The sequence below is a fragment of the Athene noctua genome, chromosome 1, assembly GCF_965140245.1.
Source record: "Athene noctua chromosome 1, bAthNoc1.hap1.1, whole genome shotgun sequence".
In the NCBI taxonomy this organism is placed as follows: domain Eukaryota; kingdom Metazoa; phylum Chordata; class Aves; order Strigiformes; family Strigidae; genus Athene; species Athene noctua.
The window spans coordinates 196,078,083-196,222,261 of record NC_134037.1 but is presented as its reverse complement, the minus strand read 5'-3'; the positions used below and the strand labels follow the sequence as shown (position 1 = coordinate 196,222,261).

The 144,179-nt window shown below is 42.2% G+C and overlaps 1 protein-coding gene across 3 annotated transcripts; it reads left to right on the top strand.

The window, feature by feature from the left end:
- The first annotated feature begins 76,145 nt into the window (after window positions 1-76,145).
- Window positions 76,146-142,760, top strand: FHL2 (four and a half LIM domains 2). 3 transcript variants are annotated; one of them, XM_074909273.1, is made up of 6 exons: window positions 76,146-76,281; window positions 124,865-125,044; window positions 134,952-135,126; window positions 138,296-138,465; window positions 140,177-140,363; window positions 141,876-142,760. In XM_074909273.1, exons 2-6 carry the CDS (start codon window positions 124,889-124,891, stop codon window positions 142,025-142,027), a joined length of 840 nt encoding a protein of 279 aa, XP_074765374.1. In that variant the 5' UTR covers window positions 76,146-76,281; window positions 124,865-124,888; the 3' UTR covers window positions 142,028-142,760. The 3 variants fall into 3 exon arrangements, with proteins under 3 accessions (XP_074765374.1, XP_074765364.1, XP_074765384.1); XM_074909263.1 differs by lacking the exon at window positions 76,146-76,281 and adding an exon at window positions 96,060-96,211; XM_074909283.1 differs by lacking the exon at window positions 76,146-76,281 and adding an exon at window positions 113,494-113,640.
- The last annotated feature ends 1,419 nt before the right edge of the window (window positions 142,761-144,179 follow it).

Below are 144,179 nucleotides of genomic sequence, written 5' to 3'. Positions count from 1 at the left end.
ACATTGTCTCTGCTGAACAACTGCAGGAGTGTGGTGAGCCGTCCTCAGCTACCTAAAAATGATTCCTGCAAACTATTTCATGGTCACTCAAAAGTAAAGTATACATTCATGATTTATGAGTGATTGGAGGATCAGCCTTCCAGTTTTCCCTGATTTTCTTGAATATTTGGTTTACTGTTTGATCAGGTGTCTAAATTCTTCAGATTAAATTGATAGATGTGTTTAGACAAGAAAAAGTCTAGTACAAGTGGCTTATTTTACAAATTTTTATGTATTGGGAACAAATCCTTTACCTACTTTAGGTGGCAGTGGATTTGATAAAGAAACAAAAGCCTCTGAGCGTCAGCCTTAAGCAATAGCATTTTGTTATTAAAAATAGCAAATAACAAACAGCTGCAAAGAGGGAGGTAGAGTCTATACTAGGAAATTATGGGAAGATTGCAGCGAGGAAAGTGGGAGGCTGGTGTAGGTTTAACAAACAAATTCCCCTAACTCCTCTCCCGCAAATAAATTGGTGGAACGTGGATGACCCTAATTCTGGTAGGGTGAGGCAGCACGCTGTAACCCTACGCCCTTCGCCTGTCTCCCTTCTCTCTCGGTAACACTCCCCACCCCAGAGCAGAAGCCCCGGCTTGTCTGCGGCCAGCCCAGGCACTGCCAGATGCAGGAGCATCGCTTCCACCTTCAGCTCCCAGACTGAAATGCTTCTCCTACATTTATGTGTTTGCTATTATTCCAGCCTTTATTTTTCAAGGAAATGGATATATTCCTATCCAAATGATGTTTTAATAACAATTCCATTCATTTACTGCTTGCTGAATGAACAGCATAATCATTATGTCCAATACAGGAAAGAATTCAAGCAGGATGTTTACTCTAGGACAGCATTAAAGAAATAGTATGTATTCAAGAAGAAATTTACTATGGCACGTTTTGAGGTGTTTTGCCTCCTATTACAAATGATGCAGCAATGCCATTTAGACTAATCAAGTATGATTACTGATTTCTTCATTTTCATTAAGTCTGAGGCATATACCTTCTATAAAACAGAACCATGAACTACAGATACATCTCCTATTGCCCACGCAGGTAAAAAGAGAAGGCATCTCTACATTGAGTATATATACTGTAAGCCTGCTTCTCTTACTCATTTACAGGGAAATCTTGCTTCAGGCTTAAGTGCTCACTAGTTCAGATATCAGGATGACGAACCAGGTCCAGAATGTTAAACCTATTGATTAGAGTTAACACGTATGTGTTGAGAACTTAGGTCAGAATATCCCCTGGACTAGAGTGGCGCTGTACTACTGCAGCACTCTAGAGGTGAGGATACGAGCATGGGTCATGTATGGTCATATATGGATCTGCATAACTTTACATTACAGCTCCACTCAAAGCAAGAGCCTTTTGTTCTTGATATCCTGTAAAATGTCATCTATATCCATAGCAGCATGGGAGCAATAATAATACAATTACTAGTGCAGCACGAATTAATTTCTGAACAACTGTCTCCTCATACGAAAGTCCTCTCAGAAGGGAAAAATTAGATCAACAGGCAAAATCCACTGCATTTGCATAACACCAGGATGCTTGGGCTGCCTGTGCAGCTGAAGAGCTGTAATCCAAACCCACACATGACAGGAGCTGCTTTGCCGGGCTCTTAAGTGTAATCTTTCTCAGAAAACGAGCAAGCAATAGCCTGCCGGACTCGTTGCAGCCGGACTGCAAACAGGTTTCTTCAGGCGCCGAGCCCTCCTGCCTGGCTTGCTCCCGGCTGTCTGTGGGCGACCAGGCATCCTCTCAATGGGGCCGCAGCAGACAGGGTGTCGGGGTGCATGTCCTGGAGGTGGCGGCTAGACTGCTGGCGAAGCTGCGAGGACTCAGAGGGTCTTGACTATCCCTCTAAAAAAAACATTTTATCAAATTGACTGGATGCTGGTGAAACGTAGTTGTCCCCTTCTTCAGCAGAACAGCAGCACAGCCAGGCATCGCTGCTGAAACGGCGTGGGGTCCTCGGGGAATGGCAGTGCACCCCAGCTGAGCTGAAGGGGCAGACAGGGGCTTGTGCAGGTCCTCTGCACTGTGGGTGAGGCCAGGGTGACTGCAAGGATAGCCCCGGTTGACCTTGCCAACAGTCTGTCCTCTGTCTCAGTCTGAACAGCACAATTAATGCAAATCACAGTGTGGTCAACCCTGCCTTGCCTACAGCTAAATTGCACAGCGCTTGCGAGGGACACGGTGGTAAGTCCCTGTGAAATCTGCCTCTCTCCAACACACTGAGCCCTCTGCGCAGGGGTCCCTGGCCTTGCGCTCATCTCCAAATTTCCCTCTACAACAGAGCAGAGCAGTTGGGGAAAGCACATCTCTGTGTGTGTGCAGAGGAATGGGCAATGAGGGCTCACTGCGCGTTGTCCCTGCAGCACCACTCCCACACACAGCCCCATGCTCACGGTACAGATGGAGTCTGAAAGCACATAGGTAAAAAGACCAAAATAAACCATCCTCTCTAGTACCGATATAACTCTTCAGTTTAGTCTAAACCACTCAGCCAAACCACAATATTTTGAGAAAGAGAGAAAATGTAAGTACTCATGTCCTTACAGCCAGTAAAACAAAATAAAATAAATGCAGCAGACAGACAGTTATAATGGACAAACAATCCTTTGGGGAAGACTTTCCCAAATCAACCATTAAGTTCAATACATTTTCCCCTGCTCTCTCTGGGCTTCTGAAAAAGTGTTGAGTTTGGAGGATAACAGGGGAACTGAGGAAATGAGATAAAAAAGCTACCAAAATTGAATTTCCTCACAGACTAATTCTTCCAGAAGCTGCCTAAATAAATACTCTGGGGCACACAAGTTTTTACATTTCCAGTGTGACTCTGATGGTAACCTTTGCCTATGTTGTGATTGCCCAAGAATCTCAGAAAATAGCTGGTGCATTTACATCTTACGTACCATCTTGAGGTAGGCAACAGTTGGGAACCAGAAAACCCTTCCAAATGTTTGAAAATACCAGAGTCTTTAAAAAAAAAATTTAAAAAAAAAATCAAACCAACCAAACAAACAAACAAAAAACCCCACAAAGTAAAAAAACCCAAACCCCAACCTCCCCCCTCCACCAGCTCTGGCTACAAATTATTTTAAATATATAAAGATCTTTGGACTTTTTGGTTGCTTGACCATAAACACTTCTGCCTCTTTCCTAGCCACTGCTTAATAGATTCTGCCTGGACAGGCCATATATAAGCAGAAAAGAAAAAAATTAGAAAAGTGTTTCAGACACTTAGGCTGTAAAATATCAACCTGAATACCAGCTATAGTTGCACTATGTAGTATTTTCAATATATACAGTTCTGTTCATTACTGGAGTATCCCATGAGGCAGGTATACTTTATATACAGCTACATTTAGAACAAAGAAATTACAGTGTGCAGCAGTTAGGAGACTTGCCTTTGATCAAAAAGCAATTCATTATCAGGGATGAAATTCAACACAAAGCTCCTGCTTCCACTGCTCCCACCCACTGTCTCAACAAGAAAATAAATATTTTTACATTCATACATACAATTCTTTTATTTCAAGTGCTTTTGACGTCTCAAAAGTATAAAAAAAAATAAACCCAGCCCTCAATTTCTTACCTTACCTGTAATCCAAATGAATGAAAAAATCCATCCCATAACCACAAACCCTACATATATGTTATATAGCCGCATAGGGACTAATAGCATCAGCTCTTGACAGGTGGAGATGGGTAAAGTCTTACCTTCTTGCTCTACCAGAGCCAGCCTTTGGAGAGTTTGTTTTTAATCTCACTTTTCTCTCTGTTAAATGAACAGCTCAGATCAGATGGATTGCCTCGAAAGGGATGATTTTTTTTTTTTTTTCATGAAACTCTCATAAAGGTCTACTTTCCATCCTTGAAAGAAAAATACCATCTAAACAGAAGCAAAACCCAAACAGTAGAGCACAAGCTGTGATTTATTCAGTCCAGCATCAGAGAGTCAGTTCTTCACTCGGAACTGAAGATAGGGAATTTAGAACCAAATTTGCTTCTTTCATTCAAAGCCAAGACCATGAATCAGTACTTGTTTACGCACAGTCTGTCTTACTATACTTTGTGTAGAGGAAGCGCTTTCACCCACACATTGCTCTGCCTGACCTGTTCTTGTTCAGATGTTGTGTAGAAATGTCCTTGACATCAACTATAATAGGAACTAAATATAGTTTTGTAGTATTTAAATTGTTTCATCAAGAGTGTCAAATAAAAAAAGATACCTTAAAGTTAACCTGCTGGGAAGAAAAAGGATAAAATCCATCACCCATATAGTTGTTTTTTTTTCCTGCCCTTCAGAGCAGCCTTCAGTCCTGCATCCCTGGAGTTAATTACCTTTAGTAGAACTTTGCTATCCCCTCACTTTTGTTGTTAAAAATAAAGTCTTCCACCTTAAATTAAGACCACCATACACTGAATCACAGACCTCAGCTTATGGTTATTGCTACCACTGATAATGAAAAATTTCTCTGCCGTGCTTTTGAGTTGCCTGTATGAGTAATCTGTGATGTCCCCTATTTTAAATCTTTGCTAATGTCTCAAAGTTTTGAGATCCTTGAGAATTTGACAGGGCAGTTTCAATTCATCGCAACCTAAAGATCTTTGCAAGACCAGGAGTAAGAAAACTCCTTGTCTAAACAGCAGGGAAGAGGTGGCTCCAGGCTGGCTACCTGCTGCGTTTGCAAACCCTGCAGCAGCTGATGGTGCATACAAGGGCTAGAGCCCCTTCCACGCTGCTTTTCTCTCTCCTTCCCTCATGCATCATCTCTGGTGAGTGACTAAAGTCAATATTCTCAATAAAACTGTTGTCACTGAAGATACAGGAAATACAGTGGAACAAAAGTTCAAAGTACATTTTTGGTTCACTGCCCTGAAAATTCAAACTAAATCAAACCAATTCATTCATAGTATGAAAAGATTTATATTGCTGATGCTGGCTGCATGCATACTTCTGCAGTCTTCCTGACCAAGAAAATGCCATCACCTTCAAAACTTGGAATAGCCTAAGTGAATTTTACAATTAGAACAGATATATGCAACAACATCGATCAGATATAAAAACAGTTGTAGTTGGGGGAAAAATTATTTTTGATACTATTTTAAAATAAGTCATTTCCTTTGTTGCAAACATTGAAGAGTGTACCAGAAAAGGTGCTTGTACCATCTACCTAAATTCCTTCAATCTCATAATAAGGGAAGAAACCAATGGGAAAATAGCTTTGGGGAAATCAATGAATAAAGGTAATATTTAAATAATTCAGTTATCTGGAGTGGTCTCTGAAGTCTTTTTCTCATCTTAGTGAAAAAGCTAATATCCACTCGTGGCAGCCTATAGATGAGGACTGTATTAAGAGACATTTAAATCAAGATGTGATTCCAACAATTTCCAACTGCCCCTGCTTTGGAGAGCATTCTTTTGGCATGGACTGGGGTTACTTGAGTTGTAATAAATATACAGTTTTAAACAACGTTAAATATTTTTTAGGCTATTTACTATCTATTAGCAAAACATTATCTTTGAAAGACAGAACTTAAACCAAGGATTGAAACACAGCTCTGCAAGATTTTCATTTCTGCAGGATCTGGGGAAAACAAAGAATTTTGCATTGACTGCTCTAAGATGCAGATGTAATGGAAAAGACTGGAGCAGAAGCTTGTTTTTAAATAGATATCCCCAGAGAGACATGGTTCTTTGGGCCACAATATTCTGGCGTCAGTGCTTGGGGACAGGGGTCAGCAAACCTCCAAAGCTTTGCTTATGGATGGCACCCATAAAACAGATAAAGCGTAATGCACCCACATTTGGGGCAGGGGGCTGAGAAAGAGATGTCCGTACGGTAAAAGCTCCTTTCGCATGTCAAGTGACCAATGCCACATGCAAGATCTGCAGTACCTTCAGGACAGAGGGAGCTGCAGCTCCATCCCTTCGCCCATAGCTCCATTCCTGGATGTAAATGTCAAAAAAGAAAGACTGCTGCTTCAAATGCAGTCTAACACAAGAACCACATTTTGAAAAAAATATGTTTCCAAGTGAACCCTATTAGAATTTTGTTTCCCCAAAGTACCAGGGCAGCAATGTTAAAAAATAAAGATGAATTGGAATAAAACATTTGGGTGGAAACACTGTGTTGTTGCCATGACTAAAGGGAACTAATTTATTTACTTATACATTCTTTGTAACCTCATTTTCTCCCATGTGACATCCAATGACTCATCGTTTGTTTACTGATGAAGAAAACATACTTTCTGAAATCTGTACATGGAGAGATCTTCCCTGGGCAGTCTGCATTCCTCCCAGCCCAAAAGCAGGCTTGAGCCTTCTCCGCAGCCTCCGTCCTATATGGCCCCACAGCCCCACAGACACCAACCCTCAGCATCTCAGGGCCAGCAGGGCAGGGAGAGGTGGAGGAGAGGCACCTGCATGGTTGCTGTGATAAGGACCACTTAGGGCAGATAAGGTGGCTTGGACTTGCTTTGCTTTCCCTGCAGGGTCTCCCAGTCTTGGTGGTTTGGGGACTTTCAGAACAGAGAAACTTAAAGCTGGCAATGGTACAAGAGCAGCAAGGCTGATAGTTTGGAGCCAGCTCTGGTGTGCTCTATCATATTTCTGTACTTGATAAATAACAGCTCAGGCAGCACTACCAGGAAATACACAGAGGAAGATGTTTGCTTTATCTTTTCCTTCCTCTCCCCTTGCTTGCATCCCTGTCCTGATAAAAATGAGGAGAAATCGAAATGGGAAGATATTTCTGGGATGCTTCTTCAAGTCAACAGACAAAAAAAAAAAAAATATCTTCACTGAAGAAGAGAAATTAATAATTTTGAACAAAGCAAGCCAGCTGCAAGAATTGCAGTGGTAATCTGACAGCATTTTAGGAATGAGGACTGCTCACCTGTAGGTGCGTCATGTAAAAGGCTGCTACTTTATTGTTCTTGGTTTGCTTTTTCCTCTTCCATTGCCCATCCTTTGAAGAGACTTGCTGAACCTCTCAGGGTGGTTGTTAGCTGGCAGTGTACATCATCCACCACGCAGCCCCAAATGGTGGGGCTTTCCCTCAACCCCACTGCCTTTCCCCAAACCACAGGCCTCTCTACCATTTGAGGTGACAGACAGCTGCCATCGTTTGATGTGGTGGGTTTGCGTCATTCTAGGCCTCTAGTTATTAAAAAGTAACAAAACTGCTAACAGATAAACATATGAGATCATCAACCCTCCCATTAATTAAAAGGGAGTGTTTCAATACGAGCAATAATTATCTTAAATGGATATGGGATACAAGCCTCATAGTAGGACTGAGTACAGCAGGGTAGCCTTTAATGTCAGGAGGTAACGTTAGACACCTGGGAAATCCTGAGAGCGGTCTCAGACAGCGAGACTAAGCTACCTGTCTGCAGCTGGAAAACAAACGATGGTCTTCAGTCTAAGCCATGCCTGCTCCCAAGTCCACAAATTCTGCTCATAGCTTAGCCCTAGGCTTGCCTTTGACAGTCCACTTCACGGGCCTGTAGCTCAGTCTCTGTACTTACAACATCAAACATAAAAAGAAATCCCCGGATTCAGAAAAAAATAAAAAGATTCAGAGGGGTGGCTTCAGGAGGGAAAAGCAGCGGTTCATCACCCTTCTTGCTGGACATGTGTCCTCAGCAAGGAGGAGGTGAAGCCATCGAGGGGGTCCAAAGCACAGCCGTGCTGGGATGTGGATCATTGTGGATGTGGAATGTTGCTGCCTGCTCCCAGGCGGCTGATGCAGTTTCAGTTTGAGATACAGAGTCAAGGCTTCGGACTGCCTCTCCTCAGGGAGCGCCACATCACTGGGCTCTGGGCATCACATGGGGACCTGTGGGGTGAACTGAAGTGATGCTGTGGAGGGACAGCAAAGCCCCCTGACGTGTCCAAGCCTGGCGGTGGACCTTCCCCACTGCGGCAGGGCTGGGTGTCCCACTGTCCCACCGATTTAGCTCTTTGAGTGCTTGTGTTACTGTTAACAGTTGCTATACTGCAACAATGAAATAGATTATTAGAAATATTTTTAGGTAACCCAGACTCCAGTAGTAACCTTATCGCTACTTTTGTGTCACAGAACCAAACTCCAAAAGCACAGAGCTCTGCCTGGCACAGCCCTGTGGGAGACACCCAGTGTGCCTGCAAACCTGACGATATTTGTAAGATTTTATGCATTTGAATGTTTGCAATTTGAATATTTGATTTTTTGCTTACATGAAATTTTGGGTGGACATATAATTTATCTATCTCTAACCTAAAATACTCCAGGGTGATTGTTCAGCTTCTAAAATATTTATATGCACACACCCACACATGGTCCAATTTCTTAAACTAGGTTTGTATAGCTGTATGCCTAATTGTGCAGCTTCTGTGATTGAATGTTCAGCTAGCAAATGGACATGCAAATACTTAGATCTATAGATAATAAACTCACTGTTTCCTCATTTTTAAGTGTAAACAAGATGTGTTAAATACAATGTCCTGTTAGGCCACAGGCAGACAGCAGTCCATGTTGCTTTTTATAAGGAAAATGGGCCCAGGAAGAAAAAAATTCCAGTTACCCCACCACTAAATGCATTAAGCCTAAAATAAGTTGTTCTATAAATATATGTACTGAAGCTGTAAGTGGGAACTATTCATAGTGGATAGTCACATTCTTAACCCTAGTCTGTGTCACTTGTCAGATAACTACTGGAATTCCGAAGTTGCTTTTACAAGTACTGCATTGTATTCCAAAACCACTTGAAAATAAAGTTATGCTTCCTGTAAAGAGGTATTCCTGTATTTTATTTACTTGCTAATGCAAAAAATAAAATAAAAAAAAATTAGGAGATTTCTCAAGCACTGGTTAATTTAAACTTCATAATTGTTTTACTAGGTACTGTACATAACTCCTAGGGACTAGCTCAGAGAAGTTTTAAACATACATTATAGGGACAGATGAAAATATTGACATAAACAAGGTGCATATATAGCCTATATAAAATCATATGGTATTTATGCATCAGTCAGTGCTGTGACTCATGTTAAACTATAGTGTGAACACTCTATCACTGTAATACAGCTATTACCTATGAGAGATCCCGTGCCTTACTATGCACTGTTGTCCCCCTCCATGCTTAAGAAGCAGTTTTCCAGATTCCTCTCTGTAATTTTGTAGACGTCATCCGTATGGAATTTCTGCTCTAATGTTCACCTTAATCTCCATAAATTGAATCTCTTTCAGTTGCATGAGGTATGTCTTTTGGAGGAATCCCCTCCCTCTCCTTGGCATTTTATTTGCCCTCCGCAGTGGTGGGAGTGGTAGGAGAGTAAGATGCTGTATTTCATCAGGGAGCAGAACTGTCAGCAGGGAGTATTCTCCACTCCCCCTCTGAAAAATCACCCCGCATTTTCCCAGCTCACCAGCCAATCTGACTATGTTGGTGTGGGCACACTTCACTCAACCCTCACCCAGAAGGAACTGGGATTTGTTTCACCCCAAGAAGACAGCAAATGGAGGAAGCTACAGGCCAGGACTGCTGTGCTGTGGTATTAAGTAATGGTGCGTTTCCAAACCAATGCAATGTTTGTTTTTAAATAAAGCTACCTCTGCCTAACAAGCCCTGTGCTGGCCATGGAGGATGAAGGCAAGTGATGGACTCATTCCTCGAGCCTGGTCCCCGTCGCTGTGACTCAGGGTGGCAAGTCTCATCCTGGGTGTCCCATCCTCTCTGGGGACCCACACTTCACCCTGTGGGGCATGGGTACCTCTCCCCATGGGACACTCAGTCTCAGGGTGAGCTGGACTCAGGACAGGCACCGAGGCCTCTGCTCACCACCCAGTGCGGTTGACAATACGCTGGGCAGGAAACTGGAGCGTGTTACAGTTCTTTCATTTTGCCATATATGATTAGCCCTCCTAGCATTTCTTTGGGAGAAATCACTTCCAAACCCTGGAGGGAAAAAAAAAATAAAAATCTGCTTTTCTTTTCCATGCACCAGCAGGAAGCTGACTTTGTCACTCTAAATGCTGAGAAAAATCACTCTCCACAGGAGAAACAAGCACTTGAGAAAGGGAATCCCTCCTGTTTTAGAGATGTGCTTTGGAGCTAGAGGGATTGCACCTCTGTGCCTGTCTCTCCTCATCACCTGTGGAGAGGGTAGCTTATACTATCATAAACCTTTCTAAAGGAGACGTCTGAAGTTAGACCAGGATACTGAAGGTAACTGGGAGGAGGCCTCCCTGCGTTTCACACAGCCCCACCACTGGGCTGAAGTTGTCTGTTGCCCCTTTTCCTCTAAGTGCCATAGGTGCCTATACCTTAGATCAGCCAACATAATCTTTAGGCATGATGTTTAGACTATATTGAACTGTTTGTCCACTGGGGGAATACAGTTGGAGCTCTAACATCTAGCTTATGCACAGAGATGGACATTTCAAGACTTGGAACTACGTCCCGCTCCCAGCTCCTGATTCAGCTGGTTAACCACAGGTGCCCAGTGCATTTTGAGATGCCCAAGGCCTGTCCTGTCCTGCCTGGCCTCCAGCCCTATGCTTCAGAAGGACATTGGGTTTCCTGTGGTTTCTGTGATATATCTGTCAGTTCCCAGTGCATGTCTGCTGATCCCCAGGGCAGTCAGGCCATGCCTATGTGTGAACAACTGAACAAAGCCCTAAATTGCCACTGATTATAATGGGACATTTGATACCTCTGTCATGTGTACATGCCTCCCTGTTCTTGAGTGTCTTAAATCAGCAAGCTGAGTCTTCCCCTGTATTCTTTTCCCTGTCTTAATGTGTTTTTCCTTTTCTCCGAGACATAAGAAATTATATGCAATTCAATAATAATCCCTTCAATATTATGGATTAATTTAGTCAGGGCAGCTAATTTGCCAAATACTTTCTCACATGCTTTTTTATCAACAGCTAAAGTGTTGTCAATACTTCCTAATTGCCAGCACTCCGTCTTCATTTTTCTTTCTATAAAACAATGTTTGAATATAGTTCTGTGTCATTCCCATTTTGTAACAATTTATTTCACTTCTCTCCTTGAAAGGGGGTGTGCTTCCTCTTTAGTGCAACACTACTCTTATTTGATGCTGCTTTGACTACCCATCACTTGTTCAGTTTTCTTGCTGGTTTTATGTTTTCCCAGGGACTTGAGCGGAGACTGAGAAACAGTTTTTCTAGAGGCACATTGCCTGCTTCTTCCTCCATTTCATTTTCTCTTTGGAGGCAGGGGGGAACTGTAGACAGACCTGATGCAACCATGATTTTTTTTAGAGTTCACTAGCACCTGTAGAAACTCATGTTGGTTGGTTTGTTCATTGATGTATACCATTGCATCGCAGTTAGTGGTTTTCTTAACACCTTCAAAATTTTCTTCCACACCTCTTACCTCCTGTACTAAACATCTAATCCAAAACTTCTGGTTATCAGAGGCAGTCTCCGGTACAACACCTTTTTGGGGTTTGCTGACTTGAACTTGAATCATTGTGAGTATCAGCATCAAACTTTCCTACTACTCTCACATACCTAATTCCCCCCTTGCTGAACAGAAATAACCCCAGGCTAACATCTTCCTTGACAGAATTCCAGCTGCGCCAACTCCAAAAACATCAGAAATTGCAGATCAGCCTTCCTGTCTACAACTGTGTGATACTGTTAAAAAGAAAAAAATAGTAACATGGGACTTCAAGAAAACATGGAAGGAGGTTGGGTTTTGTTAGTGTTTCAGTCCTTTCAGCTTGTGGGGCATCCTTTTACTGTTTTCACTACACTGAGAAAGAAAGGGAGAGAGGGTAGGAGGATTGGGGAAGGAAGGAAGGAAGGAAGGAAGGAAGGAAGGAAGGAAGGAAGGAAGGAAGGAAGGAAGGAAGGAAGGAAGGAAGGAAGGAAGGAAGGAAGGAAGGAAGGAAGGAAGGAAGGAAGGAAGGAAGGGATTTTTCTATGCTAGGAGAGCTGCAAAAGTGAGCTTTTAAGACAGCTATTAGGAAGTTCCCATGAAAGTTAAAGTGGCTGGTGACACTGAAGCACTCTGATCTGAATCACAATGCAACTGTGTCCCCAACTTAGAAATGCCTTCATATTTGCAGTAGCTATAATTGTCATCCTGTGGATGTCGGAGTGGGGTGGGGTGGTCCCTGGTCCCTGTATTCCCAAGCTGTGGGGCTGTCGGTCTTGGGATTGCTCAGATTCCCTCTCTGCCAAGCACCCCCCACAACCATTCTTTGTTTTACCTAATAAAAATAATCTAACTCCCCATAACCTGCTGCCCCCTTCCTTATCTGATTGTACCCAACTGCATTAGTGTCCTCTGTCCCACCTTTGTCTCCAGTGGCTGAGCCGGGGCCTCCGCAGCTGGCAGTCACCCCACACACAGCAGCTGTAGGGGCTCTCTTCTGTGCTGGCACCCTCTGACACTGTCTGGGGGCTGCCAGGAGAGGTTGGGGTACTGCAGTGGTGAGGGTGCCCTCCAGCAGGGCCCCCACTGCCAGGAGTTGCACAAAGCACACACCTCCAGCACAGCTGGGGACTGTGCTTCAGGCAGTTTGGTATGAATGCCTCTCATGCTGGAAAATAAGAAAATTAGGAGATGGGGAGCTATCAAAACTAATAGTGGGTTTGTTCTGGAAGCGCTGGACAGAAGTGCTATAAAGACGAAAATATAGGAAAACAAGATCTTCCCACAGTAGATCAATATTGTTAATATAACTAAGATCTTCACAAAGGGCAAGGGCACACATTTCCTACATTAGCCGTTGTTGTAGCAAGTGGTCCCTACTGTTCACATTCAAAAATTGACCTTTTCATCTTCCATTACTGCCACAGAGATCAATAATATCATGCATGAGGAGAGATACTGGTATCTGTAGAATGTCCGGAGGATAAAAAAATAAGGTTGTAGTACCCACTGTCTGCCTAAACACCTATTTGCAAGTGTCCCAAAACAGCCTGTTTAAATTTCTTCTAACAGTGCAGAGATGGAAGATAAGGCGAGAACTCATCATCATTCATTCTACATAATTAATCAACTATGATAAGAGCTTGATGAAGCAACATTTGCAGTAATGTAGACTTCAAAAATAGTTTGTATAATTCCCTCCATGTTTTCAGTTTCAGTCTACATTCATGCAGGATGTTATGCAAATACATAATCATAGCCTTTCCTCCCACACACATGCGCTCATAGGAAGGCTGGCTGATACATACAGAAATAAAACATATGTACCCATGCAAAAACATGCTTGTGCTGGGGTGTATGCATTAATTTTAAATATGCTAACAAATATTTATATTATTTCAGCGTTCCTTTCAACTGCATGTTTCTATGTGTGCTTATACCATGCTATCATAACGTGTCATGTAAGCACAGCGTTATCCGTACATTATGCTGCAGAGACATGTGATGAGCATTGCTGGTGAGAGACACGGAGTACATGTTCGGGTGCATCTTTGTTACATACAAATGTTCAAAAGATTTGTGTCCTCCCTAAGTATATCTCACAAAACAATTGCTGCCGAGGCATTTTTAGTCCCCGTTTATTTTCTAAGGCATTTGAACGGGAAGGGGAAAAATAACAGGAAAACAAGGAAAAAACACAAAAATAAGAGCAGAGAGAAAATAAAGAGGGGGGAAAAAAGTAGTAAAATGTATTTTCAGTCTCTCTTTCTGTAATAAAGATTATAATATGTACAATCATTTTTACCAAAGAAGTTCATGATAATTATAGGTACACTGTCCTACATCTGAAACCTCTGTCTCATATACATGCACACATATATATGTGTATACACACACGCATATATGTATATATCTGTATTTTTTTATGTGCTTGTATTTATCCACATATATATGTGGATATATATGCGGTATATAAATACCACCCAAACCCCAAAACTTTTGCAAGGGCAGGAGACCAGTGAAGCAGATTCCTGACCATCTGACAGCTGGGGAACCAGCTTATGTAATTTCTCTCTCCAGTTTTCTCAGAATACAAAGGACAATTTTCTGCTTTACGTGCAGCTTCTGCAAGCAGTACCTTACAGGCAGATTTACAGCATCAACAACTTCAACAATGGCAGAGTGGGGATAAAGTCACTGCAATTGCTGACACAACTCCTCAGCTAGAAAAAACCTCACAGTGTTCCTCCCAAAAAAAACTAAACCACCCCAGCCAATTTCTTTCCTCATCGTGTCCTAATGTACACTTCTGTCATGTCTTGAAAGAATTTCAGGGCTTTCTACTGCAGGAAATAGCAAAAAGGAGGATAAATTGCTTTATCTCTGGCAGAAGTGGAGCAATCCTTCTGTCATATCCCCAAAGCTGCTCCAGGGAGAGGATTTCCTCACGTGGATTCAGGCAATTATTTTACATTGAATGAGGAGCAGGAACGTTTCTGCTTCTGTGACTGAGCCTCCTTAGGGGTCCTCTGCTGCCGATAGCCAGGATCTGCAGCTCCTGGGAGACAGGTACGAGAGCTGATGTGGTTTTAGCAACCAGTGTCTTGCCAGGGTGCCGCATCCCCCAGGTTCACTCGGGGAACATCTCCCTTCCTACGGGTGGAAAGGCAGCAAGTCACCCTTCATTCATGTCCCAGCCCCAGGATAGCAGAAACTGGGGCACCATCAGCTGTATTTCAGACCCTAAGCCCAGCCTGGCCACCTTATCCCTCCTCTGGGGTCCAGTGACTGAGCTCCTGGGCTAGCCACCTCCAAAACCTGGGCAGGGGATGCAATCGTATCCTGCAGAGCTCCTGCCTGTGGATTGCTGTGCCACCGAGCTTTCCATCTATATTAAAAATAATTTTTTTTTTTTTTTTTTTACATAAATCCTACCTTCAGGAAAGCTGAGAAGCCTAAAAACATAGGTTTTCCAAAAAGCGTAGTCCTCAGCAGAGGTGCAGCAAAACTTTCCATGCTGGGCAGAGGCCGCCTGGCCCCAGAGGGTGGGAAAGAGCCCCCCAGCATCCCCCCAGGTGCAGGGTATGGGAGGGAGCCATGCTCTCTCCCTTGGGATGCATCCACCTGGCAGCTGCTGCTGCCTTCCAGGTAATGCCAGGGGAGCCCCATGGCTGGAGGACAGGCAACGCTGTGCTGGGCAAGAGGAAAAATCACATTAAAAGACACAACCCTGGCTGAAAGGTGATTTGTGCAATTCTGTTACAATCAATTAAAGGGATGATTACAGTCAAGTGTTTTGCATTTCTGCTTAGTTTTTTGGCGTCGGTTTGTATAAACACAATGGGACAACCAGCAGTGATTCCCTCCACAGAGTAGCCATTGTATTTCTCAGCTCCACTCAGACTCCTTATAAACTAGATGTTGTAATTAGTGGCCAAGTACATTCCTTGGTATCAGTGATGACATCATTAAGTGCGAGTCAACTGAACTTTCATCAGCAATCTAGTTTTAATTTAGGACGTAGAAAATTTGTTTTCCAAACCATTCACTTATATTTATGGGCATCAGATTTTCAAATTTACTGGAGCTCACACACACTGTGAATACTATTTTCTGCAACTTTTTTTATTATGGATAATTAATCTGTGCAGAATGTAAGAAAAATGGACATGTAAACTGTATGGCCTGAATCCACCCATTCTGAAATTGAAATAAATACTTGGACATTTTAGTTCTACTTGAATGAAATTCAAACTGATTGTGAGGGTGGCAAATAGGATTTATCAATCTTTAACATCTCTAAATAGGAATGATCTTCATCTAAGTTTCCACATTGATTTGTAACTTTGAAAAAGTGGGAACATTCTGAATTTTGCTATGTTCACATGCAGTGGTTGAATCTCAGCAGGTATTTTTACCTGAAGTACAGTGTCAGAATGCCTTCCACCTTAATTTTAAGAGTGATAAATAGTCCCACGGTGTATTGAGAGCACTTGGGACATAGCTCAGCGATCAGGGGAGAGTTACTCTACTTTCATGCAGTAGAAGCAAACAAATTTGGCAAGGTGTGAGAAGTGGCAAGGTTGGCAATATTACGACTAGTAACTTGTGTGGGAAAGAGTTCTACTCAGCACTTCTTCTGAGCACATTTTGCACAAGCTAATCCTACGAAGAAACCAGGTTTTTGGTACATAGTAGCGAAGAGATAGAGAAACTTTTAGGGAGTTTTATATGTAAAAGGATGTTTGCCTTTTTCCCAAGGCACAAGGCTCTGTCGAGGAGGGGTTGTGAGCAGCACTTCTAGCAGCATCCGTTAGAAAAGGCTAGGAGAAGCCATTTCTAAAGTTGAAGGAGATGGAAGGAGCTTCCCAAGGAGCAGGGTGCTTCAGTGGCAGGGATGTGTCTGTGGCAGTCACATCAAGCTTGTCCAACACAGAGGTGTCCTGGGACATCTGTAACACCTGGGGGTTCTGGAAAAAACAGTATGCAGTGAATGCTTAAAACTTGTATCAGGAGTGGGAATGGCAGAGACATTGGCTGGATGAGATGCCCCTGTGTGATACAGCTGTAGGTAAGCAGGCATTGCCCTTGCACTGTGTGCGTGCGCATTTTTGGGCATTCGCTACTGAGAAGAGTCATTTCGACTCAGTGAGCTGTTGGTGCCCGACTCTATCTCAGTGCCTATCCCCCAACCACACGCACTGCTGCTTGTTCAAGGCCCGGCACCCAGGGAGCAGCAGGAGCTACCAGGGTTTGAGCTGAACAGAAGAAGTCATGAAATGAATGACAATAGAAAATCAACAGAAACAGAAAAAAATGAGGCTTCAGAAACAATTAAGCCATTTAAAAGCTGTGTGAGATTCTCGGGGGAGAAAAGAAAAAAAAAGGTCTTACAGTCCTCAGCAGGGGAGCAGAGAGGTTTGTACTGCTCCCTCTCATGGTGCTGCTCCACTGACACGTTGCAGACCTGAGTTCATCTTCGCTTAAGGTCAACTTTCTGGTGCTTGAAGTTGCTAATCCTGCTGAATCGTCAGGCCCCGAATGAGCTGCATCCCAAAGGGAGCTGTCAAGCAATACTTGCCCACTTAACTGATTAAGACCAGTTCCTAGGTTTTCGTTGGCAATTGATGGATCTAGTAGTTGTCTTCCCCCTACAAGACAGATCAATTGACAAGAAAACTATTTAATGACAAAGCTTCTAAATGCTTGTCTAAGTTCCTTCTGCATTTTAATAGTGGAGACAAGTTATTCAATCAAGCATGGCACTTAGTGCTGCAGTGTCTAGTTGAAATGTATCAGCCTCTCAGAAGAAAACGCTTCAGGTCATATTGTGGACAGAACATCCAGAGACACATTTAATGTGACAAGCTTTAGTATCCAATATCTATGAGTTTGGGTTGGAATCAGTCTTGCAGAGGTACTCTAAAATGCTACTGAGCTCGCAAGCACGTAGTCATATTTGTTGCTTTAACACCCAAGGGCTCTGCTGTGATTCCAGAAGTGGTGTGAAGGTGCAGGTGGGCAGCTGGTGCCTGGTAATAGCCCCATATTTGTCCTCCCATTTCTGGCTCCAGGGTCTCAGCTTTGTTTCACATTTACACCAGCATTTCTCTGGTCATAGTTTTGTTAGGCAGAGCTTTCTCACAAGGTTTCTGTGTTTTCCCTACCCTTACTAATTGGAAGCACAGTAGATTGCACTCTTGCTGAATAGACTAATTTATTTCTAAGTCACTGCTCTTACACATTTATGAATTTGGCAAGGAGGAGATATTACATTAGTCTGTAAAGTTTTCAACCATAGTCTGCTAAATTAATAACCCTGTTCATAATGAAATTTGACTGATTTTTATACTTTTCATACCTTTTGGGAGTGTACCAAACTTTCGAGCACTTAAAGAGACACTGTAAACTGCATGTTTTGCTGAGACTGAGTAGTGCTTTGGTTCAAGAAGAGTCTATCTGGCCCCTTGCAATGACAGCTCACTGAGGGAGGAGGTGGCATAACCCAGTCTACTTTTAGGTGCTCAGAAACAGAGTGAAAAGGTAAGAAACTGTTTTCTCTGGATTAGATCCTGCTTCTCTCATTCAAACCATGTTCTCATTTCAAAACTAAACTTTTCAAGCCAAGAAGGTTCCACCTGCAGAGTCTTCTGTGCACTGAGTTGTGTCCCAGCAGAGTTCACTAAGAATTGTGCTTTAGTACGGCTGCCCTTGTTTTGGTGAAATGACAGAGTAAAACCAACACAGGAGCCAAGTCATGCCTCGCCCTCGGTATTTTCACTGCTTGTCATTGTACCCACTATCTAAGGCAGGTCATGCTTTTTTGTCTTTCATAGTTATGGGTAGGAACCAAAGATCTCAAAATACAGCCTGCTCCAAAGCAGCAAGCTGTTAGAAAGCACAGACTATTGCACTGACCTGATACACGACACTCTCTTGCCTTTATCCATCTTTCTCTCTCTTTCTTCTCAGGCACTGGTGTTTCTTAATAGAGGCTGTCCTGCCTTTTAAGCATTAACGTGAAGTTTCTTCTCCTGAAAGACAGGATACATCTAGTTAGCATATGATACTGCACTACTCATACCTATCTAATTGAAAATGACCATAATTTCCCTGCAAGTTTATCTGAGGAAACCAAATAGTCCCTTTCCTCCAACTATGTTACTCATGTGATACACAACAATAACCAGTCCAGAAAGGGCTGCTCTATCACCACTGATGGGAGGATCATGCTCCAGCTGAGCCTGCTGCTGCGTTTCAGCCACTGTCAAGATTAGAAGTACTGTGAGTATCACTTAATCAGCCTTCTTACACCAAAGTTTTGTCAGCCGCAGATTGCCCACAGTGCACCAGCTGTCTCAGTATTTACTCTCGGTTTTACAACAAAAAAAGTTAAGGCTGCCAAAAAATCACCAGACAACTTCTCATTTTTGCACATGTAACAAACACCTGCAGTTACATTCCCTTCAAGGCATGAAAATTAATCCAAAAATTAATTTTGTTTTGGGGGAGGCTTTAGGAGAAAAAAGTATGAAACAAATTATTTTGCTATTTTTTAGGTAAAAGAGGGTGAAATAGAAAATAAGCTGAGTAAACCACTTCCCTAGCATTGTCCGTGTGGCTTCCTCAGCCTTCTTCAGTGGGGAAAGGAGAAAGGCAATGGTTTGAACACATCTAAGAATATGTAGCCCATCTGGGTGCAGGCAGGTGTGCTTCTCTTCCACCTGCATTTAAGAATATGCAAAGCAAATGCACTCATCCGCACCTGTTTGTGTAGACACATCCTGACTTTTGAAGCTTGAAATTTAGTATAAAAATAATCCCCTCTGTGTGGAGCAGGTGTTTGCAAAGTTGCATACAGCTCATTTGTAAAAGAGCAATTCTGAAAGTTCAGCAGTGTGCACCAACCCTGTAGAACAGACTGTGGAGTTAGGGCTGTCGATTGACTCTGAGTGCACACAGAAACTGCATGTGAGTGGCTCACTGGCCTCATTACTCATCCTATGTCCATGATCTAGGAAGTCAACTTCTTATGTTTCAGGGGAAGTCAAAATGATAGTAATGCTGACAGCAATGCATCAATTAACCACTGTCTACTGGGGCTCCCTGCGAACTTCTGAAGTGTGAGATTTCGTTAGAATTGCTGTTTGTGTGCAGAGCTGCAGATGCTTGGCCAAGGCACCAAGGGGTGCAAACAACCTTGTTCAAGTCATGGTCATGTTCCCTTCCTCCCCTTGTTGACTGTCATTTTGTACAAGGACTCCTTTTGATGGCTTGAGGCCCCAGTGATCTCAGCTTTCTATCAAGAGTGTTATGGACAAACTGGGACCCAAGTCATTGTGTTTACTAAACTGAGAGACCTTTATAATGACACACATATACTACAGCGAGGCAAAAGAACATCTCTGCTCTTAAGAAATTACATTCTTCTTTCAGCCTGAGTTTGTTCAACCTCACCGCCCCAGTTCTTTTATTGGCCATACTGAATGCCTTCCCCATGAGGTCCCTTTTCCATCCCTAAGTACTTATACAGGCTGGCCAAGATGTCACTGAACTCCCTCAACAATTAGCTGTCAGAGGATGAAATCCAAAAGTCATTGGAGCCAAACACTGTGGTGTCTCTCCTGGTCTTAATTTCCACTGGTTTTCAATCTTGGATCAATTGGTGTCCTTTCTTTGACATGCTTCAGCGTCTCCACTGCAAATATCAGTAACGAACCTGCACATAACATTCCTCACAGAGGTTTGCTAATATGGAATTCAGAAATAAACCCCTTTTTCTACCTCCCTCCTCAACATGATTTTAAGTTGTTAATTCATCTAAATATATTTTTTCTGTTCTTGTATATTACCTAGCCCTATTCAGAATGCCTTTCCCCACCACCACTTGGGAACATCTTGCTTTTCTAGTTGAGCTGATCCTCCCCAACCCTTAGCATTTAGAACAGATGTGTAGCATGAATCCTAAAGGCTTTCTCTGCAGTCACTTGCAAGTTGCTGAAATGTTTGGTGCCTTTAATTATCCCACAAGTGAGTGTTGCAACATGACCGCACCACCTGCATGGCTTGGGATCCAGAGCTGTGTTGTCTGACTGTATGGTTCTTACAAGGCTTTGCTCCATAACAGTATCCATTATACATGCATGCATATGCATTTCTGCAAGACAGGGATTGCTCTGTCAAATGCATGCCGTGCCATGCCAGAGCTCTCTGGGCTACAAGGTGGGATGTCTCAGTAGTGCAATGCAGCTTTGATCCCAGAATCACTGTAATTATGTTACCCTATTTCTCCGTCCGAACTGCTTAGCTAAGCCTAGAAACCATCTGCAAGGTGATTTGGGTTGGATGCTTCCATATCACCGCCGTGCATCAGGTGGTAAGGCAGGCTTGCTCCCAGCCAGCTCTAGACCTGTCAAGCTTCACTCAGCTGGCCCCAGTTTCAAGCTCCCCAGCTGTGGCTGCTGCACCTTCTTCATTTGCACCACAACACAGTCACCGCTCTGCTTGTCAACCAGAACTGGACACCTTTGCTCTGCTACTGGCTGCTCATCTGTGCCTGGGCACAGAGCAGAGTGAGACCACAGGGATGAGCAGAGCTGGGAATATTCCTTCCATGATGGATGGTGCATTTCCACCACCACCCAAAGTACCAGCTGCTTTTCTCAGTCACCTGTCCCAGTGATGGACGTTTAAATTGGATTTTAGAAATCACGAAGGCTGCAAAAGGCATGCCTCTCTATGGTGGGGATTTGCATGCTACATAACGGGAGACTACCCAGTTCCTACTCACATCTGCAATGATAATATTTGTTTACTAGCTCAGGCAAAGAAACTGAGCCAAGTAAATCGTCACTGTCTCATCCCTGCTTTGAAAAGCTCACTGTGATGATTATCATCAGGACAGTGCCTGAAAATAAACCTGTCGAACACAAGCAGACTACATGAGGGTGAGCCCAGATAAAGAGATGATTATTTGGCTTCAAAATCCCAGAATGGAAAACAATAGAAGGAATCTGGGGATCTGCAGGTGTTTAGTTGAAATGTTTTCTGCCTTAAAAAGAGAGGAAGAGAGAGAGAGAAGATACATGGAGTGGGAGGATTGCCTTGTGGTTGAGGGTCTCGGGAGCTCTGGCCTCATTTCCCAGCTCTGCTCAGGCTTCTCATATAACCTTGGCCAAAGTCACTTCAGCTCTCTGTGCCACAGCTCCTCCAATATTACATGGATTTCCCCCCTCCAGCACTAGTCCCTCTCCCTCTTTTTCTCTCCTATGTTTGCCTCACCTGCCAAGACTGTAAACTCTGTGAGGTACAGACCACCTCTGATTTTTGATTTCTTTCTGTTTGGATTTGATTGTCTCTGATTTGATTTGTTTCTGTTTGTACTGCAGCCAGCAACCTCAAGCAGAGCCTATGGGTGATAACATAACACAAACAAAATACACAACTGAGTTTTTGAAAGCTTCTGTGTTAAAAAATACAGTAATCAGTTCTGAAATGTTTTGCTTCTGATGAGCCAGTAGTAAATTTTAAGAAAGGTTGGTTTATTGTAACAGTATAATGGGTTTGCTGCAATGCAAAAGCTAACTCGCAGATTCCTATGGTATTACTATATGGATTTTTACATAATGTTTTTAAAGTTGTAAGCTCTGTCTGCTCCATTTAAATATTTGAACACAGTCCTGTGCGAAGGGACTGTAAACTTGATTTTGCTAACAGTCAGCAGAGCCGTTTGCAGGTGAAATTCTGGTGTAAGCACTAATCCTTGACATGTGGCTGTTATCTCCAGGAACTGAATGCCAGTTACCTCATTGGTGATAGCCTTCTTCCTGGCAAGATGCAAATTTCCATAAAGTCACAACAATATCAGTCAGAAGGTGCATAGATTCTCTTCATTAATGATGTAATTTTGGATAGCTGGCATTCACCTCAGGAACGAATAAAAGTTAATTCAGAACCTAACATGCATTGGTAGACAAGGAAGACAAAAATTAGAAAAACATATTCTCTTCATTTTCATCCAGAGTGTTTGTTTTACATTATCAACAAGCTCACTTGATGATGTCTCATTAGGGAAAGAGAAGGTGTAAATCAGAGCGTATGGGTACATATGGTTGTCGATGAGATTTTATACACTATTGTTCTGACATATCAGCAACATTTTCCAGGCAGTATCAGCCTTATTTAAGGTGATTTCTATAATCATCTTTGCAACTCAGTAGAGCTGTCACATTGCCCAGAGATGTATGACGGACTTTAGCTGTAGCCCGTGTCCCCCTAGTCACTTGCCCCCTGCCCTGCGATGGGATCCCACCAGATGAATGGGGCAGACCCGGCCACACATTTCAAGCCATTTCTCAGCTGACAGGCAGTGGTACTTTCAGGATTCTTCCCATCAGGATTAGAAACAGCATCTCAAGATTTTGATCTCTAAGGATTTACCCAGAGTCTTATTTCCTTTATTCTTTATTTAGCGCTGTTTAGTGTTTAGGTCTCTTTCTATATTCCTTAAATCCACGTGCAGGTGAAGAGCTGAGTATAAAGCCTTGTGTTTACATTTACTCTCCGTTTTTAGCTGGGGAAATAGTTTCTCAGTGAAAGACCCGTGGTGCAGCCAGAGAGGGCGGGCTTGAAACTCCAGGCAGAAATCCCAGGAGCACGACCCAAGGGAAAGCCCAGAGACTCTGCTATTCAGCTTTTCTCTGACTGATAAGAGGAGAGGCCTGTCCCTACCATTTCCAGTGGTTTATTATTTCTGTCAGGTGGGAAAGGGACCTAGGGGCTGCTGTGGCTTTCCAGTTTTGGAGAGATAACAATACTATTCACAGGTCTTCTGAGCCAATGGCAAGGGCATCTTCACTGAAGTCACTTCACAGTACTTGTTAGAACACAAACCCTGCACGAACAACTTAAAATGAGGTGAGATAAACCAGTCCCTTTTATGTGCTTTATTTATTTATCTGTAGATCCAAGATAAGCACTTGGCCAAAACAAGATCTTGCGTGGCTCAAATTCAGCGTCTCAAAACAATCACCATCGCAGGAGTCTCCTTGCCAGGTTCATAATTAAATATAGATACACAGTAGATGAAAGCATGCTACAGTGCTGAGGCAGTTTGCTACCACGGCACTGAGACATGAGAAGCAGCTAGTGCAAAGCCAACTGTAAGGAGTCAGCGAAGCTCATTTGCAAGGGAAATGCAAATACAGAGCTGATTGCATTCCCTTAAATGGGAAAGTGTGTTAAATCTGATAAGCGTGCTCTGAGTGTCTCCTAAGCGTGGGCTTGTCTCAGCGCTTAGTTTCTATTCTTCAGCGGGTGAGGGAATGAACACTGTTCTAAAACCCCGCACAGGTGAGAGACAGCAATTATTTCCCTCTACTTCTTCCACTATCTGCATAAATTAACATCTAGATAGCCTTTATATCTCCAAAGCACTCCACATATATTAACTAATTAATGCTCACCGTATCCCTCTATATTAAAGAAAGAATTATCCTCATTTTGCTAATGTTGAAATTCAAGTAGGAAGATTAAGTGCCTAGGAGTGAATCCAGCCAAGCAGTTTAGTCACTGAAGTCAAAGAGACTAAAGATTAATCATATGTTTAAGAGCTTCAGTGGACTGGGACCTGGGTCTTGCACAATGCAGAGCACCTTGTAGTATCAGGCGCACCCAAAGCCACAGAGGCACCAAGTATGAGAGCCTCACATGAAATTGCTCTTCAGGAGCTCAGATCTCAGTCCAGTGCATGAAGCCATTTTACGCTTTCTAAACGAAACTAAAAATTATCTGTCTTTGGAAATATATGGTCATATAAGGTAGATATCAGACAACATGCTTGGAACGAAAAGATGTTGCCCACATGTAAATAGTGCCTGTTTTCTTTGCCACCACATTTCCAATGGTATAATACACGAGTTTGGAACTTTCCAAAACCGCGTTTCTCTCCATCATTACCTGCAGTACCTATGGCAGAAGACATGAACTGCTACCTGCCTGTTATATACAGCTCTTGGCAAAAATCATCACATCTCCCCACACTTATAAAACCAGAGTCTGTTCTCCTGGGATTTTGAAATCTGTTGTCCTGGCTTCACAGCTGCAACATTACCAACCAATAGATCTGACATTCCTCTCAGGAAGAAATTCATTGTAAGAAGGACTTAGAGGAGCCATGCAGACAGTGGGGTTTGTTTACCTTCATTTGCATATATGCAGAAGAACTTTTATAGAGGCAAAGAGGGGAGAGCCCTACCTGAAACTTTAGCAAGTGCTAGTTCTATAAAGTTCAAGTTCAGGACTAAGCTCAGATCAGATACTCAACAACATTTACGTACAACGTTCCCAGAGCTGCTTGAATATGCCTTTCCCTTACAGATATGCTGCGCTTTACTGATATTGCACAAGATTGCAAGATACTCTTGTAAGCAGCCCTCAAATTCTCATATTAAACATTATTTTGATAAGAAGGGCCCTTATTTGGGGATAATTATTCATCAGCACCTGAATATGTTGAGAGGGGCATTAGGGCATTTTCCTTTTCTAAAGAAGCGGCTCCTTTGTTGGCATGGAAAATAAACAGTGAGCTCCTGAACAGGCTGGTCTATTGTAGAGTTCCCAAAATTAGGCTAAACGGCTGGTGACTCATTGTCGGGATATTAATCAGAGCAAGATAAATGTGTGTACAAAGCACAGGACATGGCTTATTTGATTGGGTTATTGATTGATTTTGGATTAATTTATGAAAGAGACAGGTGTTGGTGGGGGTGAGACTGCAGTCACAGAAAAGAGTAAGGGCTTAGCTCAGCTGGGCCTTCCTGGTGTTGATAAGCTAAAAGGAAAAAAAAAAAAGTCCGCAAAGGCAGAGGAGGGATAAAGGAGAGCAGCAGGGCAGGGCAGCTTGTGCAAGCCTGGCGCTCGCAGGAGGCAGCCTTTGTGTGAGCAGACAATAAAACAGCATGTGTGTGAGGGGTGCAAGGGTCGGCAATAGGGAAACCTGGGACTGGGCAAGCCTGGTACAAGGAGACCTTTTTTTTTTTTTTCCCTGTGCCTGCTGTGCTACTGTGACTGCTGTCAAAAGAAGCAGGTATTACTGTTAAACCACCAAATCCCAGAGAATCAGATATGGTGGATGAGACTTCACCTGCCACTCCGTTTCATGTGCTGCAAAACTGTCAAGCTCAACAGTTACAAGCAAAATGGAGCGAAGGCAGGGCAAGCAGCGAAGTGTGAAGAGAGGAAGGCACCGCCAGTCACGGGGAAAGGAAACAACGGAGGGAAGAGCTGGTCCCTGTGGAGGCACAGCAGCACTGCTCTCCTCAGGCTTAGTGAGGCCACCCGCGACCATGATGCGCGTGGTAGAAAACACCAAGGTGGAGAGAATGCACTGAGAGAACAACAACAACTCTTAACAGCTCCTGATTAAGTTTGGAAGAAAATTAACAGAAAGCGTAAATATTCTTCTTTCAGAAAAGACTGCTCAACTTGAGTATTTTGAGGGATTTAGGGGATTTGTAGAATTTCTCTGTACAATACAGATGCCCCAGATAGGCATGGCATGAAGGCGATCTCTGTTATTTAGCACACGTCTCCACAGTACAGCTATTGATGTGTTCCCCCCCCTCTGAACTATGTAGCACTTATTTTTCACATGAGTAAACTAGCTTTAATATTGGCTTAGAATGTAGATAAATACACTGAGCATATAGATTTCTCTCTGTCCCTGTAATACTGCATGCATCTCTGGCCTGGATCTCTGGCTTTTCACTCTGGTAACCCATCTCTAATATCGATTTGGAATGTGGATAGATAGTACACACTTTATGGATTTATTTCAGTCTTTGTTGAATCTCTGTTGGTTTGGAAAGTAGATAATCTGCAAGAATGAATTTCTGCCATAACATTGCTTTCTCTGCATACAGAGTGAGAAAATAATATAACAAATATATTCTAGTCGGCTAAGTAACTTCCCTTTAGCTGACTCTAACTCCTCCTCCTCAGCATCTGAGGTCTGTGGCTGTCTGGGTGAAATGGCTGTGCACTGTCATAGCAGGGCACTTTCACAGTGAGACATCCCATCTGTCTTCCTTTCCCACAGCATTGTGAGTGTCCGTTTGCTTTAATACCAGTTGCTGAGCCTGCCTTTCGTCTACTGCTGCATGCTCTTAAGTGGAGATGTTGTAAAAACGTCAGGCTGCCAAGGTTTGGGTTTGCTTTTTTTTCGGATGGCTTTGGTTTTTACACAGTGGTGGGACATAGTTTGTGACAGAGGGTGTCTGTTAAGCTTGTGAGAGCATGGTACCACCCAGCAAACCAGTGTGTCCACACTGTACCACACAGCCCTGGGTGGTGGCACAAGTTCAGGTCCTCAGTACAGGATCGCCAGTGCTGCATGGCACTGCACCTTGGTGAGGATGCTCTCCCTCCCAGCAACGTCAAATATGATGGTCATGGTACCACACCAAACCACAGCTGGGTGCTCACAGCCTGAGCTTGTTGGATCAATGCAGGTTCAGTGAACATTTCAGCAGGTCTGCTTACCCAGCATAGGCAGTTCTTGAGAACAAGGAGCCCAGAATACACAGGCAATAACCTCAATGTTTTGTGAGATCCCCCTTATAAGCATAAAGGTTGAATCCTCCAGCTGCATTTTTACAGTCCTGTTGAGTCTGGTGTTTGCCAGTGTAAGAGGGCACCAAGTTGTGCAGCACTAAGATAGCTCTGGCTGGGACCTCTCTGCACACCTCAGCAGGCCACCCAGTACAGCTGCTGGAGGGGAACAGGCATTCATAGGACCTCTTTCTTCCCACCCTGAGGGGAATATCTAAAACAACAGAGGAGACTTGTGTCCTTGACGTGTGGGTTTATAACATAGGGTGACCAGATCACATACAGATGTCTGCAGTAAGGGCATTTGATGAATCCTACATTTGGTGACTAATGGTCATGCTCCTGCCGTTGCAAAGCAAATAAGGCGTATACAAGGACTAGTTGCTTTGTCTGCCATGTCATTTCTCCAGTATGATCATGTGCAGTACCAGCCACCACAACTACGGAACTGAACTGTTAATAAGCCTTAACTCTCATCCCATGTTAAGACTTGTTCTGTGTTCCCTTGGTTTTGGCCTACAGAATATTTTCCACATGCCCATTTCATTATTAGCCATGCTATTTGTAATCCATGTGCTTACTTTAATAGGATTTAGTTGTCAAATAGAATTCCCTTTAATTTGTAATGGTATTAGCTTCCTTAACATCTTCCTGTTCTTTGTTAGCTTCATCAAAATTGTTTCAGGGTTAGTGTGGGTTCGAACTCTGAGTGAGAACCATCGCATTCTGGGGTGTTCATGTAGGTGGCTGGCTACATGCAAGTACCATCTCAGTCAGCAGCAGTCTAGGCCTCTCTAGAAGTCTATTCCTATATACAAGTGTCTAATGCTGTTGGAAGCATGTGGATGGATAGAAAATGTGAGACTGGGAGATATCACACAGGGCTGCTGAAGACCTCTTCTCTTTTGGAGCAGCAGCTGGAGGTGCTGGGAGACCCCAAGGCTTCTCAAGATGGCAATAGACCCTGACATGTATGTGAGGACATTGATTCCCTAGTAGCCAGGTGGTCATGCCCTGGAGGTGGTCTCAGCCACCTGGGCAGCACAGAATACCACCTTCACCAGCAACAGTTTTCTAGGTAGCACCATGTCTTTGAGGCCTTCATCTTCTGTTTTTTTGCTACTTTCTTAGTGCATTTAGCAGATGTTATCCAAAGCCTTTACTTGTCAGTGAGATCAAAAGCATAATCACATCCCTTTCTGTTAAAAAAACCCAACTTATGCAAATAATTGTCACTGAGGGTTTTTTTTTGCTTCATATGTATGTGTGTTTATTTTATGAATACATATAAGGCTCACTTTGCATCCCAGGTCACCACACCTCACAAGGCTGGTCATAACTTTAGCCTAATGTCATCAGACCTTTATTTCCTGCCTATAGCTGCTCTTATACTGAAGTTTAATAGGGGCTTTTATGAAATTTTTGAGCACAATGGAGATAAAAATAGGCAAAGCACAGGATGTTCATCAGGACTTCTTTGTAGAAGAGCCTGAAGCTGCTACCTCTCTCTGGATCCCCATTGTTTCCTAACTTCGCCCCTTCAGGGGTAGATGTATCCGTAGCCAATTGAAGAGAGCGAAAGCATGCTGCTAGAGGAAGTATCTTACTGTGATTTCTCTGCATGAGAAATATGTTTCGTTCCCTGTGATCCTTAACTTTCATGGAGTGGAGTAAGGGTAGGATTATAAAATCCACTTCTCTTCAACTGTCTTTTGCTAGAGGGATTACATACAGGAAACCTATCTGCTATCTATATATGAATGCCAAAAATATCTAGGTCATAATAAACTCCTGATTATATATCTATCCATTCCCTGAGAGTTAAAATTTATCTCACTTTAACTCACCTCCAAAGTTTTTGTCTGGGGTAGTTTTTGATAAATTTAAGCAAAATTCCCTTAAATAAAGCTGGAGTTGAAATAATTTTGCTTAATTAGCACTTTTTTTAACATCAAGGAATTAGAGCAGAATGCAAAGAGACTGCTTTAATAGATTGGAAATTATGAGCATTTTATACTGTGTAATAGGACTTTGTGCAACTACAGCTAGCAGGCTTAACAGCTCAAACTCCTGGCTTTGAACACTAAAAATGCTGTTAAATTATTAAGCTTAGTCTCCACTGGCAAGGACATTCAGTGTCTGAAACCTTACCAAACCTCAAGGCAGCTGACAGCAGATAGTATAATGAACAGAACAAAGAGAAATTCGATTTTTTTTTTTTTAATGGATTCTTCAGTTCTTCTCTTAAACTGGAAAATTTAAAAACAGCAGCTATGAAACTTGAACCAAAATTAAAACTTTTAAAAAATTCTCTTGTAGAAGCAAATTATAACAATTATCACTTCAGGCTGAAGCAAAACATATCAAATCTATTTCAAGCATTTTAATCCTTCATGAAATGAAGTGCAAAGTACAGACAGCATTCAAAACACAGGAAAGGAAGTAAAGAATATAGTGCTTGTTTTATACAAAGGCTCAGTAGTTAAATATAAATTGAGCCAGAGGCAGACAAGGGGAGAAAGATGGATGGAGCAGAGGTCAGGACATTCTTCTGGGACTTGTAATACCAGGGCACCAGTTCCTACCCCAATAACCTTTCTGGTATGAAGAGGAGTGGCACTGACAGGAGCATCATTATATTACACAGCCTGGTGTTTAGGCATTTCAGGGAGGTAAGAAATGGAGGTTCAGATCCACTCTGGTTATGACAGGAATAAGAACTGGATTTCACATATTCTAGGAATTGCTTTCATTTCTGGACTATGGGCAAAAAATGGGAACATGAGCAGCAAGGTTTCCTGCATGCAAACCACCTGTTTTTCAGTATAATCTCTTCTGCTGGTTCAAAAGCCTACATGTTAACATTTACTAAAACGTTAACTTTTTTTCGGACTTTCCAAAATGGAAAATACTTATGAGTGTTGTAGATAGAAGAGGTGAAACATTCAGACTTTGCTAATGAAGAAACCTTGATGGTATGTACACCCTCTCCTGGTGCCCTGTTCCTGCCATGGGACCCCAAAGTGGTATCATTGAGCTACTGCCGTTCCTCTTGCCTCTTTGCACTCGTGATAGGGAATAACTTGGAGTAGCAGCTTAAAACGCTGCCACCCTGCTGCCAAGAAGCAGCCCGTGAATTTCAGTCATGTTGCATTTTCTACACTCACAGCTAGTCAAGGTCAAGATGTCCTAAATGTTTACAGGAGATCACTGATGAATGGAGAGCTGTTCAGACATGCTGAATTGCAGATAGCTACTTTAACTGAGTTAATTAGAACATGCTCAGTATAAATGCTGCGTGAAGATGAATTTTGCTTCTGCTAGCAGCTAAGTGGTCTTTATCTAGAGGCTAAATAGGTTGGAAAAAATTGTGATATGGACAAACTTCAAATAAATCATAAAAGGAAGGTGAATAAATGGACATCAGAGTTCAAGATTGAAATACACACGGTGTTTCGACAGTATACATACATACTGTGCACTCCTATGGTAGTGTCAATTTTCCAGGTCAAGCGGAAAGAGTTATGAGAGAGTTTGACCCAGTTATTGCTGAGACCCTCTGAGGCAATTCAATATTGGATTGCTGCTAGTAAAGGGCATGCAGAACAAAATACAATCTTTCTGCTAATTGCAGTGAGCCTGCAAAAGCAATTTTTTTAACCATAATAAAGCAAGCCAAGTGTTATTCAGGACTTTTGGATTCTACTCAAAATCTGTCACCAATAGCAGATGCCAGTAATAAATACAGATGCATTTCCAGAGACACACAATAAATATGGAGGTACGCTCTGGTTTTCCCATCAGATCTATTTTAGAATAGGATATATACCGTAAACAAAAGGAAATAGAGTATTTTAGTATTCTTCAAAGACACACCTGGAATTTATCAATCAGTTTAAAATGTCTTGTTGTTTCTCTTCCTCTCACTCATTCAGATAATACAAATCCCTGACAACATCAGCCTCCCCAAATAAGCAGAGTGCTGAGAGGGGTATGGAGGGTCTTTGTTCTGAATGGTGCTGAAATGGTTTCCTTCCATTTCTTCCTGGGACACAGAAAGATGGATCATTTGTTAGGGCAGCAGGGGGCAATTTCACAGCATCCCTAAAATTTTACAGAGACCACTTCTGTCTTTTATGTTTTGCCACTGCAGGAGAAGCTGCCCAATTTCAGACCTTCCTTCCAGAAAGAAAGGGACCGTGCCCTGTAGCAAACTATTACATGGGAAGATCCTTGTTTGAATGCAGACTTCCTCTTTTATGACAAATTATTCCCGTCTACCAAGGACACAGAAATGCTGTAGGGACGCTTGAGAGCATTCATCTCTCCTAACCTGAGGCATCTGCCAGGTAGATGTCACCACTTGAGCTAGACTAGGGTTCCCTTCCTAGACTAATGGATAGAAAAATGCATTTCTAGTTCATGAGTCATCTGATCTGGTTTGGATGATTACCGTAGGACAAGATGAATCACAAGGCAGGAGGGCTAATTTCTCTGCTGATAAGAAAAAGGTGGCTAGGAGAATAGCCCTGATGGGGACATCTACTTCATAGATGCCTATGTTTAGGTGAGGTGAATTGCACTCTCTGAATCAGAAACATCACGAATTGGTGTATGGCACTAATTCCATAAAATATCAAGGGCAACCCACTTTGCTGAGACCATTTAGACAGTTTGACAGGGGTTGCTGCAGTTCTGTCAAAATTTTTCTGGTGGTGTAAGGCTCTGCTTTCTCTGTGTGTATTACTACAAGCAGGAGAAGAGTTAGCCTATTAAACAAAATTCCAGGAAAAAAAAAAAAAAAAAGGTTATTTCTTTAGTGCTGAGGTTAATCTATTGTTTTGTGATTTTTAAGGAAATCTTGAAGCTTAAATTCTATAATGAAAACCTACAAGAAGATCACGCCAATAAAAACCACACCAAAAAAAAAATTTATGTAGCCTTATTCCTGAAAGTCTAGCTATGCCTCTCAAAGCATTAGTGCAGAAGAAAGCATTACAATTTTTCCTGCTCTGTCTTAAAGACTGTCATTTTGATGTAATTTTATTACTGAGTTCTATAAATGGCTGCTGCTTACTTTAAATATCAAGTTAACTAGAAGGCCTTGTAGCTTTTGTGAAAAATGCAGGATTAAAATATTTCTGGGAGCTCCTCCCTCAGCTTCAAGGTGCCTGGAAATTTTGACTAAGACATGGTAATTTATTCTACCTCACCTTTTATATGATCTAAGCCTCTGGAAGATAGATAGCCACTTGACCAACTGGGGGCAGGTACCAGCGGTGTTACTCAAGTATTATCTGCATATTAATCATCATTAACAACAAGGATAAAGCAGAACCACATGACCAGCCAGCAATCAGAGAGATCGAGAGGGTGTTATTCAAAGAGAACAATTTGAAAAGCATCGCTGCTTGGTTCCTGTATGTACATCACTGGGGAAGGGCTGTGAGAACACACACAAACCTGGTGGCCCTGGGAAGAGTGTGCTCCAGGGAAAGAGCCCTAATTCAGCTTACTAGAACATAACATCATTTACTGAAGCAGTCACGATTTGGATCACAGCATTTAGATTTGTTGTTCTTAGTAAATTCTGCAATAGGTGCTAAACTGAACTGGGAGTAGAACATGCAGGGATTTGTGAGAGAATATTAATGCAGTGGGGAACTCACTACTAGGGAAAACATGATTTTTCTAAATGTACAGCTTTTACGTACATTCAAGGACATCAAAGACTTATCTCTGATTCTGAAAACATATTGGGAATAAAATAACATTCAGCTAAATTAATACTATTGATATAAATAAACGTAATAATACAAAGAAGGAGACAAATTCCTCTGTTCTAAATTTATTCAACTGTCTTTGAAAAGACACATGCACCCTTATTAAATCAAATGTATTCTGTTTTTTCATCAATTTTGCTTCTATTTTTTGCCCATTTGTTTTCTTTAAGAAAAAATATATCAGATAACTGCACTGTGTATCTAGCTGATACAAATGCTTATGAATTGCCTGTGATATATTCACTGATGATGTAAGACACCCAGATATTAGATGAGAAAAATCTTTGTATAAAGAAGTCACTATACAAAGTATTTTTAATGACGCATTGTCTAGTTTTAAACAGATCCTTAGATGAAAGTCATGGACCTGCATGAGCAAGTCCAGAGGAGGGCCCCAAAGATGATCAGGGGGCTGGAGCACCTTCCTTATGAGGACAGGCTGAGAATGTTGGGGTTGTTCAGCCTGGAGAAAAGAAGGCTCTGGGGAGACCTTATAGTGGTACTTAAGTACTTCCAGTACTTAAAGGGGGCCTACACGAAAGATGGGGAGGAACTTTTTATCAGGGACTGTAGTGATAGGTTGAGGTGTAATGATTTTACACTGAAAGAGGGTAGATTTAGATAAGGTATAGGGAAGAAATTCTTTATTATGAGGATGGTGAGACACTGGCACAGGTTGCCCAGAGCAGCTGTGGCTGCCCCCTCCCTGGCAGTGTTCCAGGCCAGGTTGGACGGGGCTTTGAGCAGCCTGGTCTAGTGGAAGGTGTCCCTGCCCAGGGTAGGGGGGGTTGGAAATAGATGATCTTTAAGGTCCCTTCCAACCCAAACCATTCTGTGAATCTATGAAGCTTCATTAAAAGATGTTGTAGCAATTGAAGACCCTACTATGTTAAGAAGAACTTTGTAGAACTGTAAAGCTGATATGAGAAAGACAGTGAAATTGAAGGTTCAGTCCCATACATATACATAACCCTGTTATTCTTAACAGCAGGGAGTCTGTCCCTCAAAAACTCCTCCTGATGAACCCTCTTTGGCCAACCAAATGCAACACCTCTTCCAAATAACAAGTGCCTACTGCAAAATGCCATTTCCTGCAATTTAAATGAAGAGTTACAGGCTGATTTGTATCAGACAGGTATGGGATACTAGCTGAGCATGCAGTTATTTCCATTTCTACATGACGCTTGTTGACAGCACAGCACTTCTCCTGTCTCAGCTGAGTCATAGGTTCCATGTACATTCAGAGCTCCCCTTCCAACATACATACATTCAATTAATCTGTGTTTAATTCTTTTAAGTATCCTCTTCCCCCTCCCTTATCCACTTTCTGAAATATCTTAAATATATACTCTGAGCCTGTGAACTCTGATATTATGCCTCAGTCACTCACTCATACAAGTTAAATGAAGTATGAATAGAAGGTAAGTGGGAGGTAATAGGATGGAATTAATGTCATTTTGGTGGATGTCGGTTTCCAGGCATCAAACCTGTGCTTCAGCCTCTAATCCCTGAAAATAAAAGGGCCTGAGTGGATGCAAACATTATGTTACTGCTTAAGAAAAATACAGCAGGAAGACATATTACTATTAAATCCTTTATCAATTCATTTAATAGAAAAAACAATTCAACTGTTTCTCAACTCTGAAAAAGCTGTACAAAGCATCCCATCTGATCCTGATTTATTGGTATTCATCCTTCCCAATATGTGTGGCGTCCTTTTGGCAGGGGATGACGTTCTCTCATCTGTTGTATCCTGATGCACATCTGCTCAGAAGTGTCACATGTAGGTCAGGCACAGCCAGAGCCACAGACAAATAGTACAAAGGCAGATGGTTACCAACTGCATTCTGGGCTAGATTTTGGCTGAACAAGGTAATCACTTGTTCTGCTAGCAAACATATTCCACGTACCTTTAAAGGTTATTTTCCACCATTTTTACAAAAATGTGGGTAAACTCTGAACAAGGAAGATTTCTCTACTGCATGCTGCAACTTATCATTGCCAACAACCTTTGTTATTTGCCAGAGCTTTAGCAGCATCATATAATTTAGCTATAAATTGTTCACATATTGCTCTTCAGAGAGGTCATAAAGGGGGCCATTTTTTGATAAAGAAGAATTGGATGGAACCCTTCCATCCTGATCTCTAGTATAAATGTTAAACCCATCACTCACACCTAATCCAAAATTAATAACATAGTCTAGCAATACTGCTGCTGGAGTTTGCCTCTCTGTTGTTTCCCATGTTTTATTATCTTGACAGCTTTTCTTCACAGCGACGTAGTAGTTTACCCCAAAATGTTGGATCACGCTTCTATTTTAAATGCAGAACAAAAGTTGTGGCTAAGTATACTAATTTCAAATTACTCAGTAACGTGAATATGAAGGTTGTTTTATTTCAATTAGGATGCTGCTTGAGGTTTTGGTATTTTGGGATTTATTTCCAGTGTCTACGTGATATGTTTAACAATACTAATGATGAACTGATAATTGTATCTTGGGCTATTGTGTGATGTCTAAAATGTGATGGGTGCTTACCCTGTAAACCTTGAATACAATTCTGTATCAACCACTGATTATTTAGCTTCATGAAAGACTACTACAATTAAGTGATCAATCATATGTGAAGATTAATGCTAGTCTTGTGGTCATTGTCCTTTTCTCCAGAGTCATCTGTACTGAGTGAATAAACCGGTAAAAAATAATTTCCCCTCACCCCTTACAAAAATAGCTTCAATTTTGTTGATGTGTAATGTGCTACTGAAATAATAAATCAGATGAATATTTATAGGCATTTCTGTTCTGTACACATCCATTGATTGGGTTCATCTGCACTGTGCAGACATGCACATTTCTTGTTGGCTAATGATAGTAGCAATTATAATAGCAATACTAATACTGCTCTTCTTTATAAGGCACGCTGATATCTCTGGGTGAAAAGTGCCGTAGAAGTAGGTAATATATAGTTACATCACATGTATTACATCGTATAAGTCACTATGTTGTTATATGATGTACTAACATCATGTTGTAAACACTGTTGTTATATGATGATATTACAACAATAACAATACCTTATTTCAATAATTTTTCAAAATTTGAGCTTTTAAAATATAGTAATACTCTGAATAGGTTTTTCACTTTTTGGTTTTTGTTTAAATACACAGAACCCAAAATGTGAAGTCAGGTTTATATGAGAAGATGCCATTATTTACATGTTCATTTATTTTCCCATTCAGAGCGTGAGTGTGAATGATTGGACTTAAGCCTTAGATTTTCAGATTTCAAAGCCGTGTGATGACAGGAGGCACAGTTCAGCCAAAATTCCTATTATTTTCTTCGTTTCCCTTTTGCCCATGTAACATGTGCAGGATCTGTGCCCCACACTACTTCCAGTTACTTTGATGTGATGAATATTATCTTCAACTTTCGCACTTCTAATAGGTGCCAGGAGATGTGCTATTTAATTGTCATGATTAGGACTATATCTGACTGTGTTATTCAAGAAAAGCCATCCTCCTACTTAACATCAGCACACAGCTACCCACTGCTTTGCAAAAAATCTCATCTTCAGTGAAGTACCCCAAATTGGTAAACACTAGTTGAAGAGATGCCCATCTGCTTCATGAGCGCCCCTGTTAGCAGTCAGTATTTGTAATTACTGCAAATGGTATTTTTAATATGTTGCAATCACGTTGCGAAATCAGTTATTTTGTGAAATGGCTGTTTTATATTATGACTGCAACACATACATAATTGGACTCTCTCAGAGGAGACAAACTGAAAGGACACATACTGAGAAAACTGAAAGGTCTATGTATGACTCCAGATTTCCTGAAGAACTAAAATGATCGAAAAAGTGTTCTTTTTTCTTTCTTTTGGCAGCTTATTCAAAATGATGAGACACACTGTATCTAAAGCCAAATGGCTTCTGATTAACTATGGCAGAGACATAGGGAAAAAGTATTGGCTTCACTGAAGTCTCCAGGATTTTGGCCTTTGATTTCAATGAGCAAGAAACCAGCCAGTGATTTCTAAGGGGCGTAGAGGTTTACAAGCTAGAGAGCCATAGAAACTGTGCTTGGCATGACTGGATATTGCATGTGCATTTATAGAACAGAGCAAGAACTTCAGTGGTGCATGGGAAACTTTGCAATGTTTAAGAGCAAGAAGTCATCAATAACTGAGCAAAAAGGCACAGAAATTATCAAGGTTCTGTGTAGCTAATGGGATTTTTTTTTTTTCGCTGTGCTTTCATGCAAATGCCTGTATGATCTGCACGCAGCAGACACTCAAAGGTAGTTGCATTCCAGGTGTGTGTGTATGTCGCCAAGGTCCTGACAAACCAGCTGCCCAGACTGGGGACTTGGCTGGAAAGTGTCATTAGGCCTGTTTAAGTGTTAGGTACTGGGGTCTCATCCTGACACAGCACCAAGGTGTGGTCAAAGGCACTCCTGTGTCCCCCTGTTTGGATGCAGCCAGATTTCACCCTTTGATCACTTTGTGGGGACGCTGCATGCTCAGAGTGATGCTATATAAGCAAGTTGCCAATTAACTAATATTCCCCAAGACAGATTGCAATCCTGCCCAATCACTTGGGACTCAAAAGGATTCTCCATGAAGAACAGATCCCATTTAGGATTTTCTCCAGTGATATTAAGAGAGGACCCGGCTTTCTGTGTCTGGTCTGAGGTCTAAGGATGTGCTCACCGGGGACAGCAGGATTCTGCATCAGACCTGCTGTAGACTAGTGTGAAAAGTTGGGGCAAAGTGACAGTTCAGGGAATTGCTGGTGCCTCCCCTTCCAAAGACAAGCAAGAAGATTAACAAACAGCTGTGTTCGTGGAGTTCTTGGAAATCTATAGATTAAATTTATGTACCTAAAGTCATGTGCGGTGCTAAATACTATTATTGTCTTCTGAAATTAGAAACACCTTCCAAACAATTTCAAACCCTTCTCTCACATAGTCAAATAAAGGAAATTAATCTTGGCCACAATTAACTTTCTATCCTCATTTCTCAACCTGCTCCATCTGCTACTTCATCTGACCTGTTCCTACACTTCACTGATCAAATGCAGTTGCGAGCTTATCCATCATCTTACAGCATAATGAAGTGTAAACATTTTCTTCATCAATCTATAATGTGAGCCATAATTTGGAGTTCAAAAGATTGCATCCAAGACCATTCTAAGCTTTAATCACAACCATGCTGAATGACGGGCTACTTGCAGTTAGCAAATATGTTTGCCCTTTGCTGCTGGACATTCTCAATGGGTCCAGAAATTCTATAATTTGAATAAACATTTGGAATTGAGCAGAATTTAAAACAAAACAAAACAGAAAAAAACAGCAAACCCAAACAATTTTTCCAGCATGACTTTGTTTAATAGCTATCTTTAATGTCTAGGTTGCTATTTCAGGCAAGTACAAGGGAAAATATTCTTGCAAAATTATCTCAATGACCTGAATGCAGATGCTGGAAACAAAGATACAAGACTAAAGATGATTATACCGGGGGTATTGCCTGTATCTTTCAATTTTACCTCATATCATCCATTGTTACATAAAGACTATTTCAAAACATCCTGCAAAAAAGCAGTCATACACAATTTCATGCATATGGCTGAAGTAATCAAGCAGCAGTATAGCACTGGTACACTAAAGCCAAAACCTGACAACATTGGTTTTCAATACTGTTGTCGGATAATATTAATGGTAACTGAATCCAGCATCTGGTCCTTAAAAAGGAAGAATAATTTTTCTCTACTAGTCCTCACATCCACGGTACATAGTATTAAATTCACAATGGCCAAGCTGTAAAATGTGTTACAAACAGCAAGGGACAGGGAGGACATTGAGGAATACAGGGAAAGCAAGAGGAAGACAAAGGAAAGCACAGGTTCAGCAGCTCACAAGGGAGAAAGGTGACAATAGCCAAAGTACTCAACAGCCTCAGTCATCACAAAATGAGGTTAAGTAGGACTAGATATTTATCACTGTTTTAATATAGGAATAGAAATGCAAAATGAACTTTTAAAAGAGTCTAAACAACATTTAGATAAGTAGAATTATTCAAATTGGTAACACCCAATGAAACACACACTGGAGAACTTGCAGAGCTTGCTGAAGCAATTTCTGTTTCTCTAACAATTATCTTGAAGAGCTTATGAGGTATCTTAGAGAAGTGTAGAATGGCAAATATAGCACATGTTCTTAAAAGTGGGGAAAAGTTCAAGGAGCTTTCAAGGTCGGGGAATGTAACTTTGGTACTTAGAACAAATTATTAAGCAAACACCACCAAAGCACCTAAAGGATAATACAGTAATTGAAAACCAGCAATCACAGAATTATCAAGAAGAATCATGTCAAACCAATCTAATATCACTTTGACTAAATAATTGGCTTAGGAGATAACAACAAACATGATTCACTTTGACTTTCATATGGCTTTTCATACTGCTTTACATGGCATTACCCTAAGCAAAAATGAAGATAGATAGGACAAGATTCAGCCTCAGATTCATGCATAGAAATGTCTCTGGCTTACTGTATAGGTGTCTGCAGGTAATGTAGTCATCTAAGCTTCCTTTGTAGGGAGGAGATCTAGGGCTCAATGCAGCTGCCCCCATAAAGGTATCTAGTACCATCAGAGATGCCTCCTGGCTGACCTTCAGCTACTGCTTCAAAGTGGGGTGAACATCCCATATGTCCTGTGTCAGATCTGCCAGCCCCATACAACTGCCCTGAAAGCATCACTGTACAGTCCAGAAGACAAATTCACCTTAGCACAATTGACCACCTGAAGTGCTAAGGCTTGGACAACAGGCCCAAGCCAGAGCTGACCTATAGATGAATCCTGTATATTTTATAACTGACAACCATTGTGTTAGTAGGTATTGTACTAAGTTATAACAACCCACTTATGCTGATGTAAAAAGTGCTAAGGCATTGAAATACTGCAGCCTGAACAACAGGCCCCAAGCCGAGGCTGCTAACTTAGTATGTAATCATTAACAAAGTATGTAAACTCGCTAGTGAAAGATGTGGCCTAGAATATAATCAGTAGCGAGGAGAGAATGTATCCAACTTCCCTTGTTTAGCCTTCTTCAAGGCTGAGAACCCAAGTATCTGGCCTTGTTAGAAACTCCCTTGGTTTCCCCCCCTGAGCCCTGGTCAGGCTTTTGGTGGAATCCAACAGGAGAATGAAACTGGAAATTTTCCGCTCAGAACAAAGGTGCCAGCTATTCTGGCTTGTCGATCTCTAGCACATAAGGGCTGGACCCGCTCACAGCGACTTTGGCAGCCTCACCGATGGGTGGACGCACCGCGTAGGATTTCCCCCTTGCCGGGACAGGCTCTCCAAACCCTCGCTGTGACCGGGGCTGCCCAACCACTGCGGGTCTGGGTGATGGGAACGTGTGCAAGTGGTGATGGATCTTTCTTAATCTCTATTCTCTCTCTCAGGTAGTAATGATTTGATGCATTACCCTGTATTTTCCTGTTTGTTGCTTTAGGTGCACTATTCTGCCTTTTCTTACTGCATGTCTTCTGTATTACTCTGTTACATTATTGGGTTATCACCAGTAAAATATGCCTGCTCTTTTCACTCTGGTGTCTGAGTTTAATTGGTATCCTTAAGCAGCAAAACACCACCTGAGAATGAACAGGAGAGCTCTCCAGTCTCCACCCACTGTAACAGCATCTTAGGCACCTAGCTCTGTGGGTGCATACACTGAGAGAACTGTCAAACTGGGATGCATTTCAAATAATGTTCAGCGAGGATTTACCTTAGTTTTGGTCATGTTAAGCAACTTGTAAGATGAAACAGAAATCATTTTTTGTGCCATTTTATAGATGACAGCAAACTGGGAAGGGATGCAAGTACTTTGGAGTACAGGGATAACATTTTAAATTATTTTGACAAGCCGGAGAAGTGATTCAAGGTCTGCAGGGTGTTCAGTAAAAAGAAATGCAAAAAGCTTCCTTTAGTCATAAGATGTGAATACAGAAATACACAATGGAGAACTAACGGTAAGTCACCAGTAGAGTGGAAAATAATTCGGCAATTACTGTGATTCACAAGCTAAAAATATGTGTGTGATGGTGTTACAGAAAAGACAACTCCCATTCTTGGATTTACTGGCAGGAATGTCATGTTGAAGACACCAGAAGTATTTAACATGCTCTGATCCATAATGATAAGGTCCCTGCTAGAGTGTTACTGTATCCAGGGCCAATAACCACACTTTAAAGAAAGATATGACAAGTTGCAGAGAGAGTAGATGAGCAAAATTAGTATGACAGGGGAGTTACAGAATATTATTTCTGCATGAATTAATGGATTTTGCTGTGCTTACTGTGGGGAAGACTCAGCGACAGGGGCAGGCTGAAACCCATACCAGTCCCCCAGGTCATCAGAGGTTATAACGAGAAGAAGATTAAACTTCCCCTGTCTGCTAAGGGCAGGACACAAGATAATTGGCCTGATTTGCATTAGTGAGATGTGTTTAAATCCTGGAGTCTCTTTTATGAGAGATTTTTAGGAACGGGTTGAACACAGAGAGAAGATTAACACTACTTCAGAGCGACAGAAGGTAGATCTGCAGCTTTTCTGTGGGGAGCTGCTAGAAATGGCAGAAGTGTCTCAGAAACCATTGCCCACCCCAGCAATCCCCTACTACGGGGAGGCAGAAAGAAACCCTCATTGATGGAGGTGGCTGAGAAGCGCTTGAAGGAGGTGGCCGAGGGACAGGCAAGGAGGAGCCCTGGTCTGGTGGCCTTTCTCTGCAGGAGGCAGGCACTTCCTAGGAGCCACTGCAACATCACTGTGGCACCAACTTGAGACTTGGGGGCTTGTGTTTCTGTGACTGTTGATCGAACACAATATGTAAGAGGTCTGTTCCTTTTTTCTTTTGCTGCGAAGGTGGAGTGATGGGAGTTTTATTATAGCACAACCGTTCTTTAGTAAGGTAGTTAATGAGCTGTCAGGATTTCTGTAATAAACTTCTCTTTCAGAGTAGTAAGTAATAACTCACTGCAAGATGAAGCTTATTTTTAGTCATTGCTCAGAAATGTGTTTTACCAATGTTGAGAAATAAACCTCATCTTTTTCAAGAACCTTATCTCCCAGTAAAAACAGATTATGGGACTTTCTCAGAGCAACTGGGTAGGTTTTTTGAAATATGAATGTAATTAGTCCTTTTACTTATAGTGAAAGTATGTGTGCTATAGAGTTGTAAAACTGTGGAGGGGATTGGGAAATTCTGTCTCATCGGTTCTGTTCTTTCTGCCTCATGCCATTTCTCTTTGCTTGTGTGTGCTCCTCATGGGAAGATGACTAATCCTGGCCACCAGTAACCAGCAGTGCATGGAGCCCTGGCCAGGACATGATGGTGCTTTACAGCAGAGCACAGTTGCTTGGCTTGCCATTTTCTGAATTAAAAAATAACAATTTTGATTTGCCACCCTCAGCCCTTTCCAACATACATTGCCCCCAGCTGTGCTCAAAGGGGCAAGGAGAGAAGATGAAGTTATTTGTTGTAAATAATTTGTCTGAACGCAGATTTCCTTTTGCAAACAATGTGAACACAGTTTACAGTTCATGACTTTAATAACTGTTTAAAGTTTTACAGTGTGGATATACTTGAACTGATTTTCTTCCTAAGCTTCCTGCTGCCTTTCCAATTTTCGTGTCTTACGGCTGGTCAGAGAAATCACGTGCTCATTTTTCTTGTCCATGAGCTGATCCAGGCTTTATGGCCAGGAAAATTCCCTCTGTTGCTGATTATGCTCAGATGCTTTTCTAGTATTCTTGAAATGTGTCTGCAAATAGTAAAAGCACATTCTGAGGAAAGCTGCAAGTGCCTTTTTTGAATGTTCACACAGGTTTCGACAGGGCTTTTAGATTCTGCACGCCTCTTGCAAAATGCCGAAAGTTTCCTGCATTAGTATTCATGAATAAGCAAATACAAAAGGGCAACAAATGTCAACAAATCTGCATTACATCCAGCAGCGTGTGAGCAGCGCCTCTTCCCACTGCCCGTCTCCCAGCTCCCTGATGGTTTCATTACTGACCTTGGCACCTTCCCTCTCAATCGCTGGGGATCCTCTCCGTGATGCCTTGCATTTTACTTACCGTGAATGAAGCAATATTTTTGCTGACTCTTCCACTTCCCTCCCTCCAGAAGAGTGGCTGAGATGTTTTGCTTATGACCTCTGGTGGTAAAAGGGAGGTTCTACAAACCCATTATTTGCACTAAAAATGACCATAAGCAGGCAGACTTGTTTCCTATCAAAAATCAGGCTGTAGCTTAGCTGGGGGTGGGTTTTTACCAAGCACCAAATTTTCCTTAAGTACATCCTTACATGATATTGAGTTGATTGAATGAACGTAGTCATGTAAACAGTGTCATCGGCAAAGACACACTGGGGAATGTAAGGAGCTGTACTTACCTGCTTTTCAAGAGCTTGCTCTCCAGGAGTGTCCTTGTTCCATGATGTTTTATTTTATTACATCTCCTGCTCTAAAATAGTGTACTAAAAACGATACGCTTTTTTAGCATTTAAGACTTTGTTTATAACATTCAATTTATTTCTCATTGCATGAGCACTTTGCACCAGAGAAAAGTGTGATCCTGTTTACACCCATACAAACCTGTAGGCAGGGCAGAATCCAGTCAGATTTTGGTAAACTGATCTGCAGAACCGCAGTGAAATGCATACATATAAACAGTGCATTAACTAAGGATATATAAATATTAACTACATACTGCTGAGGGGGAAGTTGTGGAAAATGGAAATCAAGTAACATACACTAATTTGCGTAAGAAAGGCAGTGCTGGCTACAGGACAAGGTATCTATGACCTCAACTTTTCTTCAGACAATGGTCGTCTCAAAGCAACAACCAAACCATTTTCCTCTTTTGTACCATCCCTAGCTGCTGCCCCATCTCCTGCCCAGGCTCTGGAAGTGGGTTGTTGTATCTGTGTCGTCCAGTGGATTAAGTCTTAAGGGCACAAAAAGGAACAGTTTTACCCCTGATCAAGCTGCCGTCTCCCCATGGGGCAGTTATCCCAGACCTTGCAGCAATAGGGTTGCTCCCTGATGGAGAAGGGGACGAAGTGAGGCTTCATCTCCCTCCCAGTCCTCAAGGTGCATGGAAAATCTCAGAGCAGGTTTTTTGCTAGAATCAAACAACCTTCTCCTAAACTGCACAGCAAAAATAAGGTGTCATTTCCCAGATTCTCAGCAGTGCAGCAAAACACTTCCCCTGTGAAGTTGGATGTGGGAGGAACAGAACTAATGAGACTGAAGAAAGGGGATGAACTGCAGGAGTGTACATTTCCCCTGCAGATCCTGCAAAGAAATTGGGTCACAGTGGTGAGTCTGACAGCAGGGCTTCACCCTGCCAAAGCATGTCAGCCTACTTTTAGCCCTGTGAATGTGTAGATCCCAGTAGTCTGTCCTTAGTTTTAAGCCCACCGACTTCACTGAGACCTTTCATTTGCTTAAATCTTGGCATTTCTCTGAGCTAGGTCAGCAAAAATGGCTTTTTGAAGCTCCCAGTTTGTATTAATGAGGCTAGCTGTTTTTGAAGTAGCTTCTTCAAAAGTTACTTTACAAACCTTTATATTGTATTATCTAAGCCCTGAGAAAGGCAACACCACTTTTAGTGCAATGTGGTATCAAAAGAAATGTCTGTGCAGTGGCAGCCACAGGAAGAGACACACTTTATTCTCTGAGAAGTCAGGGAATATGCAATTTATTACAGGGCTAAGAAATTAAATTGCATTTGAGAAGAGTTTCATTATAGATAGCTGACAAAGTCCTCTCAAACAGATGAATATAAAGTCTCCACCACATTTCAGATATTTGGCTCTTCTGAAGACAGTCCAATTCTGAAGTCACTTTGACGACTTGCTGTACTATACGTGTTGCAGCTTCAGCACCTTTACACTAGGCGCTGTGGACTCAGAGAAGGGGAGTTGCAGCCCAGATTCATGTCAGAAGAGTACATCCCACATCGTATCACTTCCCACCTGGAAGTGCCTGTCTCCGGCCTTCCAGGTACCACGAATAGAGATGATGGTGAGGACGAGACATTTACTAGGCACTTCAGTTACACACATGAAATTAAGTAGGACAGATCCAGACTGAAGAGTCTAGTTGGGAAAGGAGTAGAGTTGCAGAGGAGGAGAGTTCCTGGAGAGCTAAGAAATGAGCGCCACTACGTGGGGGGGTGTGTGTGTGTGTTGGAAGATTTGAGAACTTGTCCAAGTGCACACATGCGGTCTGGGTGACAGCTAGGGATGAGTGCATGTCACCAGTGCCCCTGTCCTAGCTGTCTCAGAGAGGTGTGAAACAGGCAGCTGCAGTCTGACAGTTCTTCCCAGGATTGGCTGTAAGAAAGGAGGATGAAAAAAGGCATCAGAAGAGCAGAGACGCCTAGTCAAGTGCCCATCTTTCCACTGTCTAGCACTTCCAAAGCCAAGGTATTCATGGTAGTGGAATTTTACTGCATTTGTGTCAGACCTCTGAGATCTTTTACAGCATCATTACTCTGCCAGAGTTTTGTTCCAGAGGCTTCATCACAGGCTTTGTTTGTTTAAAGTATCAACCATGTCTCTGCAATAAGATGGAAGGCAGGTCCTTCTTCCTCCTGGGCACATGCCATAATGTCCCACAAAATGCAGGAGTGGGGTTTATCACCTCAGCTCCATGGACACATTGCATGGTAGCCCAAGTGTGTTGCAACACCCATGGGAGACCTTCAGGGCCACGGCCCATACCATGACTGTTGTCACAGACCTGATAACTTAGACCACCTATGAACCTAAGTCCCTCCCTGACAGGGCATTTCCAAAGGCTGAAAGGTCTGAGGTCTGAGAGATCAGAGGCCAGACTCTGGTCAAAGAAAACTCACCCATTCCTGCCCCACTCCAGTGCTGACAGTGTGAAGGCTCTTCCACACAATGCCACAGGGCCCAACTGCCACTGCTGTGTGGCTGCTCCTTCAGCAGTTGCCCTCACATTGGCAGCAAGGAGGAGCAGGCAGGGTGACAGGGTCACTGCAATGGCATCTGCCATGCTCTTCTATCAGTGCCATGATGACACTGTGCCATGGGGAGCATTTAGTCTCATTTTTTGGTTTATGGCTAACTGAGAGCAGCAGAAAGAGACAAGAAGCCCTGCAGTTTCTCACACACCTCCAAACTATTTTCCAGCTGGACAGAAGGGCCAGAGAAAGAATTTTCATTTTATAATATGAAATACTTTTTTTTCCTGAAACAAAAGCATTCAGGTTCCTTCTTGAACTTCAAGCATTCAAGATGTTTTGAAGAGGAGAGTTTCAAAAACTCCACCCAAAGATGAACAATATAGTGAAATGAAAGTACAGGAAATCCTTTGGTATTGTTGAGTTCAAATCTGACACCTGAAAAGAGTTTTAGTGGTGAGGAAAGGAGCAGAAGGAGGGAGAAAAATCCTGTTTTCCATCTTTACATGCAATATGGGAGGCACATGAAAATGCTCAACCCCAAAAACTATCAGCAAGTGTTAGTGGTTCACCAGACAGCGAGAGGAATGGAACAAATTTTAGCAAGGAGCAGCCAGAATCCTTGTTCCAGGCTGAGGGTCATGAGGAAAGACAGAAACAAGCAGCAAACTAAATTAGAAGACAAACTAATTGACCAGTGTATGTGCCCAGACCATGCTACAGCCCTCACAATGCCTCCCCCAATTCTAACACCATCTCAGCATGGGAAACAGAAAAAGGGGCATGAGAGAGACAGGGGTGAAAAGACAAGGGCAAAGAAAAGAAGAGGGAGAGCAGCATGCCTCTCCTAGCAGAAACCAGCTTTCCTCTTCTCTATATGCTTTTTCTATCTTAATGTACAAAGCTTGCGGCCAGTCGATTAGATCACTCTCTCCCCCTTGCCATTTGTATGTCACTTCTCTGCTTATCTTAGATCTTCCCCAGGGCTGGGAGTATATCTTCATGTACATGGTCTAGCTGCACTGCAACACAGAGGTTAAGAAAAATAGGAAAGCGCTCACAGAGACAAAACAGCACAAACAGACAGGTGGGGGTTTTTTGGTGAACAATGGAAAAAAATAAATGTCTGAACTTGTTACATTTAATTGCATAAATGTATTGAAAGTCTGCTGCCCTCTGTACTCTCATTATTCTCATGCACCTATTTCCCTAACCTCACTTACCCTGCACAGCTAAGTATGGTGCCCTTTTACTGGAAATAAGCCCTGCCCCTGTCAGTGTTGAGAAAGATCACTGTAATGCTTGCTGTAGGGGAAAGAGAGAGGAAAACTGGTGCCTGATGTGCTAGCAGACAGTAAAACTCAAGGGTCATAGGAAGCTACAAATCTGCCAGAGATGATTAATTCAGTGGAGATGGTGGAAGCCTAAAAGTTTTTCTGTTTCCTTTGTACTGTCAAATTTCTTTTTACTTGATGCAAGGGACAACACAGGATTTTCATATCTGAAATGAGAGGTCCCAGGGTACAGGAGACACTGGGATACTGGGCCTTTGCAGGGTGGCATGCCACCAATGAGGACCTATTTGAGCATGGGTGACACATGCCTCACATGTCATGCCTCTGTTCCATCCTGTGACATGGCGTGTTGGGTGATGTTAGATGCAGCCTTTTGGCTGATTAGACAGCAACCCTCTCCAATAGGGTGTGCTGCTACCTCCTCATCTCCTAATTCATGGCTTTACCTCTGTCTTTAGAGCAGCACAAAGATGAGTTGTGTGAGACCTGACTGTGTGAACAAGAGTGGAGAATTATTGCAAATATAAGTGAAGCTGCAAGAAGAAAATCTTAAGAATCCCACAGTCCCTGGGATTTCTCAGTAGCAGCATTTGTTAAGAAGGAATCCTACACATTTGGACCAAAATGCTTTCTTAGTTGCTATCCCTCTTCTGGGAATGGATTAGCCTCCATCACACTGGATGTACCACCTGGCTACCCCTCATCTTCCCACCTTGTATCCTCTCCATTACACAGCTTAAAAAATACAGACATCTCCCTTTCATTATCAAGACCTTATGTAGTCCTGTCTTTGATCTTCTGATCTTCCCTTCCCATTTCCTTATCCTGATACAGCACCAGCATCCTTTCACTCTGCATTTCCCACTCTCTGCTGCTCTCCCTTTTGCAGCTCTCCATGCATGAAATAACCTCCAGAGAAAGCTTTTTACAATCTCATCCTCTCCCATCAGGAAGCTCTCATATGTCAGGGACCTGACAAGTAGTGCAAGTAATATGGTAGTAATAATACACTACATCTTCAAGATGTCCATGATGGACATATATATACATATGAATGCAGGAGAGCTGTCAAGAGGATGTAACCAGAGGGACACGGGACATTCTTTTTCCTCCTCCTCTCTTCATCCATTTCCCTCTGGTTTCTGCATTGCCTCATCGTTTTGTCAGACAACTCTTTTAACCAGGGACTCTATTTCTGTCACTGGAGAGTACTTAAAATGAAAATAATAACAGATGAAAAAGCAAATGAGGAGGAGTTCCAAGATTTGCTCTTTCCTCATGTTACTGCAGAAGTTATTGAGTAACTGGTGAGAAACTGGGATGCGGAGTGGCTTGTCTACAGCTGTGGTGTCTCTGGTGGCAGGGAGGGAGCAGAGAAATATTGCAGCTGGATTTTAAACCTCCTCTCTTGCAGATTTGAGTCCTCCACAGAAAAGATCTTCACTCCAACTTCTTCCAATTCCTGTCTGTCACAGTTGGCTGCTAGTGAACCCCCCACAAAACCGTTATCTTTGTTATCCGGTAAGATAAAATGCTCTATGTGCATCTTTCAGACTCGATTTTCTTTTAATATCTTTAAGACCTGAAGAACAAACTAAGTTTTTGTTCATATTTCTTATAATTTTCAGTGCATTCACAAATACACGAATCTCCTGGAGCACTGATCTAATAGAAGACAACTTTCTGCAAACAAGAATCTCAATTAGTGCAAACCCAACAGTGATCCAGATGTCACAAAACAAATCTCTTGAAGGGCTGGGAATACAGGTCTCGCAATTTTTAGGCCCATAAGCTATATCTATACTTAATGCAAACTGGAAAAGCAACTGACTACAGCTTGGAAGCCAAGGGGCAGGGCATGATTCATATCCAGGCTAAACTCCATGGCCTCTCCTTCTCCCTTTTAAAAAATCCCAAGTGTGGCAAGGTCCAGACTCATGCTGAGATGGTCCCTTCTCATCCTAACCTCTCAGCTGCATCCAGGCACTGTGTTGGGGACTGCTGGTTGACTGATCAAACCTGTTTAGGGAAAACACTACTGATAAGCCGCACAGACACATGGAGAAATAGCAGTCAAACTCATGGCCTGGCCCTGTTTAATTTACCAGTGCTAACATGCCCATATTGAATTTGTTCCCTAGCAAAAGCTTTTTCTTGTCCTTACTTTTTCTTGACAAGCTCACACAGCATTTCGCTGTGCATCTAAAGCAAGAGGCTCATGTCCCACTCTGTCCAGCAGAGCCTGCAGAAAGTGCTATATTAAGAATCAGATCTGTGCAACATGAAATCCTGCAGGACATTACTTGCACCTTCTCCAAACTGTCTAAGGCAACATTCTCCTGCACACGAGGCTGTGCTCTCTGAAAGATCCAACAGCAGCATTCTTTGAACATAAACTCTGTCTGAGACACACCATTTGACCAGTATGCAAGACACAAGCCACCACTTGTATGCAAACAGACACAAACAGAGGCACATTCTCAAAATGTTGTTCATAACAGAAGTGGCTGAAGAAATGATGCTGTTTCTTCTGCCCCTTCTTCCCTGCATGCATTCCTAAGCCAGGGTGCTGGTCTGCCAGTCTGTCTTGGGCAAAAGAGCTGTCAAATGTGAGGCACACAGAACTGTCTTATGCTTTTGCTTTTGAGTGAATATAAATATGGTAACAACAGTACTTTATAATGGACAATCAGTTTGCAAATAATTTCAACACGCTGGTCATAAAAAGCTTCAGGAATCTGGACGTGCATTGAGGTAGGAAAATAAACACCTGGGAAGTGACCTCTGATGAAGTGCATCAAAACCTTGGATCCAAACCTCGCTGAATCTTTGACTGTGACTTGTTGTGCATGGGCTGGCTTCTGGTGCCTCTTTTCTCCTGACTCTACAAACTGACAAATTAATTGATCTTCAAAGCAGAAGGAACTTCTGTGACTGACAAGTTTGACCTCTTCCACTCTGATGGCCACAGAGTTTCACCATACAAAACATGCCCAGGGGAAATTCTGTGTGGCTATTTGTAGGTATCCATGCAGGGAAGATCTGGTGTGTCATTTCTTGCACAAAGTTTCAGCTGGGATGAGAAGAATTTGGCACTTCGTGCCTCTGTAATTTCAAGGTTAAATACCTTTCCTCAGTGCTAACAACAAATCCGCATGCATTTAGCTTTGAATTCACAAAGACTGTGTGTAAACCTTTCTCCTGGGAAGAAAAGAGGTATACTTGTGATACCAGGTGCTTGCCCATCCATAGGAGGGATCAGCTGGAGCTCACCACAGCCTTGCATGCACACGTTTCCTTCTGTGGAAAATACTGGCAGAGGAGGAAGGGCTAGTGGATTCCTGGGCACAAATGAGGGTTCATGGGTTTGAGACCCTCTACAAGACTTCCTAATCAAGACAAAGCTAAAGTGACTTGGGCTTATGCAGTATGCTACAGTGTAACCGAGGAGCCTGAAGTGGTGAGGGTTTTGATGGGTTAGTCTGTACCAGTTAGGTACCTTAATGAAATGAAGTTTCCCCCTGCTTTCTGGTTTCTAGGAAAGAAAGCTCAGGAGTCTGAGCTCAAAGGGTTCTTCAGAGTGCCTCATGTCCCTGTGGCTAGGGAACAGAAAATAGGACCAGGTCATACGCTGCATTTGCTCTGCAGTTTGGATGCAGCTCTTCCTATAATTTCCAGTTCATTCATTTATTACTTACCATGATTGATTCTGTTCAGTCGTGCAAAAATAACTGAATATAAACTGGTTATTTTTCTGTTCTATATGCTATCTAATATGTAAGAAATGTCTTTACCTTTCTGAAAGCTTAACAGGCACAGAGCATTGTTTATTAAAGCAGAGAGGAAGATAATGTTAGATTGAATGTGGAATGTGTCTAGGAAAAAAAGATTGAGTTCTCCATTTATGAAAACTGAAGTCCTAGAATTGATATTATTCATTTCATCTGAATAATTAAGCAGTAATGACTATGGCATAGGCTATTCCAGGCAATTAATGATCAGCTCTAGGGGTTGATGGCCTGTGAGGAAGCTAAGGGACATTAACCTCTGCTGGCTATTAGTCATTCAAATATTGCCATGTGCTGACTCTATTGCAGATTCCTCCCATTTTTAAAATACAGATGTTAAAAGTTGCACTAAAAGCATCGACAGTGTAATGAGTGTGAGGCAGGCATCTCTGCAAAAATAACGCAGCAGGGTCAGTGCTGTGATGGCTCAAAGACCTCCTAAGGATGTCTTGACTTCTGTTTGAGTCTTGGTGGCCAGTGGCAGAAGGGTGAGGAGGCATCTCCTTGTGCTTCCAGTTCTCCTGGATCCAAGGGGCTCCCCTTTCTGGGGACCACTTTATGTACACCCACCAGCATGAAGTATTCTGAGAAGAAACTAGAACCTTGCATGTTTTCCTTTACCTGTGCATAAGTTACAGTCCTTTAGAAAAGAAAGAAATAGGAGGAGGATGGAAGATACTTGGGAGGTTTGTATATATGTTTATATATGTGTATACATTGGTATGCAAATATAAAAGAATGTATTTAACACAAAAAAAGCCAAGTGTTTGAATATTTTTTGGTAAAGAGTACTTGTAAGGGATATTTATTTGGGCCTTTCTTTTAATGAGAGGTGATTAACAGAAAACACCTGATTTGCTTTTCTCTTACCCCGCCCATTCTCTTCCTTTTGCAGCCTGCTAAACTGCCCCTAGGCTGGTCACAGCAGAGAGATTATGGCCAGAAGAAAGATGAAATGAAGCTTCAAGATGCAGTTGAATAGTTTTGTCCCCACCACCATTTCAAACCACAAACCCAGATGTTAGACAGAGACTAACTGTTATAGCACAAGATGTTAGACAGAGACTAACTTTTATAGCACAAATGTGTAAAAAGCCACAGGTCCCCAAATCTGCAACAGTCAGTATGGAGTGGGTAAAGGGCAGCAGAGAAGAAGGAACCAGAATAATAATTGATTTTACTTCAATGGCAGAAAATACACTTTTTTCACTTTTTTTATTCTTGTTTGTCCTGAGATAAGGAGAGGAATCAAGATTTTCTTGTAACAAAGTTATATTAGATATGGTCCACCAAGTCACATTTGTTGCTGGTGTGATTTTGCTTCAGATGAGACCAGTCTAATTCATGTGAGATGGCTCTATTGCTTATCTCACTGTAACACTTACAAAAACACTCTGGAGAGAATCAGGAGTGTGAAAACTATAGGAAAATGCACCTAAACAGCATCTACCACTTCTATGCCAGATGGAATCCCTATATGCTGCAGAGTTTATTAATTTTGTTATATATTACTGTATCCTCAGGCCCAAAGTATAATTGCTTTTTCATCGTAAAGAAGTGTCGTGGATGCCATCAGATGCCATCAGATCTAGTGTACTGTGGGAGTGATGACAAAAAATTATAAATACCCTTTTTGCTGTGGCCCATGTTCTAAAGCTGCATCCAGATTTCACACCAAATTGGCCTATTCAGCTGCAAATCCAAGTTCCTCTGTAGTGCTGCCCTTTTTTTGGGTGGGGTGTTGGGTTTTTTTGCTTGTTTGGGTTTTTTTTCCATTGTAATAAAAAACAAACAAACAAACCCAAAACCCAAACCAGGAATAAAAGAAAGGAGAAAAAAAAAGGAGGAATAAAAAAACTGTTCCTAGAAGGCCTACCCAGAACAAGCCCTGCTTTAGGGCTCTCTCTGCTTCTGAAGAGACATTACTAAATTTCTTGCAAGCAGAAAATGAGCAGCAGGTTATAAACTGACGTCTTGGCCTGTTAGTGCCATGGCAGGACAAGATTGAGCTTTGCAGTGGAAACACCCCGTGCTGCATTTTCTATTTGCCGAGGGTCTTATCATTAGGTCTTGGTGTCCAGAGAGGCTGTCCATGATATAATTTCTTTAAAGTGTCATGTCTAATAGATGGGATTTGGGAAGATGAGGGTCTAAGGTAACTGGCCATGAAGTTTCAGACAGAAATATCTGGAAGGAGTAGGACAAGGAAGGTCAATCTGACCTTATCAACCCTGTGAAGTCAACTGCCCTGTCCCTCTCTGGTTTAATTAAGGCTGGGAAAATAGGCTTGCCTCAGCCCAAATCTTCTCTCTCTTGGTACTTACTGCTGTGATGAGTGCAATGAAAACCTTCAAACTATTTTGTTCCCACGTTTAAAATAAAAGCTTACTTTTAATGGGTAATAATTTTGCAGCTGGTTGTGTTTCCCTGATAATTAGATTTATCCTCCTTAGAGTTTTTTGTACTACTCATATTTTCATAGTCTACAGTTTGATAGCCTAAGTGTTCAGAGCCGTTTCTCCTGGCCAAGCTACCTTTGGGTCTACAAACTAATTCCTGAGAATAAATCACCTCAGCCTTCAACCTTTCCTTTCTTGTTCTTCTTTTTATAGTAAAGTTAAAACACACAAAGCATTCATATAGTTTCCTCATTTACTATTACAAGGAATAAATTAATATCAGATTCATTTAGAAAAAGATGCAGTTGATGCCACAAGAGGGCAGATGTGCTTCTCCTTTCATCATCATCAGTCCCCTATTCTACATTTTTCACTGATAATTTCTGCTTTCAGCCAGGCATCTGGGGCTGGATGTCACAGAAAAAGCATGGCTGTGAGGCAGGGTTTTAGTCTGATAGACAATATCATCTAGGGATGGTCTGAAGGCCTTTTACGCTGCTAAAGTAATACCTATGGAAGTATAAACACCCAGTTAGAACTTTGGGTTTGCAAGCCAAAAAACCACAGACTTTCAAACCTGAGACAGGGTTTACACCTGACTTCTTTGTCTTCTTTGTCATCTCTCACACCCTCTTTCCTCCCTTTCCCCTGGTACAATGTTGGAAGCTCAGACACCAAGTGCCAGTTTCCACCCATCTCTGCTGGCTGAGGATGAAGATTTCATTTCAAAACCTGTTGATGGGTAGGAAATATCCCCAGCCTGAAGATAGGCTGGGGACTATGTGGCTCCAGTGTGTTGCGTGATGTGGAACTAAAACCCTGGTTTGGGTGACTTGCTATTCCCTCAGCCCCACTTCCCTGGCACATGATTGCTCAGTGCTGGCAGGTTTAAACCTGAATTTAACCTTCCTGAGAGGAAAAAACACCTTGTCTGAATCCAGACTGTTTGCTAGCCCCTTGCTGAGCTTGCTCTGGGTATCAAAAATGGAGAGCAGATGACCCAAGAGACCCAGAGTGTGGGTTTCATTCACAGATAAGATTTCTGCCCCAGGGAAGAAGAAGGACTTCCCCAAATTCCCTGAGTTAATTCATGGCCAGCACTGTGCTTCCCAGGGAGTTGGCCGCTGCCTCTTACTTCCCCAGGGAAGCACTGCACCCTTTCTCTTTGGCTCATAAAACACTGCCAGCTCTTCTGGTTACAGCACTGTGGAGGAGCCAAGGAAATTTCTGTAAAACTTTCCCAAGGGATGTAAGCAACTCAGCAGAGATGGATGAAGTATGGTCCTTCTCCCATAAAGCCTCGATTTAACTTAAAGAAACAAACAAAAAAAATATCAGGGCCTTATACAATGATATGAAGTCACATGACTACATTTTCTCCACTAAGCCATCCAAAAATCAAAACGAAGTTGTAAATTTTGAAGAGCACCAAAAGGTTTATTTTTTAAGAGAAAAAACACTCCATAGCAAAGATTTTTCTTGTAGCACATAGAATCTTTGCCGGGGGGGGGGGAGCAAAATGAACGTGATGTTTGCCTTCCAAATACCCTTGGAGAAAGGCTGAGGCAAGTGAATGGGAGAGAAAACCCAGGCTTTTCAAGAGAAGAGCAAAGGTCAGAAAAGCTCGCCTTTAGAAAGTGAAACCAGGAAAAAAAGAAAACTGGTCATAGTTTATCTGGATGCTTTTCCCTCGTATTTTTCTGTGTCTCTTGACTCTGTCACATCCCTTGTATTTTATGTACGGTGGCAGAATATTGCTGTCACCAGTGTCACTTGTTAACTGTCCAACTAAAGGCCACCTGTTGGAGACCATCTCAGAGCTCAATGCCAGCTTTGAAAAAAACAGGGATATGGTTAAAGCCGCTCATGTCAGACCTAATTAGAAATCTACTGGGATATTGCTGGAAGACCCTCTGGAACTTTCCAAAATGCTGGGTTGCTGATGATTAAATACATTTGCTTTTCCATTTTAGCAATCAATGAATCTGTGCTTGTGGAAAGGCTGCTGAACTATTTCTCACATCAATCATAATTAGAGAAGTGCTAATCATGTTAAAGAGTTGTTAATCATACATTAAATTAAATGAATGACACATGCTCTCATACAGTGCGTTCACCAAATGGCAAGCCCATCTTAGACACTCTCCCTTGCTCTCTACAGTATGCCTGTTCGGCCTACAAGTATATAATAATTTATGCTTTTAATTAGATTATTGCAGTGCATAAAGTAAGTAGTACTCCTATAATCTACTAGTCATCTTTTTTTCTTTTAACAGAGACCTCTGCACAGTCAAAACACTAATAGATCTACCTTATCAATATATTCCACAGTGATGCTGACAAATTGTTCTAATGGCTCACACCCATTCATTTGGGAGGAAAAAAGGAGGATTGTGCGCATGTGTCTTCTGAACAAGCTAGCGGTGGAAGACAGCTAATCAGTTGTGTTAAACTCAGGTTTGCATTGCTTTAGCTCGGTCAGTACAGGGAATACGTGTCAACAGGTACAGAAGCTGCATATCCAAAGATTTTCTCAGACCTGGCTAAAAAACGCCTCTTCTGCAATCGAGAGAGCTTTGGCCAAAGTATCACTTGTTAATAGTGAAAGTGGGAACATAACATGTGTGAGAGTCTATGCACCTATGTATATACATATAAAAGTGAATGTAGGGAATGTAAAGACAAATTAGAAAATATATAACTGTGTACCAAAACAAGAGAAAATACAAGTACACTGGCTGTCTGGTTGGAAGAGCACCTAGGGCTATTTACCTCTTCTTATCAGCTCTCCTCAGCATTTGTTTATGTGCACTGCTGTTGCTGTGCTACCTGCCTCTTTGCTCAATAGCAGTACAGCCTATCTCCTACCAGGGTCATGGACTGTTAGAGGAATTTTAATTCTACCAGGAGAAAAGTATTTGCTGTGATATCAGTTGATTGATAGAGGGAGATGGCAAACTATTTAAGATGATAATTCAGTGACCATTTATATTATTGGTAGCAAAAAAGCGAGATGGCCTATTCTGATACTAATTTTGTAGAGGTCTTGGAGCACCATACAAATCCCAGAAGTGTGGGAACATGCTGATTCTGTGTCAGCAGCAGACTAGCTCTCGCTATTGAGCCTGATACTAAACATTAGCAAGTAGAAAATAATAAAAGGCCTTGAAAATGAAAGAAGGAGCAAAGGCAGAGCATTTAATTAATGTTGATCTACATGGCTTTACGGAAAATTGATCTGTCCATAAAGACTGATTTCCTTTTTTCATGAGATTACAAGTTTGTGTGTTAAAGGAGCTTGACAGCAGAAGAAGTATGCTTAGATTCTCCTTAAAGAGATCCTACATGACACTGGGGCTAGTGCTATCAATATAACACACTAAATGCCCTAAAGTGTCTGTATGACAGACATAAAAAATTGTTTATTCAAGGGTATTCATAAATGTTCATTTCTAGTAATGTTCCACGGGGAGTTCATCACTCCAAAACGGGAAAAATACATAAAATTATTTCTAGTAGTAGGTATAGAGGATGAAGAAAGGTACAGTGGTGAGGAAAGGCTGGTGATCCAGAATGACCTTAATCACTCATGGAAGCTGGGCTTCAATGTCTACCTCCAGCCTAGGGCATCCACGAGCACTTCTGGGTGTACCCTCCATCAGGGGTGGTGTCAGAGCCAAAATGTGCTTTGATACAGCTGCCAAGTGGGGATCATGCCTCAAAGGACCACATATGGAAAAGAGCTGGGCCATCCTTGCAGGGTGGGGAGCCATATCCTCAGAAATACCAGTTCCCTACATCAGCTGGAGAGGTGGCAGCACATAAGGATCAGCACAGTCACCCAGGGGAGCGCCAGAAGCCGAGAACCTGGGTATATAATCAGAGAAGCAGTAAGGCTGTCGACATTGATACTAGCATGTAATTCTGGTGTCCCCATTTTCAAAAGGGCTTGAAAGGCTACAGAGACTGCAGCAAAAAGCCACCAGAAGGAACTGAAGTCTGGAAAAACTGCTGTGTACTTAGAGACAGGAAGAATGTGTTAATTCTTCAAAAACAGACTGAAGAGAGATTGAGTTTCTGTGTGTAATTTCCTGTGTGAGGAGCGAAAAAAAAAAAAAAAAGAAAAAAAAAAAAGAGTCTTAATATCAGGAAGTTAAATCCAAATACATTCAAACCAGAAACAGTGACAGACGTTTTCAGCTGTGAGGCTGTTAGTTGCTGGAACAGGTTACAAAAGAAAATGCTACATTTGCCATCATCAGATATCTCTTTTCTTTTCTTTTCTTTTCTTTTCTTTTCTTTTCTTTTCTTTTCTTTTCTTTTCTTTTCTTTTCTTTTCTTTTCTTTTCTTTTCTTTTCTTTTCTTTTCTTTTCTTTTCTTTTCTTTTCTTTTCTTTTCTTTTCTTTTCTTTTCTTTTCTTTTCTTTTCTTTTCTTTTCTTTTCTTTTCTTTTCTTCTCTTCTCTTCTCTTCTCTTCTCTTCTCTTCTCTTCTCTTCTCTTCTCTTCTCTTCTCTTCTCTTTTGTCTTTTCTTCCCTTTTCTTCTCTTCTCTTTTGTCTTTTCTTCCCTTTTCTTCCCTTTTCTTCCCTTTTCTTCCCTTTTCTTCCCTTTTCTTCCCTTTTCTTCCCTTTTCTTCCCTTTTCTTCCCTTTTCTTCCCTTTTCTTCCCTTTTCTTCCCTTTTCTTCCCTTTTCTTCCCTTTTCTTCCCTTCCCTTCCCTTCCCTTCCCTTCCCTTCCCTTCCCTTCCCTTCCCTTCCCTTCCCTTCCCTTCCCTTCCCTTCCCTTCCCTTCCCTTCCCTTCCCTTCCCTTCCCTTCCCTTCCCTTCCCTTCCCTTCCCTTCCCTTCCCTTCCCTTCCCTTCCCTTCCCTTGTTATGAACATATGAGAGAGGTGGTTAGATTTTAAAGTCTGTGTGTTATTAAGATGTTACCTCTACACATTAGGATGGAATAGAGGATACAGTCCTGTGAAGACAGTACAAGTCACAGCTGTGCAGTTAGGTCTGTTAAATGTCACACTGAAGCATCTACTGCTGAGCCTCTGAGACTGACAGTTAATTTTAAAAATGAACTGGATTTCTTCCTGCATGGTGGCAGTGTTATAGCAGCTAGAATAAGGTTGCTTATACAACTGAATAAGACCTGGGCATGGATGTGGATGGAAGGTGTTGGCTGGAAGAACATGTGCTGGATATGTGTTTAGACATCCCAGATAGCACTTTGTAGTGTGAAACAGATACACATGCCCATCCAGCCTCGCACTCTTACCTGTTTACTTTAATGCTGCTGGAAGCTAAACACACTCCTGCTTCCCTCCAGTTGCCATGTAACTGCCCTGTCTGTTGTCACAACCCAACTCTCACACTACACCAAGACATCTTGGTTGTTTTGAACTGCTCTTTCTTGTCTGTTTTTCTCTCTCCTCTATCAAATGTTAAGTTTCAAGTGACTTAGTATGCTCTTTCTGGGAAAAGTAGACTTTCTTAAATAGAATAATTTCTCTGAGTGTTTTTACCTCAAAGTTGCAAATGTTAAAAAAAAAAAAAAAAAAAAAGTTGCAACCTGAAGTGATTATTTTCTGTTTGCACAGTTGATTTCATGCACACTAGGGAGCATTTCAGACTCTCTGTGTTTAACTGCTAATAGGATTTGCAGCTATGTTTGTGAATTCCAGATACCCCATTTACTTCACCGAGCTTCAAGTTTATACACTCTGAAGAACTAGAATGAAATATTAGCACCATACAGCTAAACAGAGAAAGTTTGTACAGTATCCTGCACTGTTTTTCTCCATTTTCCACTGGAAAAAGGACAAAGGCACAATGAGGCTAAAATAAATCTATAGCAAAGTATGGGCTTTAGAAAACATTTTCTTTACTTCCAAAATATGCTGACTCTCATATAATTTATGTGGAGCATGCAGTTGATTTAGAGAAGACCTTAAAATGACCCATTAATCCAAATTCAATTGGAAACTGGAATAGCTGTAACTGATTTGTTTTCACAACAGCAGTACACAGAAATCGTAAGAACAGACTGAGAAGATAACATTGGTAAATTGTAGATGTTTTCCCACAGGATCTTCAGCCAGTTACAAACACTTTTGTAGTTTTCAAAGAGATACAGCAAAGATAAAAAACATAATTTGAGTATTTTCCTTGCCTACTTTATGTGAATGAAACTACTGATTACTTTTTTGTGTGTGTGATTTAAATGATCATTTCACTTCTTTTTCCCCTTTTTTTTATATTTCCCTCCATGTGTTTATATTTCTAGCCCATCCCTTCGTTCCCACACATCAGCACATTGCCTACTTGTTAGGATTTACAGCAGTAAGATTCAGTTTAAACCAGAAAAGAACTGAACTCTAATTGGACCAGTCCTAAAGCAGAAAACAGGGATAAAGCTCTTATTAACTTGAAATTTATAGGCCTTGACCTAAGTTAATAAATAAATATTTGTTTTTATACCAGAGTTGGTTTTTAATCCCCTAAATATTTGTTCATACCAGCTATCAGTTCCAGAAACATCTGCAGCCTGGGGACTGCTGGAGCTGCTTGGTCTGCAGCTGCCAGACTTGGTACGAAACCAGAGGCAGGAGGCTGGGAAACTGTCCCTAAAGGTGGCCATGACATATATGGAGCTATCACTTTGTCTCTGTCCCTTCCCAGAGGACATGCACAACCTTCATACCATATTTTGTGGGTACACACATGCTCTGCAGTGCCCAAGAGGAGCACCTCTCTGTGCAGCCCCTCTCAGCTGACTCAGACCACAACAGTCCAGATGACAGCCCTGAAATGATGGCAAGCCACAAATTATCTGGATGTGCCAACAGGGAAAAGCAAATCTGTCTCATGGCATGGGCAATCCTGTGCCCACACAACTGCCAGAGACCCTCTTGCTGATTCTCTTCCAGAAGTTTGTCCTTAGTCCTTGGTTTCCATCTTCATCTCACCCCTCCAGTAGGATAATATGCCTGTGGTGGCCTGAACACCCTATTACCCTCATTCTCACCCCTCATAGGTGGCTCCAGTGGCTCACCCACACAGAAGGCCTCACATCTCTTCCTTTGTCTGAACTTGTATGACCTTTCTACTGCAGGTGGGGTCCTCTGTGCTGCCTGAGAAAGCTCACCATGAAAAGTGTAAGGAAGCACACAAGCCATCAGTGTGATAAGCACATGAAGTTTACGGTCATCACCAGGGTTTTTAATTGTCATTTGCAATGTGAGCAGATCCATTTCTCATCACATGATTCGCTTGGATACAAAAGGCTAGTCTTGTCTGGGCTGGTCACATGGATGCTTCTGTATTTGTTTGCTGTGTTTTTCTTGTTATTCATAATTTATTTAGAACCAACCCCATTCAAAGTCAAAACAAAGACAGTATGTTCAGTCACTCAAATTATAGGCCATTCCCGAGGGCAATAACCCAAGACTACAAAAATTCATACAATGCCTTTAAAGAAGAAGGAAAAACAGCAGTCTCATTATTTGGCAAGCAAGAGCTATGATTTTGTTGAGACTCGCTTAAAGGAAACATTATCAGATTTTGTTTTGTCCTCTCCCAAGGAATCTGTGCATAAACATAAATTATTCAAGCATTCAGGATTTAGGATATGCCAGAGTAAAAATGTCCATCACTGTATCCTCCATTTGCATTATGTTCCTCAAAATAATCCTCCTGTGCTGGGCTGCCTAATGACCCACAAAATGTTGGCTCGCTGATTGCATGAAGTGACTTTCTATCTCATGAAAAGATGGTTTATATCAGAATTATGAACCACAGAAGCTCAGGCTAGGAGAACTGTTCAGAAAGCTCTGGGTTGAGACAAGAGACATCTGAATGTTTACAGCTGTTGAAAGACTCAGCAACAAGCTTCAGAAGAAACCACAGGACAGTGGTTACCTTAATAAAAATAAAGATGTTTTCCCTGGAGTTGTACTTGATGACTTGAAAGTGGTGTCTCTGCAGGCACAAGAGGATGATGCACACTGTTCATCAACCAGCTGGTGCTCAGGTATGGCCTTCTGGTTGCTGAAATGAGCTATAGCATGAGGGGGAGGTAGGGAAGATTTGCCATGGAAATATTATAAATGCCTTAGCCCAAGCAGTCTTCCTCAAACAGACTCCTTTTTTTTGCTTCTCACAATCTGCAGTCAAAAGTACACAGTAGCAGATCAAAAAGGTATTTCCTGCTAAATTGTCATTCTTGCTGCTATACCTACAGCGCAGCACATCTAAATTTAGCTAACTGTAGCCTCTTGCCTTTTGTTTTAATTTATTGCTTAGACATACCATACCTTTCTTTCTTATGATCAATATGATAGCCATTTTTCTATACTGAGAGCATACTGTGGGGGAGGATTCCTGTTCTTATACTCATTTCTACATATCTCTTTTCAGCCACATTTGGTCATATGCCATTATAGTCATTGTCATCATCCCCCATTCCCGTCCCGTCCCGTGTCGTGTGTCCCCCCCCCCCCCCCCCCCCGAAAAACTCTGTTTCTAGATAACAGCAAACATAGACAGACCTTGATTATGAATAGTTTTATAACACTCTTCTTCAATGCTGTAGTTTTGGCTGTTTACATCAGTAGTAAAGAAGCCTTTTTCCTTGGGTACCTTTCCCAGGTGGATAACCTGAGGTAGTGTTGTGGGTGGATCAAACTCTTCTTATTTCACAATGGCTAATGAGCAGCCATGGTATGGCAGAAATTTTTATGACCTCCACTTAGCTTAATCTGCAATCAGCTATCATTTCTTAAGTTAAATTGCTGACTAAAATTCACTCCTATGGACCATTTGAAAACCTTAAAATACCTTGTTCACTGGTGGCTTTACTTCTGGACTGTATGTTAACCTTTGTGTGTATTCCCTCTAATTTGTCAGTGAAGGTATAAAAATGAGCATCAAAAATAGTTAAGCAGAAAGCCCTAATCATACTTTTTATCCCTCATCAAAACCCAGTAAAAGCAGGAGAAAACAAATAATCCGAACCAGTAGTTCAGTAAAACCATCTTTATATAGAATGCTTTTTTCCCAATGTACTAATTTAAATAACTTCTGTAGATGAAGAAAAAACCTACATATCCTCCCTCATGAATTTAAAGAGAAAAGGCCAAGAGTAGTTCTCTCATTCGTTCCCATGACACAGTGAAGCTCTGCACAATGATCAAACTTTTACCATAAATCGCAGTCCATATGACCCTTTCATTTATTTATTTTTAATAGCTATCAAAACCGGAGGAGGCTTTGACACTATTATGTGAAAGGGCAATGAATAAGGGTCAAGTCATTTTTTTTCTGAAGTGAAACAGGCTGGAAGTGGGTGTCTTCTGCACTCATAGAAGAGAACTGAATTTCAGGGTAGGTGTGTTTTTCACCCTGGCTAGTCTGATCAGAGATTTCAGTTCTGTTGATCAACATTGCCCGTGCTGCTGCCTGACCCATCTGGATCTGATCCTGTAACTATTAATGCTTCCTTACTCCAACAAACAATCATATCAAATTAATTACATTTCTCTTTCCTCTCTCTCCTTCTCTCTTTCTCTCTTCCCCCACTTGAATGAGAGATAGGATTCTTGTTTGGACTGGACTTAACATTTGCCAGTAAAGGCTGTTAATCCCAGAGGCAGGGAAATCTTCCATCTCATTTTCTCTTCTGCCTGAATATATCCCTCCTTTTTCTCCCCACCTCTCTCCTGAACACTTTCAGAGAGATAGATAACAGCCTCTCCTCTGGGACGACTGGGACTGACCGGGGCACCCAGCGGGAAGACACTCCCAGTCAATTTAGCAGGTCAGCCACAGCACAAGTATGAACTTGATAGAGGTATGATCTGATCTACCCACCCTCTCTTTTCTCCTCTGGACATCAGAACCTTGTTTTGCCTGCAGTATCTGAGTGACTAACAAGGCTATGGAGATAAAACAAAATTACTGATCAGATGAGGTCTGAGAAAATCCAAGGATGAGATGGAGAAGCAAGCAAGAAAAGCTAGAACTGAGCATCCAGTGGACAACTGGAAACAAAAGCCCGTATCTCTCCTTGGGTTTGTACAAATTTGCTACTTTTATATCCATGAAAGTGACTCACGACTCCCTCAGAACTGAGTTTCGGGGTGACGAGGCAAAACCTGGCAGACATTCTTCCCATGCTGTTCCTGCTCTTGCTCAGCACTATTTCTCCCCTCCCATATGGCACTTTTCTTTAAAACACTAGAATCGATTCTGGGGAGAGTTTTGAAATGGCAACATGAAGGCAAAAATAGGAACTTCATTCCAAATGTTTTTCCTATTTAATTTGATAGAGAGGAGCCTGACAGGTAAGGTTTTCAGGTTGCTGGACTTTGCAAAACTCTGAAAAACTTTTAAGGGAGAGAAGCTTCTTAGGTACATTGCTGCAAATGTCCTTCTGACCTTCTGACCAGTCATACTGTGCATGTGTATCACCCACCAACCACTGAAGTTCCTTGATGATTTCCATATACATTGTTAGAAAGGTAATGCTCTCTTTTTTTTTTTTTTTTTTTTTTTTGTCTACAAGAGTCATGAAAATAAGCAACTAGCTAGAGAAAGAAAACCCTAGAAGCATGTAGGGTTGAGGTGGTCTCTTCATTAGACATCAGAGAATTCATACCAAACACCCCAAACAGAGAAGAGGTTTCAGTCTGTGCTTCTGCTTTATTTGATAATGTTGAATCTAATGCAGTCATAAACAACTACTTTTCTATGTTGAATTTCTATAAAGAATAGGACCTTGCTCATTTTTAATTGCTAAAAAATGTCTGCTTCTAGCTGCATCTGGTGTACATGCTGCACATATATTAGCTTTTTTTCAGTTATATTATCTTATAGATAAGAAACCTCAAAACATCCCTATTTTACTTTGTCTGTATTTTAAATTTTCATAATGGTCTGAAAGGTACTAAGGGTTTTGTCAAACAAATGTAGAGTTGCTATTTGTTAGCTAAAAATCCGTTACCTCATGTTCACAAAGAAATGTTGTTCTGGTTTATATGAGTTTCTGGTCTCTGTCAGGGCTCCTAGGAACTATGTCAATGCAGATAAATAATAACTGAATCTAGTGCCAAATGGCACAGGTGCAAAAATAGTTTGTACCAGCTGAGTAGAAAATAGATGCTTCCCCCTCACTTTGCAAGGAAAATTTTATTTTCTGAAAAAAGAACAGAAACCTCTAGTTTATAATTTTTTATTAAAAAATAAACAACAAAACAAACACAAAAAACCACCACCAAGAAAGAATGTATTTTAGAAATGCCTCTGCAGTGACTCTTGAGAGCTGGTTATTAGCTCGCTCACATCGCCTTCCTTTCTGCGCACAGCAGGCTCACTGGGCAAGCTGCGCCCATAGCAGACCTTGCAACTCCGCTGCTGAGGAGTCGCATTCCCCGGGAAAGGAGTGAGGCAGGGCAGAAATCAAGCTGAGGGAGGAGAACCACTGAGCCACAGCTTTCATAAGGTCCAAGGGTCAAGGTTTCAATTCATTTAAGTTGTTTTATCTATAAATTAAAAATTCATTTCAGAAAGAAAATAATTAATTGGGAAAAAAAAAAAAAGTTACTTTTATTTTCACCAGAAATAATTCTGAAGGAAAATGTTGGGCTAATCTAAGCAAATTTTGGACTAACCTAATGTGAGTATATCAGTCCCGTAGGGATGGTCTGTGATTCCCAGTATCTGGGCAAAGGAAGCAAGAATCTACGCAGCCACAAAATTTAAAACTGAGTATTTTACTGCTGCAAGACTGCATGCCTCTCCTAGTTCTTAGTTTTGGTAGAGGATTATTGTGTGATGTTTCCATCAGAAACTCTGACATCTTTAAGAGAAAGATGGCTTGTGTTGGACTTTGATGGTGATGCCCATTTAACATTTTGTTCAATGATTAAATAATATTTTATATTTTCCTTCAAGCTCCAGATCCTGAAGACACAAGACTAAGAATCTCAAATTTCATTTTTAAAAACACCTTCAGACCTTGTGATAGAAAGTCTGCAAAGGTAACATCTATTCCTTCCCGTCCCATGCATATCCAACCTTTCCTTATACCACAAGCTCAAGTATCAGGAGACCATTAAGACAAGCCAGAGTCACTGTTTTTAACCTCTAGTTTGTTGGAATCTGTCTCATTGTGTCTTTTTTGTAACACTTGGCATTGGCAATGATTAATGCTGCCAACATTTTTCTTGCCAGGAAAGATGTTTCTTTCTTCTCTGGAGTGCCAGCAAAGCCTGGAGACACCTCCTGCTCCAGAGCTGCCTTTCCTCCCTCACCTATGGGGAAAGAAGCTAAGAAGGAAGACGTCTCATGGCTCTTTCAGGAGTAGAGGGGCATTTCCAAGAGGAAGGAAGGAAAAGCATCAGTTTACAATTTTCTGTGAGTCAAGAGCAATAGACAATGAGACAAAGAGCTCCAAACACCTTTCCCCTTTCTTTTCCACTCTTGTCAAAATGTAACACAGAAGGTGCTGATAAACTCTCTTCTTCTCTCCTCAGGCACAGCTCCTCTCCACAGACTGCCCCAAGAAAGCCATAATCAGAGTAATTTGATTGACCTACAGCATGCTCTAGGTTGATCCAGAAAATGAGGACTGCCAGGATGAGGCCAGCTGGGTTATCTCAGCAGTCCGTACCTAGGCTGTAGGTTAAGACACCTCACTTACATTACATCACCTCACTGATGCAATGACCTGGGTTAAGCTTAGCTCTACACGGGGCAGATCTCCACCTGCTTCTCAATTTTTGTTTTCCCTGTGAGATGATCTCCCTGGATCAGCTAGGATAGGGTTAAGTTTCCCCAGCAGGGGGAAGGGATCTCCAGCCGGGTTATTCATACCATGCTGATGTCAGGTCCAGCGTGGGAGCGCGGGAACTTTGTGGCTTTGGTCATGGGAAAGCAGGTGCAGGCTGTCTGTAACCATTGCAGTATTTCTCTGTGTATCTTTTGTCTTGTTTACTGTTATTACTGTTAACTGTTGTTATCATTGCTACTGTTGCTGTTCAGATTGCTTATTACACTGTTGTATTAAATTTCTTATTTTAACCCTGGGTTTGTGTCTCACTTCCAGCCTGACCGGCTGAGGGTAGGGGAGGGACAATGGCAACGTGGTCTCCGGTCCCAGCAGGGCCTAAACCAACACAGATGGGATGACCAAGAGAGGCATTTTTGGCTGGCCATTTGCAGCTGGCTGTTTTCTAGCTCCTTTTCACTTCATGAACACAACAGAAGTGCCAGATCAGATTTGAGAATCTGGCCTATTATTTTTTGATTATTGTCCCAAGGATAGAAGAGTACCCTCTTCACTTGTCAGCAACTAATAGGTCACAAGTTGGACAGTTTACCAAACATGAGAACAATTTGCCAACAGCAGGGACTTACACCCTAAAAGGAGAGAACACACTTTCAGCTGGCAGCCTCCTCGCCACCCTGAACAAAGGAGAGATATAGGGTATCAGTAGCTGCTTTTAAGTTGTCCTAAGTGCTAACTTGTTTCTGATTTTTAGGCTGTCTTTAAGTCTTGCTTGTCTATTGCTAACAACTGCTCAGTGAGCTAATACTTCTTAAGAGCTGCTATCAGTCACCCACACTGCCTGATCTGGAAAACAGACATGAAGTTTTTCGTAGCTCGATCCTTATCCAATGCATGGGTGGGAACCGGCCACCAACAATGAAGGGTGGAAGGATTAAAGCCAAGTTATTCTGTTGCCCATTGTCAGGCTTCAGCAGTCTTAAATGTGCTGAAAGGGCCTAGATTTATTTCATTTCAAATGATTGTGGTGCCAGCTGCATCCTATGTGAACATAGAGACAAAATTTCCTACTTAACCCTAATGGTATCTTAGTATATTCTAATTGCATATTCTTCCTTCCCTTGTATACAGCAGTTACAGACCTCAGAAAGAAATGTCAACATTAGACGAAGGGGGTTTAGAAGTTATACAGAGGTGAGGAGGAGGAGGAGAGAGAAGGCTTAGAATGAGAGGAGGGAATCACACTCCCTTCCTCCTGCTGCTCACTGCTAACACTCCCCAGCCTCATGTCTCTGCAACCTTTCCCTTGGATCCCCTGCTGCTTTGCAATGCTCTTCCACCAGAGAGATGCCTAGGATGGGAACTTGTAAGGCACTGAAATGTAGCCCTCAGCTGTGGTTCATGCTGGGAACAGTCATTGGCCCTCGCATTGGGCCCGATAGCGCATTTTGACAGGGGAGCAGGGGCGCGCTTTGGCCGCCCAAAGTTCATGGAGTTATAATAGCAACACTATTCTTATTAAGGCAGTGAACTGAATGTGGTTATTTAGGGTATTTGTGGGAAGATTCACCAGCCCTGATATAAGGACCTGCAAGTTAGGGAGTTCATTCAGCTGCCCATGCAGAGGTGGCTCATGCGCTGTGTGGTGCCCTGGGGTACACCAGGCAGCCACAACAGCACGAGTCACCTCCAGCTCCTGTCTCCTCTTTCCTGCCCCACACAGGTGTCTCAGAGAACCCAGGGTATATCCAGTAGCACTAGGCAGCTCCCTGTGGGCAAGTGCCTGGAGCCCTCAAGGGCTGAGACTAATATAGTCTCTTTTTCCAGGAATGAATAGGCTGCTCCAGAGGACAATTAAACATCTAAGGGAGGTCAGATGAATTGCCCTCTGGAGGTTCATGTTTCACTTCTTTGGTCATGCCCACAGACTTTAGACTTGCAACTTTCTTGTATCTTGTATAAAGTGAGGCAAAACCCTTACACTGCAGCAAGATGTGGTGCAGGCAAAGTAGACTGCAGTTAGAATTTTCTTTTAGGATCAAGTTACAGATGAAAACTATTTACAAACCTCCATTTGTCCTCTTTTACTACTCACACGTTACCTTTCTATTTTCATGCTTATCTCTCAAGTTCCCTTTCTAACAGCTGCCAAAAGGACAGCTACTGATATCATCCACTGTGCCATGGCTGCTTCCCAGCACACCACGCTTAGCCCCCAGGTGAAATTTCTAGGAGGTGAAGAGAGAGCAAGCGTTGGTGTGAGTGTGAGTGGGCGAGCATACGCTTTATAACAACGCCGAGATGCTGAAAAGCAATAGCTGCAATGTTTATCGTATCAAGGCAGCGTTACCAGGAGACACCTCACAGCATGGCAGACACACGCCGTCTGAGTCTCTATGCCCTCTGGAAGGTAGTGGGTGTAACGTTTTATATCTCTCTCTTACTCAGACACGAAGGACGAGCAGCCTAACAAGGTCACGTTTGTTAGAGGCATGCATATTTCCATCTGCTCAGTCGGATAGCAAACAAAGTGCCTGGCACAAAGCAAGGCACTTTAAAAAGGAATTGTTTAAGAGGGAGTGTCTAGGCAAAGCTAGGAAAATGAGTGGTGGCTAGATACCAGTCATTGAGACAGGTAGAGATACATTAAATCAAAGCCTCTTGTATTTATCAAGCAAAACAGCAAAAGCTACTTTTGTTTTTCAAACCCCTTCCAGCTATATTGCTTTCCGGGGCACTATTAGCAGAGTGGCAGAGGAGATGTGTAAGCCTTAGTGGTGGTGTACCCCCAAAAGCTGAAAGTTCTCTCCTTCACTTCTAATGCAGAACTTGAGCTGCGAAATGGTTTGTGGCCGCTGCTGAGTCTTTGTTAGACTTGAGCGAGCACTGTTTCATCTGTGCTGTCTGAGTCTCAGACAGGAGAGACACAAGACATAATGCTAGTTTAGGTTGCAGCTTGAATTTCTTTCAGGGTGGATGAAGATAGGAACGACTTTTCTGTCTTTGAGGTGAGAAGGCACAGTCTGAGAACACTCAACTCTGAACATCGTTTACACAAAAGCCCTTTGAGATGAAAGCTATAGCTACCGATGTTTCATAACCTGGACTCAAGGATCTTCAGAGAACAGAGGTTTCAAAACCTATTAGCTTACAAAATCTAGTATCCTGAATTCTGTGATAATAGAAATGAAGATGTCTATTAGGTTCAATGTTTAAAACATTTCATTTGCTTAAATATTATTTTCTTTGCTTAAATATTATTTTCTTTGCTTAAATATTATTTTGGCTAAATATATTAAACAACTGACTGTACATGCTTAGATAAGGCATGGGCATTGCAAAGGAATTGAGAAGACTGGTGTGTCTAAATACAGTTTTTCTTTTCAGACTTCTAGGAACATTTAGTAATCATTATGGAAAGGACATGATACAGATGAAAATGTCCTTTGGGGCATCACTAGGATGTGTTTTGTGATGATATGCAGTTAAAGGTAGATCTTATTGCATCCTTTTTGAGTTTTACTCAGGTTTAAGGCAACGGCATCTGTTGGCTCCTGAGATGTGCAGCTCTTATTTGAATACATACAGTCATTTTGAATCAGCAGCTATTTCATTTCCATAGAACGCTTTCTGCAAATTTTGCAGATTTGGAATTTTCCAAGAATGCCTATACCAAAAATACACACTAAACTTAACTAACTCTTGCTAAGACCAATGTCTGAACAGCAGACAGCAGAAGATGTTCCTGCTTCTGTGGCCAAGATCCTTCTCCCTGCCCTGCCTTTGATGTTGATGCCTTAGTGAAGAGGGACAGCATGTCCCAGAAAGAGATGTTTGACTTTCAGACACTAGGGTAATGGTCAGTGGTACCAGAAGGGAGCCCACTGACACAGCAGCAGCAAGCCAGAGAAAGCCAGGCCCTCTGCTAGGGACTGTCTGGGGATACACAAGCAGATGGGTCATGTGGTGACGGTTCACCTGCAAAAATGACTCAGACACCCTCTAACTCCTGGGATGGATGGGCAGAGGCACTGGCACCTTAGCAGAGGTCTGAGTGAGACCCAGGCTGGTAAGTGAGTCCAAGCAGTGCTGGCACTGCCACCCACAGCTCAGTCTCTGCTGCCATGGGCACCTCTGCGCCTGGGGACTGGACACAGTGGGTGAGGATCAGAGTAACAGGCAGCAGGACTGAAAGGTGCTCATGTGGGCAAGAGCATGTGTACCGCCTGTTACCAATGGCTTCCTGCAGCCTAGGGACCACTGGGAGCCATCACAGGTGCTGCAAGAGGGATGAGGAACAGTGGATGTGGGGGAAGGCCCATGTCAGCCAAAATACGCATTTGACTTCAGAGCCAAGGAGATCAGCCAGTACTGACTCAAATAAGGCACTGTATCATCCAACCAAGCGTTTTCCTGGAAATCCTTTTCAGACTCCCTGATGACTCCCAGACAGCTTTAGTTGTGTCTTTGGTGTAGACTGACAGTGGGCAGGTTGCTAAAAACTGTACATGGCATAAAATTTCAGCCATGCCAGAAGCAACATGACATTCTCTAAAACTAAGAGCAAATACTTTTTCACACATATAGGCAGAGAAATTAAGAGCTATTTAACTTGCTTTCTGCAGATGCTAGAGTATAGATATAAAGAGAAAACTCTTAATGCCTGGGAATGGCTTCTAAAGTTGAAGTTTACCTTTTACTTAGCTTAATTAATAGCTAATGACAGACACATAGTGGTGGATAACGACTGCATGCTGTAATCAATGTCAAAGCCAGCTCCTCCTCACTTGTAGAGGACTATCAACAGCAATTCATCACCTCTGAAGAGGGGCTGATAGGCAGCAGAGAGTGTTCTCAGAAACTCAACTCTTGGAGAGGGATGGCAAAGTTTGGCTCTACACAAGCAGCCTTGAGGTCACCAGCAGTGGTCAGGAAGGCATTTATGGGGCCAAAGTCTCCTTCTGTCATGCTGAGGGACCTGCTGTAAGATATGGGGGAATAGCATGGCGGAGTCCATCTTCAGGATGAACTTGGTGAAAAAGGACTACTTTACTCTTTTGCTCTTTCTCATGGGATTACAGGCACTTCAGGAGGACTTTCACCATTCTGGACTTCCCATTTATTTGTTTCATGTTTAGCAACCAGAGGTCTTGACTTCTTGACCCTTTGGATGGCTTCAAAAGACTTGACCATGAGAATAAGTAATAGCCAACTGTTCAGAGACAATGATGGCAACCAGAATAGGCTGGACCCAAAGTGGCACACTTCCCTGGACTGAACTGATCAGGATGTGAAAAGGGATAGGGTTCCCCTGCAGCCAGAGATCCTGAATGGCAGACTCTGGCCTGAACAAAGCCATTTCACAGTTTAATGGTAGCCCTCTACATTTGCTGATGTAGGAAAGCATGAGATATTGAAGGTATAAACAAGAAGAGTTCACATTCTTAACTGGCTAACAGGGAAAATTTCAAGCAAGGATTCATATTCATTAGTAAGTCTCATAATTATTCTTCAGAATAAAAAAATTAATCATTTCATGAGCTTTTCCACAGTACATAAAACTATGCTGAAATAATCTATGCTAACTGGAATCCTCTTAAAAGCAATAGCCACATTTACTTTTAAACAAATATTTTTAATTGCTGCAGCACTCAGGAGCTGGCCAGGTCAATGGCTCAGTTGTGCGGGGTGCTGTGCTGAAAACAAAGCAAAAGGGAGAACTCAAAATCTTACCCCAGCTAAAGCAGCTAAATGCCAGCCTGCTCCATGTTTTGAACTGGGGATCACCATCCCTCTGTCGTAATTCTGTGGTTTACATTTGTTTAAAAAATTTCTCCTGTTATATGCCTCCTTTAAAACTGTGAGAGAAAGACTTTAGAGCAAAAGACTCCTATATTCTTTTCCCTCCTTCCATATACACCTCCTGATTCTCTTCTGAAGAACGAATCAGAGCTTCATCTGAGAGCCCATCCACCGACTTACGTGTTAACCAAACAAGCATTCTCCCAGTCTGTGCTCAAAATTGTATTGCTTGCTGTGCACAGATTATTCCCAATACTTTGTTTTCCTTAATCATGAGACTGAACTCTTCTTCTTACTTGAGTCTCTCAGGCAGATTGCATGCCTTCTTATCAAGAGAAGAAAGATGAAATAAGGATCATGTTACGACCCAAATGTAGCAGGAGGCTTCTGTTGAGCTCTCCTGTTTATTTTAGTCATTTGGCCACCTTCCCACAGCAGATAATGTCAAGCTGAAGTGTAAGTTGTGGACTCTGTGCGGTGTTAGAGATACGCTAGACAAGAAACTCTTTTTGGGGAAAAGCCCACAGATATTAGTCATGCTCAAAATTCTCTGGCCACCTCTGTTAAAATCCCATACTTTTTTTTTCTTCTGATCTCTTGGGAGTGGATTGTTGCAAACACAGAGACTTAGCCTGAAACCTTCTGACTTTAGCAGCTTCCCAGACATGGGAAGCTTTCTGCGATACCACAGGTTTTCTTTTTGTGGCCACGCCAGGTACAAGATCCTCTGCCAGCCTCCCCACCTTTACCAGTAGCTTCCCACTTCACTTGCGCTACTACGTTTGCTTGTGGGGAGCACATGCTGAACCAAGCAGGGGAACTGGCCAGGATATATTATAATTTAAGAGTATTTTTAGGCATTTCTCTCTGTACAGAGTCAGGTGGAGCTGTCTCAGCCCAGCTGAGCCAGCTGTGCTTTGTGTTGCAGTAGCAAGAGTAAGCCTTTGGGGTCTCGGGCAGGAGGAGGATGGAGTGGGTTTTGCTGATTGTGGCATGGCCATGGAGAGAGTTATCTGTGGAAACACACACCACACTGAAAAGATCAGCTAGATTTGCCACCTGCAAATGTTGCTTTGTGAAGGGAAATGAAGCTTTGAGTGAGCAGAGGAATGGATTTAGGAGACTGGAAAAACGCAAATGAGTTACCACAGAAAAAGCTTTCCTTTTTGGAAAGTTGAGATATACCAAATAGGGGTGTCTAGACTTGCTCAAATAAGATATACAAGCCTTTGAGGTAGTGAGCCCTAGAAATATGTCTTCATGGAAGGGGAAGGTGTGATGCTTACATGAACCTGCATAACTGTACTTGCTTAATCCAGCCAGCTTCTTACACAGAGGCAGGGGAGACTGTGATGTAGAGTACAGCTTCATCTAGAGCACATCCCTGGAGAAATTAAGCACTGGCAGTCCATCTAACCTTCAGACTACCTTGTGCCTACTCTGCTTATCTCCACGTGAGACAGACCGAGCTGACAAATGCCACAATCCCACCTTCATTGCAATTTTTTAATGGCAATTTAACCCAACCGTTTTTCTTTATTTGATAGTCATGGAAAGTGATTGATCCCTCAGGCACATGGTCACTGGGAGTGCTCAAGGCTATGTTTCTGGATGCAGACAGCAGGGCAGCTGAGGCAGCTAGACTCAAGTAGTTAGATTACTGTAGACAGACTAGGTTACAGCTCCCTACCTTAAGAGGCAGTACCTGTTGGCCTAAAATAAGACAGATGTAGCCTGACAGGTTAGACCAGGGTCGCAGGTAGCCTCCCATGAGCTCTTTCATTTGTCTGTGGAGGTGAAGTTCCTCTATCATAAACGATAAAGGTCATATGTGACCTGCTATACATCTCAGGTCTTCTCACACTCTTGCTCCCTGTCATGTGCTTGTAGCTTTAACTTCTGTTTTAAAGTGCTGAAGAGCTCTAACAGGCATTTCTGTGACACATACATGTGTCCAAAAGCCTAGGCCCCAAAGTTGTTTATTTATAGGCTACCAGACATGCTCAGCTCCTATTTCTGAAACAGGCACTTTCCCATCACATTTGTGACTATTGTGACCCATGCTCAGCACACGCAGCTTAGGTTCTCTGCTGTCTTGTGTCACCCCTTAATAGAAAACCTAAGGTGGTGGAACCAAAATGATCTTCAGCAGGGGAGAACCATGAGCAGAGGGTTAGCCCTTTTACAGAAGAGAGATTTGTAAGGGCAGAGACTCAGCCATCAACAGCAGGTGGCTGACCCTAAGGCCCTGATTTATAAACCCTGGGAAAGGAGAGGCCTTTGCAGGCAGGAGCAGAGCTGTACAGTGCACAGCAAATAAGTAGATCAAGGAGAGGTATGTAAGGCGTACCCTGAGAGGAGGCTTTTGGATTTTCTTTTTTGATCAGTGTTTTGGACTGGTGATACAGACACCATGTCTCTGGATCCAAAGGGAATGAAAACCAGTCCAAAACCAGCTCCAAACCTTCCTCAGGTACTCCAGTATTCTCAGTGAACTTCTGTGAAATGAAGAAAACATCAAAAATAGAATACAGAGATCTGAAATGGAGAGCCCACATAACCCTCCTAATGCAGGCTGCCTCACAGCTGAAATTCCCCAAGCCAACCAATGTTTCACTAGCAAATGAACAAGTGGGGAACATCAGCCTTCTTGCAAGTGTGTGGGTGAAAATCCCGCTGCTTCTTCTCTCTCTGCCTAGCAGACTGGAGAGTGTGACCATCCGTGTGAAGGCTGGAGTCACTTCCCCCAGACCTGGCCCCAGTCGTAATGCTCAATCCCTGCCCACACACTGCTGTGCCTTGAAGGGGTTACAGAGGAGAGGGGTGCAGGTAACTCCCTCTGCAAGAGCAGGGCTCGCCACCTTGCTGTGCACATATAAAGTGGTCTCACAACTCCAGGGGAGCCAGTCAGTGCAGAACTAATGGCTGGTGAAAAATGCAGACTTTCTTTCCAGAATATGAAATCTTGTACAGTATTAACTGACCATTCAGATAACATAAAACCACATTTTAAAGTCACCTAAGCATATAGGTGGAAGTGGTTTAATTTCTTTCAAAATAAAATGTACTGAAGGGTGCCAAGATTCCCCAGTAAAGGGCTAAAAACCTGGCAGAAGCCTGAGGGTTGTTAAGTTACCTTTAACCATGATGCTCACCCATGGGTGAGGGGGAGACATGGCAGGGCTGCTGTGACTGAGGAGGCAGGATTGGCAGGATTGTGCCCTCCCGATCTGGGCTGAAGAGCTCCTACCAGGAGCATCAGCTCTCTGCGGAGAGCCATCTTCCTCTGCTCTGAAAGGAAAAGGGCTGTGGCCAAACGTGAACATCTCAGTGGTTGACCCCAGTTGCATCTTTCAGAGCACCCCAAACTTCTACCTGAGAGTCCTTGTCATGCTGAGTATCGTAACACAAGGAGAGCAAATGTCCAAATTGTGCTGAGAAGTGGCTTCCAAATTACAAAACTGATTACTCTGGAACTGATTCCTAAACTCTGAGAACATGCTTAAAACCTCTGTGTCAGGAAAAGATTTAGGCACGTGCAAATGTCCATCCTGTATGAGGCACGCCACGAGCTTGTATGGTTCTTGGAGCTGAGCGCAGGTTTAGGTCTCTTCCTGGGGCTGTGGGGTCACAAGCTCGAAAGCCAGGTTTGGGAGCTGATCCCAGAGGGGCAGTGGTTTGGGCAAGGATCCAAGTACTGAGAATATAGTGGACCCCTTGTCCTGAAGACTTAAGACATTTCGTCCCACCTCCCTCACACCTCTGGGCTGACCCCTGGCACCTCTTGCCCACTGCGGCACACGATTAATGCAGGTTTAATCTCAGAGAGAGGGTGGAGGAGAAGAAAGACCCATGACAGCAGTAGCCCCCATGGGAAAATGTCTGTCACTGGTGTGGTCTGTCCATCTGATAGCTACTTTGCTATTTACCAAACCTCCATTACATGTGGCTGCATAACACAAAACCCAGACCGAGTTCAAGGGAGAGGAGCTGAAGAAGAGGATGACTCCAAGAGCGGCATTACCAGGACTGCTGCAGGCAACGAACCTGACTTCCATCCAGACCTGTCTTTGAGACCTGTCCTCTCCAAAGGCGGGGCCTTCTGCCCCAGAGATGGGGTTCAGCTACCCTTGCAGAAGGAGAAACTGCAGGGGAGCCACAGGGCACCTGGCTGGGGCTGGGTGAGCCTTACATGGGGAAAGAGGCCGCCACCGTCTGTAGGGACAGCAGTGACGTGGATGCAGAAGGAGGATGTCCTTGTAGGGAGCTGTGCTTGCCAGCCTGGTAAGCTTGTGGCAGGGTTTTCCTGTTAAAACCTGATTAACTCAGCCTTAAAGGCTCAGCCCAGGCAAGTGTGTGATATAGAAGGACTCCTCGAGGCAGCTCAGGTAAATTTTATGCTTTATAACCTCTGCTTTTAGTGTCTTGTTTTAAGAGTCTGTTAACTTAGTGTATAAATCACATCTTTTACTACAGAAAAGTGAGATAGGTTTGAATTAGAAAATGCCTGGAAATTCAGGTTTTGATTACTATTCTTCTTCTGTACTTCAAATTAAAGAGTGGGCTATTAATGGCAACACGGAAATTCCTGAGTAATGCAGTTTAAGCCGGATGCTTTAAACCATTTAAACATAAAGGACCAGATTCTCCTTTATACAAAAACCCTAAAGTGATAGAAAATAATATTTAAATCCTCTTTCAGACCTAAACATTTTCATTAAGAGTAATTTTCATAGTATGTGTCTAATCCAATCTAATCTTGCAAAAGATGGTTTAGTTCATTCAGTACAAAGTATTTACATGATAACAGATAAAGTGAATACATCATTTTGCCAGCTATTAAAAATACTTAATAATTCCAGTTGGAGAACTCAGCTGTAAGAGCTGCTTTCCATTTCAGTGAACTTTCTGCTACGGAGAGGAAAGAAATGATTCCTCCACATGGCTGAGCATCAGGTTTCTTTGAGCATGAAAGCAGGCTTGTAAAGGGTCGGTGTTTATGGTTGCTTGTCTCCAGCAGGAGTGTTTTCTGACATGCAAATAACCTGCCATCTGCTAGCAGGCTTTAAGCAGCTCTGCTTTAAAACCTTCTTCTGCAAGCCTGTGCCAGCCCCCCAGCCCAGCGTGTGCACGGATTAGCTTCATTTTAGGAGGCAGTGTTGTAGTGTCTTTGGTACTGTGCTGCTACAGCTGTGTGAAAAGCATGGAGTGGCAAAAGGGAAAAATTGAAAAAGGTAGCTGTGGATCACAGGCAGGCTGTCCTGCCCTTCTTCCTCTCTGAATTTCACTCTGAAGACAATCTCTGCTAACTCAGAAGAACACCAGGGATTGATTTCCAACTGAAGGTTGACTTGGAGCAACTCTTTTTCTGAACTAGTCTTTACAGCTAATAGTTGTTCTTGTTTTGCTTTAGCAGTACTTACTGATTAACAAGTGAGGATGTTTAAACAAGTCGTTATACTTCTTAAACATGTCCTTATACTTTTGGGTAAACTGAATGGTGCTCCCTGCCCCTCAGGCTGCACATGGTGCCTGAGGTGACTCACTCAGATGTAAATATTTAAGCCGGAGCATCTATGTGTGCTCAGCTGGTACCCTCCCTTCTATGTATATGTACATCTGACTTTATATCCCAGGAAATAAAATGACTGTACTGCACAACCAAACTTATACCATGAAAAATCCATGTAGGTGTCTGGCTGCTCAGGAATAACCTCAAGTTGAAGCCACAGACTCTGTATTTGAAATACCTTGGGACAACACTGTTTTTACTACTTTCTCAGCACAGAGGGGTGGGCAAAGGGATACCCTCGGCCTGTCATGTTGCTGACAAGGGCAATGCTTTCCACATGTGGCAGTCCTCCTGCAGGACTCAGCTTATAAAGTCACCCTCTATTCCTGTTCCCACAGCTCTGCTCCTGCTGTTATGCCAGATCTAACAACCAATTTGGATTAAAACAAATAAAAAACAGACAAATTTTTTTAAAAAGACACATTATTTCAACCTAGCAGGGAAGGTAATTTGTGTGTAACCAGCCAAGACCAGGGCAAGGCAATAGTTGTCTAAGCCATCTGATAATAGTAAGCTAAAAGGTGCCTGGCAGATGACACATTAAAACTGGCCAGACTGTAATTTGGAGTGAAGGGAGAGGGAGGAAAGGTGAAAGGAAAGGGCAGAAAGGAGAAGACTTGTACCCATCTGGAGTTTCACCCTGGGTGAAACAGAATGGCTGAGACCCTCTTTCTTGGGCAACCACATGTGTCCCTGCTCTGTGGAGGCTCTGTGGTAAAACATGACCTGGGGAGCACAGAGAGCAACCCCAAGTGCCCTGCACTCCAGTCACACCTGCATGACAAGTAGTACTTCTGCCATGTCACTATTCATCCATGCAAAAATAACTGAGTGGATGTTTTGGGGTGACAGCTAATATTTTGCAGTACTTTTCTGAAACTCAATCTACCCGTGGCAGCATTGCATAGTTGAACACCAGGCTTCCATAAATAATTAGTAACGCAAATCTTTGCCTAGCCTTTTATCTTTGTCACAGTGACTGGAATGCACCCCACTACCATCTGTGATTATAATTCATGCGTCACTAAAACCACAAGGTATGCTTTTTACAGGCCTGATGTCTACCCCTCCACCCACCAGCACTGCCCATAAATCTCCACTTTTAGACAAAGATGCTAGGACCCACTGGCAAAATCTGTAGACTTGCCAAGTATTTGCTTGAAATATTAATATATTGTTGAAAACAGGAGCTCTTCACAAAAGACATATCTGACATTTTCAAGGAGTGTCTGGTGAGGTAGAGTATCTGGAAAGTGTCTGTTGTGAGCATGATGGAAGAAGTGGTTCAGAATAATCTTTTGCAGCAGGAAGCAGTTTCAGCAAGGACCGTGCTTCACTAAAAAGGGAGATGCTGATAGAAGCTAACCTAAACCGCCTGATATATTTATTACCATTGTTGGCAGTTTTGGTAATAATAGCAATAACAACAACAACAATAATAATTATTCAATGCAGGATGGGCTGCCCGCAGCAAGCTCACTGCCCCATAGCCTTACCTGCTTGTTCACTGTGCTGTGCAGAGCGGGATCCCTAAAATTGACTGCATATTAAAGAAAAAAAACCAAACATCTCTGCATATTTTTAAGATCCTCTGCAATGTCTGTGTAGGCTATGAAAACATGTACAGTCTAAGTAGGGAAATAATAGCTGAAAAAATAAACCCCCTCAGACAATCTAAACCAAGAGCCGTTCCTTGAGCACACAGCAGTGATCCTAAACAAAGCCAGAGACACTGCTTAGAGCAGAGACTTTTGTCATGGCACTGTGGAGAAACACATCATTCCCCAAGGGATCAATATTGTTTCCACAGGTATCTCACTCACAACCTACAGGCTGACAAAATGCTTTTATTCTGAAGATTGTTTAGGCACCCAAAATTATTTGATATTATGAGATATTTATCTCAGTGTGGTCCTGTACGATGCTGCCAGCTTGCTGGGAAACCGTAGTAGCCCACCAAGTAGGTTGCAAAATCTTTGCTTAGGAATTTTTTTTTTTTCACCTCTGCCACAATGATGTAGGTGTGGTTAACCCATCCACAAAGAAATCACAATTACAATGCTGTGGCAAGTAAAGCACTATGATTCTTCTGCCGTATGATGCAGAGGTCACAACAGCCCAGACTCTGATAGCAGGGGAGGGAAGATGTAAGGTGAGTGCAGACTAGCCCTAGATGAAACTCTCATTTCTTGTGTGCTGTGGTGTGCGTGTATGGGCAGCTTTCATAATAACTGGTACCAAGAAAAGGAATTTTGACAAACAGCTTTCATGAAGAAAAAAAAAATCTCTTCTTGATTGTCTTTGTATGTGTCCACCTGTGGTACCACTACTGGTACCCTCTCTGAGCACTTGCGGCACAGCTGGCCAGATGTGATTCACCCCTTTGGCCTTTACCACACCATGGTGACTGGGAGAAGATTCTTACAAGAGTTTTATTCCAAATCAGCCTGGTAGACTACAGAGATGTACATAGCAGGGTGTTCACATTGCCTAACCTAACCAACCCAGGACATGTGTCCCCCTCCCTGAGCCACCTCTCACCATCACCCTCCAGGGCCTCCACTGACCACAGCAGGACTCATGAGTTTTTACTGATGAATTGAGCTAAAGACTTGAGTCAGGCATGAGTAAAAAAGGCTGAAACCTTTCAGGAAAGCTGCTGAATATCACAGTGCTATGGCTGTTTAAGAACAACCTAACATTTTGTCAGGACATGTGTCAGAAATGGTATGTCTGCAGTTGATCTGGCCCACAAGCAGAAGATTCAGCCCTGCTTTTCTGTGGCTCTGGGCTATTCAACGAGTCGCATTGTCAGGAGGAGGAAAGCTGGAGGAAGCCACAGAGACCCCAAATTTCTCAGGAAGCTATAACAGATAGAAAAAAAAAAAAAAAAAAAGTTAATGAAAAAACAGCTTTGGAGAAATGTAAAGGGTATCAGAAATTTAAATTTTGAAACTTGCCTGAGGCATCACTTCTGGAAAAAATGAAGCTACTATAACAAGTACTGGCTTAAATGTGGGGTTATCCTTACAGCTATGTGATGCTCATTTTCACTAGAAAATGGTGCTAAGTGAGGAGTGGAGTATGTGATTTTTGCTACAAAATTCAGTGCCTTTGTGAAAAAGCCTGATGAGAGGCTTTGGCAAACCTTGTCCTGAGCTGTTCCTGGCACAAATCAAAAAGAAAGTATGTAGCCACTGGTAAATCTTTAGCTTTCATCTCAGCCATTTGCAAAGTAAGGTCTGGGAAGAAGAGCTGGTCTAACTCATAGTATTTGGAATGAATCTGAAGGTTTAAAACAGCTTTTGTCACCTGAACCTCCATGGCTCTGTCTGTCTGCATGGAGGACTATCTTTATGGTCAAGTCCTCATCTGGCCTCTAAGAGCCTTGGTGAAAGGGCCCACATTAGAAGTCACTCGAATCTATAGAAGTTTATACACCTGTGACATCAGCCAGTGTCTCATCTATTAGGCTGCTAATAAAAAATTTCCTAACTAAAGGTTTTTTTCATATCAGCAAAAAAAATTTAAAGGTTGACAGTTTAAAACACAGATGGCCTGGGCCAAATGGATGATTTGGTGACTATTCACAGAAATCAATTAGAGTTCTTCAGCCTGACACAAAGCAGACTGTGTGTTATCCAGAGACCTACCATGTTACTAGGTAAAGTGTCATATGGTTACAGAGTCACTACCACAGGACTCCGTGTGAAATTATACAGTCAAGAACCAGGAGAAGAGTCACTCCTGTGATGTGCAACTCCATTGCTAACAGCAGCTTCATGGCTAGAAGGGAGCCAGGCCCATCCTCTCTGCTGAGAAGGGCTTCAACTACCATATCACCAGAGAGACCTGTTCGTGTGCTGGAAAGAGAGGGGAAGGGAGAGGACTATTTACAGAGCACTAACACACAACACTTGTAGGACATGTGTGTTTTCACCCTGAGTGTAAAGCAGGATACACACTTTTTACCATTCTGCATTCAGGGCTTGATTCAGAGAGCTTGAAAACTTTCCATTGACTTCAGTGGAGTTTGGATCATGCCTGAAAGCTACCCAAGAGCCTGGAAGGGGGAAAAGATAAACTGACTTTTTCCCCTGGAAAGATCCAGGAAAATAGTTCAGGCAGAGAGAAGTATGTTATTGTGGCATTTAGGGGTTTTTTTGTTGTTTGTTTGGATTTTTCTTCCCCACAGCAGCTCATAATCTAATACCAGGATTATTTTTAATGTTATATTCTTCTTCTTCTTGTGATTTCTAAGGAGAACAGTCTGCAGGGCCTACCAGGCAGCTGAAATAGAGCAGTAGGAACTCCTGCAGAGAAACAAGGTCCATGCCCCAGCTGGCAGCCGGGGCTCCCAAAGGGCCAGGGAAAGCGAGGGACACTGGGGCAGGACGAGCTTGAGGCAGAAGGTGATCAGCAGCCAGTGCAGCAGCACCAGATAGTGATGTGACCCCTAAGCCCATAGATTTGACAGCAGAGTTTACAGACCCATCACAGTCCCTGTGACTATCCCAGGGGCTGGTGAGCAAGCTCTGAGAAAGACAGAGGTTTGATTTGGTCTAACGTGAGCCATGGTCTTGTTTAGTCTGGGCCCAGTCCAAAATCAGTCTGCATGCTCTGGTTTGTGTTCTGGCTGAACTAAGCATTGCTTTTCCATTTTTGAGAAAGCCCAGAGAGCAGGCTCCTGGTATGAAAGCCCCTATCAGCCAGGCTGTTGATGTGAAACAACTCTCACATTTGTTTCACTTCGAATCCTTCTGGTTTAGAAGCACATAGATACATTTAACAGGAACACACCCCCTAAAAATAGCATCTTCAGAACAGTTGGAAAACCAAGATTTTTACTTTTTAACGATTACATTAAGCAGCCCTGCTTTACAATTTGGCTTTGAAACTGACGTCACAAAACTGATCAGCCTTACAAACAAAAGCAGCTTTCACACCTTGCTACTTTGAAGATAAAATGCTTTTTAATTACTTTTCTACTAGTTACCTGCCATAACTTCCCAATCTTTTGGCAGAGGCTCTTTTTAATGTGTGTAAATAAACCCACCAAGCATTATGGTCTTTTATTCAAAGTATGTCAATAAGGGATAAGCAAGCACAACAGTGCTGCTTTCTCCCCACTAACGGCCACCTCCAGCTGTGTCCCTCTGAACATCAAGATCTGCCCAGGCAGGAGTTGCCAGGAGGGGCTGTGGATGGGGACACGCCTCAGTAGGGCTGAAGTGGCCAGGAGAGTTACCGCTACAGCCCTGTCACAGGTTTCTCTGCTGCTAAAGTGCAAAGCCCAGAGGTGTAGCCTTCAACCTGGGATACAAGGGATTGGTAAACCCTGTGGCTGTTTCAGAGGCAGGGAGTGTTGTGCAGCTGCCATGATATTCCCTTACATCCCTCCTCTTTCTCATGGGAGAAGTCTTCAGTCTGAGCGATGTGTCAATAAACATAATGCCAGTAAAGAAAGAAACCACCTGAGTATAAATAAAAGGGGCTAAAGTCTCCTTAGCTGTGATGAGTGTCTAAGCATCTCCATGATCTATACGTTGCAAACATAAGTCCAGCTCTTTCACAGATGGCTTTGCTCAAGCAGTATCAAGTGCTGGCTGGGCTAATATCAATAGTAGATATTAAGGGAATACACCACCATGTTAGAGAGTAACAAATGATCTGGAACATGCCCTTGGATGCCCATTTTAAAATAAACTTTTACAGTCTCAGCTTTTCAGCAGTCCACAACAGGACCAGCCTAATGCCATAATCTCATGATTTGTCACCTTGGATTGCACTGAACATCAGCCTTTCTAGTCTTACACTGCAAGCTGTCTCATTATTCTTACCTAATACAATTACTTGTGCTCATATTTTCCAAACAGCCTCAATACAACAGCCAGACGTTTCAAACTGATAGTTTAACTGAATTATGGCAACTGGGGTTATTTTGGTTCCAGGAGTATCTGAGACAGAGATGATGAGGATAAACACGGCATTTGTGCTTTCAGGGAAGGGGATAGACTCTGTTCAGTGTGAAGATGAAGCTTTCAGAGCACGGAATTTCATTAGCAACTGAATCCTCTAGAAATCATGCTCCTTTCAAGCATTTTGAGTTGGGATGCTCCAAGATGGAAGCCACCAAGACCACTGGCAGAAACTTTGTCTTACACATACAATGAGAGCTGGAGATCTAGCTGTTCCTCTGTGCTAAAGAAGTTTTTTACGTGGTTTAGACCTTCTTTGTGCAGCCAGGTGTGCCAAGACAGCATGGCTCCCTGTGGGAAGCTCTGCTTGGCCTTTACTAGCCACCCAAATAGCAACGTTAGGTTTCTGTGTCTTATGTGACTAAAGGGCAACCACAGCAAGCACTAAGACCAGCAAGGATCAATGACAGGTGGAGGCAGCCTAGTGACCTCAGCAGTGAAAATAAGGCCCACTGAACCAGCAATTCCCTACAACCATCAAAGGAGAAGGATTAGACCATTACCGGTGTGAAACACCCCATGATGGGACAGCCAAATGGGTTGGACAGACATGGACAGGAAAGGGAGATACTGCCTAACAGGATGCAGGACAGCATGGTATGCACAGGTAGGAGAATTTGAGGATTGTATAAAATTTCTTACAGGAGGTTTTCAGGGGACTGTGGGAATGTGTAGGTCTCAGTAAGGGATGCTTATGGGAGGGACCAGAGGTGGGAAAATGGAGGCATTAAGATGAATTGGGGGAATAACAAACATGAGGAAAGAGAGGGGAAAAGGAGATAAAAGGGGTCAGTTGAATGTACACTTGCTTGACTGAGTCCTGTGTTTCATCACCACCATCTATCCTGTATTCTCGTTAAATCCTATTTCTAACTGGCTTCTGTGAGGGTGCACTCTCTATCTTGAGTCATTTTGTGTGAGTGCTACCACGCTTCAGACCAGACTAGCAGGATTAGAGAATACTAGCACCCAGAGGGGGACCACAAACTTCTGGGGGTCATAGGTCCCCCGGAAGCACTAGCATCTGGAGGAGACAGGGAATGAGGTGCCAACTAGAGGACAGAGTGTCTATGACCAGTTCCTGAAGAGACCCATACATTGTGTGCATATCCTAGTAGGGACTTCAGTCCTAATCCCCCAGAGAGGAGGAACGGGATGGGTTGTCTGTGCTGTCCTGGTCTGTATGAGTGCTGGCTGTACCAATAAAGTCACTGATTCCTCTTTGTGATGATCCGTGGGACCTGTGATGTTCATAATGTGTGTGTGTGTGTGTGTGTGTGTGTGTTTGTGTGTGTTTGCCTATCAGGAGTACATTCTCAGCCTCACTGGACATGTGAACATGAAGCTGCAGCATCCTTGCTTACATCTCAAAGCTCACCAGATTCAGCCACCTCTAGCAGCATGAACTTGCTGAAAGCTCCATGTTGAGACACTTTCCTAGCTTTCCAGAGATAGATTCTGTCCCAAGACTTCCTTTCCAAGACTCATTATCAGCTTTCAAAATGTCCCATGCAACTGAGGGAGAAACATCTGGCTACCTCCGGCTTTTTTGTGTCTTTTCTAGGAGAACAGTCCAACACCCCCCTTTACTGAATCGTCGCTTCTTTGGGAATGGAATGACAGTGGTTTGCCAGTTATCCTTAAATAACTCCTACCACCAGACAGGCTTGAAGATAAAGTAAGGAATGAATTTATTCAGGAATCCAAAGATCAGCAGTACGATCTCCTTATTTAGAGGCAGCTGTACAGAAATAAAAGAAAACTTACAGCTGCAGACAGATTATTCTAACTCTGTTCTCTGTTTTATCCAGTTAAAATGCTCTCTGCATGCTTATACACCTTTCAGCTGGAAACTTGTCCTTAAGCAAGACCTGGACCAGAGCAAGTATTTCATTGAAAGGATGTGGATTCAGGGATGTGTATGCCCTTGCACATCTCTTTTGTCCCCTGGGTTTTTTCAGGTCCCTCTCACGCCTCTCCCATTCATGCCATCACCTGACCTGAGAAGTGTTGGTGTCTGCTGGATAGGTGGGATCTTCTGCCCAGACAGGGGACAAGTATCACCATCCTGGTGCTTATCTTAATGCTTGCTGACTGGGAAGGAAAGCCTCCCCTCGAAGGCAGAGCAGGATTCAAGCCTCCTTGAATTAATTCTTTATACACTCAAAACACCAGCTCATATATATGCATAAGCTAACAATCATAGTAGATATAAACATATAAGCAGTGATAAGGCATGTAGTTAATTAGATCTTGGCTGCATCGAGACAAGAATTAACGGTAACCAAATAATTTCAGGCTGACAGTGACATGAACATGCCTGGCATGAACAATGCCCCTGCAATACCCTGTGAGGGCATTTTCTTCCTTTGAAGGTATGGATGTACTGGATGAGAGATTTTGTAAAACATTAAAACCAAAATCATTCATCATACTCCGTATTCTATTAACACAGTTTTATTTTCCATCTGTTCTCCCAGATCCAGGATCCATGTTAGCCAATGCTTTGCATCAAGCAGTCCCTGTGTTTAGATCTCATATGTGACACCAGTGCCCATCCTCATTTGCAAAGTTTCAAAACTGGCCATTGATGGTAAAAGTTTTTACTTCTTTTGTAAGGATTACAGACATACCTGCCACTGTCACATTGACATCAGGAGGGATGATATTGTGTTGTTTGACATTAACTTGATCTCACCCCTGTGAAGAATGATTTTGACCTACAGGTTACTTTGCTTTGCACAAGCACTGCTGGTTGGCTGGTGTTACGCAGGAGGTTTGTCCTTAATAAGATTTTGGCATTCAAATCTACCCAGCTACGAAGAAAAAGCCAAGCAATTTGAGCTGCTAGTATAAAACCACGTTTGAAAAGGAGTAGAAATGCTCTGTTACTCACAGTCACACTGAGAGATGATGCGAATAATTTTCTGTCATAGGAGCAATAGGTAACACATTTGAAATGCTTCTCTATTCAGTCCTTTAATGCAACTGTGCCAGAAAGGGGATTTTGGAAGCTTCTGGGATCCCCTGGGCCTCCCCTACCATACCCTCCTCTTCCTCCTCCTCCGAGCCACAGTGCTCTGCAGCATGTGTAATGGAGGTTGTGTAACCCACTTTTATAGTGACTTTACATAAGGTTTTGTGGCAGATGGCTAAGACTGCAGACTCTCTCCTCCTGAGCTGGCAGCCCTGGAGCGAAGCTTCAGCAGAGGTTGGGGTGTGAGGGGTTTCTCCTGCTGGAGCAGGGAGAGGTTTAGTGGGAAAGACCCATCACAGAGCTCAGCTCTGGGTCTTTAGTCATTTCAAGGCCTGGACGCCATAAACCAGGGGAATGAAAAGAGCAGCTGAGCAGGTTAACTGCTCAGGTGAGCTCAGGTGAGCTTCTACCAGTGCCCTTCCATGACTCTGCACAAGCCATCCTGGACATGTCATCCAGCTTTGCAGAGGAGCAGGAACCCTCTCTGATGTTTTGGTACCCAGCTGTAGAGTAAATTGGGTTTTTTTTAATTATATAACCTTTTTAATTATCTAACCTCCCCCAACCTATTAGATTCTATTAATGAAGTAATTGTATTTCTATACAATTCAATATTTGTTTTTCTAAAAAATTGATCTCTAGAAGAGAAATTTTTCTTCAGAGCCCTTCCTTCACACAGGGATAGATGAGAACCAAAGCAGGATTAGAGCCAGAGAGCCCAGAGGTCTGGGACCTGGTGTCATTTTAGGATTTGTTGTGATGATGCAGAGAGTTGAGTGTCCTAAAAGCATTTCAGCATGCAGGGCAGAGATAACAACTTGCCTTTCTTTCTACTTGTTCATCTCCCTTTGTTCTAGACTCTTCAATGCCAGAAGGCCTTTGTTTTTATACTCCTTTAGGTTTGGCAACTATTGAACCTCTTCAAGCTCAAGCTCAATTACAAACCATGGTCAATATCTGCAGCTCATGCAGGGACTCAGAAAAATGCCTTCTTCTCAATACACTCTTGCAAAGGAGTATATTTTTCCTAAAAGATAGAAGGAAGCACTGCTGTCTGCTGAGTGGGAGCCAAGTTTAGTGCAATCACAGATCAAAGAGAGGTGTGAACCTCTCATCTCCATCTTGGCAGGGTGCTCTCTAGAATATTTCATGTTTGTGTCCAAAAATTAAATGGCAGATTTGTTTACAGAAGTGTGTTCCAAGAGATGCTTGGGTTACGCTCAGCAGCTGCCCTTATCACTGGTGCTGGGCATACCTTACATGTCTGGGTGATTTATTGATTTGGACTGCTTTCCACAAGAGTCCTGCTTGCAAGGCAGAGGCATGCTCCAGCACGGTGGAGGAGCTGTAAAACAACAGCTGCAACGGGTGGCTTCAGCTCTCCTCTTAGTTTGGCGTGCCCTGCCAAAACGGTGCCAGACGCGCATGCTTGTGTGGGGCTTGATGGATGAGGAATAACACAAGAACATTTGTCAGCTGCAAATGAAGAGGAATAATGTGCTGTAGGGAGATAAAGTTAAATGGGGAGATACGGGCAATGAGGTGAAGGGGGAAAACTGCAGATGTTTTGAGGAAACATCTGTTAATCCTTGAGGGGAAAGAAGTGGTGGCAAGGATGCTAAGGAGGCAGAGATTGAGAGGATTATCTTGTGGGTTTTGTGGAGAGGGGAGGTTGGCAGGCCACACTGCTGACACTGCAGGTGCCCAGGGCAGAAAGAAAGCAGAGGAGAGATGTGGCATGCCAGCCGTAACAGCAGAGAGGAGAAGAGATGGTGGAACATGGAAAGAAACGCAAAGAAAATTATGGAAATTCTAGGGTGGTCTAGTATTACATTGGATGATAGTTTTATGAGACATACAGGTGATAGAAAAAGATCAGCAAGTTCATAGTCGGAATATGTGTGAAAATGCAGAAATGCAGCAGATTTTGCACGATAAAGACTCTAATCTCATTATCCTTCAGTTATATTGTATGTAAGTGTATATTTTTAAAGATGAAAGAGGCACTGTGGGTTTTTTCCCAAGAATCTGAAAATCAGAGAGCTCTTTGTATATTTTGATCAGTGTGTAACTAACAATTTAGCTAGTCTCAGTTGATGAGACACACACAACAAAGTAGCAAAAACATGTCGCTTCCTTTTTCAGCATGCTTTGGTTTTTGGTTTCTGCGCTCCGACAACTTAATGGCTAGACATGCCTGTCAAGACTTTCAAATTAATGCATGGCCGTAGAACTGATTGTTTTTTCTTTGAATCGTTTTTGAAAAATCTGAGCAGCTCTGATGATGATAGAGGTAGTTCTGTTGTTTAACTGAGGCACCAGAAAGAGTTGTTCTCCTGGTATATGTCATGTCCTCTGTCAAACTTGGCCATAAAATTAGGGTGCCAGTTTTAATACATGTAGCTTTTTTCAGCTGCCAGAAGAATCACTGTGAGGTCTCACAAAAGGCATCCCTGAAACAGATAAAGTATTAATACAATCAGCTGAAGACTTTTTTATGTTATGGAGAAAAGAGGAAAATCAGTGATTCAACAAAAAGAGAAAACAAGCATTTGAGGCTTAACACAGTCATGTACAGGATCTGGGTAAGGGGAAACAGTAGGTGTCAGGTTTGACATTAATTTTGGCACTTGTGTCCAGGCTAATCTAGGCTCTACAGAGAAATTTTTCTCCTTGTGCTAAACAGGCTAAAAGGTACATGGTAGCCCTGGGCTGCACTTCTATCAGCCACGCAACAAACCACTAGCAAAGATTGAGTTACCAGTTACGCAGTTGATTATGTCTCTAGGGGAAGGATATACGCTCTAATGCCAACAGCTGCTCTTTGTAAACATAACTTTTTAATACTGCTGGACTTGTTCAAATTGCACATGATGGCCTTCAGCAGGCTAACCTGAGCCACCAGGCTTACACCAAGGCAATGCCAAAAAGGGAGGCCACTGCCCTGTTCCACAGTGTGCAGAGATGATACAATATTTTGTGCAAGTTTTCAGATTTATCACCGCTGCCAGCTGCATTATCTTAGTTTCTATTTCTGCATTGTTTTGGGAAATGCCTTTGAGGGTAGTATAATGTCATACTAGTTTTACAACTGAAGTCCTACTTCATATGTCCTAAGAACAGCTTATTGATTGGGATGTAGTGCATGCAGATGGGATGATTTTGGGGTGCTGGAGCATTTCTGCTTGAAACCATGTGCCCCCCACCCAGCATGAAACCTGAGGCAAAAGATGTAGGGAAAGGGATATCACAGCTAGTCTTGGGGCTTTTTGCTGGGAAATGTGCTCCTACCAGAAGGATCATTCTAATGGCTGTGGAGTTCTGGGAAATTCTTAGTCTGCTAAGAGTTGGGGGTTTCTTATTATCTCAGTGTATTTTTCAGATCTTGTTCTCATCAATGATCTCTCTCATAATTTCCTCTATAAGTGGGAAACCTGAGCCCCAGGGAGCTTAATATGATTTTTTTAAAGTGCTTGGCACTTCCAGCTCCTCTGTCCTTCAGTGGGACTTGCATGCACTTGCCAGGTTTGATAATGTGGATGTGAGTGTCATGTCCAAGGTCACACAATGAATTAATGCCAAAACTTGGATTATTATTATTTATTATGGGAGGGCTAGCAATTACACCTATGCTTAAGGCAATCTACAGCTTCTATTACAAAAATTTGCTTTTATCTCTTCTGCATGCCAAAATAAAACTGCTTAGGCTGAAAATCTTTATCCATACAAGCACCCTTGTACTTGGGGGCAGGTGAAGCAGATTGGGCTCTTGCTTGCTTAATGTTGCTAGTGGCAATTCCCGACTCTTGCTGCTGGGGTCACAGCACTGTACTTCTCTCAGATAACAGTTATCTCATGAGAAAATACCTCTCTTCTAAAAGGCATCCTGAAAGTTTCTTTTGCACGTGTACTTATACTCACTGGTGGAGTTAAGTAGTGCGTGGTAATGTTATTCAAATGGGCAGGTAAGTGTTCAAATGAGGCACTGAAATTCAGCGTTACTGGAATAGCTTTTCTCATCTGCTTTGAGCTCAGGCAATCCCTTGGATCCCTTTGTCACCGCAACCCACAAATAGTGATATCTCAGCTTGTTGTTAAGTGAAGCCTGCTTAGCTTTATCGGGACTTAGTTTAATGGATTCTGAGGGTAGATTTAGTTTTGGACTGAAGAAGTCTTAGTATGATCCAAACCCAGCAGCTACAGTAGAGTGAACGAGTTTTTCAGCCAAAATGGGAAAGGGCAGATGTGGGGCCACAAAACAGCTGCTAAGAGCAGTGGCCTTTTGTGAGCTGTAACATTTGCTGGGCAGACAAATTGAGGAATGAAGAAATTATTCCTGCTTTTCTAACCTTGTTTGCACTCTGAAAATATACTCAGAGCTCCCTCTGGCTAAAGAGGTACCATCCAGTCCTTTCATTGCTCAGGGCATTTGTCAGTGGTGTGTCACTAGATCTGCAAAGTAAACCGTCAGATAGAGGGCCATTAAGTAGGGACAGGGAGACAACAGCGCAGACTGGGGACTGGATTCATCTCCCACAGTGTGAGTGGGACAGGGGTTGGAAAGGGGGAGAAAGGGGGAAGTTCCCTAGGTTTTCCATGCAAAGCTTGGGTTTAGACGTTTTGGACAGTTAGATGAATTTTCAGACTAAGGGACATTTGCATCATTTACCCAAATGCAGTATTTTTTTGTGCTGGAGGGAGAGCTCCTGTCTGTGCTCTGAGCCTCTGCCAGCCCCCAGGCCTGGCGGGGGTGCAAGCTGCAGAGACTGGGCATGAGGGGGACCAAATGTTCTGAGAGTTTGGGTTCAGAAACAACTGGAGAAATTCACAGGAAGAAAGGGAAAAAAAAAAATCCATCAAGGTCAGTAAATATAGTTTGCTTCTCTCTCAGAGAGTCCCCAAACCAAAACCTGTGGGAATTCAAGAAATTGTTCTAGGGAATATATATTCCCAAGCATGAACTACTGGCCATCACTGGAGGCGAGAAAATGGGCTAAGCTAACCTACATCTGGCTCAGCACAGGCATTTTTGTGGCACAGTACACACGGCAAAGTCATCTTGCACTGAGTGAAATGCATTTCACATCAGTCAGTAGAAGTTATCTGCCTGGTGTGAGTCATCTCCTCTCCCCCTGTAGCCAGCAGTGGGAAATAGGCACCTCCACCCACCAAAGAAAGCACACAGATAACCAGCTTACACTAGATGCCAGCTTTTGGTGGCAAAATTTAGGTGAGGTGAACAGTTGATGACAGCACCCATGGAAAACACAGAGGTCACAGGGATCTGAGTGTTTCAGACGACTCTCAAGACTGCACGTATTTTTCCTTGTAGCGATGACATCTTCTTGGAGCCTTGGCTCAAAACACAGGGCAGGAGGGAAGCTGAGCAGAGATGAGGCCATTGGAAATTGCCTGTGTTCTGAACTGTGTTCAGTTTTGGGCCCCTCACTACAAAAAGGACATTGAATGACTCGAGCGTGTCCAGAGAAGGGCAACGAAGCTGGTGCAGGGTCTGGAGCACAGGTCGTACGAGGAGCGGCTGAGGGAACTGGGGGTGTTTAGTCTGGAGAAGAGGAGGCTGAGGGGAGACCTCATCACCCTCTACAGCTGCCTGAAAGGAGGCTGCAGAGAGCTGGGGATGAGCCTCTTTAACCAAGTAATAAGTGACAGGACAAGAGGTAATGGCCTCAAGTTGCATCAGGGAAGGTTTAGACTGGATATTAGGAAGCATTTCTTTACAGAACAGGTTGTTGGGCATTGGAATGGGCTGCCCAGGGCAGTGGTGGAGTCCCCATCCATGGAGGTGTTTAAGAGTCCAGTCGACATAGTGCTGAGGGATATGGTGTAGTTAGGAACTGTCAATGTTAGGTAAATGGTTGGACTGGATGATCTTTAAGGTCTTTTCCAACCCACATGATTCTGTGATTCTGTGAAATCACACACATTTTGCTGTTTCATATGAAGGCACCTCCACCTTGCCTGTGCTCCAGAGCCTGGGCACGGTGGTGGCAGTGAGGACAGCCACCCACCAGCATGGAGTTGGGGTTGGGATCCTCCAGGTGATCCTTCATCCCCAGGGGCCTGGAGGTCACTGACATCCCTGAGGCTGTTGCTGCCAGAGCCCAAATGCTGCTTGCTGCAAGCCTTCTCACAGGCGTGGGAAGGCCTGAAGGTGTGCAATGCTCCTGACACCCCGTGTGCCTCCTGGCAGAAGGCTGTGTGCCTGTAGGTTTGGATGGGGGTCAGCATTTGTGCACACACTTCTAGCAGGTGCGGGGCAAATGGTTTTGGGGTTCTATGTGCAAAAGTCTTATTTGAAAGGTACTGGTGCGACCTGTGGCTGGGAAGGGCTAGAAGAAGCAGGTAGGCTGATGGCTTGCTAGCACAGCCAAATTCTCAATTCATAACAGCAAATGCTAATCCCACCTTCCTCATTGCGAGGGTCTGCGTGTAAGGTGTTTGCAAAATACTGGCTACCAGCAAAATCTCCACAGGCTCCCTCTTCCTCTCTGGCTCTGCTGCTAAGTCTCTGGCAGTCAATATCATATGTACAGAACCTACCTCTAAATCCCTCAAATTAGATTAAAGCTCAACAACATCATAATGCAGTTTTAATCCCTGTGCTACCTACCATGAACACAAATGTCAGGACATCAGGGTCAGATTCCCATGAATATCTGTCAGTAGAGCTCTTCCTTTAGAAAAGGCAGTACTGGTGCAAGCTGGTGAGATTTTGTTTGTTAAAGCTATCCTGAAAATTTACATCCTTCTTGGATGCCCACACTCTGGCATCTTCTGTGATTTGCAGAGAATGGCAGGACGAATCCTGATTGTGGGGCACCAGTGGTAAAACTTCTAACCTCAGTGTAACAAATGGATAACAGGACCTTGGTATGGTTTCCACAGAGGGCTGTGCTTTAAAGCTTGCAGCATATCCTTTGCATTTCAAAAGCACAGCTGGACTCGAAGATCTTAAGGGTCTTTTCCAGTCTAAACGATTCTGTGATGCTCTTCTAGCACATACACCTCCCATTGCCTTGAAGTAGGGAACTGGCAGAAATTCTTGCTTAGCTTCCTGCCCATGCCTTAGTCGTGGGAGCAGCCGGGCTGGCTCCGGTCCTGCAGACCCATGGAGATGGCAAAGGGGCCTGCCATGCCACTGCTGCTTTGGACTAGAGCGCTTCAGCCCCCATCCCTCTTTTTAAAGGGCTAAATTTCAATGCCACTATAAAGCTGAGAAGCCTGGAGATGTCTCTGCTCCTGACAATATCCACAGGAATACCTCCTCTTCTCCATTGTTAGCCTGACACCTTTCTGTAGCTCAGGAGTGCTGGCACCCTGAGTGTGGGGGCATTTCCCTGCCTATCTCAGGGGAGCAGCTCAGCTGTTCCCTACTGTGGGGAGCACAGGATCAGATCCAGCAACCCGACTTGTCACTGATGCTTTAGCCTTCTGAAGGCATCCTTTTTCAAGAAGCTCTCCTTTCCCTGGCAAGCCTCATCAAAGAGCAAAGCAATACCCAAAATGAAACTGGGACAGTTTAGAGGCACAGGGTGGAGCAACCATCTTTACAGGACATCTGTTTTTTCCAGAGAGAAAAGCTGTAATGTTTCTGTTAACAGATCTGTAATCCACCTTCTCAAGTAGTTAGATGAAGTGTGCTGGGAGGCCACATTTACCTTAAGATAGTCCCCAGTTGCTCAATATTTATACCAGATCCAAATGTGCTCTATAATTGGGCTGACACCTGAGGATTAAACATGTCATTAGTGCTCAGAACATCCTGGGCTGGGCCTGGGGACAACGGTCTTTTATCCAGGTTGTTTCTACATCACCCAGACCTTTGAATCATTCAAACAAAAAATTGGCTAACATGAATAGGTTGAGGCTTTCCAGAGCTGTCCAAACATATGTCCTAACTACCACATTTTTGCTGCTTATACAGCTTTTCATAACTGTTTATTGTTCTGGGAAATGAGAAAGGGCTGTTTACACGGTAGCTAAAGGAACATGTGGCAAAAGGTCACTAGCTAGGATGAACAATATTTTAATCAGGAATCTGTGGGATATTTCTCTTATCTCCCTAACATAAGTCTCTAGGCCATGCTCCTCATCCACAGTGTTTGGAAGCTGGGCATTTCTGCACAGACAAAAGGAGATGTGTGAAAGTCATTTATTCCAAGAGACTTGACTCAGGCTGTCAAATCATGTTGCTTGGCAGTTGCTGAGGACGTGCTGTTATGAGCTTTTTTATGTGAGGATGAACCCTTCAGATGCCAACTTCTCATTGGTTTGGAGTTAAAACCATAAAACCTGACTGGGCTCCATGTCAAACCATAAATCAGTTTGTCACGTCAGAAACCCTGGCAAATGGTTTGTGTTAGTATCCAGTCTCCAACGGCTTGACTCATGCTTGCTATCCAAACGAACTGTTCAGAGACAATCTGGGAGGTGACACTATCTCCTAAAGACTATTGTTCAGCTAGCACGCTGAAGGGAAGAGGGAGATGAAGGGAATGAGGGGTTCTTCAGGACTGTGGAAGTAATAAATAAATCCAGGAAAGAAATCAAATCCCTCAGCAAATGCTCCTGCTTCATCCAGGAGGAGGAACAACAGGCAATCTCAGTTCAACAGCACAGTACTTCTTCAGAGAAGTATGCTGCTGTGTAAAGGAGGGTTATTTGTCTGCACGTGGAGGCTGCCCAAGGCTATTTCTTCACCTCCCTGTCTTAAAAAGCGGTTTTTACTTCCCTTCCCTCAAAAAAACATATTAAAATAGTTCAACTTCACACCAAGGGCAGTGTCTCTGCTGCAACTTTCTCTGCAGAAGTACACTGAGATGAATCGCTGAACCCAGCATTAGCAAGGAGGTGGGCAGGTTGTAACCCCACCTCTGCACTGAACCTTGCTCGGGCAAATTTTCCTCCAGAGCCAGCAAGATGCTGCCCACAGAAGCTACTGGAAGAGCTTTTTTCTGACTCTAATCTTTCACTCATTCCATGTATGAGTGTCCTCTTCACCCAGTGTGACACCTGCGATGGAGCAGGAATGGAGCCCTGTGCAGAGAGCTTGCACCTGAGGTATGGCCCGTCTGCCCACGCAGATTTATTTCATGACCTCAAGCTAGTCTCTGAAGTCTCTGTCATTTTTGCTGTGAAATGGTAGCACTGACACTACCTCCCCCCACATGAGGTGGTGCAGGGGTAAAACAAAGCAGGACACATGGCACTGACTCCTCTACAACAAGGCTGCGCACCTGGGATGGACAGACAGACAGACGAAGGGCAGCTGGAGTTTCTTACATTAGCAGAGCAGTCGGCATTTCCTGGGGTGTTTCTGTCCATCCCAGAGCCCTGATAGATAATCTGATCCAGAAATTAGAGTTGCTCATAGCTCAGCCAAAATATCAAGCCCTGAAATGACATTGGCTCCTCGGGGGCCCTCATGGGCCTTCCCTACAGCAGGTGAGTGTATTTTAAGGTCAGGCACTCCCAAATGGAGCAGAGCAAAGGGCCAGGGCTGCTCAGGACTGTGGCAACCTTTTCCACCAGGGGCCTCGTGCCACTCCAGCTGGGATGCCTTAAAAGGCTGGTAGCACAGAGGTGCTGCTGCAGTCCTTATCTCCTGCCGATGGCTGGTACTTTAGAGATATTATATTTATAGCTCACCCGAAGCACGGATGCCTAATTACTAAACACATAGTTCGGGCAATCCAATAAAGCGGCGAGTCTGTCCCCCTTCTCTCTCGTTTGCAGACTCACAAGCAGAGGCAGCACTAAGCTGCAGCAAGGTAAGACAGTGCCTTGTTTTGGTTTTCACAATTCTTTGGGCCCTTTTCTCCTTTGCACCTTCCCTTTGCAAAGGGGGCTGGCAATTTCTCAGGGCTCTGTGTAGATATCATGAGGGGGAGCACTTGTTTCTTAGGGGAAGAGTGATTTTAAGATGTTTGTTCCCTTCTTGCTGCCAGGGCACACACAGAGTGGCTCTCTTTGTATTTCCAGTCTGCTGTTGGGAACCAGGTGCTAACTAACAGCTGCTCTTTAGTTTCTGCACTAATAATACACTGTCGTGTTTTCATGTTCTCCGGGAACACAACCATGTCTAACTATAGACACTTTCCTGGTTTGAATAGCAAACTGAATGACTTTAGGCAGAAAGCTTTTGATTAGGGGTTTTCTTTTTCCCCTCTATCAGCATTTTTTTCTTTATGATGAATATTTGGAAAATGAATAGATAGGGAAAAAAAGAGGACAGAAGGAATATTTTACTTTTTTCCCCTCTTTCAGACCATTTCCTAATGGCCATAAAATAAAGAAAGGCAAATTACAGGCAATGCTTGTTGATTTCATGTTTAAACAATCACTTGTTATGGATTACAGCAGCTGTGTGAAAAGGGAAAAGAAAGAAAAGTACTGAAACATGACTGGATGTCAAAGCAGGAATTCGTCAGAACTAGCCTGTGAAATAGCATTAAGTGCCAAATGCTAATTATCAGGCTATTGTTACATCAAATTACTTTTAACCTCATCTCATGAGAACATTAATTTTCAAATGAAGCCAATAAAAGAAGACCTCTCTGGAAAAATAAGTTTGTTTGTGCATGTGTGTACATTTGTTTGGATGCATTTACACATGCATTTTTTATATAAACATTCTTATAACAAAAGTCTTTTTAATCCAAGGATCACAAAGTATGACACAAAGGTAAGAAATTTTAATTTACTTTTAACTGGAGAACTAAAGCTATCACATTTTGCACCGAGTTCGTTTACTATTTCATAATTTAGGAAATTAAATTCAAGAAGGCTTTTTATCCAAATGCTGAGCAACCATTGCTCCACAGCCTTTGACAGGATTGTGGGTCCCTGGCACCCCTGGGGTGGATTCCTTAGACCTGATTCAAAGCCAAGGCTTGTAGGAAAGGTCAGACCACTGCAGTGTTTGGAACTGGGCTCAGTCCCTAAGTGAGGATTTCAAATGCAAAAGGATAGGTCCTTAGTTGGTCCAAAGCTTCTGGAGATCCACCAACTCTAGCTGGGAGGTGGGTGTTTACATCAGGTGCTGATTTGGCCTGTGGACATGGAGAAGTTGTGTCTGGTCCCAGGGCTGTCCCTGGGGCTCTGTCGTGAGAGTGATGCCCTGTAAGGCTCCCATGGAGATGCGGCCCTGGGGCTGTGCCCAGACTATTACACACTCGTGGTCTTTGAAACCAAGTGGCCACATCCAAAACATCCTAGGGACAGGATCTGCACCCGAGCCATGCCCAGGTGGGACAGTCCTAGCTGGCATCTGGACAACTGACCTGTGGTTGACTGAGTCTCAGTGCCTGGGAGCATCCTGCCATCCTGTTTAATTTATGAGTACAGTCATGGCCTTTGAGGGTCCCCCCACGTGTCCAGCCTCACCTGCAATGGGGACCCATTGCCACGGTGGACATCCTCAGTTAACATGTCTTGTCTGGCTGAGCTCTCCAGGCTTATGCTGGTGGGGGCTGTGACTGACAGTGTAGATTACGCTGGGACAGCACCTTTTGAAGAACAGCACAAAACTGAAGTGGAAGAAAAAAGTAATGTAAAATACCAAATAGTCTGTACACATGCCTTTCTTATCTTGAGGCCTTACTGTCCCCCACAGATGCCTTGGAAGGCTTAATGTCTTCAGACACCGCAGCCAGCACCTCCTCATGTCTCTGTTCTCCAGCAGTAACCGTCTAGCTGCTAGACCATGGTCTGCTCTATTCACATATGCACAGAGCTCCCATCTTCTGCTCCCCAGCACTGGTGAGATGAGTTTTGTAAGTTGGCTGGAGCCCAAAGGTAGCATGTCCCACCAGAGAGCACAGCAATGACTCTTAGCAGGCCACCAGCAGGAGCCAGACCCACTGCTACACTTGGTCTGTTTTTTCCAAGATGTTGCTATTAAGCTAAACTGATGTGCCGCCGCAGTAAATTCTGCAATAAAGAAATCATGTACAAAACTAATATTTTTTTATGCAGTAGTCTCACTTCTCCCATACTAGAAATTTCTCATGTCCTCAAATTCTTCATCTATCATCCAAGCCTCAGGCTAAAAATAATAAAAAGAACAAAATTGTTCTGGTTGGGTAGTTAGTGTTAAAGTATTGCCAGTGGTGTATTGACAGTATTCCCCTCTTAAAAACTAGAAACAGAAGCAACATTCCAATCTTGCAGCAAAACATTAGGGTGTTTTTTTTAAAAAAATACGTTGGCCGAAGATCCTTAGCTTGAAAAAATGCAGGAACATACATACTAATAAAGTGATTTTTCACTGGATTTGAATTTAAAAGTGAAATAAAGCACAAAGATCCAAAGCCTGTTCCCAAAGTGAACCCATTCTAAAGGCAGTCTTTCCAACAATAATACTTTGTTCTTACCTAGCATTTGAAAATATGATTAATGTATGAATAACTTTACTTTTTCCCTTCCAAATAGCAAGCCATCAGAACAAGGCAGACCTTTGATTGCAACTGGCAAGAGGCTGGGAGGGGGGAGACCCATTCAAACACTTCTTTAATACAGCAAATGTAAAAGGCCATTTTACAAGGAAGAAAACCAGAGAAGGAAGGGAATGTGAATACTGACTTGGGGGTTAAATCCTGGCCCCACTGAAATCAATAGCAGTTTTCTCAGAAACAGTCACTGATTTTAGCAAAGCTCGGATCTCCTCCTTTTCCTTCTAATTTTAATAGTGCCAAACTTGCGGAGATTTGCAACACCAAAGCACCTTTTTACATTTTTCCTTACCAGTTTTCCTTTTTTGTAGCTGTGTATTGACTAACCAGAGCACAAACACTCTGACACAGCTGGTTTTCAGTGAGATGCATTATTACTGGCTGCAATATTTTATCTTTGGCTTTATATCACAGTGAGTACAGTTTCATGCCAATAAATCTCAGGCTGTTTCAACAATGTTCATCACCTAACACTGATTAGCTTTGAGAAGCATTGGTCATATTACACGGAGTCCTAGTTTTTCTAGAAGCAGTTGGAGCAATTCTGCCTGGTTTTGCTCAGATTGTTCTGACACAAACATGGAAAGAGCACTACCATGCACATTTTAAAGGGATCCATCCGATTCATTAAACTCAAAATGTTTCTGCTGCAGATTGACTTACTGGCTACTGTTAACACATGCCACCAAGTAGTGAAACTGAAAGAGTTAGAAGAAAAAATATTTTCCCCTAATTACACTTTATGTTTTCAGTAACATTTTGTGTGAAGCCAGTTGTACAGGTTCTCTTGTATAACATTTTTTTTTCCTGCTGTCTCTGTGAAACTTCCATGTAGCAACAAATGAGAGGAAGACTCTCCTTTAAAAAAGGAAAGTAAGTACACTATCGAACCACGTTGTCATGGGAGTAGAATGAGCACAGACATGGGAACAGAAATTGTTTCACACAGTTCATAAACAAAGCCAGTAGGCTTTCAGATCACCATATTCCCTTTCAAGCTTAACGGATTTTCACCAAAGTCTCACTAGAAATTTGCATCCTTTCTGTTGGAGGGAAGTAGGTAATATTGACTAGTGCTCCTTTTTGGTAGTCTGCAGCTAGGGAAGCAAAACCCGGCATGCCTAGAGATTACCATATGAAAACAAGAATACCTGCAATCCACAGATGCCACCACACAGAAGCCCCTTATTCTGTTATTTATCCTGGGTTTTAAATGCTGAGTATCCTAATTTCTTATGCATGAAGCCCATTGACTGCAACAAGCCCCACAGACTCTGGTGGTGTGTGCAGAAGGCAGGAGGACAGTCAAGACATTAGAACACCGTTTATGATACAAGAAAGATGTGCTAACACCATATAGCATGACACTGTAGTACAGAACAACGAAAGAGAGGAAGCTATCAGAATAAACTCTATTTGTTGTAGTTTTCAACTTCTGGGTGTAAGTCCCAGCTCAGGAATTCACATGAGCACAGGTTAAACACACTGTGTGTTATGTACTCTTATGGCTCACATTTCATATCATTGAGTATTTCTTCTCTCAACATCCTTTTAGGGAAGAAAAGTAGCACATTTTCCTAATTCAGAGAGAAGTAAGAACCAGATCTGAGAGCAGACTCCAGTGCTGAAGTGCAGCAAGGATTGGCAGGCTGTGAGACACAGCTCAGGGCTACTGTGACCCAGGGCTCAAGAAATAAGTCTTGGAGAGAGACTCTCCCCTCTCCTCCTTTCATCTGCCTTAAAAGTCCTCTGGCCAACATGTGGGACATTGAGTTCAGCTCTGCTCAATTAAGCAGGGGGGAATGTAGGGACTGAATTAAGGCTTATGAATTCTGCCTGGACATACCTGCCCTGCTTTAGCTACCCAAGTTCAGATGTCTGTCTGAACTAGACAGCTGGATTCCCTCTAAATTCAATGTGGAAAAACAAGCACATCTATAGGGAAGTTGATTTCATGCTCAGTAGGTGTCTAACAAATCACCCCTCGCAAGTGCCTCTCTTCCTTCACCCACTAGAGTGGGATCATGGATGGCTGGTTTGGATAAGCTAAAATGAAGTGAGATGGATGCCAGTACAGATTATTTGCCCAGACTACACAAAGCATTTTGTTGATCGAGGAACAGACTGTTGCCACAAGTCCCTGACTACTACCTGCAAACGCTCCCCTCCTTTCTCCTTTTAGGAACCATGGTGCTTTAGTAATTCAGACTCTCTGTAATAAGAACCAGGTTGTGCTTACTTCTCATCTTTCTCCTTCGTCATTTTTACTTCTTGTATTCATTTTCCTGTATATTGATGTGTTCTGGAATATTCTCTGGGGATTCATGAAGTGAACCAAGGCTATCCTGGTACTCTAGGAACTCTTGAATGTCTGCTTTCAGGTGCAAAGTACGACCCAGAGAGCAGAAGGAGCATGTCAGATGAATGGGAAATGCTTTTGGTGGAAACAAGAACCCATATAGGAAGTGGAAATATTTTGTTAGGGAATTTTTCCTTGCTTGGTGGGGCTGTAACAGAGAGCAATAGTCTGCAGGTATTACTTTGCCTCTCAAAACAAAAGTTTATTCAGGAATGAAGGGTTCTGAAAGAATGTAGAAACTTAGGAGGAGAGACTGAACTGTGATGGTTTTCTAGACCATCCGTTCCTGTTTGCAGGGAGAAAATGACACAAACCTATTTGAGAATTTGTAATGGCAATAGTCTTCAGCCAACAGAACTGAAATGTCAGAAAAAGTTTCCATCCAATGCATCTTATTGTGCAAAATTGAAGGTCTCTGAAAAATTGCAGTGGGAATGTTTACAGTCTTTTGTAGAAATCTTGAATGGAAGACCTTTTGCATGAGGTTTGTACTTTCCTTATCTGATGCTATGAGTTAGACTTGTATTCCTAATCATTTTTACTGAACTGCTTCCAAAAAACATCACTGTGACTGTGGTAACAAAGACAATCGGCCAGCTAGGACACTGGTTGTCTCTCATTTTAGACCGACCATTTAAAATAAGAAAAAGAACATAACTTCTCCTAATAGTGGAAGATGCTTATGTAAGTTTGTTAGTTAGGCAATCAATGAGAAAATATTCAATCTTTATAAATAACCTGTTATAAAAATGTCATGGTTTGAGCTCAGAGAGCAACTGAGCAGCACACAGCCACTTGCTCACTCAGTCCTCCCCATTAGGAATGGGAAAGAGAAAATAAAGCAAAAGGCTTGGGAATCAAGATGAGGACAGGGAGGGATGACTCACCCATTACAGTGAAATTCATCACAGACAAAATACAGACTTCTTAGGGGAAGAAAAAGAACATCGATTTAATTCAAACACAAATGACAACACACTTAACAGAGTAGGACAGTGAGAAGTATTACCACATCTTAAAAATACCTTCCCCCCACACCCCTCCCTTCTTCCCAGGTCAGCTTTGCTTCCGTTTTCTCTGCCTCCTCCTCATTGCAGTGCAGTTGGGCCAGGGAATGGTGGGGTGAGGTCAGTCCCTCACACATTGTTTCTATCACTCCTTCCTCCTCAGGGAGAAGGCTCCTCACACTTTTCCCACGATCCAATGTGGGGTCTCTCTCATAGGAAACAGTCCGCCGTGAACGTTTGCTGACATGAGTCCTTCCCAAGGGCTGCAGTTCTTCCCAAACTGCTCCAGTACTGGTCCCTCCCGCATGTTACAGTCCTCCCAGCACCAAACTACAACAGCACGGGCTTTCCTCAGAGTCCCAGCATTCTTCAGTGCACCCACCTGCTCTGCCATGGGGTCCTCCATGGTCTGCAGGTTAGCATCTTCTCCACCAGTGACCTTCGTGAGTGGCAGGGGGGTGGCCCTGCTCTCTCACCATAGGCTGCAAGGGGTCTCTGCTCTGGCACACTTCACCCCCTCCTCCTTTCTTCCACTGACCTCAGTGTTTGCAGAGATGTCTCCTTCACAACTCCTCCTCACAACTCCCACTCCTCCCAAGTTCCCTTTCTTAAGTACTTTATCATAAATTTGCGGCCACCTTTGCTAAATTGGCTCAGCCTCAGCCAGAGGCAGGTCCAACTTGGAGCTGGGGGAGCTTCGAGAAGCTTCTCACAAGGACCACCACTGTAGCCCCCTCCCCCACTACCAAAAACCCTACCACACACAAATCCAACACAAAAAGACAATTGGAACTTCTTATCAGGACTGGTAAGGTCATTCATTTGTAAACTGTTTCACCCTCCGTCTCATCAAATTCAGTAAAAGTTTTGCTCTGAGGCATCCAAGATTGACTTCAAACACATTTCTGAGCTTCATGGTAATAATTTTCACATTTCTTTGTAGACCACAACCTTAAATAAAGCCATGGTGTTATTTGTAGTGTCATCTTACTTAAGTCTTGCAGTTCAATAACTTGCAGATTCATAACCTAAGGAGGATCTAGATTTATTAGTGCAATTAGTGTCTTAGGATACAATTATTTGTTGCTATGGAATACTGGTGGCTAAGCAGAGGGTATAATTACATGGACTTAATCACACAAACATAATATATGATGTGCACAGTAAAAAGACATATTGTTCTGCTTAAGAATGTCTTTAGGCAGACACAAGTGAGGAAGACAGTGGTTGCAGATTTTGGCACCCCAGCACATACTTGAAAAACAACCAGCAAAACTGTTTCAAGGATCTTACATCCACAATCCACTAGGTCTGAGGACAAAGGGACCACAGAACTACAAGCAGCAAAGGCTTAAAAAAAAAAACAGACTAGAGTGGGCCAAAAAACTTTTCTGTTGACCCTGCAGAACAAGTGGTGCATAAGACAGAGGAACAGACTGCAACAACCAGACCATAGAACTCTCAGGAATAGGTTTTCTAAGGACATCCTTTTGGAAAATAGGTAGAACTGATTTACTGTTATGTTTCTCTGTTAGCTAGTTTTGTCTCAGTAGAAACATTTTGATTTATAGGAAGATATTGGCCTTGAGGCCAACTAGCATGGCACAGCTGGTGTCCTTACAGTTATACTGCCTCACCATGCAAAATGTGATGGACACATCCACCCTTCTGTTTAGGAGTAGTCCTTTGGGCAGGCCAGCCCTTGGGCCATGCCAGAGACCCCTTGGGAGAGCGATGGGGGCTTTGGGCTTAACCAGACCAGGGGCTGCACTTACAGTTGAACAGTGTGGACCATCCTCTGCAGCGTTTGGGCCAAGACAAGCTACTGCTATAGATGCAGGCAGCAAACGCAGCAGGGCCAGAGGAGCGGGTGATGTGGCCACCCTGAGAAGACTTCCCTGTCGTTGGCACAAGGAGGATGCAGTATGCGAGAGCACTTTGACCATCCATCTTTTTCTTCTCAGCAACCCTTGCTTTGCTTCCAGTGGCAAAACGCACACGCAGGAGTGGCGTGGCTGGGCAGTCTCCTCCCACCACCATGAACAGGAGCACCCAGATTGCATGCTGGGGATCATTTGGGTCCATGCATGGTCTTCCCTTTGTCCTAGCCATTCCTCCCCCAGTCCCATTTCTTCCTGCTGGAGTCGGCCACTCATTCCAGTTGCTTCTTTTTGGTAATGGTTTCCTCATTTGTTGAATGAGAGCACCTGACTTAGCAGACACCTAGCGTGTGAAGGGCATGGGCACGTCCAGCTCATTGTGCCTGGAATGGGTTAGGGTTTAGTTACACAGGCAATTGTGCCAGCTGCTGGGAAAGGATTTGTGACCAGATTCTTGGGCAAGATTCCTGCCCAAGTACCTAAGACCATGTCTCCTTTCTGCCTTTCCACCATGTCCTTACAAATGCAAATGTCAGATATGCAGATTACTAAAGGAAAAAATAGCAAACAGGTCTGGGTCCAAGGCATGCTCACATAGAAAGCCATTAGGAGAAGCAGCGTGAGCATGGCTGTAGAAGAGCTGTGGGCACTCAAGCAGAGCAGCCTGCCTTCCTCCCAGGTCTCTCTCCTGCAAGTGGAGTTTCTGCTGCCTGCCAGTGCTGTGCCTGCTGCCAGACAAGCTAGTCCCTTCCTTTAATATTTTTTCTGGAGATCCAAGTGATAGGAACTCTTCCTTGCAAATGAGGGGTCTGGATTCCTGGAAATACTCCTGGATATAAGGAAGAGACAACATCACCATGGACCAGGTGCTCTTTTGGGAGCAACCAGCCAAGCGGGTAGTGCTCAGTTGTGTAAAGTATTTGTGCTGTAGCAACGCAGCAAGGACCCACTAGACTTGATGGTTAGCCATTAAAGATAAAGGAAAGGACTAGCAGTGCTTCCTAAAGTAATTTCTGACTCCTCTCTAATGACTCAAAAAGATTACTTATCTTCCAGAATGAGACACGTTATCTTCAAGACTAGCCATTGTTACAAGCATTTATTTCATTTAACTCACAATGTTTGAATTTCATTCAGGTTAAGACAGCAGCTCTACTAGACAGTCATGTATATAAAATTGGCAGGGACAAACACAATCCATATGTCTATCAGGCTGACAATGGATGGTATATTTTTTCAGCTCTATGTGAATTGTTAGACATGAAATTCACATCAGCAACTAAAAGATTACTTTAATCCTATTACTTAAAGGGCCTGAGCACTTATAGAGTTCAAAGTAAGCACAGGCCTAAGAGGATCAACAGCAAGGACTCTACTTCAAAGTGCACAATCTAAGCTCATATTTTCAATCATAATATATGTCTGAGCCTACGTCTCAGACCCTCTCAGTTTATATGTTGTATATACAAACAGTGGTTGAGCAGAAAAATAACTGTTGCCATGCAGGAAGGTTCTTTCTAGAAAACAGAATGTCCTCAGTCATATTCAGATAGGAGGGGGTGACTATTTCTAGTTACATCAAAATATTAGGAGTCTGAAGTAATCTGAGAAGTGATTTGCAACTGTATGGTTCTTTTGAATTCAAGGTAAGTTGAATGGTTTGGGGAATGATATGGCCAATACCTAACTAGGGTACAGAAGTAGTCTTCAGGGAAGAGATGGCTGTAACAAAAAAAACCCTAAGCAACTTTTTTTCACTCCTGTGTTCACTGTGAGGAACTTGGAGAGCTTCCCACAGCAGAGCACTTCCTTATGGGCATCTTCAGAGGATCTATTTCAAGCTGAAGTGTCTGCAGAAGAGGTATGGAACAAATAAACAAAATGAATAGGAAGAAAATGTTAGAACCAGATGGTATTCACCCAAGAAATCTAAAGGAACTCAAGGATGAATTAGATGAAACAATAACAGTGCATGGCCTCTAATTTAAAACAGGCTTAGAACTGAGCACCTGAAAGTAGCTAAACCAGTGCCAACTTTCTTAAATGATTCCACAAGAAACTGGGGGAATTAAAGCCTGGTAATTTTGATAAATTCAGTAGAAATTACTACGCAGGGTGGAGAAGATGGATAAATAAGATACATTGGGAGAAATTCAAAACAGCTTTGTAAAGGGAAATCGTGCTCTACAAACCCATCAAGTTCCTGTAAAATGATAAGAAGCATGCAGATATGGGAGATCTTTGGTTGGTAGCATCTGCTTATTTGTATTTTTCCATGTATTCAACAAGCGTCCTCACCAAACACCCCTGAAAACATATAAGCAGCCACAGGATAAGAGGGATGATCTTTGTATGGATTGCATAAAATTGTTGAAAGATAAACAGGCAGTTATTGCAGTATAGGGAGATTAATAGGACATTAATAGCAGACATTCTACTGAGACTAAGAAACAGAAGGATCTTAGGCAACAGGATGAGTGGGCATTGGAACAGCACCTTAAACTGAGTGTAGATAAGCATAAAGCAATGCACATGGGGAAAAATGTAACTTCAGCTATAAAGTGACGGTTCTGAGCTGAACCTGAGTATGAAATTTGGCAGTTATATAGGTTTACAGAAAACACCTGCTCAGTGCTCAAAAGCAGCCAAAACCCATATTGGATGTTAAAGTTCATCTGAAAAAGTGAACTATCATATTGGAAAAAGGGAGTAACTTTCATACAGAGTGACTAGGCAGGCTGGGACTCTCCAGCCTAGGAGAGAGATGGCTGAGGGGAGATATGATAAAGACTGACAAAGACATGAGCAGCCTGTGAAGTGTGAATAAAGATCAGTTGATCATTATCTCTCCAAGTGTAAGATGTAGGAGGCATCAGATGAAACCAGTGGGTAATATGTTCAAAAGGAACAGAAGGAAATGGTTCTTCAACAACACAGTGTAGAGCTACCTGTTACACAAAACTATGGATTTGCTTTCATGGGATCAGAATGGAATTGTGCAAGTTCATGGAAGTGATATTCAGTATGGATACTGCCTCCAGATTGAGGAATCCCAGGTTGAGCCAAAAAATCTTTGGAGGCTGGGAGAGTATTGGGGAATTATCAATACAGGCTATTTTCATTTTCTTCCTAAGTCACTTCTTAGACCCCAAGAATAGGATAAGGAATTGGAGGAACTCTTCTGCTCAACGATTCTCATACTGCTATCGCATTATCTGAATACCTACAAATTACAGGTTCTGCCTGACACTAGTCATCATTTACAAGTACTCATGTTAAACTGAAAACTCTAATCTGAATGTCTTTTTCTTGCTTTCTTGTCCCACGTGTTGGACTGACAAAACTTATGCTCATTTGACTTTAGAGGCTGTGAAGTCTTACCATTAATCCTTAAGGGTGGATTTGACAAAGATCTGCCAAAAATGAGTTAGATGTCGTCACTCATGCCTTGGAATTGAGTTAGATAAGTTCCTGAGGTGTCTGCCAACTGCTCAATTTTACAAATCTCTCTTTTCTCAGAAGCTCCTTGTGCTGCTGTCTGGCTGATAAGGGGAAATGGCAGTTAAAAACGTTGCTGTTGACTATTTCTAGAGGGTCATAAAAGATGTCAGGGATGCAGGCAGAAAAAGCATTAAGGGGAGCAGAAGGAAATTATTCACACAGAAGTAAGGTTTTTGGAGAAGCCATGAGCAGTGGAGCAGTGGGAGGGGGGGATTCTGGAAAAAGGACTTTGCCTAAAAACACTGAAGCATGCTGGGAACACTGTGGGGAATACTATGTATGTGAGATACTTCATACAGAACTGCATGTCTCTTGTGCTATCAAAAACACAGAGCGATTAGTTTTTTGGAATGATCACAGTGTGCTTTATATGTCTGAAACAGGGAACTATAAATCATGATTATACTAAAATGAATAAATCCTAAATTAAGGGGTAGTATTTGCCAATTCAGGAGACCAGCAATTACTGCAAACTCTGTAGTAATTTGACATCCCAGGTTCCACCCGCAGGGGTAGGAAACCCTCAAGCCTCTTCCCATCTGTCATACTCAGGGTCCCACACGGCAATTGAGCTGAGTCCAGAGAAAAAGAAAGAAGCAACAGCTCCTCCACATAGATCTTTGCACTATCATTGTCTAGAGTCATTGCTTCTAAAGACCACTTGCCTCAACTCAGAGGTTGTCTCTGGATCCAAAAGCACTTCCAAAGACATGCTACCAGGCTCTCTATCCCTGTTTGCCGATGAACAAGCTATGGAGCTGAGGGGTTTAGGGAATCTTTAGAGTCCAAAGAGGTGTGAGGGTGGCACAGACAAAAATGTTTCACTTTGGTTTCCTTAAATTAGATACACTATCTGTACTCTAATGAGAGGAAAGAAAGAGAAAGAATGTTCAGAAAAGTAGGGAAGAAGATTACTATTTTCAACAACAAGTATTGTTGCTTTCTATTTGCTTCATTACAACTCTTCATGATTTCTTCTTCACTTGGTGAGCAGCCTGGTGAGGGCTCTCCAGGGTGGCTGGCCCACAGGGCACAGACACCTGCTGCTTGCGGAAATGTTTGATCAACTTCCTTTATCCTGTGATGTCTTTTATGGCTTGTTTTAATCCATGAGGATCTGGGATGTCTCTTCTGACAATGCTGCTTGCCCAGTGAAGGACCGGTCAGTCCTCTAATGTGGCCTCAGCTTTCCAAGCTGTTGAAAACTCAGCCACCACCAAGAGGGATTTTCCTTAGCAGATACCAGTTCTTAAAACCCTGACATGGTCCTTGACACTTCCTCTGGTGTGCTCTGTCCCCTCCTTTCTCAAGAACCACTACTCTTCTCCCCTATGATCCCCTCAGTTCATGCCTCACCCTTCATCAGTGTCAAGAGCTGTTTGCCACCACAGCTGAGATAAAGAAGCATCAGCAGAAACATAGCTGTCTTTCTGCCTAGGTCATCCGTTGCAAACCATCTCTACATCTCAGTTGTCCATGGAGAAAGGGGCATAGGTTCAATTACATAGACAATGGCAGACCACACATTGACCAGTGTCTCACTGCCGCATGCCCTTTGAGACATCTTTTTCAGGAGATAGATTTCTCTGAATGAAACTGGGGCTAACAGGATAGAAAAGGAGGTCCTGACTAATTTTAAAAACTGAACAAAATCTTTGTCGAAACTGACCATGATTGTCTAAACTGCTTTCAGCTCCATCCTGGATCATGTTATCACAGAAGCAGCCTTGAATTTGAGTCAGTATCTTCTATCTTATCACATAGAAATAGATTATCCTTCTGAAGATAATTTTTCCTATACAAAACCAGTTGTTCTGCAGTGCTACTGAGTCATGGCACCTTTCTAAACTCACTGAAGGAAATTGTTTAAGGCTGTATGTGAAAACTATTCAATCACGTTAAGAAAGCAAACATGGAAACATTCTTTTCCAGATTAGATTGGAGTTTCTAAACTCTAAGTTTTTCACATTGATTTAGGCTAAACACCCTCCAAAAATTACAAATCTTGCATCGACCCAAAGCAGACAGACTTTCATTTCATGTAAAGTTCCATATCTGGCTTGACTACAGGTGTTTTAATGGATTGTCCAAAGGTTTCCATCATTTCTTCATCAGAGCCTGTGAAACTCTGATACTTCTTACTTGACGAGTATTTCTACTTGAGGATCTAGTCACCTAGGGGAAGAAAGGAAGATCAAAATGTTGCAAAAAGCCTTGTGACTGGGAGACAGACCTGGGAGGGAAAATAGACACTAAAAAATACCTGTTTACCATTTGCATATTCTTCATATGCTTGGGGAAAACTACATATCTGAGAACACCTTATGAGAATGAAATTTCAGAAAAAATTAATATTGCTTGGCTGTTATTTTAGGTTTAATGAATTAAAATGCAACATCTGCATGAGTCTATATTACTTCCTAAGCAGTACTGCAAAAAACAGCACTTCTCCTAAATGCAGCCTCTCGTATTCAATGGAAGCTTGTATTATACAGGTTCCAGCATCAGAAAGGGATTTGCTGAATTCTGATAAAGTAACTTAACACTTTCCAGGATAAAATAGTAGTGGAAAGAAACAGTTTAGCCATTTTCAGACCTTAAAGTATAGTTTTCCACCTCCCTTGCCCTCTCAGAGACATTAAATTTCTTGGTGACTCAAACTGAGGGAAGCAGAAATATTCCACTTCCAGACATCTCTCTCCATTATTTTTCCTTGTCAGCCAGAAGGGGAGATAAATGTTGAAATAGTAGTTATTCTGACATCAGCCTACTAGCTGAAGTGAGATTTCTGAAGGATTAGTAAAATCATTGAGAAGTCCTGCTATGAAAATGATACTTTTTCCATCTTGTTTCCTGTATGAGAGGTATGGCCTTCTCCACATTAGAATTAACCCTGTTAAAGCACACAGGTCACTGAAGAACAAGCAATATATGCTACATAAATGCTACATAAATGAGAAATATATATATAAAAGCCATAAGGTATGTTTCTAAATCACAGGATGGCACTGAATGGTACTTGTATTTTCAACCTTAAATACAGGCACCCTATTAGAACCACTGCCCCCTGTTTTCATTGCATAGTCTCCTCTGAAGTCTTAAAGATGGCTAATCTGTGCTGGGCTACTCCGAACTAATGAAGTAAAAATAAAACAAAATAATAAAAAGTGGGTCACTTAAACATTAAATTTGCCAAAGAAAAAATCCCTGCTCTTTCCTACCCATTTCCCTTTCCTTAATTATCATTAAGGAAAATTTTGGGTTTTTCCCTTGGTGGATTTGATACTGGTGGGAAAGAAGGGTTAGAGTTTTTGCTAATTACTGATGAATATTTACTTGTCAGATATAAAGGTGAAGTGAGCTGGGGTGGACCAACTGAAGGAGGGTAAGAGGTCAGAGGTTGCCCCTGCCATGCCTAGTAGTGTTTGATGGAGGGCATAAACCACATCATGGGATGAGGAAAGGAGCTGCCTAGTAACTCTCCCTCATCCCTTTAGCAGATTCATGCACTCTTGATGTGGCTGCTGAGCATCAAGCCCATAGTGAGCCCACAGATCATGAAGTTTTAAATTGTCAGAGGCTATTCTGCCTTCCAGGAGTCAGAGATGTTGCAAAAATGATCTTATCTTCCTAAAGTCAACCCATGACCTGCAACAGTTAAACTAAACCATTTCAGCTGGAGTCAGTATAAATTTTAACTTGCAATTATGGAAAACACTTGTATTGTATTCCAGCAGGTCACATCAAAAATTCCCTGGCAGAGTTGCTGCAGTGGCTGTCAGTAGACAGATAGAGAAATGAAAATATAATGGAAATTCAACAAATCAAATCGCACATTTGGAATATTTCATTTGCTTTAGAAGGGTTTGAAAATAAACTGACTTGGATAGCCCAAATTTAATCACCTTCAGAGCCCATTTTTCTTCTTTACATGCACTTCTAAATCAGAGCTGAGGTAAGAACTCTAACTAAGATGAAAATTACTGATTACTGTTGTCAGCATGCAATAGTTTAATCTAAAAGAAAGAAATATCATCATCATTATTATTATTATTATGAACAAGAGTTTGGCTGTCCTGTCTATATTTACAGAGAGTGAAACTAAAGAACAGAAAGTTACACTGTCTTGTCCAAGGGAATCTAGAAAGCAGTGATGGGGCTGGAAACCCAACCAGCAGCTCTCCCAAGACAAGCTTGTGATAGCAGAAGAGATCACAGAAAATTGCTCACTGGCTTAACTCATCTTCCAGTGCCAGTGCAAATGCAAGGGAGGAGCCAGGGACATGTGGCTGGGCAGTGCAGCAGCTTTGATTTAAATAGGCTTTAATTGCCATAGTATCAAACTCCTTAATCCCATACGTCCATGGTAGGTCCTCCAGGCCACAATGACTGTGTTTTGAAAATGCAACTGCAAAGGCTACAGCAACAGAGAGATCAACCCATGGACATTGCTGGTCATGAAGGTAACTCACATCTGTAAAGGAGGTTTTGCTCCTTATAGAAGAACTACAAATGGCCTTTTCCCACCATTTTATTCTGTCTGAGCTTTTGTAGATTTTGAGTAGAGCTGAGACTGACATTTCATCCTCATTCCACATCTGACTACTATTTGGGTGCACAAGAGGACAGTAAATACAGGACAGGCTTTTGGCATAAGTTTGTTTTGCAGGGGAAACCCTTAGCCAACCCACGTGCACACCTGCACCACCACCCAAACACCACCACCCAGTGCCCAACGCAAAAGGACTACCTTGCACCATCTGGATGCAAAACAACAGCAACACTGCTTCAGGCTAAGGGGCTTTACATTTTTATCCTACTGGTTTCTCTTGAGGTTGAAAGCATTCAAATTAAAGCAGCTCCCCTTGGCAAGCACCAGTCATTACTGAAGTATTACGCTGAATTGCCTCCCCATCCTACCCCTCAAATGGCAGAGAGCAGACATCTCCCGTGTGCTTCTGATCCAAATTCTTCCCTCTGGGAGATTTCCCAGGACCCTCACTGTTTTGATTAACAGAATGTGTTTCTGCTAGGATGGTTGATAGATGAAATTGGATTTTGTAGCAGAAAAATTAGTTCCTGGTTATAGGAGGATTAATGGCTCCCCCTCTCTTTAACATGTGCCCATTGGCAGGGCTCTCCGCTGGGTCCTGAGCATGTGCTGAGACAATCTGTTCCTTTGGCTTTCTCTTACACAAGGGGGTTTTTTGGTTTCATTAATTTCCCCTGTTTTTCTTCTTTTTTCTCCTCGCTATGGGGGAATTTGGAAAGAAAGAAGGGTGGAGAAAAACAAGAATGGGCTCTGAACACTCATAAAGAAATGCCTGCACACTTGCTCCTCAGAAAAATGTTCACCTTTCCATGAAGGAGAAGAGAGACAGCTTGTTTCACTCTTCTCTGGGCAAGGCACTAAGTTGCATCAGGCAAAACAGCCAAAGCAAATAAAGCCTCACACCAATTTTAACCAAATACTTTATTCTCTCAGCCACGTGAAGAGCCTTACAAATGTTTGGATTTGGGTTGCTGTAAAACCTTTCCTTCTGTAAAGCACAGTCCCTCAGATATAACGGAGCTACATTATTAATGAGCATCAGGGGTTTAGAGAAACAAAGGCTGGAGGAGGGGAGGGGGAGCCTTATTTTAGGAAGGGGGCCAAGAAAGACAAGATGTTTAGGAGGGGGAAGTATTGACACCCTTGGAATAGAGAAAGTGTCGAATGCCAGCTGCAGAGAGCCTAAAAGAATGAGTGTCTCCGATGCTTTTGTCTCCTTATATGGTAAAATGATAGAGAGGGGTTTCACTAGGCTGGGGAAGGCAGCAGCCTCTTTCCACACAACACTGACTGCAGAGCTGAAATCGGAAGAGCTGCTCTTCGCAGGCAGTGGAAAGCCCCGGCTAGCTGTACAGCTCTCCTCTGCAAGCAGGCCGGTGTGCTCTTTACACATTTGTTAATGGATGTGACCCCCTGTCCCTGGTCCAGGAGGTGACATTAACTGCTCTGTAAGTAAATATCCCTTTTTACCCCCTTCCTTCCCACTACCCACAGAATATATCTTTGAAGGTGTCGCTTTTAAACAAAGGGTGCAGAGAGGAGAGGGTTGTTTAATGCCCCAGTGGGTTGTTGGGTAAGGATGTGAGGAGACAGATTGCCGGTCACCCTTTCTATTGAGTACACAGCGAAGGGTGTGAAGAGGAGAAAAAGACAAATTTCTTACCAGAGCAATCACTGCTGTATGTCCGTCTGTAAAGTGACACATCAGCGAGCTGGTGATGTGCTGGATGGTTTCATGTGTAACTATTTTTAATGACTGTATTGTGCTGCATGTGTAATCCACCGGGGAGGTGATAAAAAGTAGAAGGGTCTTAGAGTCCTTACACCTCTGTGCACACTCCTGCTGCCGAGCTCAACAAAGGAGTATTTTTGCACTATAGCAAGAGCAGATGCACATGAAACAAAGGTAGCCTTTCCTTTTTGCAGGCAAGCACTGTGGAGAGATTGTGTACGGGGAAAAACAGGGAGCCATCAGCATCATATTTCTTCTTTTTACATGGAGAGAATAAATTAGAATGCAAATCCCAATTAATAGCTCTGAATTCCTTCTTATGTTTCTCTCTACGTGTTTGTGTGTGCAGCCACAATAACCCAGGTCCCTAATGTATGCTGTCTAACACGGATTTCTCTGTGTACATAATAAAGGAGATACTAACTTTCATTGTCTGAATTAATGGCTGTTCTAAACTTTCTACTTCCCTAAAGGGACACAGCTTTTATTTAGTTCAACAGATACCTGCATATTTCAGCTTTACTGTTGAGATAGGGGATTTGAGTACAGAGACACATAAACAGTCACAGGAAAGCAAACCTTATAAAATCTATATACCAGCAGCAGTCAGTCAGTCTGTTATTGTTACTCCCCTGACTCCTATCTAGAGGTATATTAACTAAGATTGCTGATTGACACTGAGATTGCCACAATCAGTAGCTATAACATTTATTGTTGACTATACATATTTGTACACTGTCTTAAATAAGAATTGTCCTAGAAGGGACCAACAGAAGGCTGTGTGTTATTAGATACACACATGCATCCAAATGTGAAGGAATGTTATAACTAAGGTTACCATTTGGTTTCTGCTATGAACCCTATTTTCATCTGTTCATGAATTGATGGGACTCCCTGCTTTCTGGCTATAATCTTCTGTGCCCTTTATCAGCCAGATGGTAAACTTTGAAAATTATTGCTTCAGGCGTTTGGATTTGGAAGGCAGAAAGAGTCAATTTTTTCGTTTATTTTATAAAAAAATTCTGTTTGTTTTCTGCCCCTGAACATAAAACCAGGAAAGGATGCACTCTAAAGGCTGTTCTGTGAAGAGAGCATGTGTATATTCTTAACCACATTTGGAGAAAATTAAAAAAAAAAAGCATATGAGGTACTACATTTACTGTAAACTCAGTCCCTAATGCTGCCATAGCAGCACTACTGTATCCAAAACCTGACCAGAGCACCACCAAAACTGTCTTTTACCCTAGTCATAACACAGATAATGATCTTTGGCATTCAAGTCAACACCTGCCTGAGGTGAGCAGGGCAGCTGAAAGGACACAAACTACTATTGCTGAGAAATCGTATTTGCGTAAGTTACCTGGCGTTCCCAACTGACATCTCCATCTGACTAGCAGACCTGAGGCTAGGGAATGGACCAGTTCTTAAGGTCTTTTGAGAAAGTTTAGATCCCAAGATGGCAGAAGTGATGAAGTAGAATATACTTATTTTTGATTCTCACCATTCTGCCAAATATGCTCCCATGGGAATCAGCAGTGCTACACATGCAAGCACCAAGTAATCACTTCAAGGTGATTGGGATTTATAGCAAAATATTACTAATTTTTATGAGATCAGCATTTTCACATAGCAGCAGCTATACAGTGTCAAAGCTCCTGTTATGAAGACCATGTAATGGTGATTCCGAACTAAAGTACTCAGGTACAGATAAGGCCCTGCTTCCCATCTACAGTTTCTTGAGGAAGTTTAGAGAAGCCACTTCCCTGAAATCACATCCTTCCTGTCCATACAGACATCAGTGCTTCCAGCTATCTCACTTTGCATTAGAAAAAAATCAGACAAGTCCTTTAATCACACACAACAGAGTCCTCCAGGATCCCATCATGCTTTAAGCATCAGGAGCCGAAAAAACCTCAAAAAGTTGGTGACAAAGTACAACTCTGGCAATTGTAAGGGCTGATGACAGTTTCTGCTCCATTGCACTGCAAATTCAAGCTTTCATCTCAAAAGAAAGGAATGAGGAGAGCTGTAAAGACCTATACTCACATGAGTGACTCCTGGCTCAGTCCTCCAGAGTTTTGAGCCCTGAGCCCAAGAGCCAAGACATGTCTTACCTGCTGTTGTACTCACCTCCTTGCCTCAGCTCACAGGGGTCAGGACATTCAGAATTAAGGGAGAGTCAGATAAATATTAACACCATCAGCCAGAATAAATGGCTGCTTCTCCATAAAAATCAGGCTGAAAACTGAAGTAGTGACTCTTGCTGCTGGCCAGCACGCTGACACTCTTTTAAGGTCCCCACAGACTAATTACATTCAGGTCTGAGGCTCATTCATGTTTCTCTGGCAGATAAATTGGTCCTGAGCATCTTCAGAGAAACTCTGGATGGTGTGGCGTTATAGGCAGTCACCTTCCCTCACTTGGGTACTGCTTCAGAGACTGGAGATCTCATAAATTGTGTTTTTAGACTGATTAATTCTGATTGTGTAATTTTAATGTTTCATTTACATATGCACATTTATTTGTGATGCAGATTCACACCAAGTGAGGGTATGAAATGACAGGGTAATGACAGGTTTCATGGAAATAAATCTTGGATACATTGACAGCCACTGAAGCATTAACGTTTCAACAATACTAATTAGCCAGAGAGAGAGAGTTTGATTAAAAACTACTAGAGGCTTCTTTTAAGGTTGAACATCAAAGTATTCATGCCAGGTGAAAAAGTTACAGTCCTAATTTTGTTCCTTTTCACATACCCTTTTATATTATATCCGATAATATTAACTAGGATGCTAAATGGCTACTGTACATATAGTAATATGCTGTAAGAGGAACGTAGGTGAGTGTAACACTGACTTCAGAATCTTCATTTATCCCTTTCACAGCAAATTTTCAACTTTAAAGTTGCAAATATATCAACCAAAGCAGAGCAAGGACTAAGGTTGCACTTTTGGTGGTGGGATGTAGTTCTAGACCCTTGGCAAGCACAGGCACAGGGACTCAAAACCCACCACTCTTTATTTTGTCTTGCATAACAGAAGTCACAAGTTGCATAAAACCATAATACCTGTAAGCATTTACCTAGCTCTGTTTTGTCATTGCTCTGGAGCATTCTTGAAATTTAGACCAAAAGCATCTTCAGAGACCAGGATCCCACTTCTGATGAATTCCTGCCCTCCATACTATGCCATACACCTCTCCATGGTGGACCCAATATCTTCCTTCTTCAGTTGGAAAGGATCTTGCCTACAAAAACCTTGCCTATGTTCATGTCCACAGGCTCTCTGTGTCTGTGCTGCTCCTGCATTTCTTATGCACCACAGGTACTTTGACTCAATGTTAATAGCTGATCTCTTTGCTCTGCGTGTCCAGTTTCTAGCCCCAAACCCCAGCAAACAAATTGGACCAAACTGGTTTCACCTAGGTGTAATCAATCTATTTTGCTAAGATGTGCCCAACTGAACAAGTCCCTCTAATGTTTACATAGCCTTTTGCCCCATTTTGGAAAGCCAACAACACAGCAGCTGCACAGAGAAGTATGGATGCCTTGCAGCCCTGAGGCATTCACTGCTACAGTAGTTTTATACAGCAGCTGAAAGACATATACTAACTGATCCTCCAAATCACCACACATGCCAATTATCTTAGACAGAAAGGGGCTTTGTGGTCTTGCCTCTGTAAAGAGAACCAGAGCTGCTCTGTTAGAGGCCAGGACAAATAAAAAAGCATTCTTCCTCCATAGGGTCCTCCCAGTTTTGCTTCTATGCTTTCTAGAAAAAAGGAAACATAGAATATCTGGGACATTGTTCTGGTTTTGTGCCCTTGATTGTATTATGTAGGATTTCAAAAATATAGGAGAATTCAGAAATGTCACTGCACAGTAGCATGTGGCATTTTCTGGATATTTTTGTCTTGGGGTCTACTTTCTCTTGGATTATCAGTGTTCCTGTCAATAAGAGAAGTAATTATTTTCTGGAAATACAAACTTCCATTGGAGTTTAGTAACTGCAGTCATTCAACTTATACATTATTTCTGTCGGGTAGGGCCAGAGTTAACAATTGGTTTTATTAATCTTATACTATTTTTCTCCTCTATCATTTTCTGTTATCTGCTTAAATGCCCTTGTTAGAAATATGAATTTATATGTTTAAGTAAGATCAAGTATTTGATCTTTATCTTTGAATAAGCCATTGCTTATTCTTCAAGAGAAAGAAGACAGCAGTTTCAAAAGGCTTTAAAACAGAAACTAAGAGCAAGCCTTTCCGCTTGAACTGTGTTCTTCCTTGCTATGGTAGATTTAAGAGTCATGCTCCATGTTATTTCAATAGGATCCTTTTGTAATTGAAATGTATGCAGGAATGCTGGTAAGACCATACATCCTCCAGTCATTTCAATATCAACCTCAGATAAACACAGTGTAAGTTGTGTGGGGTGCATTTTCAAAGTGTCAGTGCTCAGTTCTTCTGTGGCCTCTGTAGTTACTACCACTGGTTCGTGCTCTACCACTGCGCTGGGGAGGCTTTAAACTGGAGCAGATCCTTATTGACTGCCAAACACAACAAACCACACAGAAACCACAACTGGAGTGGTCCCTCTCCACTGCTACAATGGGGAATTACTTTAGCCAGGCACATAAGGAACCTTACCACACGAGAAACATTTTCTATGGTTTGGGGCTTTTTAGATTATTAATATTATGTTAAGGAAAACTATTTTAAATAGGAGACTATCCACTTTCCAATTTGTGACAGGCAACTGTGCAATCCAGACAGGAACCAGGTATGCTTTGGTTATCTGCACATGTTAATACAGTCTGTCTGCTCAGAAAATTGCTCTAAAGTACTTAAAAAGAGACATTGGAATGTTATACCATAGGCAAAATAAGTCAGCCATGCACAAGGAAGCTGAGTTGCTGGAAAAACCTGTGATTCTGAAGAATGTTTTAAGGCAATTTTAAAAAGTCCATTAAAAACTAAACATTTTTTTAAATAGCTTTTAATATTTAGCATGTATATGGAAAGCCCTAAGTGGGATATTTAGGAGAAGGTTTCTTTACTTGTGTTTGATTTTTACTGGCTTTTATTACCACTATTATGTTCAAATATCAAACCAAGTTTTCCTGGCTTTTGCCAGGGAGCTTCTAGGAGATCTAGGAATATATATTCTGAGCTTAAACCCTTCAAAAACAGCAATGATCACCTCAGTGGTTAGGTACTTCTAATATCCTAACCTTGATGTGGACACTGGTAAAGCAGTCTGGGCTTGTTAACAGGGAGAGCAATGACATATCATGAGGACCTTGACTTCTTGAAGACAGGGTGCCGAATTCTTCCAGTGGGCTTTCCACAGGATTGCTCTTCCATAGCAGCAGCAAGAAAAAAAGGCTTCTGCTTTCTTCCTTGTTCCCTATAGTAATCATGCCTCCCCTTTTTAAGGACCTACACAAAGATGCTGGTATGAACAAGAGTCATAGCAATAAGCTTCAGTGTCTCAATAATCTTGCAAGTATATTCTCCTTCTCCTCTCTTTACTCAAGAAATGCACCTTCATGCAGCGATACCCCAGTAGCCACTGGCAGGGACAGAGGTCCTATGGAAGGGAAGAGTGGATGGCTGGGCTTCCTGCAGCATGAGCTGAGTATCACCTGCCTCTTAGCACCTGGTTAGCTTTTGCATTGGCCATCTTTAGCATAAGGAAGTGAATGTCCCTCTGTGGCCCATGGAGGGAGGCTCGGCTGTTCTGCATCATCTGGCTTGGCTCCCCATGGCCAGGAGCCCACTGCAGGAGGGTCAGAGATGCAAGCAGCTCCAAGAGTCAATACCCACCCTATGTCCAGCAAGACCTTCAAGCACTCAGGTTCCCGTTGCTCTCCCTCTGCTCTGTCATAACAGTGTCTGCAGGCACTCATCCCATGAAGCAGAACATTAAAAAAAAAAAAAAAAAAAAAAAAGTGGACTACCACCCCTTAATGGGTTTTAGTTAATCTAAACACACAAGACTGCTTTGGGTGTCCATAGTGTCCATCCACACCAGCTAACTTGCACACGCTGAAGTTCAGGTGGATTCTGAAAAGTAACTTTCTTCTTCCCCTCTTGTCAGTGATGCTGGCAAATGGTCATTTTCTTCTTTTCCTAAAGTAAATTAAAAAGAAATAAAATTAGCTTTCCTCCCTCTCCCCTTGCACGGCATTATGGCCTGGTTTGGAAAAATGATTAGCTCTTAGGTGGCTTGCGGTTGCTGCAATGAGATGATAGATAATGAATGTGGCAATAGCTGCTAAGTTACAGGAAAATAATCACCTCTTGCCAGGAAGACCAGCATAGTTTGAACTGCTAGTTCTCTGTTGCAAAGGATATCATAAATCTTTGCATTTAACCTTTGGAACATTAACATAAATTGTTTCCAAATGCTCTAGACCTGCATGGCTTATGTCACTGCAGTTGCCAGACACAAATCTTCCTTTCTCAAGGGAAGGATAATAAACAGATAGAGAATTCTCCATGTGTACAGTTCTTCTGGAAAAGAAATCAGGTGGGAGAGACATGTGTATATCTTGGAGGAAGATGGGTGTCTCGGAAGACCTTTGGTTTCCTGCGCAGGTGGCAACAGAACATCCTGCTCCAGGGGCACAGGTAGACACCTGGCCCTATTAACCTCACTGAGGTTAATAGCAAGTCCCCCACTGGCATCTATGGGTGTTTAATTCTGTGTCTCCAGATACTGTTATGACAAGAGATTAGAGCTTCACTTCACTGAATAAACTAAACAACTCCTACAGTTTTTAGACACTTTCCCTTGACTTCTTTCTCTCTCCTGTGCACATGCATCTGTACCTCTCAGTGTTCGACGCCTCCTAAGAGGGTTTGAAATAAGAGATGCACAGAACATCTCTTACTAGGTGTGCAGACATAGTTGAAAAAGCAGGCAAGGTCTGGGGCAGCTAGTCCCCTTTTCCAGTAGTCAATAGGGTCATGGGATGGGGAAACACTGGATGATTTCTTAATGACATTATGACCCCTAATTTTTATGAGATAATATGATAACTTTAACAATTACTGCTAGTAAAACGAGACTCAGAAAACAGGGGAAGAAGAGGAAAGAAGTATAGTTTTTAAGTCAGCCTACTGACTTTGGTAATTTTCATGCCAATTCTTACTTCCTGGAAGACACAATGTGGGTAGTGCTAACATTTGGCATAAGCTGTAACTTCTCTTCTGGGCATGCAGTGGGAAGCTCTTTTCCTTTTGGAGATGTACTTGTTATGTCTAATGTTGTAGGAGGGAAACTGCATGGCAGAAAAATCAATTCCTCCTTCAGGATAATGTTGAGAGCAATCTGAAAAATCGTAAGTATAAAGTGACTACTGCAATAAAATCTGAAGATCTCGTTATACCACAAAGAGGTATAATAAAGATGAGCTTCTGGACCACAAAGCTTTACAGTCAATAAGTATCAAACACAAGAGGAAGAAATAGATCAATGGCAAGGAGGTTGAACTGCAATTTGTGTCCATTCACAACTGTGAAAATCTTTTGTTTTTTCCATAAAGCCTAAAGCAGTGCATAAAAACTGTACTAAGCTAAGCACGATTTTTGTATATGACAGGAACCAATGGACTGGCAAGGTAGAGGACCATGTGCACCACGTAACAGGCAAAAACATTGCTTGGTATTATTTCACATTTCTTGTTTGTAAGATAACAGTGAAATTATTTGTTTGACATTACCGCTAATTCCTTGGTAGACAGGTCCCGTGATTACTTTACATTTAATTTATTCTTTCCAGAGAAGAAAATAACCTGTTAAATATCCTCAAACCATCACATAGTAGATCGTGAGATCCAATCCAAGGCCCAGATCTAAACAGACTGGAATTTGGGATGCTTCACTCTGAATTCCAGCTTTCTGAATGAAACCACATGAACCTAACTTTAAGAGATATTGGATCTGAAATTAGTGCCAGATCCAATAAAAGATTCATGTAACTAAAACCAAAACGCAGATCTTGGAAACTTTCCTTTCTTGTCTTTTAAATTCTCAGATCTCTGGAGTTATGTCTTGATCCCCATCCACAGCTGCCCCTTCAGTGTCTTCACAGAGCAAAGTTCACCCCCATATCTCTTTGAGACATAGAAATCAGGTCTGCCTGTCCCTGCACAGGCCAAGGGGGACAATCCACTGTGACAATCTTAGAGCACATCTAACAAAACTAGATCCCTGTCAGGATAGGGAGAAAAATTGAATTTTCTAAAAATTACTGCAGTGACTATTCTATTAAATTATACTTGCCTCTGCTCCAGTGAAAAGCACCCAGAAAATAATACAACACTCAAGAAGAAACCTCCTGTGACCAGGAGACTGGAACATCCACCTCCGAGTCCTTCTCCCTGTCACAAACCACTTCTATATTTCACATTTAGCAACTTTGGATGAAGGACAGAAATGGTATAAAACTGTAAAGGAATCACATTATATGTTTTTTGCTTTTACACATCTTGACTGCAGAGAAGTTTTTCACTCTTTGGTATCACACATCTACTTCTAATTCAGGGCTAGAAAGAAATAATTCTGAAGAAAGGTGAAACATGCAAGTACACGAATAGTTCCTGCTCACACTGTAACTTAGTAATAATGCAAATTAACTGTTCAACCAAATCCTATCATTTGGAAAAATTACCTAATAAAGTCTGGTAAAAAGTACAGATTTCTGTCCTAAACACAGCTATCGCTCCTCTCAGAGTCGGTCATACATGTATGCACCAGTTTATACTGGTCTGACTCCATTCTTTTGCTTGAAGGAAATTAAGTCCTCCCTAGTTCTCTCATGAGAAGTACAAATGTATTAAGTAGGTTGGGGCTATAAAGAGGCTCAAAATGGAGGGGAAAATAAATCTACAATCACTTTGTAAATGTGGTAAAGACTGCACCTCTGCTTCAGGAGCAGACTGACTTGCTGGAAGTGGTTATTAGGGAAAGTTCACTCTGTACTGGTGCCGTTCTCCTCCCTTACACTTTCATTGCTAGTCACTGCTGTTGGAGATGGGCTGCAGGGGAGCTCTGGGTAGTCATTACATTCCTCTCTCCAGCATAGGTCTTCTGACTTTCTTTTTATTATCAGTCCCTATGATTGTCCCTACTCCTTAAGGACCAAGAGCACCTAACCTAACATACTTCTAGCTCTCCTGTGGGATAAGAAAGTTAATTAGTTCCTAGAGCATACGGAGGGTCAAAACAGCTGGATTGCTATTCCTTCTGGGTTGTCCATAGCACAGATGACTAGCTGTAGGTATTTTTCTTCCAAACAGGTTTTGGAGTAGTTCGTCTTTCTTCTTTAGTAGTTACTAGGAGTTTGAAAGACTTCTGAGCAGCTGAGACATCACTTACCTACTTTACACACATATAAAAGCACTCACCCCTTAGCCTGTGCTAGTCACCACACAATACAGCAGTTGAGAGAGCATGAAGAAAAAAGTTTTCTAGCCATCAAAACAAACTTTGCCCTAAAACTTTAATCAAACCCCAGCTATGAGGAGTAAAAGGTAATAATAAAAACTGAAATCCTGGAGGAGAACTCGGGATTTCAGAATCCCCTAAGGGTGACTCCCACCACCAGAAGGAGAGGACAAACTCCAGAATCAAGCAACCTCTGCCAAGAACACTAAGCAAGTAACAACCTTTTTTTTCAAAACTGAGAGCTGAAGTTGGCAAAAGAACTGCAACTGCTGTAAATGTCACTTTTGTGTGAAAGACAGAGGTAGCCACTTAAGCCATTAGTACCCAAAACATTTAAGGCTTTATAGATCAAATGTGGCTTAAAGAGGAGATCAGGCCTGGCAGGCAGTGAAGATCGTGCAGTCCAGGTTGAACGTGCTTTCCGCCTGGGAAATTCCCCTTCCTAATCAGGCAGCTATGCCCTGCTCTAGCGGTAACTTCCAAACAGATTTCAGGTGCAACACACACTGCAAGCCTCAGGTTAAGAAAGAAGATGATGACTCCAATGAAACCTAAAATAAACTGTCCCAGGCAATAATGAACATTCATGGAAGTAATCAAAGGCATTTGTGTCATCGTTGCTTATGTGTGCATCCAGAAAGTGCTAAAGACATAACAAGACTTCAGGAGTAAACAGCAGTTGTCCCTAATTCAGACAAGCTGAAACATCATTTGCAGTTCCTTCTACTTGCTTCCCCCCAACCATAATCATTGTTTGACATTTGCCTGAACCAGGGTAGTTAGCTCTCGTTTGTGTGCCAGTACGCCTCAGCTGCTGGATAACTCATTCAGCTGCATCAGAGAAGAAGCAGATACACAATCATTGACACACATCTCCTGCTGTTAACAGTGCCTGTAATCCCATGCACAAGTGGAGATGGAGGGTTGGAGTCTCACTGCAGGGCAATGATTGCCAGACATTGGCTCACTGAGATTATAGAAAAGGAAGGAGCAGAAGCACATAACAGTGATGCCCAATAGCCTGTGCATGACTGAAGTTTACCAGCAATGAAAACCTTCATCTTTCTTTATGAAGGAGACGTTGCTCCTGCTGAAGATTAGCCAGATCATCAATGTACTGTATCAGAGTACTTGGATCCCTCTATCCCCAACAGAGACAGCTTCTTGCTTTGGACCTATTGGTCAAAACCCATTCACAAATCCCATGTAAATTCTTTAAACTCAGGATTTACTCCTCTCTCTTATCTCCGACACTAGCTCTGATCAAAGACAGGTCAGTGGATGGCTAAAGTAGATGGGCTACTGTCCTTACCCAGCACTGCAAAGTTTATAGTTCAGTTTCTTCCTATTGTGTTGATTTATCTGACTGAAAGTTGAATTAATATTGTGATACAATGTGATAAACCAGAATTGATAAACCATTCTCGGGGGATTGGGTCAATTGTAGCTCAGTCTGACATGTGCCTATTTCTGTCTTTTGATAGGATAGCTGGGCTCCAGACACCAACATGACTGAACGCTTTGACTGCCACTACTGCAAAGAGTCCCTCTTTGGTAAGAAGTACATCCTGAGGGAGGACAGCCCCTACTGTGTGAAATGCTATGAAAATCTTTATTCCAACACCTGCGAAGAATGCAAAAAACCTATTGGTGCTGACTGCAAGGTATGCCAGATTTGTGTCTTGTTACAGAAATCTTGAAAGATTTGCCTGGATGCATAGCTCTGAGACATGGTACTATCATCCGGAAGGATACAGGAGTCCAGTGTAATGGTTACCTAGGGGTTTCTTTTGGTAGGACATCATGTTTTCTGGACTCCTGTATCTGCTTTTCACCACTTAATTTGGCAAATCCTCTTTTACCAAGCTTGTTAATAGAAATGGAAGAACAACCCTCTCTTCCCATAAGGCATAGAATCACAGAATGATCTGGGTTGAAAGGGACTTTAAAGATCACCTAGTTCCATTCCCCCTGCCATGGGCAGGGACACCTTCCACTAGATCAGGTTACTCAAAGCCCCGTCCAACCTGGCCTGGAACACTGCCAGGGAGGGGGCAGCCACAGCTTCTCTGGGCAACTTGTTCCAGTGTCTCACTGCCCTCATAGCAAATAATTTCTTCCTTATATCTAATCTAAATCCACCCTCTTTCAGTTTAAAACCATTATGCCTCATCCTATCACTACATTCCCTGATAAAAATCCCTCCCCATCTTTCCTGTCGGCCTCCTTTAAGTACTGAAAGGCTGCTATAAGGTCTCCCTGGAACATTCTCTTCTCCAGGCTGAACAACCCCAACTCTCTCAGATTTTCCTCACCGGTTGGTGCTCCAATTCCCTGATCATCTTTACAACCCTCCTCTGGAACCACTCAAGTAGGTCCATATCCTACCTATATTGGGGTCCCAGAGTTGAACACAGTACTCCAGGTGGGATCTTACAAAAGATGATCTGATGTTAGAAAGAATCTCTAACTCATTAGAAGAGCCCAACGGTCCTTGGAGTCAGCTGGGATCTGAAAAGGTGGCAGAAGCCAATCTTGCCTACATTTAGGTCAGAAGAAGGTAAGACACTGCTGGCTTTGCAGTGACAAGAACTCAGTAGTCATCAAGAAACAAGACACACTCAAGAAAATCTGCCAACTCATGGACCATAAAAATCTGTCTAATGCTAACCCAAGTAGTAAATCAGAGCAGAGAATAATTAGCTTTTAAAATAGAGAATGATGATAGCAGAGTCTAACTAAAGGTTGCAAAGGAAAGAGCAGAGATTTTGCTTGTTTGAGCTACGCACTGCTGTACCACATGGAAACATCTACCTGATACAAATAATGTGTGACCACCTGCATTTCTTTTAAATTAACCAAAACAACTGGAGTTCATGCCCGTTTCACTTTTACTGAATGAAGACAGATGATATTTCAGTCACCCAGTGAAGTGTCTGTTGGACTGCTACAGATGTACTTCATCCAATAGACTTCATCCTTTGCAAAAAATTGACCTGTTCAAAGTTGGTCAAGAGTTTCATTGACAGCGTTTGGACTAGAACAGTGATTTGCATTGCACGGCCATGGGATTCTTAACTGCTTTGAGGAGGTCTGACGTTTGATTTCCTACACTGATGGTCCATTCCTCTAGAGGCACCAGCTAGTTCCTATTACTGATACTACCACTCTATCACTAGTTCAGAGATATAAAAACATATGCTTTCTCAGACTGGGAAAAAGAAATATCTCATATCTTCCAAACTGATCTATCCCATCCTACTGGCAAATCAGAAGGAAAGCCCCTTTCAGAAGCCTTAAAAAGGTGAGAATGTTTCACTCTCATGACAGGGAACTGGCAATAATCTGTAAGAGGGTATAAAACTGCCAGCTTTCCTACAGCTCATAAATATTCAGATTAGAGAAGAGATACAGCTGGCCTGACCTGAAAACGCAAAATATTTCTGCCCCATTCCAGAATGTGCTTTTGTTTTAAGGTCTCTTTCTAATCCCCTGAGAAGATATTTCCATGTGTTGATATTCAAGAATTTAAAAACTTGGACTGGCTTCAACAAATCTCGGACAAAGTATTCAGGAATTAATCAGGCTCAACTTTTCAACCCAGATTTATGGATTTAGGGAGTGTGGATGTTAACCGATATATTGCTCTTCTGTACTTTTAAGCAATACACACTCTAATAACAGATAGAAAAAGCCCCTAATTGTCTGCAATGTAAGAATATTTTTTATATATAAAGAACAAGAACTACATGTGGAAAACACATCTGTAAGACAGTAAACAGAGATTTCTTAAAGAGCTATAAAGTGTACCAGAAACAAACATGTCCTTTTCCATTTCTGTTACTGCTGTTTCTGCCTGTCCATGCTTTATGTTGTAGTTTTTGAACTTGTTGACCAATTTTAACCAAATTTGGACAGATGGATAAAACTGCAAACTTAAATTCCTACAAGTTTTCTGAAAACAACATGTGGTTGGGTAGAGAAAGAGATCCTATTAATGTTCCACTGAGAGGAAAACTTAGGGCAGTTTTTCAATGCAGTTATAGATGCTAGAGAATACATCTGAGAGAGTCCTTATAAGTGCCTCAGCCACAAGATAAGTTTCAGTCAAAGCTTGTGCACTGTATCACTGAGCATAATTCAGCCATGGAACACAAAGTCACAAAAACTCGTGCTTCTGCTCCTCATTAAACTGTATATATACATAGGTATTGAGGGAATCCAGCCAGAAGACAGAGACTAGGAGAACGACCCCTGCTGCATTTCAGGAGACAGTCAGTGACCTGCTGCATCACACAGACACCCACAAGTCTATGGGACCAGATGGGAACACCCGAGGGTGCTGAAGGAGCTGGCTGGGGTGCTCGCCAAGCCCCTTTCCATCATTTCCCAGCAGTCCTGGCTGACCAGGGAGGTCCCAACAGATTAGAAATTGGCCAATGTGACACCCATCTATAAGAAGGGTCAAAAGGATGATCCAGGAAATTACAGGCCTGTCAGCTTGACTTCGGTGCCCGGGAAGCTGATGGAGCAGCTCATCCCGAGCACCATCACACAACACATGTGGGACAACCAGATGCTCAGGCCCAGTCAGCATGGGTTTATGAAAGGCAGGTCCTGCCTGACAAACCTGATCTCCTTCTATGACAGGGTGAGGTCACCTTATTGGATGAGGGAAAGGCTGTGGATGTTGTTTACCTTGACTTTAGCAAGGCCTTTGACACCGTTTCCCACAGCATTGTCCTGGCAAAACTGGCTGCTCAAGGCTTGGATGAGCACACGCTTTGCTGGGTAAAAAACTGGCTGGATGGCCGGGCCCAGAGAGTTGTGGTGAGAGGAGTTAAATCCAGTTGGCGGCGGGTCACGAGTGGTGTCCCCCAGGGCTCTGTTTTGGGGCCACTCCTGTTTAACATCTTTATTGATGATCTAGACGAGGGGATCGAGTGCACCCTCAGTCAGTTTGCAGATGACACCCAGTTGGGTGGGAGTGTTGATGTGCTCGAGGGTAGGGAGGCTCTGCAGAGAGACCTGGACAGGCTGGAGTCATGGGCTGAGGCCAACTGGAGGAGTTTCAATAAGGCCAAATGCCGGGGTCTGCCCTTGGGCCACAACAACCCCCAGCAGCGCTACAGGCCTGGGGAGGAGTGGCTGGAGAGCTGCCAGTCAGAGAGGGACCTGGGGGGGTTGACTGACAGCCGGCTGAACAGGAGCCAGCAGTGTGCCCAGGTGGCCAAGAAGGCCAATGGCATCCTGGCTTGTGTCAGCAATAGCGTGGCCAGCAGGGACAGGGAAGGGATCTGACCCCTGTACTCGGCACTGGTGAGGCCGCACCTCGATTCCTGTGTTCAGTTTTGGGCCCCTCACTACAAAAAGGACATTGAATGACTCGAGCGTGTCCAGAGAAGGGCAACGGAGCTGGTGCAGGGTCTGGAGCACAGGTCGTATGAGGAGCGGCTGAGGGAACTGGGGGTGTTTAGTCTGGAGAAGAGGAGGCTGAGGGGAGACCTCATCGCCCTCTACAGCTACCTGAAGGGAGGTTGCAGAGAGCTGGGGATGAGTCTCTTTAACCAAATAGTAAGCAATAGGAGAAGAGGTAATGGCCTCAAGCTGCGACAGCGAAGGTTTAAACTAGATATAAGGAAGCATTTCTTTACAGAACGGGTTGTTGGGCGTTGGAATGGGCTGCCCAGGGAGGTGGTGGAGTCCCCATCCCTGGAGGTGTTTAAGAGTAGGGTTGACATAGCACTGAGGGATATGGTGTAGTTGGGAACTTTCAGTGCTAAGTTAACAGTTGGACTGGATGATCTTCAAGGTCTTTTCCAACCTAGATGATTCTGTGATTCTGTATATAAACAAGAAATATGCACACATATATACATACACAGACATAAATGTATGTGTATTTATATGTATCTTTTTACACATTTCATTTGCATTTTCCCCTGAACAAAAAGATAAAATGTACTGTGTTTGGGAATCAAACCAGTAAGTAGTTGGGAACTGTCAATGTTGGGTTAATGGTTGGACTGGATGATCTTCAAGGTCTTTTCCAACCTAGACAATTCGGTGATTATGTGATTCTCTTTACTGCATGTACAAAATGGTCTCCATATTTCTTTATATGTTCTGACACAGCCTTTATACAGCTGTAAAATTTGGAACCTAGTGACAATGTTATCAGAAAGGGACACATCCAGGCCTCTGCACTTGGCAGAGGCACCCACCCTCACATCAACATTACAACCCGAAAAGTTCCATGTAGCTCTCACCTCAGGTCCTCCTTGTCAAATCCCGTATTGGCCACTGTTGTTTCTCTACAATGAGAACAGTTAAACTGAGAACCCAGCTGCAGTTGGGATGCTCTTAATTTCCCTCCTACCAGTCCTCATAATTAAAAGCAACCCTCCTATAGCTGAAAGGGTTACAGCAAAGTAAAACAGGTGTTGACAAGATGACAGCCAGCTCTCTGCCTCTGATACCTATTGCAGTGTATCAGCACTGGTGCATAGCCTTGACTCACCTGAGTTGAATTTAAGCCTGCTCAAACACTGGTAATACTTCAACTTTGGCAGCACTGGGCTCTGAGAGGATCAAACCAATGCCAGATTTTTTACCTTGTTTTAGCTATGGCACAGAGAGCCCACAACAACTATCCTGAAGAGAAGATTTCATTGAATTCAAATCAGGGGAGAATTTGCTTGACTCTCATTCTATGGTAACTTACAGGTAACAGTGAATGTAACTAAGTAATAACTAAGTTGTTTTTTTATTGCAAATGTCTTTTTTCCCACCCAAAAAACCCTTGAATGACAACATGTGTCTGAATGACACCTTTGGAATTAGGCCATTTATTTAACTGTAAATTCTAGCTGATGTTTATGAAACTTTGACAGACAGATTAAAGGCTTCCTATACAGAGTGGTAGGAGGCACTGGCAAGCAGCAGGAAAACATGATGCCATTTCTTTTGTAGTTATTATACATTATCCATATGCCAACAGGTTCTAGCAGAAATTTACTCTTTATGAAATAATTGGCATTTCACCACCTCCATCCCTGGTGAATGCTCACCACACCTATAGTTTCACGCTTTTTTCTGGAAATCCATCCATTATGTTTTCATTCGCTTTGCTGCTGAAATATGACTTTTGGTTGATTTGGGGTTTTTTAAGTTTCCTTGCAGGCCCTATGGCACAGGAACCATCATAAACAGAGGAAATAACTACAGTAATCCAGTGTTTAATGCACTCCACAAGTTGGTGTTGGCAAGCAGGAGGGCGTGAAAACCCTCTCTGCAAAATGTGAGAATGAAATTGCAAATGGATCATGAGATAAAGCCACTGTGTCATGACACAGGCCAAAAATTAATCAAAATGGTTATACTTACAGATAAACTAAAGAAAAAATAAAGCCTCTAGTAATTTGGATCAGGAAAGGGAGAAAAAATTTGGTTTTTAATGTTTAAATCCTGTCCTGAGTTGCAGCACTTTTTCAGTGCATTACTGAATGTCAGACTAGTTTTTGTGAAGTGGAATTGTAAAAGAGGCAGATACATTAATCTCTTACACCCCTAAGGGACTGAGTTCTGCACATTATCACTTAATTTTACCTTTTCTAAACATGTTTTTGATATAGGTATGTGCCAACCTAACATACTTAAGTGCTTCCCTACAGGGTGTGAATGGCTAAAATCTGTAGAGCATTTTGCCATTTCCTCTGATCAACCTTCTGAAAAGAGCATTGCAATAATGGCTAAAGTTTTCTTAGACTTATAAAGCCAGAGTAGAAGATAATATAGTTGCAGGATATGAGAAGTCTATGCTTCACCAAGTCAGATGGTAATTCTAGTCTTGGGGGTCTTCTAGTTTAAAAAACCCCCTTTCCTAGTTTAAAATAATAGTCACCTGCAGTCCCATCCTAGAGACCGAATAAACCATGCTGGATCCAACTACACAAAACTATGGATCACCTATAAAACATGGTCTTGCCAATGTTGAAAACAGTTGCCTTGACAAAAGTTTTCTTTGGGGGTGACATCATGAAAATTTTCTTGAAAAGCACATAATGGCTTTTCAAAACCCTAAGTTTCAGACCTATTTTGCATAGAATGACTCTAAAAATACATTTTGGATACAAATAGGATCTGCATCAAGTTTTCCTTGCACCACATTCTTAGTCATCTGAGTGTGTACAAAGGACCTCCACTTGGCCCGCTCTCTGATGTCTGTTTGAGAGACATCAGTCATTCATATGGTTGTCCCAAGGAACACTGAGCAGAAATTTTCAGCTGAGGCTGAGAAAAGTGCCTATTCAAATTTGAGTAGTTTCAAGGAATGCTCATTTGGTTATTTTTTATCTTCAGATGAAACCAGATAAGGGAAGGATTATTTTTCATGTTCAGAAGAAATCTAACTGAATGAAGTGTTAAATATTTCCCACAGCAAATTCTGCTGCAGTATTTATTGCAGCTCTGCAGACACAGGCATTGCTCTCCTCCCCTTCTCTTTTCACTAGTAGCACATTCAGAACTGCTCTGGTGCTCTCTGCACTTCAGCTGCAAAACAGCTGAAGCTGTCCTGAAATACAGGACAGACCATGTCCAGGAGCATCTGTGCACATGCATCTCTATGTATGTATGTAAACACCATTCCACTTATCAAATGTCAATCTATGGTAATTCTTCGGTCTCATCTGTGCTTTATCTAACAAGTCTCTTGTCTGTGTTTATGTGTGCTTTATCTAACAAGAGCACGTGGATGCCAGTTTTCATAGATAGATGTACAGGCTGATGGCAAAGAGTCGTTCTCTGTATTTCTTTTAGTCAACACAGGAGGCTGAATTAAAAGCTATAGTTAAAATATGTCGCACCAGGGACCCATTTTCCTTGAGCTGTATAAAGCAGGTGAGAAGGCATGCTCCTCAATTATTTTCACGATACACTCCAGTTCTGAGTCCACCATAGCAATTTTATTAGTTCTTCCTGGAAATTCAAATAGGAATTAGTTGTATATCACTTGTACCTTCTGCTGGAACGGGTTTACTTGGGTTACAATCAGCTAGCAGAACCTAGAGTTCACATGCCTAGAGTAAACTTAATTCTCTTTCATGAGGACCAGCATGGCAGTCAGACAAGCTTGAAGTCAGTTTTGCATATACAACTTCTCCAGTGTAAAATCTGTTCCAGATTAATACAGCTACAGCTTATGTACAAACCAAAGGCTCCAGTTAGATATGCAACACACTGAAGTAGACCAAACCTCATTTTCAGTGACTTTACTACACTGACATAACAACAGTCATGATGCAAAAACGGTTTCATCAGTACCTTGGACTTCCTTGCTTCAGATGTGCCAGATTCAGAGAGAGAAAGCAATACCCATGTCATCAGTCTAATATTCTGCTGCAGGCATGTCAAAGCCAGACATCTTAGACTCCCTCTACATTTGATGAGAATATCAGTTATAATCATCCAAGGCAGCTAAAAATATTCAAGTTAGTCTGTGTCTTGGGTACTTTGGGTTGTAGTTGTACCGCATCACTTTGCCATGAAATATCTGCTACTTTCACCTACCAAGCTACTGTCTATACAAGCTGCCAACATAACTGACCTAAGGATCAAACCTTTCATCACTGACACTTCATCCTTGTCTTCATTACTTCTCTTCTAAAAGGCACACACCTTCTCCAGAGTATAATTTTATTGATTAAAAGAAGGCAGAACAAAAGCAGCTACCAGCACATGAATTTTGGAGATTAAAAATAGGTTTCAGAATATTGCAGAAAGAGGAGAAAGGCAGCAAGCAGGGGGGAAAAAAAAAAAAAAAAAAAAAAAGATAAAAAATATTAATAAATCCTATTACAAAAGAAAGAAAAACTGATCTGTTGTCATTCTACTTTCTAGCAGGTAAATTTCACATTTTGGAGAACAGCTGTATGTTGTTATTTTTCTGTTGAAAATATTATTCCCCTCTGAGATCAGATTTAGGCTATTCAACTTAATTTAAAGAGGAAATAAAATGTAAAGAACTTCTAAAGAATAGTTTTTTCATTTTGCTATTAAAATGATTAAAATTTTACAGTCAGAAATTTGTGTTGTTTCAAGAGGAGTCAGCTGAAATGAATAGACAAGCTGAATAAGCAACTGTCTGAAAGCTGTAAAGTAGGAGGCTTAGACATTCTATCACTGAGTGCAATCTCAGAGATGAAAGACACATTGGGTACCAGTTGTTACTCACAGTGAATTAAGAAATTTAGGTGAGCAGCACAGATGCCCACACAAAAATTCTTAATTACATGGTCAAATTCTGACTGAAGTTACTATAGTTTAACAAGTTATCACATATCGACTGAGCTAGGTGAAACTATTTCAGTGTTTCCTGTTAGCTGTTTCTGAGAACAAGGCTCCTGCAGGTGTAACGTGCTTTTATTTTATAGGTTAACCTAAATCCACAGTATCTTTTGTTTGCTCTGGGCTAAGATTGCACACTTGGGAGTTACCTGTGACTGTACTGACATGGAGCAGTTTAGGCCAGATTATGTTTGAACGCTTTGTGATGTTTCCATTTACACCATTAAAAAATGTGGTAGTCTACAACTCATTCTTTTCCTTCAGCTAACTAGATTAATTCAGTGCTTGTGATTAATACACAGTGGATCTTGAGCTAGAACCTGAGAAGTTATTTCTGCTAAATTTTTATACTCCCTATTCAAGCCAATATGAGCCCCTCACACTCCCACCTCAAACCAAAGCCTATATATTTTGGGGTAGACAACTTTTCTTGTAATGATCTAAGCTTCATTTTATTTGAAGTCCTAAGACACTGTTCAAGTGTTACATAATTAAACCACCTTAATTTAAATTTTAAAAGGCACAATCCATCCCTTTAGGTCACAAGTTTTAGAAGGACCCATTTTTTAAAATAATAAAAGTACCACTGTGGGGAGTATTTTAAATAGTTAGGTGCCCATGGCCAGAATGTTCTGGATCCCTGGCTGCAGGTACAACATGGTTTCCTCTCTTCCAGCCTGATACACATCTGAAGCATAGGTAAACCAAAACATAAGACTGAGTAAAAATTAGTTGCAGTGAAAAAAAAAAAAAAGGAACAGATCAGACCAGTTCCCCCCTTGGTGTAAATTTGTTGAACTGAATAAACACCAGAAAGTAACTGGGAAAAAGGTTTCTGTCCAGAAGCAAACAGCTATGAAATGACCTAGAAACCAGCAATAGCTAACACAAATAGGGGAAGTCTGTTACACCTGTCAGGTTAACAAGTTTTAATCTGACTCAAAAATGGGGCTTTATTCTCAAGGAAATACATAAATAGAACTAGGTCTTCCTCTGCCACATACAAAAAATGAAGGTTACCTTGAACTGAAAAAGGGTCAATAGTTGTCATACACTGTTCTTCGTTATCATAGTTAACCTTCATCAGAACATTTTGTTTTCTTGAGTTGTGCAAATTATCCTCAGCTCCTGGCTGTGGTTCAGATTTGTCATGTTTGCCTTCACTAAGCCTTCAGTTGTGCAAATTATTCATTCTGCTTACTCTGTGGTTTTGGATTTCTACAGGATCTCTCTTACAAGGACCGCCACTGGCATGAAACCTGCTTCCACTGCTTCCAGTGCAAGAATTCGTTGGTGGACAAACCTTTTGCTGCAAAAGAGGAACATCTACTTTGTACTGATTGCTACTCCAACGAATACTCTTCCAAATGTAATGAGTGCAAGAAGACTATTATGCCAGGTTAGGATGCTCACTTTTCAGACTAAGAAAAGATTATGCTAAATATCAAGCCAAAACTCAGCAACATTTGTGACAAACATTTTCCCTTGACTATCTCTGCTAAGTCATGGTGAAATTTGTAAAACACAGTTGATGGTGCATTCTAAGTCATTTCCACATAATTTTCATAATGGATCATGATAGAACTGTTATTCACATGAAGCAGATTACTCTTGAAAATTAGTATTTTACTATTTATTTTATTTATTTTATTTATTTATTATATTATATTATATATTTATTTTTATTTACTATTTAGAATTTTTATTGAAATTTATAATTTTCTACAGCAGTATTCATGAAAAGGTTTTTGATGGCTGGACAACTAAAATTGATCTTTCTGTCCAATCCCAACTCAGTACTCTGTCTTGATTGGCTTCCACTGCTTGAAGATCAGAAGCAGCTTACAAATTTAACAGCTTACTTAATTCACAATTTAGCTTTTTTATGTAATTACTATAAATTTAACTTCTACCATAAAAATGAAAAATTGGTCAAAGTGCCTCCAAGGTCTTTCTTGAGCACAAAGGTATGAAGAAACAGGAAAGAGCCATTTTCTTTTTCAACATGAAACATGAGATTATAGTAATAGATTGCTAAAACCTCATCTGCTCATGTCAATGCAAGAGCATTCTGTGATGATTTGAGGGCTTAATGTGGAAGGAATATTGGTCCAGAAATAAAATATTAAAAAGCAATTTGAAGAATCCATGTACGTGCTCCATAACGATTACTAGTCACTTTTTCCAGTAAAATTTTTCCTTGGCTGGTTCTGACAGTGGTCATATCTTAGACAGAAGCTGCAAACCACAACGCTGTGCACCTAAGGTGTAAAAATGAGGGCTTGATGATGAAATGGGACATACAAATGGAAACAACAATGACATTTAAAAGCAGATGGCCCTATCTATTCATGATAGAGTTCAGGCATCTCCTTCTATTATTCCACGTGCACCTGTCTTTACTAATAGAGCATTAACAACTCACAAGTTTGGGAACAGACAGTACTAGTTTTAAAGCTGAACCTACCTATATGTATATATTTTTAAGACTGTTCATCAAATTCACCCCCATGACCAGTGAGCTTATTTACCGAATGGATCTCTTTTTGCCTATTATGCCAGCTATAGATTGATAAGTAGTAATGGAGGCTGGATTCAGCAACCCAGATAATCCCTTCTTATAATCTGAAACAGAAGAAATCAATTTTTATGAAGCTCTACAACCACCAACAGGTCGCTTATTCAAGATGCCATGATGTTACCACATTCCGAGAGCAGTACACCCAGCATGTATTTTTTTACCTACACAGCACACCATATTAGTACAGGAGCTACACCAGAGCACTATGATCACCAACTGAAGCATAATTTATTTTGAAAGAACCAGCAAGTGGCTGGATCCCCTTTATGCAGACTGTTAATGCTACACTTGCCCTTTCCTTTGCTCCACTAAATGTACAATTTAGATTTAATGCAGCATTATCATGACATGCCCGTTAAGTACTAAAGTAATTACAAGCTTGATCTTTCAGTCCTGCTGCAAACTAAACTCCCACTGACTTCAGTCCAGCAGCTAACAAAAAGTGCTCCCCTTGCCTTGAGTTCCAGTGACAACACAATCCCAAAGAAAGAACAGCTAAAAATGTGAAAATAAAAATCTAGAGTATTAAAAAAAAATTATCAACATCTCCTTTTTCCAGAACATCATTCCTTCAAGGACTGATTTATTTGCTCCTTGGTATGATATAGAAAGTTACCAGCACAGAGAGGGCATAATTCTTAAAAGGTGTCCATTAATAATTGAATGGATACGAAATATTCAAGCATGTAGGCATCAGGCAGAAAGATAATTAACAGTTCATTTACTACACTCCTTGCAAGTCAATTCTATTAAAAAAAAAAAAAAAAAATCCTGAAGTATGCCTTTGGGCAGAATTTAATGAGACTGAAAAAAAAAAAAAAAAGAAGAAAAACATGCAACTAGTAAACAAAGAGAAATTAATGCTTAGGAGGGACAAATGGTAAAACTTCACCCTGCAGTAATGGGGGTGGGGAGAGTTAGCCTCAAAGGAGTTAATGTGGTGGTTCATCATGAGCCAACACAATCAGCTTGTCAGTATTCCAAGCACTTGACATCATGTTTGCTGCTACAGGCTTCAAGAGTAATGCCGAACTGTAGAAGCACCATTTGTTTCTTCTTCCCTTCTGGCCAGTATCAAATATTCTGCCTCAGACTGGTATATAGGAAATTACATAGCGTGCAAAGAAATTTGTCCATATAATAGGGCATCTCCAATTTCCTGGAAGGGCTGAGTCCACCTGTCATACAGTGGACTGAATCAGCAAAGTACAGTATCCATACCCTAAAACTTCATTCTCAAAAAGTACATTCAGCTCCTAACTACCACACCATTTTTCTGCTTCTCAGTAAAGGATTGTTTAAAGATTTTTCTTCCTTTCATGTTGCAACTACAGTTTAAATACAACAGAAGACAGACAGAAAGCTTCTTTCTTATTGAAAGTATCAAGAGACAGGAAAACATTTAGTGTAGGTGTTGCAGAGATGAAAACCATTGCAAATTTACTGTGAACCTCAACGAGGACAGGAACAAAGCCCCAGAGCAGATATGAAATAATCCTCTGTCTCAGACAGTGACTATAATTTATTGGGAAAGGGAGGCAAGCAGCTTGCCAGGAATTAACCAGGTATCTTTCAGCTCTCTGAAAAAGAAATAAAAGGGACTTGGAACGAACAAAGTCAACCTTTAACGAGCAATGGCCTTACCTTCACTCAGCACTAACAGCAGCTTTTATGGGTGTCTCACCAATTCTCCAGAATCTTCCTGTGCATTAAAATTTATTATTAACTCTAATAATACTACAAAAAAGGTGTCCTAAGTCTTGATAATCAGCAGTAAATTTTTCTCTTCTTTATAGGAGAACCACCACTCACTCTCCAAAAACTTAAAATGGTACCCAATAGCATGCAAAGCTGGTAGGAACATGAAATAGCTTCTAGCTCACAGCTGCACGGCTTAATGACTGACAGACAGCTGTCAGGCAAACAAGAGCTACAAATTGCATCTGTCTCAGCCAGAAGTTCAGCTGATGCTCTGGTCTCATTACAGGTACTCGGAAGATGGAATACAAGGGCAACAGCTGGCACGAGACCTGCTTTATCTGCTACCGCTGCCAACAGCCTATTGGGACAAAGAGTTTCATCCCTAAGGACAATCAAAACTTTTGCGTACCCTGCTATGAAAAGCAGTTTGCCATGCAGTGCGTCCAATGCAAGAAGGTAGTGCTCTTATTTTACTTGCCTAAAACCTAAAGGATTGAACTCAATCCCATTTTACATCCAAGTAGGTAGAATATCTTACTTTTCTATGTGCATTAAAAGATTCAGAATCAACTGATTTTAAGAGATGATATAATTTCAGTTCCCATCCTGCACTAGGCACAGAATTTACTACAATGAGAATTCTTTTGCTCAGGGTTGAAGATTCCTTTGCATTGAAAGCATACAGAGAACACATTTTTAAAAACAAAACAACATAAAAACTCTGTAGTGGAATAACCTCATTCCAATACAACCCAAAATATACCATATAGTTAAACATTTCAACTGCAAGGAAGATGAGCTAACACTGATAATTTTTTATTATTCTAATAAAATTCAAGACAGGGAGAGAAGCTTTACACAGAGCAAATTCTGTTCGTGAAATGAACACTAGTAAACTCAATGTGCTTAGAAGTACAACTTTCTAGGCTAAGGCCTTTTATTTGCGAATTGTTTAAATTCTGTACACAGACACTGATAAGAATGTTAGAATTCTTTCCTAAAAAGAATTGTCTCATCACTTATGGAACTAAGAAAGCCCAGTTTCCTACAGATATATGCATAGGCAAAGACAATCAAAACTACAACTTTTCACACTTTCCCACTGCCACTGTTGCCTCTTCGTCTCCCTGTACCCTCTGCATACTTCCAGCCACCACCTATGCCCACACTACACACTTTCTTTCATGGGTGCTACCTGCTTTTTTGCCCTTCTAGTCAAGCAAAGCTCAGTCTGGTCAGACATACAAGCTGGGCAGAAATGACTGCATCTTTGCTGCTGCACAGGCAAAACAAAACAGGTAAAGGCTCAATTGTTCTTTCAGCCTTTGACTAGAGTATACCTAATTACCTCCGCCACCTCCTATCTATCCATCAATTTTCTGAAGCTTCTAGGAGTTTTGTATCTCAAAAACTGTCTAGTGTCCAATTTTAACCACATTTGAGAAGAGGCTCAAAAGTACTTGAGAAAGAGGCAAAGACATAGATTAATCACATATTAGGTAGCATGATCACACACAAGCCTGATTCTCAGGGAATCTCCCTTTAGGGAAGAAAGGAAGAAAAATTAAAACTGTCCAGTTTTACAGCCTTCTTAGGAATACTTAAAGGATAAAAAAAGTTCAGTTTGTCTAGCATCAGGAGAGCTGCTTTTGTAGGCAACAACTTGTTATAAGAGAAAAAAACAAAACAAAACAAACCCAAACAAGTCCAGAGAAGCAGAAAGCAAAGACTTCATCTAAAATTTGAATTTAAACACTCTTTGCTAAGGAAAGTAACAGAGAGGTTGAAACACGTAAGGTAGTTTCTTTACCACGAAGAATGGGACAGGTGAAGGAGATGAGACGCATCCTAGTGCATGCATATGAAGAGCAGCATACAAAGACTAGCTTTACAAACAAAGAGGACCATTGAGAGTAAGTTAATACAATATATGGAATATAAAGTACTTTCAGCATTGGTCTTCTTTGTATAAATTAGGAAACTACAATAAATCACTTGCGTTATTTTTTCAAGGTCAACTCTAGCCAGAATGACGATTTCACTGCTGTTAAGCCTTCCTTCCCTCCTCCCACCCACAAAAACCTCAACCCCCTTCCTCTCTACCAAATCAAGATACAAACATGCCACCCTCAAGAAAACACCTTCTGTCTTACTTTCCATAAAACAGGCTATCACTACAGGAGGCGTTACTTACCGGGAGCAGCCATGGCATAAGGAGTGCTTCGTTTGTACTGGATGCAAGAAGCAGTTGTCTGGTCAACGGTTCACCTCCAGGGATGAGTTCGCATATTGCCTGAGCTGCTTCTGCAACCTCTATGCCAAAAAATGTGCTGGATGCACAAACCCAATCAGTGGTAGGTCTCTCATGGCTGGTGCCTTTAAATTTTGGGGTTTTTTTTAATGAACTGCTTCTAATATTCAAAATCGTTCAATAATTCATTCTGAATAACTTGAGAAACTCCAGACACTATATAACTCAAGATGTGTGAAATTAAATACTTATGATGCCTTTCAAGTGCCTAACAAAAAGAAATGGAAGAGGTCCTTAAATTGAATTTTCCTCCTTTTCACCTGATTTTCATAGAACATGGTGGACACAGAGTAACAGAGCTATGCATGTAGTAGGATATGCATGTTCTGTACACCACTTCACTTGGTTCATGAGAGGCATCACTGGCCCCAGCAACAACAGTCCCTTCACCAACAGAAAAGTGTCTAACTGGCTTATACCTGATGCTGTAGCACAGCGCATTTCTTCCCTGACTTTTCAGGACAGCAACAGAGAAATCACACGGCTTTACAATACAAAAGTACTTAAAGAAGCGATGGCTTAGAGCTTTACTATGAAACAGTTAGCATAAAAATATCTTCTATGAAGTAATCAGCACTTAACAGCATCATCCATACAGTATAAGGCTGCAAATCTGAGTTATATCTGGATCATTTTCTCTTGTTATTGCTCTGCCCTTGTGCCCGTCTCTCACTAACATACACCTGACTGCATAGCTCCTAGAAAAGTTAGTGCATAACACCACAGGTACTATTTTCTGTTCATGGGAAAGAGGCATTTCTCTCTTGAATATTGCAGTCTCTCTGTCATATGCTGTTTTTTTTTTCAAAATGTGCTACTAAAGGGAAAACAAAACAAAAAAACGTCTCATCAGGTAGAAGATATGCCCAACTAAATCTTTCCACTGACTTCCAGCTAGTCATTCCAATGCATCATATTCAAATTGCTTGTCACTTCTGAGGTTAAGCAAGAGATAATTACTACTAAGAGACATTTGTTCCTTTTCTCTCTTTTTCCTGTACAACTTCAATACCCCTTATGATAACCTCCATAGCCTCAAACTCTTGAATGCTTTTTGCAGTTTACTAACCTGCTTTTCTTAAGGCACACTTCCTTCAAAGCTATGATTCAAAGTCATGACACAACCTGTCAAACTTCTTTTTTAATGATCTAAAATGCATTTTTACGAAACAAAATTAACTTACTCAGACACCGTAAAACATTCTGTAAAAAACCTATCAGACTTCTGTTCAGGGGCAGTTGCTTTCCTTTTCTTCTGCTGTATATCGTAGTGCCGTACCTTGAAAGTTAATTTCTGCCATTATCACCAGTGATAACAGCCTAGTTCACCAACTTATCTGAAAGCAACAGAACTATTTGAGGATGAAAATATAACTTGCTACAGAGTAAGGGTGGCAAAATTAACACAGCAACAAATAGATTTGTCACAATGGCATTTTTTCACTACTGGATATTGGATCTCCATAGCAATCCATGGGGGGAGTCTGCAATAGCATCACCTGATGGCTGATGTGCTATTCTTTTCTTGTAACAGAATGCTTTTGTTTTCAAACAGGACTCGGAGGAACCAAGTACATCTCCTTCGAAGAACGGCAGTGGCATAATGATTGCTTTAACTGTAAGAAGTGCTCCCTCTCATTAGTGGGTCGCGGCTTCCTCACGGAAAGGGATGACATCCTTTGCCCTGAATGTGGGAAGGATATTTAAAGCTCAAAATAACAGGTGGGGAGAGGGGAGGAAAGCCGTGCTTGCAATATATAGTCTGAAATACACAGATGTTCAAAACTAGCTTTGCCACTCTGTATTTCGCTGTACTATTAACATTACTCAACCTTTTTCTTCAAACTCTCCAAATCTGGAGGGAAAAAAACTTCAAAATCTCTAGTAGCAGTGTTGGTGTTTAAGATTTCTACAGCTAACCAAAACTAATGCAGAACCTGAGATGTAAAACCACTTGGGTATTATTGACAGAGCATACTCTTTTTGTTGTGGGTTTTTTTTTTTCCTTCCACTAAATATTCCAGTTACAAGCAAGTGATATAGTTCAAGGATTACAATGGCCACGCACAATATGTTCATAGATGGATATTCAGGGTGAAACCCTCAGCCTGCTGAAATCAATGGCAAACACCATTCAATTTCAGTAAGGCTGTGGTCTCGCCTCAGTGCTCTTAAGCTATGTGACTAGTGTGTGCTGTCAGGTGTGTAGAAAGACTGCGAATGTAGAGGGTGTTTCAGTGTACAAGGATTTGTGCCGTGCCATAAAGAGATAATGATAAAACAGTTGAAGTGGGAGTGCTTCCTAACAGGTACATATTTTATTGCATGACTAGCTGATCATTGTGTGAAGTACAAGTTCTGATTGACAGTATCAGTATTACAGTTAGTTGACATTACACTGCACATTGTATTTTTCAAAATAAAATCATTTAAAACAAAATTGTGATTGTGGTTTAATTGTATTTATATATCAGATATTTACAAATAAAATGCTTTCACAGTCTGAAGAAACAATGTAAGAGCCATACAAACACAACCCTTTTTGCAACCAATCATCATGAAACTGTGGAGTTTAGACAATCCTCTGATAGGCCCTGCTGATACAACGTAAGTTTCCTAACTAACTGAAATCATTGGGGAAATTATCTCTAAAACTGGACTGTGTGAAAATACCCAACTGACTGCAGCTAATAAAAATACATTTATAGGCTCTAAACTCAAACTCAAAATATTTTTCTTCTCAGCAAGCAAGGAGGTCAAGACGACTCAGAAGACATTTATCTTTGCAAAAGTCAGAAGTTTAACTTCCATACTAGGGCATGCTTTAATTTTGTTCTATATTGCAATACGTAATACCCTTAGCTCTAGAACAATTTCTGCTACATGTCTGCTGCAAAGGCAACTGTCAGCAACAGCATGCTGGCAGGATAATAAAATCAAGAGGAAACAATCCAAAGGCAGGTAACTCTCTTACCAAAGCAAACTGTAAGAAATATGGCCATTCTATGCAATGTATGATGCCAGTATACCTTCCAGGTGGAATTCAGTTGTATACAGCAAAAGGAGGAAAGTAATATGTCACACTTTCAACAGGAATCTTCCGATGTGGGAAGAAGAATTAGGAATATACTTATTTTGTGTGTAACTGGATAAGGAAAGTTTGGTCCTAGTTCCTGCCACCACTCTTGAATTTGTTTCTTTTTATACCAAGTGTAAAGTGCTCACAGGTCATTCGTCTCATTAATTCAACAAGCCAAACAGATGCATCAGATCAGATTTGGTTTACTGTACACCATTTGAAGAATGTGGCTAGCTGACATTTTTGAAGTGCACACCGCGCTAATCTCATCTCACTCAATGACTAAATTGTAGCCTTTAGTGACTTCATTCTATGATGAAGGCTGTAGTAAAGAATAGCCATAAAAATCCCTCTTATATCCACACCTGTCAAAAAAAGGCAAGCACCTCACTCTCTCCTCTGGGGTCTGGCAATCCCCCAGCACACTGCAGCTCTGCTCGAGTACTTTGGTGAGGGAAGGATTACTATTAGCTAAGTGGGTAGTGGAAGGTACTAAGAGCAGGATGGCTTGCACCTTGCCCCCCACACGCTACAACAGATGGCAAAATGGCCCCAGCTTTGGGGAAAGGAGGTGAAACATGACAAGTCTGGAAAGCATCCCGACTTGAAAACAAGACTGTTACCATGCAGTAGCAGCATCATGCTATCATTCCAGTACAGTTCTGCATATCACTCCTTAACACGTACCAGCACACACGTGCTCCTAGCAACTGGAACTACAACAAAATATAGCCTTGGCTCTAAACCACTGCCAAGAAACCACCCACAAAACAGAACTCC

Bases quoted from the DNA above. Each gene is read 5' to 3' on its own strand.
- FHL2 (XM_074909273.1), top strand. From the start codon at position 124,889: ATGACTGAACGCTTTGACTGCCACTACTGCAAAGAGTCCCTCTTTGGT. The intron at 138,466-140,176 runs GTAGTGCTCTTA...TCCATAAAACAG, and splicing joins AGTGCGTCCAATGCAAGAAG to GCTATCACTACAGGAGGCGT. The intron at 140,364-141,875 runs GTAGGTCTCTCA...GTTTTCAAACAG, and splicing joins ATGCACAAACCCAATCAGTG to GACTCGGAGGAACCAAGTAC.